The following is a 122237-nucleotide window of genomic DNA, read 5'->3' on the forward strand; positions in this document are numbered from 1 at the left end:
AAGGGACTGAGCAATGCGATTTAAACCAGCAATGCTTAAGAGAGGCCTCCCCAAGAAGGTGCCTTCAGAGCAAGTGCCTGCTGGAAACGCGGAAGCCAGGCACAGGGACAACGGTCCAGGCAGAGGGACCGTACAAAGACCTGGAGGGAAGGACAGGCCTGGTACGTTCTAGGAGCACCAAGAAGGCCTGCGACTGGAGCTGAGGGAATGAGGGGGAAAGGAATAGGTAGGAATTGCTTCCATGCTTATTCATAGGAAAGAAAAGAAATAGATGGTGATATTTTTAGTTATAAGGATCTTTGGATGCTTCTCAAACCATGCAGTCATGTGGATGCTTCTATCACCAATAAGAACTGCTGGTCTTTCTCCTAACCACTCACCTAACTACAGGAACTTATTGTGCTGTGTGCTGAATGTTACTATTTGACTTTTTTAGCTACTTTTTTGAGGCTACCTTTTTTTGGAGGTTATAAATGTCTTATTTCATATAAATTTTGTTCCTTTCTGAATGTCCAGTAGGCACAGTCCTAGCTACTAGGGTTACAGCAATGAATAAATCAAAAGTCCCTTTGACTTAAAGTAGGACCTAAAGTCCCTACTTTACATTCTAAATTTTCTGAGCTAATCTCTATGAAGACAACTGGCAATAGATAAATATATAATACAAGATTAAGTGGTGACAAAATGTGTAAAGAAAAGTAACGCAGAGAAAGGAGACAGTGTGACGAGAGCTGATCTTTTAGAGGGACCAGGAAAGGCCTCTCTGAGCAGGAGGATTTTGGCTAGGTGAGTGTCACTGGCATCATCTCCACACATAATATTTACAAGGCCTGTAATTTCACTTTCTTACCAAAATATGACCTCATAAAAGCCTGCATTACCCAGAGTTTATAAGAGGGAAATAGAAACGTGGTCTGTTGACAATACTGTCTGAGTACAGAGTAATGTCCTTTTCGCCAACCACGATCTCAGTCCAGTTCCTGATTTCAGAGCAGTTTGTCTCCACCAGCCAGCCTTGACTTCAAAGGCTGCTCTGGCCCTGAAGGCTGGCCTCCATCTGCCGGTCATCTGCTCGACTCCCCTTGTGCAGCTGCGGCGTGGCTCTGCTCCAGGGGCATCACGGTCTTGTCCCCATGGTTTGCCATGGGCCCACTTACCCATCTGCTGCATCCCCAAGTACAAGTGACGCTTGCTCCTTGGTGGGGCTTCCAAAATGCTACCTCAGCCGTGATGGGAAGTTGGTTGACAGATGTTAAGTCAGTAACTCAGAGCAGAAAAGAGAGGGGGAGAACCCATGGTACCCTTTCATGGTACCTTAGATCTTACCTTTACATGCTATAGGTATGTAGCCCAGATAATCAGATTTCTAGGATAATTATGCAGGTTGAATCATTAAAAAAAAAAAAAACCTATATCAGACTATTTTTTATTTCATACAAATTCAACTTAAGCTTTTGATTCTCTCTTCTTGCTCCAACAATTACGAAATTAGATTTTTCTCTCCCTTTTCATGGACAGATTATCAGCATCAACTCACTTACTGAACTGAAATCTGCAATTTAGAATTTAGTTCTCTGTCCAGGCCAGTCCAACTGCCTCTGAAAGAACATTTGCTGCCCTGTCCCAGCAGTCTCTGATAGACATTGCTGGAAAGACTGAACAACACAACCAAACAGCCTTTAGACCAGAGGCAGTAGTTACTTTACATTGTAAATTATATTCCCTTTAACCTGTAGATAAGCTGGTTGGGCCATTTTTACAAAAGACTGTGAAAATTACCAGATCATATAATAATTGATCAACTATTTACAAATATTTATCCATGGGACAATTTATATTTACTGGGTATCTGTGATGTACAGGAATTGTGAGGCAATGTCAGAAACGGTAAAATAAATCAGATACCAGTTCTGTCCTCCAGGAAATTATAGTATTATTGGAGAACTTAAGCATATAACATAAGTAAATACAATGCATAAATAAATACATTGCAGCAAGCAGCAAGTGCTATGAAGGAAGTACCAATGGAGTGTTCCACTAGCTCAGCAGAGAGACACCCTGTACTCATTTGAAGGAATCCAGAAGTGCTCCATGAAGAAGGTGGGAAACTTCCCAAGAAGCTGGGCCTTCAATGAGCCATGAAGGGCAGCAGCATCTGAAACATAACCACCAGAACCACAATTTATTTATTGAGTTCATGCTGTGTGTGTGATAGGTACCATGCTAAAAGTCCTTGATAAACAGGAGTTTCATTTATTCCTCACTGCAACCCTTTGAGGTAGGTCTTATAAATTCCCATCTCACAGACGGAAAGTAGGTGTAGAGAGGTAAGGAAAATTGCCTGAGATCATCCCTAGAATCCATAAGTGGAGAAGCTAGAAATCACACTCCATCTCTCGCAGGTGATGTCTCTCCACGTTAGATTACCCAACTGCCCTAAGGTAGGGGCACTTCCCCAGCCCAGATTCTGTTCCAGTCTTCTCCACTCCTGGTCATCCCTGCTCTCTCTCGCCCCCTTGTGTCACAGCGATTCATTGTCCCTGATTTCCCAGTCCCTGGCGGCCAGACCTCCACATCTTCCTGCAAGTGGCTATGCATCCTGATTGGATAACCAGGTCAACAAAATCCTGATTATTATTCGTTGGTTCTCCCAAGTGGCCCAATACCTTAATACAATAAAAATGATTATGATAACTACTCCTTGGAATTTCAAGCATGGTGTGAACGAGGAGAAGTAGACGGTGTTATTTTGGAGAACTAAACAGTGATATTTTTAGTAATAAGGATCTTTGTACACTTCTCAAACCATGCAGTCATGTGGATGCTTCTACCACCAACAAGAATTGTTAGTCTTTCTCCTAACCATGCACCTAACTATAAGAACTTATTGTGCTGCATGTGCTGAATGTGACTATTTGAATTTTTTAGTTACTTTTTTGAGGCTACCTTTTTTGGAGGTTACCAGTGTCCTATTTCATATAAATTTTGTTCTTTTCTGAATGTCCAGTAGGCACAGTTCTAGCTGCTAGGGATACAGCAATGAATACATCAAAGTCCCTTTCTCTAATTTCTATGAAGACAACTGGCAATAGATAAATATATAATACAAGACTAAGAGGTGAGAAAGTGTGTAAAGAAAAGTAACTCAGAGAAAGGAGACAGTGTGAAGAGAGCGGATCTTTTAGAGGGACCAGGAAAGGCCTCTCTGAGCAGGTGTCATTTGAGAAGAAATTTGAATATAGGAAGGAAGGGAGTCATGGGAGAAGAAACTTTCAGAGAGAGAACAGCAAGCCCAATTCCTCCAAGAGGGAGCAAACCCCATGTGTTTGAGGAATAGCAAGGAAGGGCCATGTAGAGCTTTAGAGAATGAATGAATGGGCTCTGGTAGGTTTTTTCCTTGGAAGTCTCTGTATACAGTGATGACCATATGTCTAATATTTCTCAGGATTCTAATTTATGAATTTTATTCTTTTTAAATGATTCATTGAAGTTGTAACAAAATGTGATTTGATATGCATACTCTTGAAAGGTTTTCCAGAATAAATATAAATTTGGATATCAGAAAAAATGTCCTTTGTTATCTGTCTCAATTTGGGTTTTACAAAACTAGTGTGTAAAGAGCCATGTGCTTCACCTTTAACTTCGGCCTCCTCCCTCCAGTTCTTGGTAACCCCCTGGGGTAAGAGTGTTGAGGTCAATGGGCTTTAAGAAAAAATAGGCAGATATTCCAACTAGTCAGAAGAAAAATCTACAAATGAGTTGAATTTCTCAGGTTTAGATAGATTCAATGTCAACCAAGAAGAAGAGGGCCTTAGGGGAGTGGAACATTGTCTTAGAGAAATTTCGGTTGCACGTACCTTGGCAACAGCTCCATGGAAACAGAACGAAGTCTAATAAAGTCTGTAGCAAAGGCCCACATTTTCTCATGTTAACTCTTTGAACTCTAGGCCATTTCTAAGCAGATAATCTCCAAGTCTGCCTTTTAACACTGGTCTGGTTGGCAAGTTAAGGGGCACATCCATCATCAGTCCTTGTCTGGGAAGTATTCAACCATTTGTGAAACAGACTGGTATAGTAAATTGATACATCCACAGAATTTTGAGTAATACCAAGAGACTGACCTTTGTTATTTCAAGATGAAACACACGAACCACACATGGCTATGCAAAAGAGATCTCGTACACCCCACTCACACCAGGTCACAATTTCACATAGGCTGAAGTGAAAAGAGGAGGAGTTGTAAAGTGTGAAACATCTGGTTTTTTTTTTTTTTTCATACAAATTCTACAACTACAGTAAACCACAGTTGCAAATTTGTAGTCATTATTGCTGCCTAAATTCTATATGGCTCATCTTAGTTGGATCACTTCAATTTCTTAGGGACACTACCTTTGAACATAAAGTTGCTCAGGAAGCATTTATTTTTATTTTTATTTTTTAAAGATTTTATTTATTTTTTCATGAGAGACACAGAGAGAGAGAGGCAGAGAGACACAGGCAAAGAGAGAAGCAGGCTCCTCACAGGGAGCCTGATGTGGGTCTCGATCTCAGGACTCTGGGATCACGACCTAAGCCAAAGGCAGACGCTCAACCACTGAGCCACCCAGGCACCCCCAGGAATCATTTACGAAGTGCCTATTGATCACTAGGTAGTGCCTGAAAAAAAAAAGAAGAGAAAAATGAGGAGGTCTCTCCCTGCCTTTAAGGGAAGAGTTTTGCAAAAAGAACACTATATAACTGTAGAGAGGCACTGTGGGACCACAGAGGTAGGAACAGTCTCCTACCTGTTGACCATAGACAGGCTATGGTGTCAATGAAAGCAACCCACTGGAAATGACATTAGGGTTATCTTGATGTTTCCTGACCCCAAACACTCTGGTGTCTCCTCCCTGTATTTCCCCCATCAGGAAGGCCCTACTCTGGGCCGGCATTAGGCACAAATATCAAGCAGACCAAGTCTTTTTCATAACCCTGCTTCCCTTCTTTGTCAGTAACTCTCCGTGCTCATTCTTGAGCCTTCACTCCAGGTGAGTCACGTGAAAAGGCCTGAAGGAAAGGACTCTTTGCTTATGTATGGGCAAGGTCAAGGGAATAAATGAGGGATGATGGGGTACACGGAAGCTAGCAATCACAGAAAGCCATTACTCCCTGCAGAGTTACAGAGATAAGAGCAGCAAATAGTGTTATCGAGGCTCAGTGGGAGCTAGAACTACGAAGAAGGGGTGATGCAGGGAAAAGTATACAGCAGAGGGACACAGCTACTAGCAGAGGCATTAGAGAATGAGGGCAAGGAGAAAGAAGGAAATACTGCAACCTCTCTTTCTTCCCTGCTCTCTGATCTCTCTCCTCTCCGTGCCTCCCATTGGGTGAACCCAAACAGATATCAGCCTGCAAGAGCAACTAGGTGATGTGATCTACAGCAGTCAGCTTTCCAGGGCACAAGACAGGACCAAGAAGGACTAGAGTCTAAGGAGTCAAAAAGAGAATAAATAACAAGCACAAAGCGACCTCTCTTGCCCTGTATAGCTGACTGGTTTTATTTCAAACTCAACCAGTGATCAACATGCCAAATATCCACATCCAAAGGTGCTGTGACATTGTGATAAAGCCTGGAACTCTGAGCTCAAGACCTGTGTCTACTTTGGACTCTGTTTATTACATGAGCTGAGTCAACCTCCTTACTCCTCATCTTGAAGTGGCGATATTTTCTTAGCCTACCACAAAGGGTTAGTGAGACTCTGACATGCAAGATAATGTGTAGGGTAAATATTATGGTCATATTACTGGAGAGTTCTTTGGCAACCAACTGTGATATATAAGCTTTGAGCTTCTAGAAATATCACCCATTTCCTCCATCTTCCCTTCCTCTTCCTGTCATTTGTCTCCTCTCCTTACCCCTAGTGTTTCCCATTTCTGACTGTGGTGGGACTTTTCTGGATAAAATTTCTACAGAAATTTATCCAGAAATGTCTGTCTTGTTCATTGTCATATCTGCAAAAGTGTTTTGCATATAATACCTCATCAACCAACATTTGTGGAATTAATGCACAGATGATTTGAAAGACCCCTTGACTGTTGAGTTCTGAGTCACCATCTATGGTGGTCACCCAGACTGACTTCTAGACATTGCCTGCAAAACCACTCAGGAGTACCAGCTCCTTGCTGAGTGAGCAGTTGCTTAAGACAGAGAAGCCTGGTGCTTCCAGCCCATGGGCCTTCTCATGTATTTAGGGCAACAGAAGGCATTTGCTTTCCCAGGGACATGGATCCCCTGAAAAAATTTTAAAAATCCTCCTACTCAGTTGGTACCTCTTTACACCCAGTAAACAAGTCCAGAACCATGGTTTTCTCTTTCTGGGCTCTTCTGTGACAGATACGGCTTATGGTGAGGACTAAGAAACAGAAATTAACCCAGGCAATGGATCTGCTTCACAATTCAGTGACTCTGAAACTCTGACCACATCCCCATCTCCCTGAGATTCACTAAGCTAGTAAAAAGAAACAAAAGGAAAGGAAAGGAGATGAGCAAAAAAGACAGGTAGCAATGTTCAGAAAGAAAGTGAGGAAGTTACCAGGAGGATCTTTCCAGAATGGCTTCTACCCCTCAGAAAGTGAGTGACATCAAAAGTCTATACACATGAACCAGAAACAGTCTAGCTGGCCATCACTCCTGCAAGTCCTGGATTTAATCAACATACTTTCCCCCTCCTTGGTTTCATCATTTCACCACAGGTGTTAGGAAGACAAGCTGTCCCCTCCCAGGCTACCTCAGCTTTTGGGTTCAGAGCAAAGAGAAGTTGTGATACTCACAGGCTGTGCTTCACTGTTAATATAATGATAAGAGGTAATGAGAGAACCATCAGCCCCTCTGAAGTCCTTCTCTTTTGGAATCTTGGAATTGAAACACTGCCAGGTCCCCGTGGATTTTTCTAGAACCTTTACTCCATCAGCTCTTGCTCTTCAGTGACTTAACAACTGAGCAACACCCAAGGCCCTCTCCTAATAAAAATAGGGATAAATACTTTGTGTCATCAGTGGCTAGATAGAATAGAGAGACAAAATAGCTGTGCTGAGCACCTTCCAAGGTGACTTCTAACCCTTCTCACACACTGCTGGCTCCTTTTAGTGTGCCTGTCTTGACTCTATTCCCAAGTTTTAAATATTTATGGAGCACAGCTATGTGCAAGGCACAGAAAGACTAACAATACCTGGTCCCTCAAGGAACTCAAAAGAAAAGAAGCCTTTGGATCTTCCCTGGAGCTTAGATTTTACCCAGGGTCAACAGAGAAGATTCACACAAAGCTTCTAGGAATTGGAACTCCCTGTTCTGCCTTCTTACAATCTTAGACCCCTTTTGTCTGATACAGTATGCTGGGTTATTTTTAGCTTAGGTCTATTTCCCTTGCTACTCTAGCACCCAGCACAATGAGCTCAAAAAATGCTTGTTGAATAAAGGAGGGCAAGAAAAAGTCCTAGAAAAAGATTCTGAGGGGCAGCCACTTAGCTTGCTTGATTAGCAATGCCCAGGATCAATCATGGCTATATCATCATCAGGAGAGTCTGGTACATTGGGAAACAGCAGCTTCAGCTTGTCCAGGGAGCTGGGGGACAGGCCCAGATGGGAAAGAGAAGTAGAGGAGAATGAGGGAGATAGATGAGTGGAGGCAGGCTGGCTTGCACTGGGGCTCAGGGACCTGGGTCTGCATCCCAGCTGCTTGACTTTGGGCAGAATCCCAAATTGCACCAAGGCTCAGTCTCTTCAACTTTAAAAGCAAATCCTGGCAGATATTGCACAAGGTTGTTGAAGTATCAGAGAGGTTCTGTTTACTATGCATTTGGTAGGCAGCAGAACTATAAACATCAGTTTCCTCTTGTCGTAGGTTAAATAATGTCCCCACCCCCATCACCCTAAAGATGGCCATATCCTAATCTCCAGAACCTGTGAAAATGTTACCTTACATGAGATTTAGCAGGTATGATTAAATCAAGAATCTTGCGATAGAAGATTATCCTAGATTATCCGGTGGCCCCACTGTAATGACAAGGGTAATGAAAAGGTCCTTGTAAAAGGAAGGCAAAGGGGTCAGATTCAGAGAAGATGTGACAATGGAAGCAAAGTTGAAGGGATGCCATTGTTGAAAGGGAACCTAAACCAAGGAACACAGACAGCCTCTAGAACTGGAAAGAGAAGGAACAGATTCTCCTCGAAGGCCCCAAGAAGGAATGCAACCCTCTCAACACTTCGATTTTAGCTCATGAGACCCACTTTCAAACTTCTGACCTCCAGAACTGCAAAAGAATACCTTTCTGCTGTTTTAGGTCACTAAGTTTATGGTCCTTTGTTATAGCAGCAACAGGAAACTATTTGTCTTTTATTTCCCTAAAGAAAAAAGGAGCCAAATAAAAAAAAACCTAGTATCTGGCAACTTCTCAGTCCTTCCTAACACTTTCTCATCTCAGATCTTTATGTTTCTTTCTTCCTTTCCTTCTTCCTTCTCTCCTTTGTTCTTCCCTCCATTCTTCATCTAACAATGCATTTTTAAAACTGGAGCAGCTTTAGTAGTCCTTAAACTCTTAAATAAATAAATTTGATGACAATCAAGATCCTGAAGGACAAATGAAGCCTGCCCCACCCACTAAGCTGGGAATCACTGGGGTAGGGATGAGTCCTGTGAATTCTCCTTGGGAAGAACAAGCCTTCCCTCTGAGTATTTGTCTATCCTTAAATCTCAGGCTGCACTTTTCAGTGTCCTGTGCTTATCTTGTTCACTATGGATCCTTTAATTTAGTCTTGGCTTTGCATGTGTGTGTGTGTGTGTGTGTGTGTGTGTGTGTGTGTGATGGTTTTTTAATACCTACGTATCATAAGGCCCATCTGAAGACTCTGATCCAATGGGACAGGTCATCCTCAAAAACCAAAAGATAAACTATTAAGTCAGCAGCAGGGGCTTGCTTGTTAAACAATGCTGTTTTGCATATAATGTAGTTTATCACAATTAATAGTTTCCTCTCAGCTATTTTAAAAAATTCAATAGGCGTGCATGTGCTCAAGCATATGAGTGCTTGTGTGTGTGTGTGTGTGTGTGTGTGTGTGTGCGCACACGCAGGGGTATGTGTGTGAAGTCTGATCTGAGCCATTTTCTGTGCTTAGGTGAAATCAATTTGCTAATTTTTGAGCAAGACTAGCCCTTGTACAAATGGGCAGTAGAATCCTATGGCAAAGAACATGGGTTTAGGAGTCAGACAAATTTGTTTTCAAATGGGGCTCTGCTACTTGTACCAAAGAGACTTCAGGCAAATTATCAACCTCTCTAAGCCTCAGATTTCTCGTGTGGAAAATGAGGATAATAACAGTATCCTCCTAACAGAGTTGTTGTGAGGATTCAATGAGATCCTCAGTGGTGGAACCAAGAGATGACCCGTTACCTGTTGGGACTTTTGGGCACTATTATCACACACACAATCACTGTCCACACTCTTGAGCCATCCCAGATAAACTTGCAGTTTAAGAAAAGACAGTGGATCTATCTTGTAACCTCAGTTCAAGCCTCCTAGCCCCGCCAAATAAGTTCTAAAACCTTCCCTACATAGAAATTCTGCAGCCACTTCTGAAGATTATGCATGGATATTACTTAGCACAATATCTGGTACATAGTAAGTAAATGTTAGCAATCATTGTTCCTATGTTCGTGATTCTCTCACTTACTAGGAGAGAATCCCTGTGCGCTGACAATTTCATAGAAAATGGTAAAAGTCAACCTGCCCTCCTACAATGGGTCACATTCACTGTTTTGTCAAGGGGGTCATTGAATCCAATAACGTATTTTAACTTCTAATACTTACCAATATCCATTCATTCATGCATGCCTAAGTTGCCTTATTCTAGAAAGGATTTAAGACTGCTAACTTCTGATGTAGTTTTTGCATATGTGGTCACTTGGGTTTCTCACTTCTCTTTTTTTTATTTTTTCTTTTTTTACTTTTTGTATTTCTGATTATCTGAGTAAAAATTGCCAAGCTTTTAATACATTTCCTTTTTTGTACATATAAAAATTTTCTATGTATAAAAATGTTTGTATATATGTATAAATGTGTATATAAAATGAGTAAAGTGTATATATGTATAAATGTACAAAAAATGAAGTGTATGTAAAAATGTATATCATATATATAATTTCATGTCTTGCTATTTTCCATACCTGACATTACACACATTTAAACATTTCTAATAACCACCAAATGTATATTCCAAAAATTCTTAATCATTTGGGTGTTTGAATGATTCAGTCAATTAAGTGTCAGACTCTTGATTTCTGCTCAGATCTTGATCTCAGGGTCATGAGTTCAAGCCCCACTTTGGGCTCCATGCTGAGCATGGAGCCTACTTAAAAAACAAAATCCTTCATCACTTTTTAGTGTTGGGATGTATAAGTTACCTAGAATTCCTCCTTATTTATTTTCAACCAGTGTGTAGAGGGTAAGAGTAGGAGATGTTGGTAACATCTAACAAGAAGAAAGAAAACATGACCACTGTGTGGCTATTTCCTGTGGTTGGGGTTGGGTAACACAGCCAGCCATAGCTGGATCAATGGAAACCAGCATAAGTGAAAGTTTCCTGGAGCGTTCTAGAACATACATATGCATACCAGGGTTTTTAAAAGATTGGGAAAATGATGAAGAGTATGTGATGTGTATGTAACATTTTTCTCCCTTACTCTGTGCTGTTTCAAAAAGGAATTTAGGGTTAACTCTACAACAAAAAACAACCCAATTAAAAACTGAGCAAAAGGGATGTCTGGGTGGCTCAGTGGTTGAGCGTCTGCCTTCTGCTCAGTGTGTGATCCTGGGGTCCCAGGATTGAGTCCCACATCGGGCTCCCCACAGGAAGCCTACTTCTTCCTCTGCCTATGTCTCTGCCTCTCTCTCTTTTTTATGAATAAATAAAATCTTTTTAAAAATAAACATAAACTGGCAAAGAATTTGAGGAGCACTTGGCTGGCTCAGTTGGTAGAACATGTGACTCTTGATCTTGGGGTTGTGAGTTCGAGCCTCACATTGGGTGTAGAGATTACTTAAAAATAAAATCTTAAAAAAAAAAGAATTTGAATGGACATTTCCCAAAGAAGATACACAAATGGCCAATAAGCACACAAAAAGATGCTCAACATCACTAATCATTAGAGAAATGTAAATCAAAACCACAAGATATTGCTTCACACCCGTTAGGATGGATGCTATTAAAAACAAACAAACAAAATAACAAGTGTTGGAAAGGATGTTGAGAAATTGAAACCCTCCTGCACTGTTAGTGGGATTGTAAAATGGTGCAGCCATTGTGGAAAACAGCCTGGTGGTTTCTCAGAAAATTAAAAATAGAATTAACATATGATCCAGCAATTCCACTTCTGGTTATACACCCAAAAGAATTGAAAGCAGGGTCTTGAAATAATATTTGTACCTATGTTCACACTTCATTATTCACGCTAGCCAAAAGGTGGAAGGAACCCAGGTAACCATGGATGGATGAATGGATAAACAAAATATGGTATGTACACACAACTGAATATTATCCAGCCTTAGAAAGGAAGGAAATTCCAATACATGCTACAACATGAATGAACCTTGGGGACCTCATGCTAAGTAAAATAAGCCAATCACAAAAAGACAAACACTGTATGCTTTCAGTTATGGGATTTCTACAGCTGTCAAATTCACAGGCGCAGAAAGTAGAATGGTGGTTGGCAGGGGTTGGGGGAGGGAAGAATAGAGAGTTGTAATTGGAAGAGAGTTTTGTTTTTGCCAAGATGAAAAGAGTTCTGGAAATGGATTGAGCAACAATGTGAATGTACTTACCACTACTGAACTGTATACTTAAAAATGGTTAAGATGGTAAATTTTGTTATGTGTATTTTACCACAATGGAAACATTTTTAATTACTTTTAAAAAAAGGGTTTAGGGTGCTTATAGTATTGCGCAGTTTCCAAAATGTTTTCACATACAACATCCCAGTGGATCCTTAAAACAACCTAGTGACGGAGCAGGTTGGGTATTTTCATTCCCATTTTAGAGTGGAAGAGATTCCCTTGTAGGAGTGTCATGGAGCCCCCACAGGTTTTAGAGGAAAGGGATGGCTCTGGTCTACCCTACCCTGGAATCCTTATGATAGGATGTGATGTCATACTTTCTGATCCTCATCCTCATCTGATCCGTGGCCTACTGGCCTGTGCCTGGGCCCCAGCAGGCTCATTCCATCACTCACTCTCCTAACTGCAGACTCACTCAGGAACAGGAGGTTCTCCTGGATGCCCCAGGACTGTACAGAGATGGAGCAATAGCCTCTTTTCACAAAGGGACAGAATCTAAGTGTTATAGTTTGATGAGTTCTAACAAAGACATATAACTGTATAAGCCACACTGCTATCAGGATATAGAACATTTCCATCACCTCAGAACATTTCCTTTCCCAGTCAATACTCCCACCACAAGGCAACTGTTTTGATTTTTTATTCCATGAGAATTTTTACTTTTTTTTTTGTCAGGGGGATGGGAGGAGGTGGCTTTTTGCAGAGTGTTCTTCCTGAGTGATTGTTTATACCAGGACCAGGCCCGTTAAACTTAAAAAGAGAGAGAGAGAGAGAGAGAGAGAAGGAAAAAAAGAAGTAGCTTCTTTTGTTTCTCTCTCATTTTAATTATAGCTTCCCTCTCCATGGGGCCTGTCTTTTGCACCAGTCTGAGAGTCCCTTGAAGGCAAGCACGAAGCCTATTCATCTCTGTGTCCTCAGGGCCTGGCACATAGTAAGAGCACAATACCTGCCAGGTACTCTTCTAAGCATTTTTCACACATCAATTTATTTAATCCTTGCAATGCTCTATGAGAAAGGTGTTATGATGCAGTCAGTCCATTTCTCAGATGAGGACACTGAGAGACTTAACAGCTTGCCCAAGAAACCATAGCCAGAAGCAGCAGAATTGGGATTTGAGCTCGGGCAATCTCGCTCCAAGTAGGGCTCTTAATCGGTATTCTCATCTGCCCCTCAGTTACATGTGTTTGTTGAATGAATGAACAGTGATCCTTTTTCGCCTTCCCACCTCAATATCTCTGTAGCCCAATTAAATGGTTCACTCCCCAAAACTTCTTTTTCCCACATCTGGCCTCACTGCTCCTTCCGGGTCTTGGAGAAGCGTGGAGACTTTCACCTCTCTCCTCCCTAGCCTCATTTACTACCTACCTGCTTACTTGTACTCACTAATCTTTGTCTTACACTTTTCCTTAAGCTCTTCTTTCTGGCTTACCTCTTCATTCAGGCACATGGAACCCAAAACCACCCCTCAGATGATGGTGAAGGCCCTGATAAGACCCACCAGCCCAGACTGCCTAGACCTTTTGAACTAAACCGTTACTCGTGCCTGCAAACATAGACCATAGAGTGACCTCTGAGATGACCTACACTACCATTACTTCATTACAATATCTGCCCAAGGAGGAGCCTAACATATGACACATATAGGCATGTTTCCTTAAGGCACTTGGGCAACCTTATGCCCACCTCTACGTGTGAACAAGGCTTCCCCATCTAAATATTCATCCTAACCCTAAACAAAAGGAACCCATTCTACCTCTCGGGAAGTCATTCCCTGTGATCGCCTTATTTGCTGCAAATAATTTTTCATTGTGTGGCTACTCAATATGGTGCAGTTTCTGACTCACCAAGGCACAAACTCACGTTGGTTTGGTTGCACCTTTACAATTGCTGCCCCACTCTTTGGGAGACTAGGGGCTTACATGCATTATTATTTAACCTTCATGATAATCCACAAGCTAAATATTATTATTCTGTTTTCTGGATGAGAAACCAAATAACAAAATCCAGGTTCAAACAGGGTTTGTCTGGCTCTGAGGACTCTTCCATCTCCAAAAGGACTGGTGACCTTGAGAAAGTCACTTAACCTCCAAGAGTCTCAGATTTCTCATTCCTAAAATGAGGATAATAATGGTAATTACCTCATTATGAGAGCAACTGAGATAACAGCACAGTCCCTGACACACAGAAAGTGCTCAGTGATAATTAGCAATTAAAGTTCACAAAGCCTACAGTGTTCATGGATAGCATGAGAACTGGCTAATTGTAAGGACCGAAATGCTATCTGGAAGGGCTCTTGAACCACCGCTGGGAAGAAATTGCCATACCTGGCCCCCTGTTAGTCTCTCAAAGGAGGGCTCTCCCGGGAAGTGCTGTACACTGTATGAAAAAAATCACCTTACTGCTCACTTGGAGAATGCTCATTAGAAAATCCATGCATTCTGGTGGAGAGCGCACAGTATCCGTGGCTCTGCCCTGCCCAGAGTGTGTGACCACAGGAAGTCTTGAAACCTCTGAACTTTGGTGATTTACAAATTTGAAATAATGCCTTCTCCCCAGGAATATTGAAATAACGCACATCCAGCCCATTAGGGCATTGCGGAACACATAGTAAGACCTACATAAAGGAGTTGTGCAACATTATCAAGAGTCAGATAAGGTGTATGAGCGAGCTTTATGGCAAGGGCGAGATGGAATTAATTATAAATCAGTGAGAGTGACAAAACATGAGAGACACCTAACTCTGGGAACGAACAAGGGGTAGTGGAAGGGGAGGTGGGGGGGGGCTGGGGTGACTGGGTGACGAGGGGGGCACTTGGCGGGATGAGCACTGGGTGTTATGCTATATGCTGCCAAATTGAACTCCAATAAAAAAAATAAAGTTATACCGTAAAAAAAATATAAATCACATGTCATCAAAATAAAGTGTTAAAAGTGCAGGAAAGGTAAAAGGATAGTACGAATCAGGTCCTAGCGCATAGCTTGAAACCCTAATTGGCACCCCCAGTAGGGAGCAGGCAGCGGGTCCCCCAAAGCCAGAGTGGGCGAGCAGGGCGGGGGCGGGGGGCGGGGGGCGGAGCCGGACCGCGGGACCACGCCCACCCGCCTCAAGCCCCGCCTCCAGGGCTGCGTGACGTGCCGCCCAAGCCCCGCCGACGGGGGGCGGGGCTGGCGCTGGTCACGTGAGCGCGGGTGCGGAAGTGGTGCAGCGGGCGGCGTCTGTGGTTGGCCGCGGCCGCGGGTGCCGGGGGCGGGGTCAAGCCGGCCAGACGCGCCGGGAGGAGCCGGGGGAGGGGGCCGGCGCGGGGCCCGGCGTCAGGTTCGGGGAGTCGGTGTGCGGGCCGAGCGAGCGCTGGAGCCGCGGCGGTCCCGTGCGCCCCGGCCTGCGCGCGCAGCTGCTCTGGGTTCCCGGGGCCGAGGCGCCGGCGGCTGCGGCAGGCCGGTGGGGTGGGCGGAGGGAGGCTCGGCGGGCGCGGGCGCCCTGTGCGCGGAGCAGGCGCGAGGCAGCCGGGGGCCGGGACGCCATGTCCATGGAGGACCCCTTCTTTGTGGTGAAAGGGTGAGTGTCCCCGAGGGCTCCGCTGGAGGAAGAGGTGGCGGTGCTGCCCGCCTGCACCTCCCCGCGCGTCTCGCTGGAGGGGGAGGGGAGACAAGTGGCGGCTATGGGGACGGCTTAGCTTGCAGGGCCATGACCAAGCGTCCAGAGACGTGCCCTCCCCGTCCTACCTGGACTGTGAAACCCGCCGTGCGCCCCCAACCAAGCCGCTGGGGCAAGGGGACGCCTTTAGGGCTGTGCACGGAGATGCAACTTGTTTGGGGTTCGAGGGGATCAGCAGCTCTGCAGGTGGGGGGGGAGACAGTCGTCCCAGCCCTTACTGGGGTTCTAGTGGAGCCCGGGGCCCTACTTCGAAGGAGGGAAAACAGCATCTGGGCAGGAAAAGGGAAATGGCCCTCCTGAGCTTTGTAGTTGGCGTTGCTGGGGGGTGAACTCCCATTGTCCATTGAGTTTGGAGCGCCGGCCCGCAGAGCGGTGAGACCACAACACGCCCAGAGGCGTCTGAGCACGTTTGCAGGCTGGGCTGCGGGGGAGCAGGGCTCCGGCAGACAACTCAGTTCAGTGGGGGCGTTTGTACTGAGTAATAGGAGGGGAGGGAAGCAGTCGTTCGAACTCGGCGATGATGTTGGAAGGAAAACAACAAGAAATCAGCCAAACTAAACTTTCCTCAGCTTTCTATTAGCAACTGGGATTTTCCCACAGTGCTAAAGGAAGTGAGTGCTTTCTTTTTTAACTCCCTGATTTCATCCAGGCTCTTTGACAGGTTTCCCCCATTTCTTATCCAGCCTTTCAGAACAGGACTGCCTTAACTTATTTTTTCCTCCCTCCCCCTCCCCCTATGAGCTGTCCTGACTCCATCTTTGATTGCTCGGTTGTTTGGAGATACAAACTTTCTTTGCATTCTGTTATCTTTGGAGCCATTAGGCAAATGCAAAAAAGATGGATTCGCATGCTGTTGTAACTTGTCAGCTTTATGTTTTAAATGTCAGTCATGGAAAAAATCCGAGAACTACGAAGATCCCAGGTACTAATAACCACGAAGTGTCCCTTTGCTTGCAACTAGTTGCTGCTCAAGCTTCCTATTTCTGTAGTGGTAAAAGTTGACCAGTTATTTGTGTGTTTTTTTTTGAGGCTTTTTTTCTCAGAAAATTTACATGGTTCTGTAGGTGAAGTCCTTTGTTATCCATGATACAATAAAATATATGCTTCATGACATTTCCCTAAAAGGTTTCTTTATCCTAAGGTAGATGGGGGAAATGCAGAGTCATAGATTGATCAGTAATATGTGGCTCTCTACCTCGAAAATGTGTTGTTAGATTAGTTTAGGGGTTAGTTTTTGAATGTTAAAGCTGTGTGTCTTTTCCTTGAATAAAAGTTCTTAATGCTTAGGTTGCAAAGGTTATCTCTGGCAGTGGAAGCCAGGGATAATCAGAAATTTTTCGTTTGTTTGATTTTTAGTGAAATCTCTGAAAATGCTAAGCTCTGCCATCTTGGTCTTTTTTTCCTGGTGGTATCCAGTTGAGTCTCCCAGTGCTCGCTCACTGATTAGATATCACTGCTGTATTAGAACATTGGCCCGGATTCTTGGTTGACTTTTGTATCCTTTTGGCTCATGTCCTTAAGGTGTCTGAAGGAAGGGATTCACAATACCTTCTGCTGTAAAAGGTAAAGTTAGCCACATGGGTGTGTCCAGACTGTGATAGAGTATCTGGGGGACTGTGTACCTCTGTTTATTAAAAGTATTGAAAATGCATCACAGAATGGGGAAAGATTAAATGCTTAAGTTGTGGCCCTTTGCCCAGAAGCGATGGTTCTGAGAAGCAACTTACCCCCCAAATTAAGTAGAAATGACAGGTGATAAATTAAGCACTGAAGCGAACCTTACAGGTTAAGTGCCCCGGAAGTTCTGAGAAAAGCAACTCATTAGAAATGGTTACGATTGGAAAAGCTTTTAGAAGGAGTAATAGGTCTTGAATTAGGTTTTGAAGATAGGTAGAATTGAGATAACTCAGGCCTGTGTCTCATCTGGACTCTTACTAAAAAGAGTCTCTTAATTGGTCTGTCTACTTCTAGTCATCTGCCCTTGATTATATTGGGTTAGTGCTGTCTAAAATATAATATGGGCCATATATGTCATTTTATATTCCCTAGTAGCCAGGTTAAAAAGTAAAAAGAGAGGCACTTGGATGGCCTAGTCAGTGGAGCATGCTACTCGATCTCGGAGGCATGAGTTCAAGCCCCACATTGGGCGTAGCGCTCACTTAAAAAAAAGTAAAAAGAAACTGGTGAAATTAATTTTAATGTCATCTTTAATGTAGTCAAAATATCTCAGCATGTGGTTAATATAAAGATTATAATGGGATATTTTACTCTTTTGTACTAAGTTTTCTAATCTGGAGTGTATTTTACGCATAAAGCCCATCTCAATTTGGACACTGAATTTTTCATCAGAAATATTTGTTCTATATTTAGAGTTCGTTAAATTTATAGTTGAAAATGTAGATTCACGTACCCAAACATTCCAAACGTACTTGAAAATTTTCCAGTTACTGAAATGCTTATCAGTTTTTAAGTTGAAATTAATTGAAATTTAAAAGGTAGTTCCTTGGTCACACTAGTGCATTGCAGGCGTTCAGTCATCACATGTGAGGCCCACATTGGGCAGCAGAGGTATAGCTCTTGGGCAGCAGAGGTATAGCTCTTCTAGAACCCGAGCAGGGGCTCCCTACTTAACATTAGTGGCTGGCTGTTGCATACAGAATAAAGTCCAAGCACTTCGTGACCACCACGATCCAGCCTTCCAGACCTCCACCCACTCTGCCTACCCACAGCTCAGAGCTCCAGCAAGGTCAGACTGAGTGATTGTGACCACAGTACTGGGTGCTCTTACTCCACATACACTCACTCTGCTTGGTTCACCCACTAAGTTTTGAAGATTCAGTGTAAGCATCTGCCCAGCCTCCAGGAAGTGCTTCCCCTTGGCACTTGTAACACATTTTTGCACCTCTTCCTCTGGCTGTCTTTCATTATTATATTAGACTCTGAGCTCTGAGGGTTGGGACTGTTTATTTTTCCTGTATTTCAAGCCCAACACCTTGAATATGCAGCATAAATGTTAAATAAATACTCGTGGTGGTGGTGCTGGTGGTTAAGGAGTAGTGATTCATGGGTGGGCACATTGCCAGCAAATGCCCTGCGATGAGCATTGTGTATTAGAAATTATCAAGGAGAGCATCCCAGGTGGTGTAGGAAGTTTATTTAGGGGAAGTAATAATAATAGCTAACATTTAAAGGACGCAACTCTGATGCAGGCATTTTGTGCTAAGTAAGCACTTTATAAAAATTTTCCCTTGATGGGAACAGCTCTGCAATGTGGATACTAGCCACATTTTAGAGATGAGGAACTGAGGGAGCACAGAGGGGTTAAGTTATTGGCCTGGGGTCACACAGCTAATAAGTGGTAGACCCAGGATTCCAGTTTGAACTGCCTGATTCTACTCACACGGTTAATACTTCATAGTACAGGTAGAAGAGGGTAGAAGGTAGAAGCCATTGGCGATTTTTAAATCTGGGAAAAGGCATGAAATTGGGAGTTTTAGGAATATTGATTTGGTAGTACTGTTGGATGCATCAGTATGAGGGAAAGATTTAAAGGGGGACCAGACCAGTTAGCTGTTTTCGTCTGGATCTGCATTTCTTAATGCCTCAATGTTTGAGACTAGTTTTGTGAGGTTTTGACACTATCGATGTCCTGTTCAGAGCAGAGGAGAACACCACCACATGGGACAGCTAAATGGCACATGTGGCCCCCACCTGGTGTAGACATTCACAGTGGTATTTACACCAGAACTCAGGTCCCTGAAACTCCAGGCGCTACTGAATCACCTCTGGCCTGCCCTTAACTTGTAGCCTCTCTGGTAGATCCTCTCCATGTGTTCTCATTGGGTGAGCTTGATTATTCCCATTGTGTCCGGTACTCCCTGTCTATCTCTGCACATCCAGGTCGCTCTGGCCCTGCTCTCTCATCTCCCTACGAATGCTGGGCCAGACCTTCCTTCTCTCAGCTGTCCACTCCTGACTCCGCATTCTCGTTCAGTCCCGTGTCCACTTACTTGGTCATCCTATCCTATCAGTGCCATCCCTCGGATATTTCTGGAATCTTCTCTCCCTCTCTAGTTATGGTTCTGCTACCCTAGTTCATGTCCTTGTTCTCTCCCACCTGGATTCCTGTAAGCAACTTCTTCAGCAGGCCTTGCACTGCTACCAGATGTGTCCACAGAGACATGATCAAGTCATTTCTCTATTCAGCATTCTTTATTCTAAATACTTATTGAGTGTCTGGTTTTGTTTGCTGGGAGCTAAGGGTACAGCAGTGAATAGACAACATCCCATCCTTATGGAGCTTACATTTTAGGGACAGGAAACAAATACATGATATGTCAGGTGGTGATCAGTTCTGTAAGAATAAAGGTGGGTAATAAACGAAAAGTGGGTTCTGGATGTAATTTTTCTTTTTATCTGACTTTTTATCAGGAGGCAGTGGAGTTTGGTGAAAGAACTGATTTTTGGTAATCGGGCTGACCCAACATTGGCATCTCACCTTTCAATTACTTGGTGTAACTTGTCAGTTCTCCTGGTTGAACCTATTTGTACAAAATGGCTTAGCAATATACAAAATTGACTTAACAATACCGTTTTATTGGTAATAAAGATTAAATGACTTAATGCGTGTAAATTGCCTAGCAGTTGGGGCATATATTAAAATAAACATTTTCCTTTGAATGTCTTTTGTTTGTTTCCATCCAGATAAACTGTCCTTTCTGAGAGGAAAGACCATTTTTGAGTAACATTTAAACATTTAAAATGATGTCAAACTAATATATGCTTATTTCAGAAACTCTAGGAAACAAAAATAAAAAAGAATAAAAATGTGTTGAAATGCAACCATCCAGAAATAATTTGTTAAAATTTTGATTCTATTCTTTTCTTTTCTTTCTTCTTTCTTTCTTTCTTTCTTTCTTTCTCTTTCTTTCTTTCTTTCTTTCTTTCTTTCTTTCTTTCTTTCTTTCTTTCATTCATTCATTTTATTTATTTGTTATTGAGAGACACACAGAGAAAGAGACAGAGACATAGACAGAGGGAGAAGCAGGCTCCATGCAGGAAGCGTGATGTGGGACTCAATCCCGGAACTCCGGGATCACACCCTGAGCCAAAGGTGGATGCTCAACCACTTGGCCACCCAGGCGTCCCTAATCTTTATTTCTATTAATAGTTTTAGGTTATACTTTTCATTAGTTTTTGATCTCTTACTATATATCAGGCACTGTGCTAAGAACCTAATTATCTTTTTTTTTTCTTTTTTTTTTTTTTAAGATTTTATTTATTTATTCATGAGAAGCACACACAGAGAGAGAGGCCGAGACACAGGCAGAGGGAGAAGCAGGCTCCATGCAGGGAGCCTGATGTGGGACTCGATTCTGGGTCTCCAGGATCACACCCCAGGCTGAAGGCACTAAACCTCTGGGGCTGCCCCCTAATTATCTTTTTAATCCTTATGAAGTAAGTACTAGTACTACTATCATTTTCCAAATGAAGAAAAAGAAACAGTAAAAACAACAACAACAAAACTTCAGGCTTATAAGCTTTTAAGTGGAAAAGCCAGGATTTATATTTGTGTGTATTATTATTGAATAATTATTTTAGAAATTGGGTATAATCTTTTTATCTGTTTTTTTTTCCATTGAGGCATTTTATTTGCATGTATGTATTACATCCCTAGATAAAGTTATCCCAGGATTTTCCTTCCTGTGTGTTTTTGTCTTGCTTCTTGATGGTCCATGATATCCGCTGAGGTTGTCAGTACAATGAAATCAAACTGGTAGGATGGGAACAAATTCTTCTGCTGTTTTTCTAGATCTTTGAGTTGTACATCACATCCAGGGCTGATCACTCCACACCTGTTTAACCTGCCTATGAGGTTCACAATAATTTTCCCAGCTCTGTGATCATCAGTGATTTCAAATTTGCCAATGTAACCATGCTTCATAATCACAGTTAGGAACCAGACAATGACTTTGGAGCATGGCCTAATAAGAACCTGGCGTTTGCCTCTCTTTTCAGCATCGTTAATGCTCTTCAGAGCATCTGCTAGGACATTCATGTGCACATTATGGCAGCACAGAAAAATGGCGGAAAGAGGATGGGAGGGCCATCTGTATTTTTCTGTATCCTTAAAATGTCTTCAGTGGAGTGGGCTTTTAATGACCTCATTGTATTTTGTCATATAATTGTAATATAAATTACAGCCTAGGACGACAGTTATGATGTTTCTAATTTTTCACAATTACAAATACAGTGGCAAGGAGAATGAATGCCTGACAGGTCTTTATTGCTGCTTCTGTTTATTTCCATAGCCTGTATCCTTGTAGCAGAATTACTAATATGGAGCATAAGCACATTTTCAAAGCTTCTGAGGCGTATTACCAGATTGCCCTCCAGAATCCACTGCTATCTCCACTGTCTCCCCCACCCCATCCATTTCCTCTGATCTCTTAATAATACTGGGCTTATTTTTAGAAATCTTTACTGATATATGAGGTGAAAAAAATACCATATTTGAATTCTGTTATTTCCATCTTTGTATTTAGTAGGGACTCATGCAGTGCTTGTTTGATGAGTGAATCCATTTTGAGTTTTGGGTTCTGTATTTTTCCCTCTCTTGTTGGCAGCCTTTTAGAATTTGCAACTTCTAATCAAACCGGCCAAGAAAACCACAAAATGAAGCATTGGGATATTAGGGTCTGTTGGTACCCAGTGAGCCTCTCCTGTAGGTAAAAGGCATGAATGTTGTGGCTTTTTAATATTTTGTTGTTTTGGAGGCTTTGTATGCCTGAATAAGGATAATTTCCAGGTTCTTGGCTGTGGATCAATGTTGAAGTAATGGCATAAGTAAGCAGATGAGCAATATGGTATATATTATGTTGTATTCTCTAACCAATACTTGTCCATATGTGCAGCCTTTTTAACTCTAGATTATGAGTTCCTTGAAGGCAGGCAGCGTGCATTGTATTCACAATGTCGAGAAAACTGTTTATTGGTATAATCAGTGAAAAAGAAGTCTCTTGTTTGCAAGGTAATTTTAGTCTAATAAAATTGAGTGTAAGTCAAATTTCACATTCTACTTTTAAAAATCAGAATCAGATGTTTCACGATAAGAACTTTGCAAACATGTGTTACAAATTTATGGAATGTCTCATACTGTATTTGGCTGACATTGTAGTCTCGTGGGACAAGACTATGCAGATACACAGAGTGTAGGTGAAAGACAATATGCATCGTGTGTAAGATTTTAGAGTTGAGATGTTAAGGAGACTGAAGTAGGGAAAGACCCCTGTGGGAATGTTGGTCAAGGACATTTTAGTGAAGCAAGTACAGGGGCTCATTCTAGCCCTTAGAAGAAATGTCTGCTGTTCATTTGCAGAGATGTAGGGACTCTTGGCTGGGGAAGCAGCGAGCAGAAGTCTAGAGCCAGGAACCAGAAAAGGGAGGACAGGCAGGAGACCTGCCAACTGACACAGATTTTGTTTTCATGAGAAATCAGGTTGAATATTAAAGTCGGCCAGTTTGCAGGGGTGAGGGGGCGAGAGAACTTACCCAGTTGAGTTTAAATGTACTCTGTTTCCTATTGTAAGTTCTTAATCAGGAGGCAGTTTTAACTAGCAGTTACTGTTTACTCACCTGTGGGCAAACAACTGTTAAGGGCTCAAACCCTGATCTTCTAATTCCACAAAGGAAGTAGATTTGTCTGGAGGCTTAGCAAAGATGGGCTTGGATAGGTCTTGGTACTGGAAGGCACCTCATAGTCAGGGTCAGAAGCATTTGAGGCAAACAGCCAAGATGTCTGAGCCCCAGTTCTCCTTGTTCAACAAGTGCAGAACTAGATATTTTGAAAGTTCCTTCCATATCTAAAATCCAGTGATAGGGCTTAGGTGAGAAGTTTAAGAGGAAGAGTGTCTAGACAAGTTTCAAATCTTGGAAGATAGAGGCACTGTTGACTGACAACAGGAAGCTAGAGAAGGAAGCAGGTTTTTTTTTTTTTTTTCTATTTTACCTTTTTTGTTTGAATACTTGCTTTTTTTGTTTGTTATGGTTTGATTTAGTTTTTTTGGTTTTGTTTTTTGTTTTTTCTGTAGGCAGGATAGGATCAGTTTGGTTTTAGGCAAATGGAATGTCTTCTAGGCAACTGAAAATATAGGAGTTAATCCTGTGTGAGTGGCTAGGGTTGATAAAGCAATTGGGAAATCTTCAGCTGAAAGGGATCTTTTGAACCTGAGTATTGATATGCACCTAGTAGCTATAAAAAGTGCTGAGAAACAGGAGGACCAAGCAGAGGAAGAAGAAAGAGAAAACTGGTAGAAACCAGAAGAACACAATGACACAAAAACAAAGGAAGTGAGAATTTCAAGCAGACAGATAGAAGGCTAGAAGGCTGTAGTGGCAAGTACATTGAAAGTGAGCATGAGTTCAAGCTCATCGTGACTTTGACCTACCATGCCATCGGTAGTAGAAGTCCTGTCCCAGGGGAGTTGTGGAAGCAGCCGCAAATTGAGGTCAAAATTGTATGAAACTGTAGATAACTAAGTAGAGACAGTTTTTACCCCACAAGAGTAATTGCAAAAGGTGTCACAGTGCAGTTGAGTTTGGAAATGACAGTGAGGTCAAGTGAAAGTGTGTGTGTGTTTCCCCTTAAATACAAAAGATGTGAGTATGGAAATCAAGAAGTCAAGAGCTCCTCCCTTACCTAGCATGAGAGATTGGTAGTGGAGTGAGGTTGGTAGGATATGGGGCCAGTGGCAGCGGGAGGGGTGGTGGCGGGGGATATGGTTGCAGAGGCTCACAGAGACTGGGTTTTCCAGGATTCATTACTAGAATGGAAACCATCTGCCTTTCCTAGCCTCTCAGTATGTTGATGAAATAGGAACCTCTCTGTAAAGAGTCATGCAGAATGAGCACTGCCCCAGATACTGATATTGTAGCAGATTGTATTTTCCCAAAGGTGACCACCCCAGTATATATCCTGCCCCATTTGCTTTTCTTAAGTTGTGAAACTGGCATTCTTCTATCAAGCTGCAATCCTAGTCCCTTTCCCTGGAACCCAGGCAGACCTTTGTAACTGCCTCACCTGACAGAATGAAGTGGAAATACCACTGCTTGACTCCCAAAGCTCAAATCCTAGAAGAGAGGCAGTACAGCGTCCACCTGCATCTTTCTGACTCAGGACACAAGGCTGGGGTGTCCTGAGCGTACATGTAAGAAGTCCAGCTATCCCAAAGCGACTGTGCTAGGGAGAGCACGTGAAGAGACATAGACACAGAAGATACTACCAAGGAGCCTATGTTCTTGCAGCCACACTGTGCAGCAGGGACCAGGCATCTCTTCTATATTTGGCATGATTTCCTGACCCACAGAATCCATGAGCATAATAAATGTTTGTTTTACACCACTGAATTTTGGGGTGCTCGTTATACAACTACAGTAACTGGAACAGATGCCAATTCAGTCTTATCAGCAAGATCAAAGAAGAAAGAAATCAGAAGGCTGATGGGGGTTGCAGCTACAGTTATCCGGCAACTTGTTGGCATAACCAAATGCAGATTCTGTGAAACCAGATCTCCCTAATGGCTGAGATACTCCATTCTCCAACTTTATTGAGAAACTTGGTGAGATCTAGATAAGAAAACTGATTTTTGTGGATATCTAGATGTAATGCCCTCAGCCCTTGAGGTTGGTTGGGATGTTGGGCCCTTCTCCATGGTGGAACAGACTATAATGTTGTCTGCGAGAGACTTGGCTAGCAATGACAGGGTTAGTGTTTGGCTTGCTTCCGAAACAAACTAGGTTAGTCCTGACAGTGTCAACTTTTTATTTATAATGAGTGGAAGAATCTGATTTTAAAAGCTTTGATGACTTCATTTTTGCCCAAAAGATACATTCTTCAAAGATGTGGACTGTGTTTTCACTTTTGACAGTTGGTTTTGACAGTTCCCTGGGCATTGAGGCAGGCTACAGTGAAGGACCTTCATTCTGGCGTTCATGGAGTTTAATCCGTGAGGATATAACAGCTCCCTTAATTTCGATCAACCGTTTGGTGGACAGCAAGGCAGAAGAGCTTTAGCTCTAGCATTTTCTAACACTATGACACTAGTTGCCCATGAACTGTGTAAGACAGAACTGACTTTGGAAACATCTGCAACAGATGGGCAGCAGAAAATCTGTTTGACTATTGTGGGGACCTTTTCTGGGTCAGGAGCTAAACCCATACTTCCTAGGAAAGTAATTAGCAAGTTTTTGGTGTATGGGGCCAGACAGGATTTCCAGAGCTGTTGGTGAGCTGCTCGTTATTAACCATGGAGTTTGCTAAGCCAAAGAGCTCCAAAAATTCAAGGTATACCTGGCCCATCATGGAAAGTTCTGGGTGTCAGACTTAAGTCATCCCCTTCACATAGTTGAAAGAAAAACCTCAAATAGGTAATCCAGACTTCACAGAGAAAGAAAGCCGTGTTTTGTGATTTTGACCTTTCTGGAGACTATAGAGAAAAGTGGATCTCTGTTGCCTAAGGAGTCAGCAGCTGTAGCCATCTGGTCCGGGTGCTGTGCTCCTCATGGGGTGCTGTGCTCACATGGGCCGTGTGTGTGGGGAGTGCCTAACTAGCCACTTTTTAAAGTAGCTACTCCTTTGCCCTTCCTGAGAAAGCAGTCTGAAGAAAATTCAGTGGGCTCTTCTTCCCTTTGTTAAAACCCTCACAAAAGGCGTCTGGGTGGCTAAGTGGCTGTGCATCTGCCTTTGGCTCAGGTCGTGATCCCGGGGTCCTGGGATCGAGTTCTTAATCAGGCTCCCTGTCTCCCTCTACCTATGTTTCTGCCTCTCTCTTGTGTGTCTCTCAGGAATAAATAAAATCCTCACGAATCTGAAACAGATGATACTGTTACATACTCCTCTTTTTTTTTTTTTTTTTAAGATTTTATTTTTTTATTCAGAGAGACAGAGAGAGAGGCAGAGACACAGGCAGAGGGAGAAGCAGGCATCATGCAGAGAGCCTGACATGGGACTCGATCCAGGGTCTCCAGGATCACGCCCTGGGCTGCAGGTGGCGCTAAACCGCTGCGCCACCTGGGCTGCCCCATACTCCTCTTTTTATTGTTGTTTTCCTCTGTCCTGTTAATTGATCAATCTGGAATGCCTAATGATTGCAGATACTTAGTTTCAGATATTTACAAATGCTTCCTAATTGAGGAAGTTATATCACTAGAGTTTCACACATTATTAGTTGTGTCTTGTGGCTCTTGAAAGTGATCAGAAATCCCAGGTTCTCACAGTGAGATACCACCTCACACCAGTGAGAATGGTGAAAATTAACATTCAGGAAACAACAAATGTTGGAGAGGATGTGGAGAAAGGGGAACCGTCTTGCACTGTTGGTGGGAACGTGAACTGGTGCAGCCACTCTGGAAAACTGTGTGGAGGTTCCTCAAAGAGTTAATAATAGACCTGCCCTACGACCCAGCAATTGCACTGCTGGAGATTTACCCCAATGATACAGATGCAGTGAAATGCTGGGACACCTGCACCCCGATGTTTATAGCAGCAATGTCCACAGTAGCCAAACTGTGGAAGGAGCCTCGGTGTCCATCAAAAGATGAATGGATAAAGAAGATGTGGTTTATATATGCAATGGAATATTACTCAGCCATTAGGAATGATGAATACCTACCATTTGCTTTGGTCTGGATGGAACTGGAGGGTATTATGCTGAGTGAAGTAAGTCATTCGGAGAGGGACACACATTATATGGTCTCATTCATTTGGGGAATATAAAAAATAGTGAAAGGGAATAAAGGGGAAATGAGAGAAAATGAGTGGGGAAATATCAGTGAGGGTGACAGATCATGGGAGACTCCTAACTCTGGGAAACGAACAAGGGGTGGTGGAAAGGGAGGTGGTTGGGGGGATGGGGTGACTGGGTGACAGGCACTGAGGAGGCCACTTGGTGGGATGAGCACTGGGTGGTATGCTATATGTTGGCATATCAAACTCCAATAAAAAATATACAAAAAAAAATCCCAGGTTCTCTAGAAAATTCTGGTTACGATTAATATTTGACTTAAAAAAGGATTTGTGACACATGTTTTCTACTCTCCTTTCATGCCTTCTTTTCCAGGCTAGCCCTAAGCATTTCCCAGTGCAGTTGGGAAATGTTTTAACTTTGAGGGACCCCACGAGCTGCTTGCTAAAATAGGATTCCTTGACACACTGCAGGTTTTGGCTTTTCTAGATTTGAACCATTGCTGATAGTTCCCACCTTTGTAATTCCTTGAAACGTTTGTCTTAGAAATGGAAAATAATAAATGAGTAATTTTTTTAAAAAAAGAAAGTTGCAAAATAATGACTGCTTTGCCTTTCTTATATCTGGGCCACTAACTGAAAACTAAAGATGAAACCTCTTTAGTGGTTTGAGAGATTGGGAGTGGAATAAGCCAGGTCAGTGGCCAAGGCTGTGGGATGTTGAATATTATTCTGGGATTGCTTTGTGGCGTTTTTCTGATTCCTGCCATTTCTTTGATGTCTTCTTCATAACATGCTTGATTTCACTCTGTGCTGTTAGAACTGGACCCATCCATGTGCCACCCTCCCCCTCACATCTGATTATCAGTGTCTTAGGAGTTGTGGTTATGATCTATGAAAGTGTGGTCCTTGGATCTCAAGGGGTTCTCGACCCTTTCACAGAGGAGCCCTTAGCTTAAAACACTTTTCATAATAACTCAGATGTTTACTTTTTCATCGTGCTGACATTTATACCAATGATGCAGAAAGCTGTGGCAGGTAAAACTGCCGGTGCCTTAGTCTAGGTCAGGGTAGTGGCACCAAACTGTACTGGTAGTCACTGTGCTCCTCCCTTGCAGTGAAAAAGGGAAAAAAAAAGTCATATTTCCTTAAAACTGTTCTTCATGGGATGCCTGGGTGGCTCAGCAGTTAAAGCATTTGCCTTTGGCGCAGGGTGTGATCCTGGAGTCCTGGGATCGAGTCCCATATCAGGCTCCCTCCATGGAGCCTGCTTCTCTCTCTGCCTGTGTCTCTGCCTCTCTTTCTCTCTGTGTCTCTCATGAATAAATAAAGTTTAAAAAACAAAAACTTTTGTTTAAAAAACAAAAACTGGGGCAGCCCAGGTGGCTCAGCAGTTTAGCACCATCTTTGGCCCAGGTGGTGGTCCTGGAGACCCAGGATCGAGTCCCATGTCAGGCACCCTGCATGAAGCCTGCTTCTCCCTTTGCCTGTGTCTCTACCTCTCTCTGTGTGTCTCTCATGAATAAAGAAATGAAATTAAAAAAAAAAAACCCACAAAAACTGTTCTTCATGAAACAGTAAAAATTATTAATCATATCTTGGTTCTCAAAGATACTTTCAGTTTTATTAAGTTATAATTTACCTGCAATAAGATTGACCCTAATTTTTAGCGTACAGTTCTTCAAAATTCGACAAATGGATACAGTCGTGTGAACCACCACCTCCATGAATAACATATAGGACAGATCCATCCCCCCTAAAAGTTTCTCTGTGTCCCTCCGTAACCAAACTAACGTGAATTTGCTCCTTGGTGAGTCACAGATTAAAACTATACCAGGTGATGTCATGAGCACTAGGTGTTATATACAGCTGATGAATCACTGAACTCTACCTCTGAAACTGATGATAAACTATATGTTAATGAATTGAATTTAAGTGAGATAAAATGAAAAACAATATGACACCAGGCAAGTTGTTGCACAGAGGAAACTATTTGCAGCAAATAAGGGGATCACGGGGAATAACTTCCAAAGCTGTGACACCTGGAGCAAGCATGGGTGGGTTCCTTTTATGTAGGATTAGGATGAATGTTTAAAAAGGGGAGCCTTGTCATCCTATGTAGAGGTGGGTGGAAGGCCAAGCATGTGCCTTAAGGAAACGTGCCCCTGCGTATACTGTATGTTATGTAAATGAGGCTTGTGCTCCCCCTTGGGTAGAGATTTTAAGTTACAGTGAGGTAATGATAGTTGCCGGTTAATCTAGAGGTCCCTCCATGGTCCCATCTGTGTGGGCTTGAGTGAGGGGTTATGCTTAAACTGGTCTGGGTGGTCTGGGCTGTGGGGAGGGTCTTGTCAGGTGAGTCACTATTGCTTGAGGGGTGGTAGTTTTTAGTTTTTGGTGATTATGACTAAAGCTACTCTAAGAATTTGCAGGTGGTTGTGTGAACATAAGTTTTTATGTCACCTAGAAGTGAGATTGTTGGGTCATATGGTAAGCATATGTTTAAGAAAGAGCTACATTATTTTCCAAAGTGGCTGTACCATTTTGCATTGCCACTGGAAATGCATGGGAGTTCCACTTAGTCCGCCATCTGGACAGTACTTTGGCATCGTCAGTTGTTTGTTTTAAGCCATTTTAAGTTTGTGGTAGTATCTCATTGTGGATTTAATTTGCATTTTTTCTGATAACTAATGGTAATGAACATCTTGTGTGCTTAGCTGTCACCTGTATGTCATCTTTGGTGAAGCGACTGTTCACATCTTTTGCCCGTTTCCTCCACCCCCCCCCCCCCGCCCCATTTCTTAATTGGATTTGTTTTCTTGTTAAGTTTTGAGAGTTTAAAAAAAATTATATTCTAGATAAAAGACACTGATCAGTTATTTAATTCATAAATATTTTCTCCCAGCCTTAGTACACATTTTACTATTCTGCATGACAAGATGAGAGTTTGCCAAAGCATTTTTGCTATATTGTGAAATAAGATGGCTGTCTCCGAGAAAAGCAATTTGTGATTGAGTTGCTAGCTGAAATAGCTCTTTTTTTTTTTTTTTTCCTCCACAGATTCTCATTTTTACATGAAAGAATGCCTGGCAAACTGGTTATTGAGACTTACATATGTTCTCAAATTTCAACATTATCTAAAAAGTAGTTGAGATATTTTCTCAAAAATGAATAAAGTGAACCTGTCACTTAATGGAAAACAATTGACAGTTTTTTGGCTGGTGATAAAATTAAGAACTTTTTTAAAAAATAGAATTTTGGAAAGCTTCTATGAACTATCATTTTACAGGTTCTCAATAGTTAAGGGTTTTTTTTTTTTTTTTTTTTTTTTGGACAGAAGTTTATTAAGTAGAGATATAGAGAAAGCTCTCAGAAGTGAGAGGGGTCCCAACAGGGTTGCCCAATAGTTAAGTTTTTCTGATGAGCTTGGTGGAGATATTATATGATTTTGGATATCGTGTAGTGAAAATGGCATTTGCAAGACCTGTGTGATACTGAGTAAACTAATACTTTCCAGATGACCAGACCAGTACATGTGATAAAGTCAAACATGGGTAGGTAAAAGACCCATTCAAAATACCAGGTAGGGCAATGGATTATAATGCATGAAGGGTTCAAAAAGTCTCTGATACAGTTTCATGTTCCACATTGCAACTAACCTTTAAGAAACTGCCACTTTGTTGAGTTTTGGTACAGCGCCAAAAAGGAATATCCACAATTATCTAAAAAGGCTATTAAAACACTCCTCTGTTTTCCATCTGTCTATCTATATGAGGCTGGATTTCCCTCATATATTTCAACAAAACATGTCAACAGACTGAACATAGAAGGAGATATGAGAATCCGCTGTCTTCTATTAAACCAGATATTAAAGAGATCTGCAAACGTGAAAAACTGTATTTTTTTTGTTTTAGAAATTTGGTTTTTTTTGCAAAAACATTAACATGTAGCAGGCTCATTATATTTGATTACTTGATCAATACTTTTTTTAAATGACTATTTGAGTTTCTAATATGGTAAATGGCGATAGATAAGTAGCCCACATCAATCTAAGTTCTTTGGGGTCTTCATTAATTTTGAAGGGTCCAAAGGAGCCCTGAGATCAAACAAAGGTATGGATTGCTACTTAAGAGAATTTAATTCCAGCATCATGGCTGTGTTCTGGTAGTGGAGCATGTGGTATGCCCTGGCCTGAGGCTTCTTTGGTTTAAGGCTTCTAGTTCTCAAAAAGGAATTTATATTTACCTTACAGAATTGCTTATTCTTAAATTCTTCAAGATGAGATATCATTATAGATACCTCTAACTCTCTTCCACTCTTACAAATACACCAAGTACCTCGTACTATGGGAAGATACGTACCTCTTTCTCCACCAAATCAACCAGAAACCTTACTAGAAAGTAAAAACACTTCGTCCTTCCCCTTTTTCTATTAAATAGTTTCTCATTAGCACTGAAAGTATAGGCTGAGATGGGAGGAACAATGAGAGGACTCTGCTAACCCACAAACCAGGTGTTGAAGAGACCTGGAGAGATGTCACTGTTGGCCACATAGCTCAATGAGATATTAAGCCTGGCCCAAGAGCTGTATTCTCTATTTAACACTCAACTTTTAGCTCTCATGAGTATTCTTAAACTGAAATATTCTTGTAAGGCACCTTTCTTCATCTTGTCACTGCTTTATCTTTTGGTACTTAAACTGTCAGAGGGAATAGGATGCATGCAGTTTCTGTCTTAAAGCTATAGGCAGCAAACACCTCAAGTGAACACTACTGTTCACACACTAACCACTGTGAAGTGGTTAAGAAATTATTGAAGGATCAAAGCAGATCTCTTAGTTTAGGTGCATGAAGATTATCTTTGTACACAAGAGACCATATGGTTACAAAATGATTCCTTTTTGGCTTTTATATGCAGTAGTATTCAATTATAACATTTAAATTGTGGCTATAGACCCATTGTTAGAAGGCCAGATTTTTTTTTCTTTTCTGTGTCTATTTTTATTTGCACTTTCAAAAAGTTACAGTGTCATTCTCACTACGCCAATATAGAATGCTACCTCAAGAGTGGTTGGTCTTTTTTTTTTTTTTTTTAATCTCACTTTTATTTCTTTTTCCGAGTTTTAATTTAAATTTCAGTTAACCTACAGTGTAATACTAGTTTTAGGTATAGAATCGAATGATTCAACACTTCTATACATCACTGGGTGCTCATCAGGACAAGTGTCCTTCATCCCATCACCTGTTCAACCCAAATCTCTCCTCCCCCATCTCCCCACTGGTAACCATCAGTGTGTTCTCTACGGTTAAGAGTCTGCTTCTTGGTTTTCCTCTCTTCCCCATCAACCCATGTTCCTTTTTTTTTGTTTCTTAAATTCCACATGTGAATGAAATCATACAGTATTTGTCTTTTTCTAACTTTGCTTAGCGTAACACTCTCTAACTCCATTCAAGTCAAATGACAGATTTCATTCTTTTTATGGTTGAGTATTATTCCTCTGTATGTGTATCTGTGTATCTTCTTTATCCATTCATCAGTTGATGGACACTTGGGCTTTTTCCATAATTTGGATATTGTTGATAATGTTGCTATAAACATCAGGGTGCATGTAACCCTTCAAATTAGTATTTTTGTATCCTTTGGGTAAATACCTAGTAGTGTCATTGCTGGATTTTAGGGTAGTTGTATTTTTAACTTTTTTGAGGAACCTCCATACTGTTTCCAGATTGGCTGCACCAGTTTGCATTCCTGCCAACAGAGGATGAGGGTTCCCCTTTCTCCACATCCTCGCCAACATCTATTGTTTCCTGTGTTGTTAATTTTAGTCATTTTGGCTGGTGTGAGGTGATATCTCCTTGTAATTTTGAGGTGTTTTCTTGATGATGAGTGATGTTGAGCATCTTTTCATGTGTCTGTTGGCCATCTGTATGTCTTCTCTGGAAAATGTCTATTCATGTCTTCTGCCCATTTCTTAATGGGATTATTTGTTTTTTAGGTATTGAGCTTGTTAGGTTCTTTATGGATTTTGGATACTAACCCTTTATCAGATATGTCACTTGCAAATATCTCCTCCCATTCTGAAGGTTGCTTTTTAGTTTTGTTAATTGTTTCCTTAGCTTTGCAGAAGCTTTTTATTTTGATGAAGTCCCAGTAGTTTGTTTTTGCTTCTCTTGCCTCAGGAGACATACCTAGTAAGAAGTTGCTGTGGCCAATATCAAAGAGATTGCTGCCTGTGTTCTCTAGGATTATGATGATTTTCTCTCTCACATTTAGGTCTTTTATCCATTTTGAATTTGTTTTTGTGTATAGTGTAAGAAAGTGGCCCAGTTTCATTCTTCTGCATGTTGCTGTCCAGTTTTCCCAACACCATTTGTGGAAGAGACTGTCTTTTTTCCCATTGGATATTCTTTCCTGCTTTGTCAAAGATTAGTTGACCATATACTTGTGGGTCCATTCTGGGTTTTCTATTCTGTTCCATTGATCTCTGTGTCTATTTTTGTGCCAGTATCATATTTTTTCTGTTGATAGCTACAGCTTTGTAATATAGCTTGAAGTCCAGAATTGTGAGGCCTCTGGCTTTTTCTTTTTTCTTTTAAAGATTTTACTTATTTATTCATGAGGGTCACAGAGAGAGGCAGAGACTTAGGCAGAGGGAGAAGCAGGCTCCCTATAGGGAGCCCTATGTGTGTGGGGGGAGGGGTTGGGGGGGAATTGATCCCAGGACCCCGGCCTGGATCACTTGAGACAAAGGCAGATACTCAAGGACTGAGCAACACCCAGGTGCCCCTGTTTTGCTTTTTCAAGATTGCTTTGGCTATGTGGGCTCTTTTGTGGTTCCATATACATTTTAGGATTGTTTGTTCTATCTCTGAAAAATACTGTTGGTAGTTTGTTAGGGATACCACTTAATGTGTAGGTTGCTTTGGGTAGTATAGACATTTTGGCAATATTCTCCCAAGCCTTGAGAATGGAAATGGAGAAAATTTTTAAAACCTTGTGGCTATATCTAATTTGAAAGCATTCTCAATCATACCATTTAATGGCCTAGTTTAATTTTTCTAAGCCAGAAACACACTCATTTGCTATATGTATGTTGTATACCTATATATGTTTAAAGCTATAATATTAGAAAATCTTCTAGTGAGATTTTGGATTTAAAAATGTCTCAGATTAAAGACAAGCTACTGAATGGGAAAAAATATTTACAAATGACATATCTGATAAAGGGTTAGTGTCCAAAATATATAAAAGATTGATACAGCTCAACACCCCCCAAAAACCAATTAAAAATGAGCAGAAGACATGAGCAGGCGTTTCTCCAAAGAAGACATATGGATGGCCAAGGGACACATGAAAAGATGTTCAACATCACTCATCATCAGGGAAATGCAAATCAAAACTACAATGAGGTATTACCTCACACCTGTCAGAATGGCTAAAACCAAAAAGGCAAGAAACAAGTGTTAGCGAGGATGCAAAGAAATATGAACCCTCATGTACTGCTGGTGGGAGTGCAAATTGGTGTAGCCACCGTGGAAAACAGTATAGCAGTTCCTCAAAAATAGGACTACCCAACCACCCAGGAATTGCACTACTAGATATTTACTAAAAAAATACAAATACAGTAATTTAAAGGGTTACATGTACCCTTATGTTTATTGTAGCATTATTTACAATAACCAAGATACAGAAGCAGCCCAAGTATCCATTGATAGATGAATGGGTAAAGAAGATGTGGTGTGTGTATACATATACATATATATATATATATACATATACACACAATGAAATATTATGTAGCCAAAAAAGAAATGAAATCTTGTCATTTGGAGAACAACATGAATAGAGCTAGAGGATATAATGCTAAGTGAAATAAGTCAGTGAGAGAAGGACAAATACCATATGATTTCACTCATGTGGAATTTACGAAACAAAACAAATGGGCAGCGGAGAAAAAGACAAATCAAGAAACAGACTCATTAACTATGGAGAACAAACTGATGGTCACCAGAGGGGAGGTAGATGGGGGGATGGGTGAAAAAGGTGATGGGGATTAGGAGTATACTTACCATGATGAGCACTGAGTAATGTATGAAATTTTTGAATCACTGTATTGTATAGCTGAAACTCACCTAATACTGTATGTTAACTATACTGGAATTAAAAAAAAATTAAGTCTCAGATTAAAATACTTCCCTTCTGATAAAGAAGATGTGGTTTATGTATACAATGGAATATTACTCAGCCATTAGAAATGACAAATACCCACCATTTGCTTCGACATGGATGGAGCTGGAGGGTATTATGCTGAGTGAAATAAGTCAATCAGAGAAGGACAAACATTATATGGTCTCATTTATTTGAATATAAATAATAGTGAAAGGGAATAGAGGGGAAGGGAGAAGAAGTGGGTAGGAAATATCAGAAAGGGAGACAGAACATGGAAGACTCCTAACTCTGAGAAACGAACTAGGAGTGGTGGAAGGGGAGGAGGGTGGGGGGTGGGGGTGACTGGGTGGCGGGCACTGAGGGGGGCACTTGACGGGATGAGCACTGGGTGTTATTCTGTATGTTGGCAAATTGAACACCAATAAAAAATAAATTTATTATTAAAAAAAATAATAAAATAAAATAAAATACTTCCCTTCTGAAAGACTAGCTACATAAGTAGCCCTTCTTCTATCCTTTTCACCCACACCACCCCTCGCTCCCCAAGAAAAGGAAAGCTGTGTTAGGATTTGTTCATATGAATATAAATTACTATCACACCGAATGGCAGCATATGTTAATGTTAATGTGGCACTTCAGTTAATTTGTAGGATTGCTTCTTATGTGACTTTTTAAGTATAGTCTGTTGAGAGAAAAATTAAATTTTGTCCTTCTGAAATAAATTTGAAATAGCTACTTAAATAATGACTATTTTATTCCAAGATCAGTTTAGAATATAATACAGTTATTTTTAAAGGGTTGAACTTTGATATTTGTCCGGGAGGAGCTTTCTTTAAAGCTCAGAAAACACTTTTGGGAATGGTAGTTGCTGAATATGGTATGTGATCATAAGTGTTAACTTACGTCAGGCAGTAGTTGACTTGTTCATGGAACATGTTGTCTGTGATTTCTGTCCTTTCCCTTCACCTTGATTACAGAGAGGTACAGAAAGCCGTCAACACTGCCCAGGGATTATTTCAGAGATGGACAGAGCTCCTCCAAGATCCCTCCACAGCAACGAGGGAAGAAATCGACTGGACCACTAATGAGCTGAGAAATAATCTCCGGAGCATAGAATGGGATTTGGAGGACCTTGATGAGACCATCAATATCCTTTTCTATGGTGCCTATGCCTTTGGGATAAACAGAACAAGTTTACAAGTGAACAAGTTTTTCTCAAGATGTCTCAAGTACATCAATTAGATATTTCCTTTTATAATTGATTGATGTTGCTGTTATTTGTATCATGCCACACTTGAAATAATTGCCTAGTAAACGAAGGCATAGGGGCCACATTCATCTATGGTGTGTGATAAATCCGGCAGTGTGAAGACATTATATAGTGCAGTGGTTATAAGCTCGGACCCTGAAGTCAGACTGTGTGTTCAAGTCCTGGCGACACCAGTTACTGACTGTATGACTCTGGGCACATTGCTCTCCGCTTCAGTTTCCTCCTTGGTAGAAAGTTAGGATAATAGTAGTACCTGTCTCATAGGGTTGTTGCAAGGTTAGCAGGTAAGTGTGGTGCCTGCTACACAGTGAGCTTCTGTGAGTGTCAGCAGTCATTATTACATAGACGTGAATACAGACCAGTGTCCTACATTGTTAATTAGGAACCAAAAGAAAATCCTTTTGTGGACTTTTTTCCTGTTCAAGAAGTGATGTTACAATGCCACTGTCCATCAGAGAGGCATTTTGTATCATGAAACTGCACTTAATAAAAGTAGATCTGTTACGTTAAGTCATGCTGTTGGTGTTCAGTAAGTCCACTGACCTAACTGATGAACCAGAGAACCATAGCGTTTTTCTTCAGCTAGAAAAATTCCAGTTAATCACAAATTTTGAAGATCTGCCAGTTGCATATTCTCAATTCTCTCTTGTTCTCTCTATAAGTGCAATCTAGGAAACCAGCTTTTCAGGTTCATATAGAGTTGATGTGTGGAGGGCATAATCTTTATATTTCTGTTAATCATAGTGATCCTAGATGGTTTTAAAATTATTTAAAAAGTAGATTGTTAAAAATTAGTGGAGCAAAATGAGAGGGTAGAATCAGAAGCACAGGTACAGGGAGATACTTGAGATGGAGGGAAGAGAAGAAAATTGGGAACACAGAAAATTGTGAGAAAAGGGGCAGCACTGTTAGCAAATCCATGCACACCTTGGAGATAGTGCGAGTTTGGCTACAGACCATAGCAGTAAAGTTGAGTATCGTGGTAAAGCAATTCAAGTGAATTTTTTGGGTTTCCTGGTGCATATTAAAAGTTGTGTCAACACTATACTGTAGTTTGTTAAGTGCAATAGTATTTCATCTAAAAACAATATATATATATATCTTAATTTAAAAATACTTTATTACTGGGCACTTGGCTGGCTCAGTAGGTAGAGCATGTGACTCTTGATCTTGGGGGTTATAAGCTCAAGCCCCACATTGGGTGTAGAGATTACTTAAAATCTTTAAAAAAAAAATACTTCATTGCTAAAAAATTCCTAGTCATCATCTAAGCTTTCAGTGAGTCACAATCAATCAGATCACCATAACAACTACAATAATGAAAAAGCTTGAAATACTGAGAGAATTACCAAAATGTCACACAGGGGCATGAAGTGAGCGAATGCTATTGGAAAAATGACACCGATAGAGTTGTTCGACACAAGGTTGCCAGAAGCCTTCGATTTGTAAAAAAGAAAACAAAACAAACCAGTGTCTGCTTAAGCGCAGTAAAACAAAGCACAATAAAATGTATGCCTGTGTATTCATCATTCATTCAGCAAATAATCATTGAGTGTACCACAGGCTAGATATTTTGTTAGATACTGAGATTGGATTTTTTTTTTTTAAGATTTTATTTATTCATGTGACACAGAGAGAGCCAGAGACCTAGGCAGACGGAGATGCAGGCTCCCCATGGGAGCCCGATGCAAGACTCGATCCCAGGTCCCCAGGATCACCATCTGAGCCGAAAGCAGACACTCAACCACTGAGCCACCCAGGTGTCCCTGAGATTGGATTAAGGCAAAACAGTATACCAGCCCTCACAGACCAGATGGTGGGGAGTGGCGAGGAGCTCAAAGGACAGGGGAACAGACATTAATCAAATAACGCTATATATTAGCAGACTATAAGAGAAAAGACCAGAGAGCCATGCGAGTATCTGACATGGGGTGGCAGGACCGGACTGGGAGTGAGGAGATTAGGAGAATGTTGAAAGAAAAATTGAATTTTGTCCTTCTCAGATAAACTTGATACAGCTACTTAAATAATGACTTCAGTTTGTACATTTGGGGATTAAGAGTACACTTATCATAATTAGCACTGAATAATGTGTGAGATTGTTGAATCACTGTGTTGTACACCAGAAGAAGCCTCAGCCTCTGGATTAATAAGCAGGGTTAGCTTCTTGACATGAGTAGAGTGGTTTGGAATAGCAGATGAAAAAGGTATGCAAAGCTGTCCTGGGAAAGGTGGTCTATAGTCAGAAAAGAGTAGCTACCAAATGCTGGCAGGTGTCTGGGAGAGCGTAGTTCAGCTGTAGTCAGCCAGCCATGGATTCCTAGTGAACTCAGTCAGCAGAGGCTGTGTTTCCTAACCCGGTGGGTCTTCTCCATTTGGAGGCACAGAGATCCTCATAGTGGTGGGAGGAGAAGGTTTGAGAATGATGTGTGGCAAGTTGACCGTGTCTTAAGAAAACATTTAAGCTGGATACTGTTGCTTGCCTCTGAGAGATTTTGTGGTTTAACATGATGTTGTTGTTAGGCTTCTAATGATAAAATTGCTTTCCCTTGACTTTTTGACCCACGCATAGTTGAAGCAAACCCTAGAAAATTCAACCTCGATGCGACTGAATTGAGTATAAGAAAAACCTTCATCACAAGTACTCGGCAGGTTGTCAGGGTAAGAAATACGATCTTACGTGTTATTTGTGCAAGACATAGCTACTCTTCTCAGAACTTTTTCTTAATTGTAAACTAGTAGGTTTAACTCTGAAACTGCTTTTTAGTATGAATGAAATGCCAGTATCCCTCACAATTTCTCTGATTCAAATAAAGAAACTTGTTTTTAGTATTGTCAGGCTTATTTCTTAGAGCAAAAATGAGAGTAGATGACTGGCTTTGGGGAGGTTACTTTCCTTGGCTGTCGTTCCTCCAAACCAGTGATCTCTTTGCCTTGTTACTTCTTGGTATACTGTATTTTTGGACAAAAGGAAGAATTACTATTGTAGAAACCATTTGGTTTCTTGATTGATTGGTAATCACTTTACATTGTGAAGAGTGACTCTTACCGGGTTTGGATAGCGGCCTCTTCCACCATCTGAATTGTTTCTGGAACTTTTGCAACCCATGTTACTGACATTTCCATATACAACTTCTTGACAGCCTTTCGGGAGCTTTCCAGAGCAAGCATCCATCAGAATGTAAAAATCCAACTGAATAAGTCGTTAGTTTCAAATTATAGAGCTAATAACCTATTGTTTAAAAAAATAAAAAAACCTAAGAGAAAATATCATTTAAGTCAAATCTCGTCTCCTTGAGATATGTTTGTATTTTGAAACTATATGGCTAAGCCATTTGATTAGCATAACTAGATGTAAGAGAACCAGCTGTCTTTAACATATGTACTAGAAAGCAGCTTCCTTGAATAAAGAAACTTGGGATCATACCAGCGCTAACATATGGCTTTTTAGGAGTCATCTTAGGCAGGAACCTTAGTATGTGTTTGCCAAAGACTTTATGTCATGTGATTTCCTTTTGAAATTATTTCAAATGGTAGGTTATCACTGAACTTTAACTAATTCTTGTTTCTTCTTTTATTCATTAGTTGCCTTTCTATATACATATATCTAAATTATTGTTAAATAAGCCCACACTTTAATGGGCCAGTAACCTTTTTGGACCTAGGTACACCATCTCTATACACTGAGCATTTGGGTTAGACACTCCTAATTGCTCGCCAGTTCAGAATGCTATTCTGATAAGAAAGCCCCTTATTCTAATAAGGTATATTTCCAATTATTTATTTTATAAATATAGTTTGCTTTTTAAATTTTTTGTAATAGATTTTCTGAAAGATACTTTTTTTTTTTAAGATTTATTTATTTATTCATGAGAGAGAGAGAGACATAGGCAGAGGGAGAAGCAGGCTCCCTACAGGGGGCCCGATGTGGGACTCTATCCTGGATCCTGGGATCACACCCTCAGCGAAAGGCAGATGCTCAACCACTAGGCCACCCAGGCGTCCCACGAAATACACTAATGTAGAGGCTGGTATTTAAGTGGCACCTTGCAGTGAAGCATATATTCCTGAATTCAGTCATTGTATTTGTTCCTTTTGCAAGATAGTACTTTGCAAATTGAAATTCAGAGGTAAATGTATTATAAGTTAAGTTGGTAGAATTAGAAGTAGAAACCAAAGTTCATTTTCTAATACTTGAAAAGGTTTTTCAAGTACATTCTTTGAAAGAAATATTTTAAATCCAGTCCATCCTTCATAGTGTTGTGGTCCTTTTAGAGTTGAAGTCTTCTAAATCATACTTAACTATATATATATTTTTTTCATACTTAACTGTATAATCCAACTGAGTATTATACAGTTTTTAATCGTTCTTGTTTTAATTATGACCCCTTTGGGGGAAGCTGTTCTTGTTTGCTGGTTATAGGTTAACAGTACCTAACTGAGCTTTTGCTGATCTTGTTTTAATAAATTCTAATTGAAACTGTAAAAAGAGAAGGAGGTAGTAATGATGCTAACTTGATTTTCTTTTTAAAGCACCATGTGTTGATTGAATATTATTGCAGTTAGCTAAGCAGCCTTCATATACAGAGATCTCTGGGTTCTAGTTGGAGGAGCTAGAGTGGGATCAGAAAGTGAGCAGATTTGGGAAAGGAGACTTAAGACCAAGCTCTGATTTTGGGATTTGTATATCACAAGATTATGGAGTTTACATAACCATTAACCATTGTTAACCATTATCAGGAGGTTTTCATTTAGTTGCTCCAAAAAGAATACATTTTGATCCACAATTGATGCCAGTTGTGCTTTCTCCTTCTTAGGAGAGTCAGCGATACATTGTACATTTGTGTGTGTGTGGTTGTTTTCTCTGAAGAATTACGTCTTGTTTTTCTTTTCAACGAACATTCATTGGTTTTGCTTTTATTTTTTTAAAGATTTATTTATTTATTTATTCATGATAGACATAGAGAGAGAGAGAGAGAGAGAGAGAGAGAGGCAGAGACCCAGGAGGAGGGAAAAGCAGACTCCATGCCAGGAGCCCGACGTGGGACTCGATCCTGGGACTCCAGGATCAGGCCCTGGGCCAAAGACAGGCGTTAAACTGCTGAGCCACCCAGGGATCCTTGGTTTTGCTTTTAGAAGCCTCCCTTGTTTCAAGAGTCTTGTTTATGTATGTTTCCCCAAATGTCTTTTAAGGTTGCACCATTTGTCCTAGCTTTGTCCTAAGTTTTGCTCGCAGTTTTTACTGAAGAAAGGAAAATATTCTTTTTTGTGTGTGTGAATATAGCCTTTGATATATTTTTTAAATTTTTATTTATGATAGCCACACACACACAGAGAGAGAGAGAGAGAGAGGCAGAGACATAGGCAGAGGGAGAAGCAGGCTCCATGCACCGGGAGCCCAACGTGGGATTCGATCCAGGGATCGCGCCCTGGGCCAGAGGCAGGCGCCAAACCGCTGTGCCACCCAGGGATCCCAGCCTTTCATATTTTTGAAGTAATCATTTTTACATTTTGGAGTTACCTACGCATCAGTGATTTACATGTGCAGTTTTTCTGTTGTGAAAATATGTACCAGAAGTGATCTCATTTTAACCTAGTAGAAGAAAGTTTTGCAGTGTATGACAAGAGGGACACAGGGAATGAACTGCTAGGGAACCTAAGTTCTAGGCTCATCTGTGACCTTAATAAATTTCATCATGGCAAGTCACTTAGCCTCTCTAGGCTTGACATATTATCAACTAAATAGTCCTCACAGACATTCTCTAACTTTAACTTTTTAAAGGCAAGGAGAACTATACACCCCCCTGGGGGGGAAAAAAAAACTTGTTCCAACCCAAGAATTGTTTACGTTTCATCATAAGACAGACATGATTAACTAAAAAGGGTGAGGTGTGTGCGGTCTGAGCACAGAGGACATTGGCACATGAGACTTCTGAGTGGGAAGTACTGGGATATATAGTGTCCCATTCAGTGATTTCAGAGGACGCTCTGTAATGGGAACAAGAGCGTAAATAACAGATATTTATTGTTCTTTTGGCAGATGAACCAAATTGTATTGGTGCTAGGTGTTTCTTGTCTGCCGGTTCTAAACTTCATGTGTTAGAGAGAAAATAATTGATTATGGTTTTGGCCTGATGGATTATGATAGAATACCCTTATTAAACTGGTTAGTAACTTAGCTTAAAATTCCAAACCCTAATAAGAAGTAATCTGTTGTGTGGTATCTCACAGCTTTTAACCTATGTAGAAAAAATGCCATCCTGTGGAAGTGAAAGCTGGGCACCTTACCTGCTGCTGTGGCCACACACAGGATGAATACTGCACAGCAATTGGAGAAGTCACAGCCATCAGGGCTAACTGCCCCCTGCCCGCGCGCACACACACATATTTTATTAAGCAGAAACTTTAAAAACTGGAACTTTTAAAATATATATTTCCTTAAAGTAATACATGTTCATTAAAGAAAATTAGAAGAATGTCATAAGAGGAAAAAAATAGGAAAAGAAACCAAAGCTCAAAATAATAAACACAGAACTTTGTTATATTTTCTCATTTTCGTAACGCATAATAGTTGTATTTTTAGAGTGATCATAATGTTAAGCAATCATAAGCATTTTTATTTTTTTAAATTAAAGGAAATCCATACTTGTTTTTATTTTTTTATTTTATTTTTTTAAATTTATTTATGATAGTCACAGATAGAGAGAGAGAGGCAGAGACATAGGCAGAGGGAGAAGCAGGCTCCATGCACGGGGAGCCCGACGTGGGATTCCATCCCGGGTCTCCAGGATCGCGCCCTGGGCCAAAGGCAGGCGCCAGACCGCTGCGCTACCCAGGGATCCCAACATTTTTTTTTTTTTTAAGATTTTGTTTTTAAGTAATCTCCACATGCAACGTGGGACTCTAATTCACAACCCTACAATCAAGAGTTGCATGCTCTACCAACTGAGCCAGCCAGGCGCCCTCTTTATATTGTTTTCTTTTTCTTTCTCTTTCTTTTTTTTCTTAAAATAAATCCTAGTAGTGGACTTGCTGGGTCAAGGCCATGAATATTTGATACAAATATCAAGGCTCTTGATACAAAACGTCAAGTTTTTTTCAGAGTCCAGTTTACCTTCCAGCCATTGTTCCAGAACAGTAGTGTTTTGTTGTTGTTTTTTACATTTTTATTGAGGTATAACAATAGAGGAAAGTGCACGTATCCCAAGTATACAGCTTTAAGAGTTTGTAAACTGATCATAGCCATGGAAACAGCACCCAGAAGCATTCCAGTGCATTCCTAGCACCCCCTAGAAGGTTCCTTGTGCTCCTTTACATTCTTTATTTCCCTGTTGACTGTCCTGACTTCTAACAGCAAAAACACATCCTACAGATGAAGTTCAAAGGTTAATTGAACTTCAGTTACTTTTTCCATACACGTGTTGATATTTTCATTATGCAAGTAATGTTCATTGTCTTGAAAAAGACTATTATAAAATATATTAAATGCATTTTTTAAAGCATATATTATCCAAATCTATGAACATTTCAGATATTTGCTCTATAGTTAATAATATATATAGGATTGTACTATTATTATTATTTAAATATCTGAATATCATCTTAAGCTCTAATTGATAATTAGGAGCCCACAGGCCAGGAAATAATTAGGTGACAGTCTTACTTTAAGGCTTCTAGAATCTAGACCAGAGCAACTGAAACTTCAGAATTCATAAGACTCACCTGGGCACTTGTTAGCTGTACCTTAGAGTCTGCCTGAGTAGGTCTGGGTGGGGTCCAGGGACCAGCATTTTTTTTTTTTTTAAGATTTTATTTATTTTGAGAGAGCATGCAGGCACAAACGGGGGGCAGGGGGAGGGGAGGCGAGGGAGAGAGTGAATCTCAAGCGGACTCCACGCTGAGCGTGGAGCCCAACTCAGGGATCAGTCTTATGGCCCTGAGATCATGACCTGTGCTGAAATCAAGAGTCAGACACTTAACCAACTGAGCCACCCAGGTGCCTGAGGGACCTGCATTTTTAACACCCATCTCAGGTGACTGACTCAAGTAAATCTCACACATTTAAGAAATATGGCTTCTGTCACTGAATTCCCTTTGTTTTAAATATACCAATATCTTTGTTTTTATTTTTATGGTGAATATTTTCTTTTACTAAGTGTATTTTTCTCAGTTTCTATGGATGGGCTTTTATTTTTTGTCTCTTAAGGTTTGTCAACAGATGAAATAGGTGGAGAATCCTAGAATTTCTGGGTCAGCTGCGCCCTAGATGGAGCACCCCTCAGATGTGCTACCTACCCCGTGTCATTACCAAGGGCTCATGTATACTCTTGCTGAAGGCCTCCAACTGTGAGGAGCTTGCTCCTTCTGGATGCACCCTTTCTTATCTGGGGCAACACTGCTGCATCGTGACAAGTTATAATAAAATGATCTCTTTACTTTTGCTCTAAGTAACACTTTTTTTCTACAGAAAAACCAAAGTGATAAAACTAGATCATGAACCAGAACACTCTATGGCCCTGCTTAAAATATTTTTAAGGCCTTCTTCCCATTGCTTTTGCACAGAGGCCTACAATCTATGTAAGAATGGTTTTATGTTTTTTAAAGGATAGTTAGAAAACCCACACACAACAAAGAGCATATGACAGGGTCTGAATGTTCACTGTCTACTCCTTTACAAACAAAGTTTGCCCACCTGCCTCAGAATAAAATCTCAGTGGCCTGAAGGCCCTGCATGTGGGACCAAGCTTCTCTTCTGTCCCCCGCCCTGAACATGCAGTTGGCTCCTTCAGCCACCCTAACCTGCCTTCTCTAGAGCTAAGGGTACCTTTGTATTTTCTTTTCCTTTTGCCCAGAATTCTCAGCCTTTAGCTCTTCTGGTGGTTGGCTCATTCTTACCCTTTAGATCTCAATTCCAGTGTTACCTCCCATCCTTCTGAAGTGATGTCCATCACCCATTCAATTCCAGCCCTTTTTGTTCCCTTCCTTCCCAACACAGTGATTACCTTTTGATGTGTCTGTGGGATTGCTGTTTGCCTCTTCTCCACTGCAGTATCCGCTCCACGTGGGCAGGAGCTGTGCCTGTATTACTCTCTGCTCCAGGTGGGCACATATTAGGCTTGAGTAAGCATTTGCCAAACATAAAAATGGGTGCTTAGAAAGTTGAAGCAAGGTGATTATTATTCCGACATACCATGGTAGGAATTAGGAAAACTGTGCAATGTCTGATTTGCTGTTCGCATGTCATGGGTCTTGGAAGAAGCCTCTAGGAGCTGAATACCTCAACATTTGCATTTATATAATAGCCTACTTGCCAACAGAAAATTGTATCAAGTATTTTGGCAACTTTTTTTTTTTTAAAGAAAATTTGTATTACAGTAATCATGTATTCATTTCAAATCATTTGAAAGTCTACTGGGTTGTGTTTTTTAAAAAATATTATTTCAAAAAAATTTTTAAGATTTTATTTATTTATTCATGAGAATACACAGAGAGGAGAGAGAGAGAGAGAGGCAGAGACACAGGCAGAGGGAGAAGCAGGCTCCATGCAGGGAGCCCAAAGTGAGACTCGATCCCGGGTCTCCAGGATCACACCCTGGGCTGAAGTCGGTGCTAAACCACTGAGCCACCCGGGCTGCCCGGGCTGTGGTTTTAAATATAAGAAAAAGGGGTTGTATTTAATAAAGTATTTTGCTTTAGGTTGAGTAATGGGTCCGTCAGTTTTTCTTTCCATACGAACTTATTTTTGCTGCTGCTCTGGAAATTCACTCTTGTGTTAGAAATACTCTAGACTGGTGGTGCCTGGCTGGCTCAGTTAGTAGTACATGTGACTTTTGATCTTGGGGTGGTGAGTTTGAGCCCTGCATTGGGTGTAGATTATGAAAGGAAGGTAGGAGAGTCTATACTGCACATGAATCCAATTCAGAAATCAAATAAATAAAATAGAATACTGGAAAGTATTCCCTGGTTCTTAATGGTAAATATACTTGATCCTACAGTGTGTGGTTTTTTTCACATGTGTTCTGTTTGCAGATGCTAGCCCTTGAGCACAGGCTTCTGTGTTTGTGCCCCAGGATTGCCATTTACTGACTGTGTGACCTTAAGAAAGGATCTTAGCCGTTTTAGATCTCAGTCTTCTTACCTATAAAATACAAATAATACAGCTTCACAGAATCATTATGAAAACTCAGTAATAATGTGTGTAACCATACCATGGTGTTCCCAGCCTGTGGTAGGTAACCAGGAAGTATCAGTTCTCTTCCTCTTTCTTCCTATTTGAATTTAATGTCCATGTTACTCCTTTTTAAGGGAATGGGAGTCTTTTATTTGCTTTATTTTTGAGACTTACAAGCTAAAGAATGCTGTCTCTTTGTTTTAAAAAAAAAATTCACAGTAATGTATGTATTTTGCTAGCATGTAAAATGTTAATCATGATTTTGTTTTCATGTGTTTTCTGGTCTTCTACTCATCTCATTAGGACATGAAGGATCAGATGTCAGCTTCATCTGTGCAGGCATTAGCTGAACGAAAAAACAGACAGGTGAGTAAACACCTGAACGCACAGTATCAATCAAAGAAAATCGCATGGTTAGGTATTTGGAATTAAAAAATGCTGACGTCTGTGTATAGTGTGTTCAGGCAGAAGGCCTGTATGTGCTGAGGCCGGCAGGTGTTGGAAAAGTCTGATCCCTTTGCTCCAGCCCTGTCCTCTGTCTCTCCCTTGCTCATGCCCTCTATTTCTCTGGTCAGGGCTCCCATAGCACCCTCTGCTTATCCCTGTAGCCCATATATGCAGCCATTCACTCTGCACATGTTGCACACATTCTGTGTGCCAGGCTCTGGTAAGTGCTATAATTGCTTCCTCTCTTCTTTTTTTCTCTGCTGGACCCCAAGCTCCTTGAAAGTGAGGAGCAGTCGTGTCGGGCTGTTTTTAAATCTCCAGCTGTTGTTACATTGCCCATAGAACTTAACTAGACATTTAATGGGTGAAATTTTATGTAAAGATCTGAGAGGAACCTTACATGTGTGTTAGATCAAATCTTTCATCGTTGTATTTTTTTGAGATGAGGTCCAGTTTTTATTAGTTGTTACAGATAAATTATGAAACCTGATTTCAGAAATGCAAGCACACATGATGACATATCAAAAATAAAAGCTGCAAGAGACTAGTCCTTGATTTTTAAGTATCTTTTTTTAAAAGATTTATTTATTTCAAAGGGGAAGGGGGCACATGTGTACACATGCTACTGGGGGGAGAAGTAGAGGGAGAGAATCTCAAGCAGACTCCCTGCTGAGCAGAGAACCTAACACAGGACTCGATTACAGGACCCGTGAGATCATGACCTGAGCTAAAACCAAGAGTCAAATATTCAATTGACTGAGCCACCCATGTGCCCCTTAAGTATCTTTTTAAAATTAGACAGTTTGGATAGAAATTCCTTTCCAACTGATAATATCCTTTTAAAAATATATAACAGTCACCTAAAATTTAGATTTAACTTCAATTCTTTTCAGACTTTATAAAGTTACCGATAGTCCATTTAGTACACTGTTAATTCAAGGAACAGCTCATCATTTTTAACTAACTAGGAATTGGTAAATCCTTACTTTAGACCTGTGGGTGTTTGTTGACCCATTAAATTTGAAAACAAGTATTGTAAGAGTTCAGAGAGAGGGAAGGGGTTCTCCAGATACCACTTCACCTAATTTTCCTGTTTCCTCTCCCTGCATTTCATTCTTCCAGTTATTGTTGTGGTTTCTTCTTCCTGTCTCCCTCCCTTCCTCTTGCCAGTGATGCTAGGAAAAGCCAGGCGCTAATTCGGCTCATCTGGCATGAACTCTTGAAAGAAGATAAGGGCATGGCCATGGCTGGTAGAGTTCCCTTTTGTCCTCACTGGAGCTTACAGAAGTTGAGTGACAGTACCCAGAGCAGTTGTGACAGTGAGATATAAGGAACACTTGGCCTCCATTACTCTGAACTTGAATTGTTTTATTCTCTACTACTATTCTTTACTACATAGTAGTAGTAAAAGTGGAACTCACTTAAATGTGTACTTAGACATTGCCTTTCCACGTATGGCTTGGAATTTTGTTTTTGGTGTTGAGTAAAATGTCACAGAGTCACAAATTTTCAGGGAACGGCAGGGCCAGTTTTCTCTAAGCACTCCAGCAGGCAGCCTGCCTCACTGCTTCATGCCAGGACCTCCTGCTCTGGCACCTGCGCACAGGCTGGTCTTCCGGTGCTCTGGGCCCTCTCCATCTTCGTTCCCATGAAAGTAGATTCCTGGAAGGCAGACTGATGAAATCGAATCTGCTTCACAATAAAGCATATAGCTAACTTAACAGCATGACATATGTCCACCTAAGTGTAGACCAGAAAAAAACAGACCCGATGGTGACCCCAGGAGCACAAAAGGCTGGCGGAGACTCCAGTTCTCTGTTGGTAGCCTCATGATGTGCTATATATAAACTTTTTCTGACCTTGAAAAAACTGTCACTTAGCCTCAGTGTCCTCCGTAGATTCTTAGAGTCTTTGCCTTAGAATGAGCAGGCTCTTTTAAACTTCACAGCCCTGAGATTAGGTTGAGTAGAGCCATGTACAAAAGGCCTTGGGTCTACGTTATACCAAAGACAGTCCCCATGCAGCCTCTTGACTGGACTGAGGAGGCCTTGGGCTGCTGGTAGCTCTCGTGACATCCTGGTCCTCTTCTCAGAACTCCCTCAAAACTTAGGCTCTGCGTCTTGAGCTTCTCCGATCCCCATTCCTGAAGTGTGGCTGTTTGACTAAAGTCACCTCCGAAATCAGGTGAGGAGGTCCGTGTCTGTTTGGAGGGGCTTTCAAAGGCCTTTTCAGACAGAGAACTGAGTAATCAGGCTTTAAACAGTTCTGGAGATAAAAAGTACCCGGTAAAAAGATTGGCAATTCCACAAGGAAAGAGGATCTGAGCCAGTACAGCATCTTTTGGTTCTTTGTGCAGGGCTGGTATGAGCAGTAACTTTGACCAACTAGTCAGACAGGCTCGTGGGGCTCCCAGTCAGAGCCCACTATGAGAATGAGCTCTCATATTGCTGGCCAGCTTCTTCATGGAGGGCAGACTTATCCCTTTTCCAGACTTATCCTGTTCTGGCTACAAACTTCCTTGAATTCATATTGGGAAACCTGACCCTAGTGAAGAGCTCTGACTTCAGCACCAGTGATTGCCTGGGCTGTCAGGGTCAGGCGCTCATTTGTGACCAATGCCTGCTTGTGAAACACCCCCCACCCCCCGCCAGCTCCTGCTTGGGAAGCCTGTAGCCTTTTAGTTCAGCTGAAGGGCACTGGCATCTATTCATGGGTAAAATTGAACAGACATTGGTGGTTCTTGTGCCTTCTGTGCATGAGGGGCTGTGATTTAGCTTGTTGTCATTCCAGGCAGCTCTCTCTGCCTCCTTCCGAAGAAACCTGAAAACTTTCTTGGCTCATACTTGAATAAAAAGGACTCTAGATCCTGTGGAATGAGATTAGAACCTATGGATCTCTGATGAACTTCCAACGGTGCTAGGAAGAGCTGGCCTGAAGAGACCAAGTGCTTTTAGATTGTAAAGCAGTATACAGATGGGCGTTTGTTGACTTAGAGTTGACCTTTATTTGTATTTTCATGGGACAAAGCCCATTTCTGAGTCCCATCGGGAGAGTTTAGAGGCAGCGGGTGCCCTTCCTGGCATTCCTGAAATTGTGCCACGCAGGCACCAACCTACACCACTGGACAAAAGGCTGACCCTGTGGAAAAATGCATTGTGAGCAACATGTGAACTCTTTCTGTCACGGTGGTGGAGCTTTTCAGATAGTAATGGCTTGTTTCCCCTGACCCGGCTGCCCCCCACCCTGTTCTGCTCTCACAGGCACTGCTAGGGGACAGCGGTGGCCAGAACTGGAGCACCGGGACAACAGACAAATACGGGCGCCTCGATCGTGAGCTCCAGCTAGCTAACTCCCATTTCATTGAGGAGCAGCAGGCGCAGCAACAGGTACCTGAGAAGCTGCTGGCTGAGGGTGGGGTCAGGGCACCTCCCTCCGTTCTTCTGCCAGCCAGGGACTAGAGCCTGTCCTGTGGCTGCCTGTGTCTCCATGTGCAACGATTGTGTATACGAAGGGCTTTTAAGACCTCCTTCAGAGCACGACCTTTTCAAGAGAACCAAGCTTGATTAGCTCTCTTAGGAAAAGCAAACCAGACATCCAAAACTGACAGACAAGGCCATTGATTTAAAAACACACACACACACACACACACACACACACACACACACACACACACAAAACCCCAGCAACCTCTTCCCCCGCCTCCACTCAGTTTTTTGTTCATTTCAACAAAACACTTTCAGAAAGATCAAGTCCTTGTTTTTTCGTTGAAAATTATTGTTGGTTCCATTATATGTAAAAATGATTGCTTTGCTGGAGGTTACAGGGTAGAAGGAAAATGAGATTGATTATGTTTACATCGTTACTTTAGATATGTGTTATATTTTAAAAAGGAGGCTAATAATAATGTTTCTAAGGATTTGAGGATTATCTATCCATTGAACCTACTGCTTCTTAAATATTATGTTTTATGTATACATGTAGGTTTGTATGTTCTTTTTCCATTGGCCTGCCGGTTTAACTACTTGTCTACTTAAATTGCTATTAATCAAGCAAACTTTTTTTTAATGTAAAAAATGAAGAGGCTACAATACAATTAGAAGTAATTATTTATCACTCAGTAGTTGTCCTTGAGGCAGCCTACTGCCTCAGGGCCTCCTCTAGTTTGTCCTTGAGGAGGAAGGAAAGGACTCCTGTATGCAGTTTTCCCACATTCACAGATTTGCTGGCCTCTCTCTTGTAGTCAGGCCATGGCAGTCTGTTGTGGATTGAGACCTTGACCCTGGCGGTGGGCTTCCTCTTCCTCAACATCCCATGTCTCAGTGGCCACAGCGCAGGTGCTTTTGACCCTGCTCTGTTCCCTCATGGGACTTGAGTCAACCAGAGTAAATCGCTCTTGGTGGTTTCCAGGCCTGCTGACTGTTCACAAGTTGGATCAGCAGAAAGTATCAGTAGCTTGACAACCCAGCCTTTTGAGCAGTGTGTTCTCAGAGGCGATGGTCTGGTCCTTCGATTTCTGGGCTTTGCTTCTGAATGAGAATTGTCCCAAGTTGGCAAGGAAGCTAGCAGCTGCTAGAGTACTGGGCTTGGAACCAGGTAAGATGGATTTTAATTGCTTATTTCCCATTTCTCTGGCACCAGTTGATCGTGGAACAGCAGGATGAGCAGTTGGAGCTGGTCTCTGGCAGCATTGGGGTGCTGAAGAACATGTCCCAGCGCATCGGAGGGGAGCTGGAGGAACAGGCAGTGTGAGTATTGACACGCCCCTCTCGCTGCAGTGAAATTGAGGGGCAAAGCCATCTCACGGGACCCCTAAAAAGCCTGACAGTTACATGGCTAGTAAAACCAAAAGCTGTTTCACTTCTATAGCTGCATCTTTATTCTGTCTTACAGACTAGTCTCTCTGCAAAGAAGCAAATTTATCAGATAAAATTTTCAACACGATTTGGGCAAAAAGTTACTATCATGATTATTTTACCCCCTGCAAAAACAGATACAGATTCCTCTAAGCGGATTCTCAGAGTGTTGTGATGAATGGGACTATGAGACAGATATGGCTGTGTAACCTCCCTGGAGAGGATAGGACATGAGCTGACTTCACTCTATCATCCCATGACTCTCCCACTCCATTGAACAGAACTTCTGGCTCTGCATCTTAAACTTTAACGTATTGGAAAAAAGTTTATAAATGTAGCTTCAATTAATGAAAAAAATCTTCCCTCTCAAAAAGTAAAAACAAAGCAAATGAAAACATAACTGGGTTTATTTGGTTTTCCTTCAGCGCAGTCTCCTTTTGTGCTCAGAAGTAGACACACCAAAAGCATCATTCTTAAATGCTTTCACTTCATAAATTTCTTTCTGAAAAAATAAGAGCATCCTGTAGGGTATTTCAGAACCTCTCCTATCTCAGTGTTGTATTCAGCCTTCTACATTCATTCTTCATAAATTCAGACTGGGTGTTTGTTCTGTTAGGAGGTCCTGGGTATCCATAGAGGACCAAACAGAACAGTCCCTGCCATCAGAGAGTTTACCATATACCGCTTTGAACAGACATTCTACAAATGGTGCAAGTCATTAAGAGATGACAGAGAAATAAGGAGGAAGAGCGTGGTGCCTTGAGAGTCCTCACCCAGCTCAGGCTGCATACCTGACTTAGCCCAGGTTGTCCCTGAGAAGTTGTGTTGAACTGGAATCTGAAGGATGTGTGAAAGTGGCCCAGGAGAGGGGTGCAGGCAAGGAGAGGGTCAACCAGGAGTTAGAGTGAGAGAGAGTACATGGGACAGAATGGTCTGGTGTGTGTAGAACATGTGGGTAAAAAGGAGAGAGTCGCAGAAGTCAAGATAGGGAGACTGAGAACAGAGCAGGGAGGCCTTAGAAGCCCATTAAGGGGTTAGGATTTTCCCACCTGAGGGGTATAAGAAACATGAAGATTATGTTGGGAGTAATGCCACGGACGAGTTTATGTTCTGGGCAGACCTATCTAGCTGCGGCTTAGGTAACGAACAGTAGTGGAGCAAGACTGGAGGCAGGGGCACCTGGGGGGATACTGGAAGAGTAGTAGTCTAGGCATGCATGTTCATTTTCTGTCTAAAATGCATTCTTCCATACTCTGGTTTCTCTTCAGATTGTATAAATCTTTCACCATTTAAAATGCATTCTTCTCCTAAAATTCCATTTGCAGATGGAAAAGGACTAATTGCTTGAACTCCTTGGGGTTCGGTAGATGACAGAGAAGCCTGGCCAACTTCAGTTAAAGATGGTGACTTGACCACACCGAACACACCTGTCTCGCCCCTTCCCTAGAGCCCACTAGAGCATGAGCAGAGGGATTTTTTTTAAAAACTGGTTTAAAACCTGTGGTGACATAGAACATGAAATAAAGAACAATAACCATAACATTTTAGGTCTTAGAAAGTAGGGAAATCAATGGCTACTGATTCAACAGTCCATAGAAAGCTAAATCCTCCACCAGCTGTGGGGGGGAACACTCACTGTGATAGTGTGAGCCCCACGGGGCGCACTCATCACATTGTGACACACTCATACTGGAAGCAAGGGGGAAGAGAAGTGGGATGGTTACAGAGATGGGGAAAGAAGTGGGGCAGAGCTAAGCCCTACCTTCTGCATGTAGCACCTGTAGGACAGGATTCTGGTGTAAGCATGTTACTTTGACACAGGGAGAAAGCACCCAGGGAATAGTGGGAGGGGTTGGCAGCAGGTGTCTGAGGGGACAAGAAACAGTTGGGTTTTTTTTCTTATAAAAAAACGCTATTAACACGCTATTTAGCTCTTTAAACTGTGTATAACTTTGGTTAAAATAAATAAATAAATAAATAATAACAACAATAATAAGTAAATTAAAATACCTGGACCTTGGACTTTGACCTATGTTCTCCACTACTGGTAGCCACTGGCAACTGTGACCATTGAATACATAAAATGTGGTCAGCTGGAACTGAGTGAGATGTGCCCTGAGTCTAAATGCAGATTTTGAAGACTTCTATGAAAAGAAATGTAAAGTAGCTTGTGAGTGATTTTTCTTATATTAATTACATGTTGGAATGATAATATTTGGGATATATTAGGCCAAATAAAACAGATTATTAAAATTCATTTCAAAAAAATAATAAAATTCATTTCATCTTTTTGTTTTAAATGTGGCTACTAACAAGCGTTAAATAGCATATCGGACTCAGTTTCTTTTGGACAGCGCTGACTTAGATCTGGGCTAGAAACCTAATTTCATGGGTGTCCTTGGGCTAGGGGTTGGGTGACTGGCCTTTCTGTCCTCAGTAGGAAAAGTCATGCCCAGCATACAAAGGTGGCTCTTGTTTTTCAGTATTTGGCCCAGCCCGGGTAGGTCTGCAGCTGCAGGGCCAAGACGCTACCAGGATCTTAGAGGAGCTAATAATGTGTTAATTTGAAATTTCAGGTAAGGGACAAAGATCTGTTTATTTAGTTGTCAACATGGAGTTTATTTAATAATTGACTTAATGAGGAGTTGGTTACCTGAGTACTTACTGCAGGGCTGTCAGGTGCCTCTCAGGTGGGCACAGACCAAGCACAGTAGTTTTTAGCTTCCATTGATGCTGTCAGAGTAAGGAAGCCTTTTTAATAAGACCTCTGGAAAAAAAAAAAAAAAGATCTCTGGTACTAATTGGTATGTTACGTTCCATACTCAGGATAATCATATGTTAACCCCAAGTTGAAAAGTCTGGAATGTTTTGTATTTTATGAAATAAACACCGTTGGAATAAGGATTTTGGTGTTTTCTTTCCCTGCTGCAACTTCAACAGCAAGTTCCTGGAGCCGCTTTTCTTAGTGGGCAAACACTGACTTCTCTGTGGGTATAGATGAGGAGCGCATGCTGTCAGGAAGGTCAGTCCCAGGGCCTCCCAGCTATATGACAAAGCACAGAGTGCACTAAAGGAGACATTATGTGATTAAAGTGTATTTAGCTCATATCGCCATAAAGTGCTTTGTGTTATGAGCTGGTGCTCACAAGACCCTGACAGGGAAGCTACCCCATTTTACAGATGTGGAAACAGTGCCAAAGAGTTGTGAGGCACCTTGTCAAGGTAGCAAGGGAAGCAAGTGGCAAAGCTTGGTTGTCTGACTTCACACAGCCTCTTTCTAGTGTACTGCATTGCCCCTGAGTTTGTATTATTATATAGTCAGGTCCACGCTTCCTGGTCTACAATTCCAAAACCCAGAAAGCTCTAAAAAATCTTCTAAAAAAAGGTTTCAGCAAGCCCATACTACAAAATACCTGACCTGAATTCTGATTTTTTCATAGTTTCTCTGCAGAAATGTGAACATGTTTGATGATGAGGTCTGCCCCAGACCCTGCTTGAGGGTATTGGCTCATATACAGCTCATGTAACTTACTACTTTTTAAGTTCCACAAATTTTGAAATCGAAAACATCTAGGGCTAAGGATTTTGGATAATAGATTTGGGGCTCAAATCCCAAAGTTACCTGTTTTAGGTTTGCTAAACCTGAGGTGTAGTTCCTGTTTTAATTCCACAGCCAGTGCATCGCCAGGACTTTGTGCTTACCGGCTACCGTTCTGTGTCTGCTTCTCTTTCTAGTATGTTGGATGATTTTTCTCATGAGTTGGAGAGTACTCAGTCTCGGCTGGACAACGTGATGAAGAAACTTGCAAAAGTATCTCACATGACCAGTGGTATGTATGGCATTTAAACCTTAAGAATTCCCACTTAATTCTAGAAACACGGTCTGTAGGATTCTCATAGGTGTGACCCCTCAGATCTTTCCCGTGACATATTTCTGGTCCTGCTCTCTGGTCAGAGAAGGACACTAGTATGCATGGGCCTCATCTGCCGCTGTGGCCTTCACCTGAGATGTGGGCTTTGTGTTCTCCCATCCCATGAGGCTGGTGGTGGTGAGTAGCTTTTCTCCTGGCGGATCAACTCTCTTTGCAATTACAAAATCCTCTTATTTTTTCTATTTCCTTGCAAGAACAGGGAACTTTTTATAAAACAGTAATTAAGAAGCCAGTTACTGTTTCTTTCTTTCATTGAGAAACTCCCACCATTTCTTTTTTTTTTTTTTTTAAAGATTTATTTATTTATTTATTCATGAGAGGCACACAGAGAGAGAGAGGCAGAGACACAGGCAAAGGGAGAAGCAGGCTCCACGCAGGGAGCCCGATGCGGGACTCGATCCCGGGTCTCCAGGATCAGGCCCTGGGCTGAAGGTGGCACTAAACCGCTGAGCCACCTGGGGTGCCCCACTCCTACCATTTCAAAATAAGATGGCCTTGCAGATCTAATTTAAATGGTTTTCATTTAAATCCATAGTGGAATACTCCAGCAGATTTGCCCTGGGATGGGGATGAAGAAGTAACAGTTTTCAAATCAGTCACTATATAGGAAGATATGTTCCAATGACTCGTTTTTGTTTTGTTTTGTTTTGTTTTTATTGCAACAACCCACTTCCCCTAGTACATTAGAAATAATATATTTTAGGGCAGCCCCGGTGGCGCAGTGGTTTAGCGCCGCCTGCAGCCCAGGGCGTGATCCTAGAGACCTGGGATCGAGTCCCACGTCGGGCTCTCTGCATGGTGCCTGCTTCTCCCTCTGCCTGTGTCTCTGCCTCTCTCTCTAGCTGTGTCCCTATGAATAAATAAATAAAATCTTAAAAAAAAAATAATATATTTTAAATCAAAGAAAATCCAGTATCTCCTTTTTTCTTTAGTTGGTGGGGGGTGCTTGGTGAAGGGAGAAAGGAACTGAACTCCTTGAGGTGATGTAGGTGTTCTTGAACCAGAGCACCCAGCACCCCACTGGAACCTCCCGTTTCTTGACACCTCATTCTTTGGGTTTCCTATCATCAAGTCTGTGTTGCAGGGTCTAATAGTTCAATCTTTTGAGCTGAGACTTCAATACAAATGTATATTTGCTTTCCAACAAGTCAATTCGTAATCAAGTTCTAGAACAGTTGTCTAGGGCTCAGCTTCTTATCTGTAAGGGAAAAAAAAGTAGGCTGATGCCTACCTCTCAAGATCGTTGAGAAGATTAAATGAAATAATAGTAATTAGTGTACAGATGTTTAACAGTGTCTCCCATATATTACTACTTAGTAAATGTTTGGTTTTTTAAAAAAAAATATAAAGCAGAATATGGCCCTCCAGGGCAAAGGACCTCTTATATCCAAAATAGAGGGAGGCTCGGAGCCAGACTTTTAGTTCCTTCTTTCTCTCCAGGGACAGATAACTTGATGCTGTAGCAAGTCATTGCCTAAAAGCAGGCACCAGCTTAGTTCATCTTTCACACGCTTCAGAGAAAGGTTTACAAAACCTTCTTCCTTCTTTCTCTCTCTACTCTTCCACCTTCAGCCCTCTACTTTGAAAAAGAAAGATTAATGAAGTATTATATAACCAGTTTAAACACGAGGCCTCTCACCAGTGTATGTATTACTCACAAAGTCAAGTAGCTACTTCAGCACCAGTTTTGTTTGGGGAAGAGCAAAGAACAAAGATGCACTGTGTCTTTGTTTCTCAGCATTCCGGGTATGAATAATTTAGAAAAGTACTTGCATTGTGATAAGCCGTTCAGTGTGTATAAATAGCACTGAGCCTTGCTTATGCTTTATTCTCCTTTAGCCTAAAAGAAAAGTTTAGGGAGCAGAGTAGGGACTTCAGTTACATTTGTCTGAGAGGAAGAGCCAGGAAACCAAGCATTCAGCCTGGAAGACCCTTCAGTTTGGACAGCTTGCCTGTGGTTTTCATTTTAATCTTTGCTCACTTGCAAAAGAAAGATTGCGTGAGGGTTCCCACTCCGTGGTGCTGGCTTCAATTTGGCAACAAGGCAATTGGTATTTGTCTCTGTTCTCCTATATCACTTTTGGGCAAGTTCACCACCTTTTAATCTGTACCTAAAGTATATTAAGTACACACGGCAGTTGGATTAAGCGGTAAGTGAGCACACATGCTGCACGATCTTGAAGAGCCAGGATCTGGTTCCTTCCTCCCTTCACCAACCACCCCCACCAGCTAAAGAAAAAAGGAGATGCTGGGTTTTCTTTGATTTAGAGCCAGAACACTTGCCCTCCCCGTGGCTGGCTGCTCCACAGCAGAGGTCAGCCAAGATGCCACACCTGCCTTTGTGAGTGACCCAAGTAAAGTATATTCTTTTGAGTGGATACAGGGGTTTTCTTCCCCTCACTTTCCAAAATTCTGTTATCTTTTCTCTCTAGGGCAGAAAAATATACTGGAAGGGGAAAGAAACTTGCCATTAGAATTCTCTTTGTTCCTGTCTGACTTTTTGAGGCAGGTCTTGAACATGCAAAACTGGTTAGGCTTTTCCCTTGAGAGCACAGAAGCCTTTGGGTAGTACTGACGCCTTCTGGTGAGAAGTCAGCTGGGGTACCAGCTCCCAGAGGTTACGTGGTTCATGCTCCATCACAGCCGCTTAGCACTTCGGAGGAAAGTGGCTTTAAAAGAGTGTTCCTGGGTTGTGCTGGCCTGTGTGACCCAACTTCTTGATGAAAAACCCCCCTTTAATGGAGTTGTGGAAGAAGTGACTGGAGGTGGGAGGGGATTGGGTAGAGGCTGATGGAAAGCCAAAAAGTGGACAATTGGTTCAATATTGGGTTTTAGAATGCAGGACAGGGGGAGGGGCAGGAATCTATATGAGGTTGGGGGGGTGCTCAGGAAGCAATTACCTTGACTGTTTTGTCTTGGAGGAATATCAACTAATCATTTTATTTCCTTTAAAGATTTTATTATTTCTTTATTTGACAGAACGTGCGTGCTCACCAAGCAGGGGAGGGGCAGGGAGAGGGAGAAGCCGGCTCCCTGCTGAGCAGGGAGCCTGATAGGGGCTTGATCCCAGGACCCTGAGATCATGACCTGAGCTGAAGGCAGACACTTAACCAACTGAGCCACCCACGTGCCCCTTGACTAATCATTTTAATGAGAGTGTTTTTAATTTATCATAAACATTTTTAAATATATGAAAAAATGCTCGATACTCAAGTTTTCTTGGCCAGTGAAGTGACAGTTAAACAGATTAAAAATATTATCTGGGTGCTTGGGTGGCTCAGTCGCTTAAGCATCTGCGTTCAGCTCAGGTCATGATCTCAGGGTCCTGGGATCGAGCCCCGCATCTTCTCCCTCTCCCACTCCCTCTGCTTGTGCTCTCTCCCTGTCAAATAAATGAATAAAATCTAATATATATATATATAATCTGAGTAGGTCGATTCTGCCTCCCATGCCCATTGGACTAGTCCTTGTTCAGGTACGAAACCGACAGACTTGGGATCTTTGCCCTAATCACACTTACTGAGTTTCTAGCATGTCTGAAGTAGAACAAAGTGATCACGACTAAGAAGGTACTTGCTTTCCTTATTATCAGTTGGTGGCAATCTATTGGCCAGTTCTAAGATTTTGCTATCCATGACATTTAAATAATTTGTGTGCTTGGTTTGTGGACTTAGCATTGCTTTGTAGAAAGATTTGCAATATTGTCCTAGACTCAGACCTTTAGATAATGTGATTCTCAATAGCTATGGTGTGCTGGAATCTGTGGGCTTTCAAATAAACTTTTTTTTTTTAAAGATTTATTTATTTATTCATAGACACAGAGAGAGAGAGAGAGAGAGAGGCAGAGACACAGGGAGAGGGAGAAGCAGGCTCCATGCAGGGAGCCCAATATGGGACTCGATCCCGGGTCTCCAGGATCACACCCCAGGCTGCAGGCAGCGCCAAACCGCTGTGCCACCAGGGCTGCCCTCAAATAAACTTTTGATGAATCCGTATACCTTTATATTTTTTAATATATATATGTTTATTTTTTTTAATTTTTATTTATTTATGATAGTCACACACACAGAGAGAGTGAGAGGCAGAGACACAGGCAGAGGGAGAAGCAGGCTCCATGCACCGGGAGCCCGACGTGGGATTCGATCCCGGGTCTCCAGGATCGCGCCCCGGGCCAAAGGCAGGCGCTAAACCGCTGCGTCACCCAGGGATCCCTATATTTCTGTTTAAATGGAGTGGTCACCTCTAGCATTTCAACTGTGTTTTCATAAGCCAGCCGAATTCTCAGTCTCTTTGTTTTGTTATATATATATATATATTTATACATACATATATATATTTTGTTATATATATATATATTTTTTAAGTTTGATTTGCCAACATATACTATAACACCCACTGTTCATCCCATCAAGTGCCCCCGTCAGTGCCCGTCACCCCGTCACCCCAACCTCCCGCCCACCTCCCCTTCCATTTCCCCTTGTTCATTTCCCAGAGTTAGGAGTCTCTCATGTTTTGTTACCCTCTCTGATTTTTCCCACTCAGTTTCCCTCCTTTCCCCCATAATCCCTTTTACTATTTCTTATATTCCCCGAATGAGTGAAACCATATGATGTTTGTCCTTCTCCAACTGACTTACTTCACTCAGCATAATACCCTCCAGTTCCATCCAGGTCAAAGCAAATGGTGGGTATTTGTCGTTTCTGATGGCTGAGTAATATTCCATTGTATACATAGACCACATCTTCTTTATCCATTCATCTTTCGATGGACATTGAGGCTCCTTCCACAGTTTGGCTATTGTGGACACTGCTGCTATAAACATCGGGGTGCAGGTGTCCCGGCGTCTCACTGCATCTGTATCTTCGGGGTAAATCCCCAGCAGTACAATTGCTGGGTCGTAGGGCAGATCTCTCTTTAACTCTTTGAGGAGCCTCCACACAGTTTTCCAGAGTGGCTGCACCAGTTCACATTCCCACCAACAGTGCAAGAGGATTCCCCTTTCTCCACATCCTCTCCAACATTTGTGGTTTCCTGTCCTGTTAATTTTCACCATTCTCACTGGTGTGAGGTAGTATCTCATTGTGGTTTTGATTTGTATTCCCCTGAGGGCAAGTGATGCAGAGCATTTTCTCATGTGCTTGTTACGCCAGACAAATTCTATCAGTCTGACCCTTTGTGGAACACGCAGAGCACATCTACAGAAAGACTGCTTGTTCTTTCTACACCTGCATGAGTAAAGGAGGCATCCTGGCAATGGCAGCATCCTGGACCCCACACCCTGCAGGGCCCAGAGTGGATGAGGGTATTTGTGTTTATTTTCACCAAGCCCTGCCAGGCAGCTGCTGTGCAGAGTGAGGGCACTGCCATCAGGGCTGTAGGTGGAGCTGGGACTCCTCTGGGGCCTGCCTGGGCTTTTTTGGCCTTCAGAGCCTCGTTGCTCTCGGACATTCACGTGGACTCTGACCACTTTCCTTCCGGTGCTTGTTCTGAAGTGTCAGTAGGGCAGAAGGTTTCAGATAAGACATTCCACTTTCATTTACAGGTAAGCTATGCAGGTTATTGGTTAAGTCCTCTTCTTTCCTGTCCAGGTGTGGGTGTCATGTTGATCATGCTCATGATCCTCAGAGCTTGCATTTTCAGCTGTTTCCCAAAGTGACCAGCAGGTGCTTTTATCCTCTTTCCATTCTCCCATAGTGCTCATTGAGGAAAGAACATGATTATTGTTGAATGAAATGATTTGACTTCGGTATGAGGTTAAAGCTGATGGGCTCACCGCGATGCCAATGCCAACACCTTTCCAGGGACATGGTACCCATCAGCAGCAGGCTGAGAGCCACAGATTTTTTTTTTTTTAAAGATTTTATTTATTTATTCATGAGAGACAGAGAGAGAGGCAGAGACACAGGCAGAGGGAGAAGCAGACTCCATGCAGGGAGCCCGATGTGGGACTCAATCCCGGGTCTCCAGGATCGCAACCTGGGCTGAAGGCAGCACTAAACCACTGAGCCACTCAGGCTGCCCGAGCCACAGATTTTACTTAAAGACTTGAGACACAAAGCACGAACTTATTAGAGGTGTGATTTCAGGGGGCTGGCAGAGCTGTGGATGCACAAGCAGTGCAGGCCGAGGTACCTGGTACCCGGGGCAGGTTCCAGCTCCCCTGTGACCTGCCATTTGCGTGGTCTGTCCCCTTTCTACTTCCAGGTGTTGTATGTGACGCTGCCTTGAGGAGCATAGGTCCCGGGCTCTAATCCTCGTGTCCTGCCTTCCAGATCGGCGCCAGTGGTGCGCCATAGCCGTCCTCTTCGTGGTCCTGCTGGTCGTGCTGCTCTTCTTCTTAGTGCTGTGACGGCAGTGCCGCGCCTGCGCACGGACCCCCGGGGAGGCGGGAAGCAGCACCCCGGCGGCGCCGCCGGCTCCCACACTCCTCTCTGGAAAACACAGCCTGTGCTGACCTCCCTCCCCGTGACCCCACCACCGAGGCAGCTGCTCTGACCTGGCGCCGGCAGGGCCCCTGGGAGAAGGAAGCAGACGACTGTGCACTCCTGGCGCCGCCTGTCCCCTTCTGAGGATGAGGACGGCTCGCCACTGCTTTGCCTCCCGGGCCTCGTGCCCCCTGGACAGTCTTGAGGAACCCAGCAAGGTTTGCAGACTCCACTAGTGCTTGCTATTGCTCATTCCATCCATCTTTGGCAGCTCTTTTCTCCTGCCCAGACCACCCTCCCCCTGCACCCTGGCTCAGACCCCAGCCCGGAGAGCACTGTGGGGCATGTGGGCTCCCGGGGAGGCCTCATTTCCTGTCGCGGCAGCGGCCTTGCCCCCCCCACCCCCACCCCCAGCTGCTTGCTAATGGGGACAGAAGGCCCAGAAGCAGTTTGTGATAGAAAATGCAGTGATCCATTTTTCAGGGATAAGTGCTGGGATAAAATTGCTTTTCCAGGCTCATTATTTTGTGGTAGAAGTAGCTAATGGTAAATAATGCAAAGCACTAGGCTTTGGGGGTGCTAACAGCTGTTGGCTTGAACCGAAGGGAGGAGAAGGCAGAAGGACCCAGGGTTTGCACAGCTGAGGGAAGGGTGGCCGAGGTTGCGGGAAGTCGGAGCCCTGCCAAATTCATGTCGCTGTCCTGGTGCAACTTGTATTTTTAGGACACCCCTCACCTGTATGGCTGCTGCGCAGCTCAGCCGCATACTCCGATGGTGTGGATCCTGGGCCAGCCTCGCGGCTGGTTGGTTAGGTCATTCCTGTGGTACTCTGCTTTGGGCTGGGGGTGGGGGTGGGGGGTGGTTAGTACACTGGCAGTACAGCGACACTCAGAAACCATAATGACCAAAAAGGCTAGTTCTGGACTGGACTCCTCTTACCCTGTGAATAATGGCAAGAATGGGTAGGTGAACTTGGGTGGTTTTTTGCCTCCTAAGAGGACAACTCAGTTTTTTATCCATTCAAATCACTGAGCCAATCCAAATTTAAAGAACGGATGCTTTAATTGAGTTTTAGTAGCTGAAACTGCTGAGATGCTAAACTTCAAGCTTCCGATGACTTTTTAAACGCCTCCAACGTCCCCGCGTCGGTAGGATATTTTTATAACCTCCCTGATGCTGTCACCGATGTTGAAGCGGCAGCCGACCCGGAGCCTGGTGGCAGGGGCCCCGCACTCTCCCCACCACCTTCTTCTGCACTTGGAAAGCACAGCAACGTCTGGATAGAGCTCTAGCTTTGACTTCCTGTTTCCTCGTCTGTTGGGGCCTATTCCTCAGCACACTCATTCTTTTTTTCTTTTTTCTTTTTTTCTTGTTTTGTCTGTGTTTCTTGGGGTTTTTTGTTGTTGTTTATTTGCTTTGGGCTTCCACCCCTTCCCTTTTTTTGTGATTTGCAATGATGTACTTGCCCAGCTGACTTTTGAATTGCACTTTTTTAATAAATATTTGTAACAATTTTTTAAAGAAGGGTATTTTCTCATGGTTAGGATCATGGTAGGTAAGGAAATCTGCCTCTTGACGAAAGCTAAAAGCAGATTTATACAACTAAAAGGGTGGTTGACATCCACGTTTACACTCAATTCTATTTGATATATAAATAAGTTATTTTTTTCAAATTAGCAAAAAAAAAAGATTACTACAAAGGGCTTCAGATGTAGGGTACTAGATTATTTTACAAGTTTTGAGACTCATTCAAATAGTCTTCTCTAAACTTAGAACAGGGATGGTCCTTAGATTTGCTTAACAATGTACAGGTCTTTGTTAAACTTAAATGGGGACCTTGTCTCAGTACTGTAATCCACACTCCACATGAGAAGAGGCAGCCGGAGTCCTAATGACCTGTATGATTTTGCTGTTTAAAAGCCGTGCTCTTTTCCTGTTACCAGGTTTAGTGTGTCCTGCACAACTGTCATGTGTGTCAGTGGGGCTTGTTGGGAGCATGCCTGGTCATTAATGAGGAAGATGCTTCCCTGATGTCGGGGGGCCAAGTTTTGTGACCCAGAGACTTAATTATTAAATGTCTGGATATATTTAGAATCGGCATGATGACCTCACTTAATTTCAAGTGTTTGCTAAACAGTGGCTGTTGTAGACCAGACTCCTGCTGAAGCTGAATAGGGAATTATTTAGGAGGAGAAAGTTTACTTTAAAATCCAAGCACTGCCTGCGTTCTCCCCCCGGGCACCACTGTCCCCCTGCCTCAGAGGAACTGCTTTCTGACAGGCAGCCTCTAATGTATTGGTCAGAGCCGGGCTCTGCCCCAAGCAGAGCTTCTGGCCCAGCCAGCTTGATCCTGGGGCTGACCCTGTTGTGCCCGAACTGGGCATCACTACAGACGAGTGTTCATTTGAAAGTCTCTGCTCAAACTGCAAACCATGGCGGTCAGAGGGAACAAGCCAGAGGCTTAGGTTGATTTTTGAGAACAAATGGTTTCCTCGTCAGTGATCCTAACACTGCTGGGCTTTAGCGGGCACCTGAGTGGTCCCCGTGCTCCCCCCTGTAGAGTGGGGAGAGAAGTAGACCCTGTGACACCCTGCACTGCTTGGAGGCACATCCTGTATAAAGCTTTTCCCTCCAGCCTCTGCACCTCGACACATAGTCATCATTTCTAAGGAACTGGCATAAATGATGTGCTCCATAAGTGATGGATAAATGAGAGCTCCACTTACGTTTGTTGGTTTATTGGAAGAACGGTTTTCTAATCAGCTGATTGGGGGGCTGGCTGGGGGAGCAAACCATTGAGAGAGTTTGCCAGAGTGGGGATCCAGCTGGAAAACTGAAATACCTTTAGTTTTTAGTCCTCATTTTTCATCTTGCCTTTGTGTGGACGAAGAACTCCCGGCGCTCTGTGTGTGCCCGCTGCTGGGTGGCAATTGGAAGTCACAGCGTGTGTGTTACACGAGGATCTTCACGCCAGAGCCGAACGGGGAGAAACTTGGTAGCTTGCCCATTATTCTCTGCTTTTAGCCAGAGTTAAACAGACTGATGGGTCTGGTAGCCAACAACTTGGCAACTTCCACTCCTTCTCACCTCGTGAGATTCAGGGCTGTGAAGAGAAATCTAGTCTAACTCCAACAGAAATCTGTCTCTGTTAAGTATTTTACCTTCTGTAAGTGAAGGTGGCAGAGCCAAGATCTTTCTCTTGGTAATTTCCCTGGCTATAAAGTGAGACCATTACCTTTCTAGAGAATTCTGAGCATTTGAAGATCTAGGAACTGAATTATATATAAGAGTTGCTTTTCAGCTCAGTGGACTCGGACTGCTTGGCTTCACCTTGTACTGCAGGATGAACTTGGAAGCAAAACCAAAGTGGGACGGCCTGAAAAGTGGAAGTCCTGAAACACAGCACGCACCACGTCCCTCTTTGTCTTCCTCTTGCTGGCATTTCTTTCCCTCCCAGGTTTTGTAAAAGTAACGTTTTTGTGAAAAGCCTATTCTTTCTCCATCAAGAGCAGAGAGAGGTGAAACCAAAGGGCTTGCAGACACCCAGCCTCTCCATCACGCAGCGCCACCCTGCCCGAAGTCCATTCATGAAGATGGCACCCCGCTGAAGGGACCTGGGTGGCCAGGGTTGCGGTTGGGGGTGACACCTCAGGCTTCTCCCGGGGCCTCTGCTTCTGAGTGGAGGGCAGCTGCAGCATCAGGCTGGCCTGTCCAGCTGTCCTTTACCCAGACCCCAGCCTTCACAAACTTGCTTGCGCTTAAAGGGAAGAGGACTTCTTCCTGCCAGGCCCCCATCGGTGTGTTGTATGGAAGCGTGGACACTGGCCTCTCTGTGTTTCCTTGCTGTGATACTCACTGGGAAGCTGCTGTCTGGTGTCAAGTCCAGAAAATCAGGGGAATTCTGAGTAGAACAGCCATTCCAACTCAGCTTGGCCCTCTTGTTTTAGAGATGAGCCCAGCACAGCTCCCCCAGTAGACACGGGAGGCATTTGCTGTGCCGCACTCTGGACCTGGCCCCAGGGAGCGCGTACACTGTCTGCACCAAGTGACCTTGGCCACATAACAAGGTAGGCTGGTTGTGACCTGTCATGCACACCCTTCACCCCAGCCATTTGGTGGGTTTTTTGTTTTGTTCTGCTTTGCTTTTGGACAAGCACTGAAGCTCTGAAAGTTCCAGTGGTGCCTTGGCCATGTTGCTGCCATCTATCTACACGCGGCAATTCTTCGTTATGTTATAGTCTCTTTACTAATCCAAGTGCGTGGGGAGGTGGGAAAGAAAGAAGACTTGGTTGCTCTGTGACATGAGCTAATGCTTTGGTGCTGTTTTCCTTCCCATGTGACCTTTGTCCAGAAATGCCCTTTCCCCAAGGCTGTGTAGACGGGAACTGTGCTGAGATGGTGATGGGCCCAGTTACCTGCCCGGCATTTTGATGGACCTGGCCTGCCCAACTGCAGCCAGTCCCATGTGAGAAAGTGTATTTTATCCTTTTTTTTTTTTTTTTTTAGGTTATGAGTTCTTGAACCCAGAAGCCACTCGATTATCCCCAGGGGTGTTAGAAATATGACTATCAGCCCATTGTTCGCTGACCAAAGCTCTCAAGCCTTGTGTAGCCCTGGTAGTAGCCCGGTGCTCCACAGGAGGCAGGCTTTCTGTCAGCCCTGGGGTGAGACCACGTTCACGATCATTCTTTCTGTTCTGCAGAAAGTGGGTTTTAGCTGAGACCCTGCTACTGAACAGGAATTGCAAGCTTGTAGGTAAAGTGTGGTCTGGGGGAGGCAGAAGTTCTAGTCCTTAGGAAAAGAAAGTATCTGTCCTGGGTGGGGAGGGGCCAGCCAGGTGTCCCCCACTAAAATAGGTTAGTGGAACGTGCTTGCTGGGAGAATGCCCCGGATGAGGAAAGGGCCAAAGACAGCAAGCTGTAAATGATTGTGGATTTACTTTTTGTAAGTGGAAATATACTTTCACTGGCTCATTTGTAATCAGAAATTAGTGTAATGAAAAAAATGTGTAATGATAGGTGGCAGTGCTCAGTGGGACTTAAACCATTGTGTTTTTCTTCAAAGGATAAATAACCTACAGTGTTTTATTTCTAAATACCTAGAAGATACAAACTAAAGAAGTGAGATCAAAGATGAGAATTGCAAATGCCTGGGTGATTTCCAGGTGGTAGCCCAGGTGCCAGTTTGCACCCTTCGCCACAGGTAGATGCATTCTTGCTCTTTCTACAGGCTGGGTCTCCAAGTGTGATGTGGTATTGCCCGGGAGCTTGCTAGAAATGCAGGTTGTCAGGCCCCACACCTGCTGGATCACAAACTCTGGGGAGTGCACAAGCCTTCCAAGGGGGTTCTGACGCCCACTCTAGTTTCAGAATCACTGCTATTGCGTCGTGGAATTTAGGCTACAGTAAACCATCCCTGCATATTAAAACCTCTTCCACAGCTTTGAGTGTAATCCTGACATTAAACAAACTGATGACACTATACACTTGAAAACTTTTTAAAAATACTTGTGTAAGAAAAATCTCAACTAGCCGTCTTTCAAAGTGGTATTTTTACACCCTGAAGTCTATCAGTAATGTTTCTTACTTCTGCTCTTGAAATCATGTTACAGCTGTACAAAGAACACTGTTCAGTATTAAAAGAGAAATGGAGAGACCATGACCTTTGTCTTGGGTTCTTTTTTTATTTTATTTTATTTTTTTTGTCGTTTCTAAGTTCTGTTTTTTTTGTTTTTATTTTCCCTCATGCCTACACACAGCTCCCTCTTCCTGCCCCCGCTAATAAGCACAGACATATGGATACGTCTGGGGTGGGTAAAGTATGTGGCTATTGGAGGATCTGAATTATAGAATTGTACTTTTTTTTTTTAAGATTTTATTTATTCATGAGACACAGAGGCAGAGACATAGGCAGAGGGAGAAGCAGGCTCTACGCAGGGAGCCCGATGTGGGATTGATGTGGGACTCGATTTCGGGACTCCAGGATTACGCCCTGAGGCGAAGCCAGGTGCTAAACCGCTGAGCCACCCAGGGATCCCCAATAAAATTGTACTTTCTTTGGCTGGGCAAGTTACAGGAATTACTAAACCCCAAAATAACCACACTGTGTATTCAGAATGCAGCACAGTTTCAGATGGGACAAAGGAGTGTGTAGGGAGCAGAGAAACAACACAAAAAAACCCGAGTCTTATTTCCCCCCTCACCGAAGTATTGGCCAACATGAATATTGGTCACCCCAGTTGGTAGTTGAAAGAAACTGCCTTCAGTTCTATATGGGACAAGGTGACCAGGCTACATAAGCTCCTTAAGGACATGGATCTTTATCATTCCATTTGGCATCATCATCCTCACTTCTGTTAACACCTTCTGTGTGTCTGGCACTGTTCTAGGGACTTCGTCAGTATTAATGCAGATGATCCTTAAAATGGCTGTAGGAAGTAGTGAAGTATCCTCCTCGAATACTACCTCAGTATATGTGCATGAGAAAACTAGGACACAAGTAATTTCTCAAGGTCGCACAGCTGATGAGAGGCAGAGCCACTTACTATATCCCCAGCACCTAGCACAGAAATTGGGTCATGGTGGGGCATCTTGGGGCACCACCATGCTCAGTTGCTCAGCGGTTTAGCGCCGCCTTCAGCCCAGGGCCTGATCCTGGAGACCTGGGATCAAGTCCCACGCCGGGCTCCCTGCATGGAGCCTGCTTCTCCCTCTGTCTGTGTCTCTGCCTCTCTCTCTCTCTCTGTCTCTCTTGAATAAATAAATAAAATCTTTAAAAAAAAAAGAAGAAATTGGGACATCAGTGCTTTCTGAGTTCCCAGTTCGACTTACCTCAAAGGTAACAGCTAGGAGTGTTAACACAAACCAACAATAGGCAGCCTTGCCAGAAGAAAGTGCTTATTTTGAGAGTTCTAGTTAATGTTTGAGGAGGAAGGGATTTAGGAGGAGGAAATGATTATGTGTGCCCCCTGATAAAAGCAAATCAGCCCCCCTCCCCTGCCTAAGGAAATGACTGTGTGGTGTGGACAAGGGGAAAAAGCAGGAATCTACAAGGCTGAGGGCTCTGGACCGACCAGCATCTTGACTCCCTCCACTCCTACTCTGCTGTGCAGCAAAAGAGAGATTTGCTGTCTTTTAAAAGGTCCCCCTGCTGGCTACAAATCTTACATAAACTCACTGAAAATACGAGATAAGACCTGAGGCAAGAATGAAACTCGTGGGAAGGGAAGGCCTGTGTGTACTGCCGTACTGTTGCACTGTCCAAGAGCACACACTTCAAATCTATAAACCTTGATCCTTGCATCTCTGGGTGTCCCTTGTCTGGAAACAGGGACCCTTCTAACCAGATGACAAGCTGGAACATGGGTGGCACCTCCATTTGGTGCAGATGCCGGCAGAGCCTGAGCACAGACATCCGCACCAACTTGATCTCTCAACAGGTGATGTGCTCCAGAAGCTTGGATGTGAGAAATCCAAATCCAACCTGACGTCTGCAGGGATACTCCCTTTGCTCACCACACCATCAGATGCTTTCACAAAAGTTCACATGAAGGTTGTCCCTCTTTCAAGGGGTCGTCAACTCTTACAAGAACAAATTTCTCAAATGTTCTATCTAATTAGCAGCTAAAACTTCAGCCAACATGTGATGAGAATCTGATGGGCTGGCGTGTCCTTGACCCAGGCATCAGGGACATGATGAGGAGTGAAATTTCCGTCTTCACTTACTTCCCACAACCCCGTGAGGGAAATCCCACGGAGGCCCACTCTCTACCTGAAAACAGGCATGGAGTAATGAGGAATTCGCCCCAGAGTTCAGTGTGGAAGTGGAGCGTCAGGATGAGAACCCAGGTCTGACCGGACCCTTCCGAGGCCAGCCTCCCTTCCAGACAAAGCGGCGCCATTCAGATCTGAGCCGTGGCCTGCATTTCGCTCCGTCTCTAACCAGAGAAGCGGTAAAAGCTGAGGGGAGGACGAGGAATCGAAAGAGCTGCGGTTCACGGTGCTGATACACCACGGTCACCAGGTGCCTTGGACTTGACCGCATCTCATGCCCACCGTAGGGTTCAAGAAATCCACTAGTCGAGGACCTCGGGCAGGTTAGCCTCGCTGCTAAAATGTTCTGGAGCTTTCCTTTGGCTGGCAATGTGCAAAAAAGTAAGGGAGCCAAACTCACTCTATGAGCTCAGAAGAACCTGGAGACGCAGCCTGAGGAGCCCAGGGTGAGAATCAAAGTTGTGGCATCTGCTGCTGCGATCGCCCGCAAGCGCCAGCATTCCTTGCTCCCGAGGCAGCACCGGGCTGGTGAGCCCGCGGCTGGCTCTTCTGGAAAGCCTTTCTGCTCCCCAGGTGGAGTGGGGCCTCCTGCCTGGGGCTTCCATTGTCGCCCTTGGCACACTGGTTTGTCTCTCTTCACAGCTGTAGCTGTCTCCACCCTGGGGACCCGGGCAACCCGAGGGCAGGGCGGGCCTCTCCCCAGTACCTGGCTCCCGGCCAGGCCCCTAAGGACAGCCCCACACTGCGAGTCGGGGCCTGAGCCCAGATTGCAGAAGGACAAGACAAAGGCAGGCCCAGCGGGCAGCCAGGCATCCGCAGGAGAGCCCCGGATGTCCTCCAGGCCTGGCAGGGCAGCTGTTGAAGCCTGGCTCCGTGGGCAGAGATTCCGAGCCAATGCCAGCAGCCCCTTGCTAGGGCCCAGCTCGCCGACCTGGCCGGGCCCACAGCCTGTGAAAGCTGGGCAGAGCTGCTTGCCAAGGAAGGCTGTTGCCATTTCTAAGCAGGTGCCCTGGCTCTGTGGGAAGGAGGGAAACTTCAGAGAGGATGGCAGGGAAGGAGAGGGAGGGAGGGGAGGACGGGGACCGGTGACAGCAGGGCCTTCTGAATAGCTCCAGAACCAGCCTGGGGATTTGGGGTGGGAACTGGGTTGAGCAGATGGACCAGGGAAATCCAGTTGTTGCCAGGTGAGTTTGGTGGAGGATAAGCAAGAAATTCTATTTGAAAAGAGCCACAATAAAAACCGCTTGTACCTGATTATATGGGAGCTAAGGGATGGGGGCCAAAGTCAGCATGCAGGTGTCCCGGAATGCTGCCCAGGACAGGCACCCCTAACGTTTTAGGCAGCCAAGGTGGACAAGGGGAAGGGTGTTCCAGCAAAGGCACAGGGGAAGCAGCGGGAGGTGGGTGAGTGCGTGGGTAGGGGTGTGGCCGGACCCCTGAACGAACAGCCCCTGCTCCTGCCCATAAATACTCACCCGGAATCCCACAGCACCCGGCCGGTTCGGAGCACTAGGAAGTGCGGTCACAGCATTCCCCCTGACTCTGGGACACGGGCCTCTCAGCGACAAGGATGTGGGATCAGGGTGCCTCTTCCCCCAGGGGTGGGACAGCGCAGTCCAGGAAGGTCCCCGCAGCCTCCTGAGGCAGTGAACCACCCAAGAGGTCCCCGCGGAGTGGGGAGGCTGCCTCCCCGGGCCTCGGGCCTCGGCCCCCAGGGCGTGTGTTTCCCTGCGCTCAGGGTCGTGAGGACCCTTTAAATTACAACTCAGGACAGCCCTGCCACCCCCACCCCCAGAAGAGGCGATTGTCAAACAAGATCTACACTTTCTTGTGCCAATGAATCTCTGATGGTTTTTAAATGTTGGTCTCCACCCACAAAGTAGATTTTGCGACCCATGAGTGGGTTACGCCTGCATTTAGGAAACACTGTTCTGGAAAGTGAACCATCCCTCCCCCCACCCCCCACAGAGGGGAGCTGGGAGCGCCAAAGCCAATTCCCTGAAGAAAAACTGAAGTGAACGCCCCCACACCCGGCCCTGGTGAAGGTCAGCAGCGGGGTGCCCAGCCAGGAGCCTGGGGGCCCCCTGCGCCCCGCCATCTGTGAGTGCCTGGAGGGGTGCTGGAGGGCCTCCGGATGAGGTGAGCCCCACAGGGCCCCAGGAGGGAGGACGCACTGTGGCTGGGAGTCACAGAGGACCGGGTGCAAATCCAACCTCCGCTAGCCACTTGCGCTGTGCCCTTGGTTAAGTAATTTTTAGCCTGAATCTCGGGCCCTAGTTTGTAACCTGGAGAGAAGTGTTGCCTCCCTCGCAGAGTTGCTGGAAGGATTCAGAATTGAATCTTTGATGTCCCCATCCGAGCTGCGGAGCATCCGAGGTGCAGACAGTGCAGGCTGGGGGAGGGCACAGCCACCGTTCCCCAGAGTCAACCTGGATTCCCAAACTCCGAGTGGTGACTGCGGTTTCCTTGCCTGACACTTGGGACACAGCGCACACGGGGTCCCCATTCCCGCGCTACACCCGTCCCCCAACACGTGCTGTCCCCAGTCACCTGGCTTCCGTCCCATCCACCGTCACCAGGCAGGCCTCCGGGCTGTCCTCTCCCTGTCACCCCAGCCGAGCGCCCCTGGAGGGCAAAGTGGGGGCCAGTTGGCGCCCAGTAGGTGTCCCGAGTGTGTTGGGGAATCTACCAGAGGCTGGGGTGTGGGGGGGGGGTTACACCCGCCTCTGGCAGATTCCAGCTCCAGCCATCCCGGGGCTCTAACGGGCCTGGAAGGACGGGGGGGATGGGACGAGGGTGGGGGTGTGTGACAAAGGCTGGGCAGCGGGCTTGGAGGGCGACGGAGCCGAGGGCGACAGAGACGCCTGTGCTGCCAGGACGAGCAAGTTCCCCCCGGAGTTGCGCAGTCGCCTCCTGGTCGCCCCCCACCTCCCCACCCCCGTCACCCTGTCTGAGGCCCGGGCTCCAGCCACTTTCTGTTCTGCCGAGGCCCAAAGTCTGGCCCCTCTGCAGAGAGCTCGGCCCACAATACCCATCCTCTGCGTGGGCGGGGGTGCGGGTCATGGGTCAGACACAGGAAAAAGCCACACCTTTGACGTGCTGCTTATCTTCTATGCACCAACGTCCTTTCCCGCATCCTTCCTGTAGGTTCCTGTTGGTGTCACAAACCCTGTGTGGGTGCCCCGGTGGGTAAGCCTCCCTCCCCCAGCCCTTGGGTGATCTACCTCAGGCTGCACCAGGCACCAGCCTCTCCTGCTGCCCACACCCTGCAGTAACGTCTGTGTCTTCCCTACCCTGTGGCCGCTGGAGCTGGGCCTTATCACCTCCCTGAGCTCCTGTCTGTTGCAGGGCCTGGCTCCAGGTTGACACACTAGGTTTAAGTGGGAACGTTCTGATGCTTTTGTGGGTGACACAGGGCTGACCTGATTAGCAGCTCCCCAGGCAGAGCAGATTGGGATGGTCAGACAGGTGTCCGGAGGAATGAACGTCCCCCGACCCACACAAGTCAGGACCCCCAGCACCACTTCACTCAACAAGCCCAGGGCTACTTTGCACACAGGCCAGAGTGTCTACTCCCCTCTGTCAAGCTTTTCTGGGGGGTGTGGAAGGGGTGGCAGCAGTAGGAGGAGCGGGCCCTGAGTCAGAGAGACCAGGTCTGAATGCCCTGTCATCGTCGCCCCACTTGGTTCTCCATCTGTGTAAAGGAAGATGAGACACAGAGCATACCTGGCGGGTCTATTTTTAAGAACTGAACAAGATGTGTGGGAGCCTGACCCTGCCCCCGGGGAGGTAACAGAAGCAGATGCTCAGTATTTCTTAGAGACCTTTCCCAGGCCCCGGCTGGAGCCCTTCTTCCCTTTCTTCCCAGCTGGAGCTGGAAAGGCATGTTGTCCATGATCACCACGCAGAGAAAACAGAGGCGCCTTTACCCCTAGAAGCGTTAGTTCAACAGGAAGCTTCACCAAAGTTTCATGACCTCATGACCTCAAGGCCAGGACCTGGGGTACAGGACCCGCCAGTGTTTTCCCATGAGTGTAGTTTCTGACATGGGGCCATTCCCAAGTTTGGGAGGCCCAGGTTGCTCTCTGAGATGTCCCAGCACCCTCTTTCCCCCTGCAGGCCCAAACACTTGTTCCTCCTCCTCCACAACCCCTCCCCCCCTCCGCGCCCCGCACCACCTTCCCCTCAGGCCACATAGGCCACTCATTTTAGCGAAGGCTGTATGTTTACCAAGTTCTAGAACAGCCCTGAAGCTGCCCTCTGCACCCCCAACCCCATCACCTACGCATAGCCCCTAGCTCCATCCTGTCTTCTGTTCAGAAATGCATCTTGCCCAAGGCTCCTCTCCCAGCCAAAGGACTCTGGAGGCTTCTGCATCTACCCTGGCTGTCACCCCAACCCCGGGGTGACCGCCCCAGCCTTCTTTTCTGCCAGCCCAAGACACCTAACTGCTGTGCTTGTGTCCTCCCTCCCTGTTCCCTCACCCCAGCCCCCTGCTCTTGGCCATTCAAGATCAAGTGAGCATCCAGCCCAGAATTCAGTGACTCGGAGCGAGAAAAGCTTCATCTTTGCTTTTTAATAATTTAAGACTGACAAACAGCCATTCATTCCCAGAGAGTCCCAACCCCTAGCGCAGGGAACCACCCAGGTGGGACAGCCCATCCCCCTGCCTGTACCCTGTCACTGCTCTCCCTGTTGGCCCCCCGCCCCCCGCAGGTGCCACCAGGGACTCTGGGCGGAGAGCTTGTGGCTGGGGACAGCCTGGCACCCGCTGCAGCCTGTGCGCACACTGCACGGGAGAAGGAAGACGGGCCCTCACCGCCAGCGCCAGCCTCCCCTGGGCAGTCCCACTGGTCCCAGCTGCACTTCCCTGAAATTGGTCTTGGTTTCAGTGTTTTCTCCCTTCAACTTATATATCACAAAAATTTCCCAGAGTCTTAATATCCTGGCTACCAGATAACGTCTCCCAGATGATCTCCCACCAGGGCACATATTCCAGTTTCCAGAAGGAGAGCAAAGGTGTCGAATGGGACATGGAAGAAATGAGATTTAAAGGCAGGCTCAAGGCCAATATGGCCAAGCACCTTCTTTGGTTCGGGAGTGTGGAGGCCCTGACAGAGAGTGGGGTGAGGAGTCAAGCAGGGGCTAACCCAGGTACCCCTGAAACTCTCTCCTCCCCCTGCCCACAAAGGTACAAAAAGATGCTGACACCGCTTCTGGCACAGAAGGAGATCCCTGTTTTCTTTCCCCAGTTCGGCATAAATTAACATCCTTGAACAAAACACAGCAACAGGCTCCTGCCCTCACTGAGGCCCTGCCGCAGCCTAAGGGGTTACGCGCCACTGTGACCTGTCTGGGTCCACGATGCAGCTTTGTGCAGTGCGTTTCCAGCCGGCCCTCCTGGGGCAGTTCAGGGCTTCTGAGGGGGTGGTAGTGAGGGCACAAGCACCTGTGCGTCACCGAGGGACCGGCCTCTGCCTCAGCACACGGATTGACAAACTCTCTGCGTGGGCCAGGAGCTCCCTAACGTGAGCCAAGCCCAGCCCTGCGACCTTGGCCCCATTGACCTCGAGGATCTCGTCCCCGACCCCCAGCAGCCCCGAGTACAGCTTGGCCGCGCTCGCATCAGCCATCTCCTGCACGTAGAACCCTGCAAAGGAAAACGGAACAAGTGAACACATGAAATCCAAAGAGTGCGGCCCTGTGGAATGCTGACCGGGTGGGCGCGGTGCAGGGGGTCGGGGGCAGGTGCTCATACGGGCACTGCTCCCATGTGCACAGGTGCACACACACACACACACACACACACACACACACACACACACACCCTCATTATTCTACCTCACAACCACAACCGGCTTTCGACACAGATACAGCGTGCCCGCCCTCATGGGATAATTTCATTTCTCTGTCTCCTCTTTTAAAAAGAGGCACAAATGGTGCTTTACTAAAATAATGCTTTATGCAAATAATGCTTTAAGCTGTTATCATTCGTGTATACCCCAGTGTGAATGAGGCCATCTTTTTCTGAGATGAGCTTTGGCTGTGGAATAGGAAGGAAACAGATGTTTGAAATGAAGAAAAAGACCTACTACACGCCTGCCACGGTGCTAGGTGGGATTCACAGATGTGGTCCAGCTGCTGCCTTCAAGTAGCTCTAGTGGTGGGAAGGTATCTTTGAAGTAATGAACGTGGCTGAGGTCAAATCCAAACTTGGTTTGCCCTGGCCTCCATCTTCCTCAGATGTGGTTCCTCACTGGGATTTGGAGGCATCTGGGCAAAAGCCCACGACGCATAAATTCTACACCCTATTTAAAGCCATGGCAGCTCACTTGTCCCTTATTCCCACACATTTCCCCCGCACTGTCTGGCCAGCATGACCATCCTCTTGGGTCTCTCGGGTGCAGAGTGACCTGGGGAGAGCCCACTTCTCCCCCTCTCCCTGTGCCCAATTTGGGGAACCCACATCAGTGGAGCAGGCTCTCTGGGGCCTCGGGGCTGGCTAGCCTGCGTTCCTCGGGACTCTCCTGGCCTCATAGTACAGAAGACTCCTATGGAGGTGCCCCTCTCACCTCAACTTCCTCTGAGAACCAGACCCTCCTTCAGCTAAGAGACTAGAGGCTCTTTCAGGGAAAGCTGCCCCCCAGGCTGAGCCAACACAGGTGATCCGAAAGCCCAAGCCCAGGGTGTGGACTGTGTGCAGTGTCACCAAGAATTGCATGGGCCCGCTCAGTGCCACCTTCAATGCCCTCATGGCTCCCCAGGCTCCCCAGGCTCCCCAGCCCCGGCCAGGCTGGCCACACACTGCTCTCTCCTTCTGCTTCCTAGAATCAGCTTCCTCAGAAAGGGCCTGAGATGTCCATAGAACACAAGGGGTGAAAATTGGGGCAGGAAAAATGCAGACCACTTAGTCTGGTCTTTGAGCTGAAAAGATCATTTCCTGTGACTAGCATGAGGCAGTACATATGAAATGTTCAACAAATGTTGACTAGTGTATGATTAATGGTAAAAATATTTCTAGAACATAAAAGGCAGAAAAGAAGGAAGGAAGGAGAAGAAAGAAAAAGAAACAAAGAAAGAAAGAAGAGAAAAAGAACAGGAAAAGAAAAGAAAGAAAAGAAAAGAAAAGAAAATGAAAAGAAAAGAATTAAAAAAAAAAAAAAAAAAGGGATCCCTGGGTGGCGCAGCGGTTTGGCGCCTGCCTTTGGCCCAGGGCGCGATCCTGGAGACCGGGGATCGAATCCCACGTCGGGCTCCCGGTGCATGGAGCCTGCTTCTCCCTCTGCCTGTGTCTCTGCCTCTCTCTCTCTCTCTCTCTGTGTGACTATCATAAATAAAATTTAAAAAAATTAAAAAAAAAAAGAAAAGAAAAGAGCGGGCCTGAGAGGGCCTCTCCTCTGGTGCCTCAGTCACTGGCCTGAAGGTATTTAACACAGTTGGACTACTGGGAAGTCCTCCCTCTGCTCCCCCAGCCCCGCAGGAGCTTCATTCAGCCCAGCTCCTGGCAAACCGTCCAGAGCAAACCTCTGAAATGTGGGTTTGGAAGCACTAAAATCTCCTTCCAGGCACCTGAAGCTGGTAGCTCTGAGTCCAGCAAAACCAACCCCCTGACACATTCCCCCTCCCGGGTCTGACTTGTAGATCTCTCTCTCTCTCTCTCTCTCTCTCTCTCTCTCTCTCTCCTCTCTCTCGGGGCCTGTTGGCCAAGCCGAGTGTTTGCCGCCAGGCTGCTCCCTCCTGGCCTGGTGGGCCTTGGGCCCAGCCCCTGCCCGGTGTCGGCCCCCCCAGCCCGGGTGCCCTCCCAGTTGCCGGCCCATCCGCGTGTCAGACGCGTGGAGAGGGCCGGTAAGGAGGGCAGGGGACGTGCCTACAGAAGGGGCTGCTGTACAGCAGGACGTGCATGCGGGGAGCGACGGGAAACCCAAACGCATGTAGCCAGAGCTGGACCAGACAGTGACGTCGTGCCAGCCGTTCTGGGGAGACTCGGGGTAGGCTGCACAAAGGAGAGTCATGACGAGAGTGTGACGGAGAGACGGCTGTTGCAGGTGTCTATTCTGCTGGAAATGGCCCCTGTTAAGCACGTATGATCTGTGTGGTAGTCACAAGCAGAAGGCGAAGCCTGTTCTCATACGCTTGTCTAGAATCGGATGTGACCGCCAGCAGGTAACACCAGCGTCCAGCCCCAGCTCACGGCCCCTCTGAGGCCCAGCAGAGGTGGCCCTTGGCTGTCGGAGGACGGTCTGCGGCCAGGAGGCGCCAGTGCCAGTCGTGTTCCGCGTACCCGGGGATGGCCGCGTGACAGCCACGGCCCAGTGCAGCAGCAGGAGCGGGGCGCCACCTGGGCAGGGCAGGGAAGAGCTCGTACCTCAGGTGAGGGGTGCCCTGGGCTGCAGGCCGGGCCAGAGCCCAAGGAGCCCTCGGTCATGAGAGACGTCAGCTCCGGGACCGTCTGCCAAGGGGCCTGGCGGGACTGCGGGGAGGATGAAGGGCGCAGCACAAGGCCCGGGGTGTGTGACCTCCCGTGGACAGACGGTGCAGATCGCGGTGCGGTCCCTGCCGGGTCCTGCTCCCCAGATACAAATTCTCTTTGTACCTCACCGAATGCTCTTATGACTCGTCCAGGCCGGTGGCTATCTTTAGCTTACAGATGAGGGACTGAGGCTCAGCGAGGGTAAGTGACCGGCTCGGTTCACACCAGCAGAGGCTCTGGAGCACAAACGTGCCATCTGAGTCTCGCCGCTCGGGAGTCCTGCCGCCCCCACCCGAGGGGGGAGCTAAAGGTGAAGGTGCAGGAGCTGACCGCCCGCCAGTGCTTTCTGACCATCAGGCTCAATTCCCACGGGCCGTCTCCGTGAGACAGACAGGCACCCTCTGAGGTCCACAGCGGGGAGACGCTCGTCCTCTTCCCCTGGCGCTCACGTCAAATCCATCAGCAAACTGAGTCGAACCGCCCTGGAGTCAAGCTGAAGGCAACCACTTCTCACATCTCCGCTGCCTCCGCGGCCCGAGCCGCCACCGCCACGTCCTTCCACTGAAATAGCTCTAAAATGGGTCTCCCGGGCCCACCCTCGGCCCACCAGCACCTGTCCGCGGCCCGGCAGTCGGTCAGCGGCACTGTCACGACTGCAAACCGGAGCTCGCCAGTCCCTGCTCTGCAGCCTGGGGGCTCCCAGCTCACTGCGGGGAGAGCCAAAGCTCCCGAGCTCGGCGCCTGCCCCCCCGCTGCTCCGTGCAGATCCGCACGGCCGTCCACAGCCACGCTCGTTGCCACCCTCCAGGCCTCCGCGCGGGCCCTTCCCTCTGCCGGGACTGCTCTTTCTCCAGGCACCATCCGGCCGCTCTGCTCCGAAAAGCTGCCCACTGGCACCCGCCCCCGCTCGGGCCCTCCCCCGCGGTTTGGATTTGTGTCTTGTCCATTCTGCTGTCTGGCCCGGATAATGGACAACATACACAAATGCACACCTTTCCGTAGATGCAGTCTATCTCCCTCACTGGAATGGGGACTCCTGAGGACAGGATGTTTTTCTGTTCCGTTTACAGGGAACCCAATATACCCAGGATCGAAAACGCCTAGTAGGGGGCAGCCCGGGTGGCTCAGCAGTTTAGCGCTGCCTTCAGCCCAGGGTGTGATCCTGGACACCCAGGATCGAGTCCCATGTCGGGCTCCCTGCATGGAGCCTGCTTCTCTCTCTGTGTGTCTCTCATGAATAAATAAATAAAATCTTAAAAAATAAAAATAAAAATAAAACACCTAATAGGTGCTCACCACACACTTGTGGAAACAACGAGTGGTGGAACAGATGTAAGGACTCGCTGCGGCCTGCCAGTCCGGCAGCAGGCAGATTTTTTTCCGGGTTAGATGACTTTGACCTGGGAGATGAGAGCACAGGACTAAACCCTCCTCGGCAGGGCACAGCCAGTGCGGGATCCCTGGGAACGTCACCGTCTGGAGCCAGCACTGAGGGAGGGACCTGGACGCACCGACAGGCAGGCACATTCCACATGCCCAGACACACTCAGCGGCCGGAGGAAGGGAGCCGTGAAACACACCAGCCACATCAAAGGGATCCTCGAGAACCACCAAGCACGATCTCCCCTGGGCGCGCCACAAAAAAGGTGGCCTTCGAGATTCCGATTCCAGGATGTCAGCAGACAGCAGAGGGGCCGTAGAGCGAGGCTTGCCACCTCTACCCACCCCAGCAGCCCCACACCTGCCTCTTCCAAAAGAGCCCCCGAAGGGAGAATTCTAGTCCTTTCGCTAAGAGGCCGTCTGAGTCTGGAGCTCCACTTCTCAGCCACAGACTGGAAATGACCAGAGCCAAAAGCGGTTTGCTAAGGTCCCAGGGATACGCAGCCCGGAAAGGGGAGGCGGCATACCTGAGTCACGGCGCCCGTTCCCGGAGGCCACACAGAAGCCAAAAGTGCCCTCCGGGGAGCGCTGTAGCTGCAGCTGGGTTGTGCCATCTGGGAACACCTCCACCACGCGGCCCACCGTGCGCACCTGGCTGGGGGCGCTCACGTCCTCCACACTGAGGGTACGCCCAGATGAGGCCTTGGCTGGTCTGCCAGGGGACAGGAGACGGAATGAGTGCAGAGGGCTGGGCACGCGGGCCCGACTACTCCCTGCCTTAAGGATGACGGATGCCTCTTGCCTGGCCTCAACCAGCAAAAACAATGTGCTAAGAGGAAGACTGGAGGGATGTCACAGCTGTCTGAGGCTCCGCAAAGCCTGCTGCAGAACCAGAAGCCCCCACTACCCCCCTGCCTGCAAACACAATTCTGAATCTTTGTGGGTGCAGAGACCTCTCTGAAAATCTAACAAAAGATATAATGTTATATAAAATTTCCAGGAGGGTCTCATCAGAGGGTGGGAGTTCTCTAGGCAGGGTCACAGGCCAAGTGTCTCTTTGGGGGCCCTGTCTCTGGATCTCTAATCAGACCTTTGGCTTTGGCTGGCTAAGGAAGCTCTCTGAACATTGTGATTTTAGGATGTCATTAGACAGTAGAGGGATGGAGGCATCAAACCTTCCAACTCTGCCCATTCCACCAATCTTCTCAGAGCTCAGGTGCCCAGGACAAGACACTGAAGTGTGGGCCGCCAGATTCCAGTGGCAGCTGAGGCAGGACGGAGTGAAGCTTACAGCTCCACCACCCACACTCTGAGTTTACCCCCGCACACCACTTGCCCACTCTTACCTGCCAGCTGCGCTGTGCTCCCCCGGCTCCCCCACCATGTAGAGGCTGGACCGGTCCCCCTTTCCACTCAGCAGAGAATGGAGGTTCTGAAAGGAGGCAGCTTTCCGATGTTGATGAGAGGGTGACACCTGGTGGTAAAGGGCCAATATTGCAGGTGAGAAAAGTCAGGTCCAGGGCTTGGCAGGGGCCTGACCCCAACCATGTGCCTGAGGGCTTTTTAAGAAAGTAAGGATACAAGCTTCTGTCACTACTTTAAAGTCCCCATCAGGAATCACCATAATTTACTCAAGTAGATGGGTCTATACGGGGGATCTGAAGGTTCAATTTTTTTTAGCTGAGATAACTTAGTGCTAGAAGAGTAGTACTGGAATAATTTCACTGATGAAGAAAATCACGGGACACCTGGGTGGCTCAGCGGTTTAGCGCCACCTTTGGCCCAGGGCGTGATCCTGGAGTCCTGGAATCGAGTCCCATGTTGGGCTCCCTGCATGGAGCCTGCTTCTCTCTCTCTCTCTGCGTCTTTCTGTGTCTCTCATGAGTAAATAAATAAAATCTTAAAAAAAAAAAAAAAAGAAAATCTCATTTTCTCATTAAGAAAAAAGTGAAAGCAAATTAATTACAAAGTAATGGATACGACTCCAGAGCTAAAATACTAAATATTTTGTGATTCTTAGCATCCCTTTTATGATTGTTGACATTAAAAAAATTTTATCTAAGGACTTACAGGAAAAATGGTGGAGTACAAAGACCCTAAGTTCCCTTTGTTCCATGGATACAATTACATAACACACACATCATGAAAAACCCCATAAACAACCCAAAGACTGGCAGAACAGACTCTCCACAGCTAAATGTGGAAGAGTTGACATTGAAGATGGTAGGACAGGATGGAGATTCACTCAGGAGCTAAATGAACCTTGGAGACCATCCAAGGGAGGAAGGGAGGGATGCTTGGTACAGAGAGAGGGGAGGACCAGACCCTTACACCAGGCATACCAGGCATGAGGAACCTGCACAGGGAAGATGAATGCTCATAACATTTGGCTTTGAAAACCAGAGAGGCCTAATTTCAGGAGTTCTTAAAATCAGTGGAGCTTAACAGTGGAGCTTTAAAAATCACTGGGCTTGGCTCTGGGAGACCTGGGTAGATGATAGGAAACTGACTCCTACCCTTAAAGAGACAGCACAACAAACAGCCCCACTGAGATACAGTGTAGAGAAGCAGTAGTTTGAAAAATGTTTACTAATCTCAGAGCCTGTGCTGGAAGGGCAGGGATCTTTGGGAGACTTCTCTAGGAACAAAAGCAGGCAGGTACCATTTCCCTCCCCTGCCCTGCAGCCTAGACACAGGAACAGCTGGGGGAACCAGCACAGCACCAACACTCTCCACCTAACTTGCTAACAGCACAGCCCACTCCCTTGTTCTCCTGTGAACATGCCCTCTCCAATACACCTTTGGCCAGAGTCCATCCAGAGTGGTGCCACAAGTCCAGCAGGGTTCAAAGCAGCCCCAGCAGTGACTCCTGCCCTGGGAAGAGGGGGAAATAACTAACTCAGACACCAGTCTGAGACTGTGGCCCCAGCAGTGGGCCAGGAGCAGACATCTAGTTTGACTGTACGCCCCACCAATAAAAAGCTTCTCAGAGGACAACACAGAGCAAGCATCCTGTAGTTCAGTACTACTGTATTTTTGGCAAATGCCTGTTCTGACTCAACTCAAGCCTAAGGCAGTCCAAGAGCAGCTCACTCACACCACAGGAACCAAACACTGCCCACAACAAGTAAAGAGAACCATTGCAGATGACTGGACTGAAGGCAAAAGAAGTTCAGCCACAACAGTAGGGTGCATGCCACACATATAAGAGACAGCTCTGTTGTGCCAGGTTCTGGTGAACAGGGACACTGCACTGCAGGGCACTACAGGACCTCTTCTTCGTAAGGCCACTACTTTCAAGAGCAGAAGAAATAGCTGACTTTCCTAACACATAGAAACAGACACAAAGAGCTAGACAAAATGAGAAGACAAATACGTCCCAAATGAAACAGTAGGACAAAATCATAGCAAGAGAGCTAAATGAAAGAGTAAGTAAAATGCCTGCTAAAGAATTTAAAGTAATGGTAAGGGGCACTTGGGTGGCTTGGTCGGTTAACTGTCTGTCTCTTGATTTTGGCTCAAGTCTTGATCTCTGGGTTGTGAGATTGAGTCCTGTATCAGGCTCTGCACTGGGTGTAGAAACTGCTTGAGATTCTCTCTCTCCCTCTCCTTCTCCCTCTGCCCCTCCAACTCCTTCCTCTCTCTCCTTCTCCAATAATAATAATAATAATAATAATAATAATAATAATAATAATAAAATTAAATTGAAAAAAAGTAATGGTCATAAAGATATTCATTGAACTTGAGAAAAGAGTAAAGGACCTCAATGAGACTCTTACCAAAGAGATAGGAAACATAAAAAAGAAATAATCAGAGATAAAGAACTCAATAACTGAAATTAAAAGTATACTAGAGGCAGCCTGGGTGGCTCAGCAGTTTAGCGCCACCTTCAGTCCTGGGATCCTGGAGACCCGGGATCTAGTCCCACGTCAGGCTCCCTGCGTAGGGCTCCCTGCTTCTCCCTCTGCCTGTGTCTCTGCCTGTCTCTCTCTCTCTCTGTGTGTGTGTATGTCTCTCATGAATAAATAAATAAAATCTTTTTTAAGAAATAATAAAGATAAAAATATACTAGGTGAAATATATAGTACACTAAAGAAAGCAGAACGGATCAGTGACTTGGAGGATAGAAAGCAATCAAGATAAATAGCAGAGAGAAAAATAATAGAAGAAGTGAAAATAGCCTTAGGGAACTCAGTGACACCATCAAGCAAAATAGCATTCTCATTGTAGGGATCCCAGAAGGAAAGAGAGAGAAAAGGAAGTGGAAAACTTTCTGAATCTGGGGAAGAAAACAGAAATCCAGAGCCAGGAGGCACAGAGAGTCCCCAACAAAATCAACCTAAGGAAGTCCACACCAAGACACACAGTAACTAAAAAAGTAAAAAGTAGTGATAAAGAGATTTTAGAGCAGCAAAATAAAACAGTTACATATAAGGGAAACCCCATAAGGCTATCAGCTGATTTTTCAGCAGAAACTTTACAGGCCAGAAAGGAGGGGCATGATATATTTAAAGCAGTGAGAGGGAAAAAACCTCTATCCAGCAAAGCTGTCATTCAGAATAGAAGGAGAGATAAAGAGTTTCCCAGACAAGTTAAAGAACTTCACAACCACTAAGCCTGCCCTACAAGAAATGTTGAAGGAACTTTTTGAGTGGAAAGGAAAGACCATAAGTAGGAGTAAGAAAAACAGGAAGCACAAAAGCAGTAAAATTAAGTATATCTATAAAAAATCAAGCAAGGGATTCATAAAATAAAAAGATGTAAAGTGTGTCATCATATACTTAAAACGTGGAATGGGGGATCCCTGGGTGGTGCAGCAGTTTGGCGCCTGCCTTTGGCCCAGGGCGCGATCCTGGAGACCCAGGATCGAATCCCACATCAGGCTCCCTGTGCATGGAGCCTGCTTCTCCCTCTGCCTATGTCTCTGCCTCTCTCTCTCTCTCTCTCTCTGTGCCTATCATAAATTTTTTAAAAATGTGGAATGGTGGGAGAGGAGTAAAGAGTGGGTTCAAAGTGAAGCAATCATCAACTTAATAAAGACCGCTATATATAGAAGATGTTATACACAAACCTAACAGTAACCACAAATCCAGAACCAGTAATTGATATGCAAAAAATAAAGAGAAAGAAATCCAAGTATATCACTAAAAGAAACCAGCAAACCTTGAGAGAAAAGAGCAAGAGAAGAAAGGAATAGAAAAGAACTACAAAAACAACCATAAAACAAAATAGCAATAAGTACATGTGTAGCAATAATTACTTTGAATGTAAATGGAATAAATGTTTCAATCAAAAAACACAGGCTGATGGAATGGATTGAAAAGCTAGAGCTGCTGCCTACAGGGGGACTCAATTCAGACCTAGAGACACATGCAGATTGAAAGTGAGAGGATGGAGAAATATTTATTTTATCATGCAAAAAAAATGTGAAAAGAAAGCCGAGGTAGCAATACTTATATTGAACAAAATATACTTTAAAACAAAGATGGTACCAAGAGACAAATAAGGACAATATATAATCATTAAAGGGACAATCCAATAAGATATAACAATCATAAATATCTATGTACCCAACATGGAAGCACCCAAATTCTCAAAGCAGTTGATAACAAACATAAAGGAAGAAATCAACAGAAATAATCAACAGTAATAACAGTAGGGGATTTTAACACCCCATTTACATCAGTGAACAGGTCATCCAAACAGAAAATCAACCAAGACACGGTGGTTTTGAATGACACTTTGGACCAGATGGATCTAACAGATGCATTCAGAACATTCCATCCTATACAGCAGAATATAATCCTTTTCGAGTGCACATGAAACATTATCCAGAAGAGATCACATACTAGACCACAAAACAAGTCCCAACAAATTCAAAAAGACTGAAGTCATACCATGTATCTTTTCTGACTACAATGCTGTGAAACTAGAAATCAATTATAAGAAAAAAATCTGGAAAGGACACAAATACATGGAGGTTAAATCAAAGAGGAGGGGTGCCTGGGTGGCTCAGTTAGTTAAATGGCTGACTCTTGATTTTGGCTCAGGTCATGATCTCATGGTCCTAGGATTGAGTCCCATGTTGGGCTCTCTACTCAGCATGGGCTCTGCTTGAGATTCTCTCTCTCTCTCTCTCTCTCTCTCTCTCTCTCTCTCCCTCTACCCCTCCCTACCACTCTCTCTCAAATAAATAAATCTTAAAAAGAATAAATAAATAAATAAATAAATAAAGAAAGAAAGAAAGAAAGAAACAAAAAATACATGGAGACAAATGAAAATGAAAACATAATGGTCCAAAATCTTTGGGATTACAACAAAAGCTGTTCGAAGAGGGAAGTTTATAGCAATACAAGCCTACCTCAAGAAGAGAAATCTCGAACAAGCTAACCTTGCATCTAAAGGAGCTAGAAAAGAGAATAACAAACAAAACCCAAAACCAGTAGAAGGAAGGAAATAATAACTATTAAAGCAGAGGGCAGCCCCGGTGGCGCAGCGGTTTAGCGCCGCCTGCAGCCCAGGGCGTGATCCTGGAGACCCTGGATCGAGTCCAACGTCAGGCTTCCTGCATGGAGCCTGCTTCTCCCTCTGCCTGTGTCTCTGCCTCTCTCTCTCTCTTTCTGCATCTCGATGAATAAATAAATAAAATCTTAAAAAAATATTAAAGCAGAAATAAATGACTAAACAGAAACTAAAAAACCAAGTGCCTGGTGCCTCAGTCAGTTAAGCATCTGCCTTCAGCTCAGATCACGTCCCAGGGTCCTGGGATCGAGCCCAGGATCAGGCTTCCTGCTGAGCCTGCTTCACCCTCCCTCTCTCTACCTGCCGCTCCCTCTGCTTGTGCACACACACACTCTCTCTCTGTCAAATAAGTAAATAAAATCTTTTTAAAAAAGAAAAGAAGTAAGGTACATGATCAAAAGGTTTAGAGTAGGCCCTAAGCTTGTATCAGAGTTCAGGAAGGCTTTCTGGGAGAAGTCATGCTTAACTCAGACCACAGGGTCTTCCGCATAGAGAAGAGAGGGAGGACAGCATTCCAGATGCAGGGTCAAATGTCAAAAAGCCACAGCCACCGGGGCACAGGGGAGCCACCAGTGTGGTCGGCTGTGGGAACAGGAGGGCAAAATGAAAGCGAAACCAGGGCAGCACCTGCCCACACTCGGCGGCCGGGGGTCTAAGGCATAGGAGACGGTCTAAAGGAGATAACGACCCCTCAGATGTGTCACATTCTGGGTGAGACGGATTCTTGTTTTATCTTCTTTTTTCACTTCTTGAGCAATTCTTTCCTCTGCGCAGTCCTCCCTGCACGTGCTCCCACCCCTTGTCGCCCAGCTTTCTTTCTCTCTTTGCCCCCTTGGCTTACGTTGCTGATGACCTCTCTGCCACACTCACGGCGTCATCATCTCCCTTGAAGGGTTTACAGGGATGGAAGGTCTGAAGGTGATACATCGCATGCCGGGGCTCAGACGCAGAGGGGCCAAACCTAACTTCCGGAGAAAAGTGGATTCTCGGGGCACAGCGCCACTCAAGGCTTTGCTCCCCAGCTTATGATCACTTGGCTTCTGTTTCTTTGCCTTCCGTCCATTCATCCAGCAAATATGTTTTTAAATATTTTCTTTCTTTTTTTAAAGATTTTATTTATTTATTCATGAGAGACACAGAAAGAGAGAGAGGCAGAGACACAGGCAGAGGGAGAAGCAGGCTCCATGCAGGGAGCCCGACATGGAACTAGATCCTGGGTCTCCAGGATCAGGCCCTGGGCTGAAGGCGGTGCTAAACCACTGAGCCACCCGGGCTACCCTCATCCAGCAAATATTTATTGAGCACGTACTAGGTACTGTTCCTGGTACAAGACAACCAATGGCATTTTCATTCGGCCCACATTCTCTTCCCTACTTCAGCCTGAAAAGTGAAAGCCTCTATTGCCCCAAACCACAGTCACCTGCTTTGTTCTGCCCAGGGGCAGAGCAGGGGGCGGGGAACAGAAGAACAAACATAATACCTGGGAAAACCTGGAACAGAGCAGGCCTTTCAGAAACCTAGCTGAGAGCACACCGTTGCTGGCTTGCTGTTGGTTGATCAGCTGGCACCCGGGGGGGACTTGAGCTAGCTGCCCTGCACTCACTCCCTCCCTCGCTCGTTCACTCTCTCTGTCTTAAATATGTATTATATAGTAGCCACTGTGCTCAGTACAGGTATCCCTCACTTTTTGAAAGTTTGCTTTTATGAAAGACCTACATGAGTGCCTGTTTTCACGAACTGAATGAAATTTGGAGGATTTTCATTTTTGTGGGGGAAAAAAAGGTGAAAAGCAAAAATAGTATTCAGTGTTTGCTTTGGCATTCTGGAGCAGTAAGCGTGATCCCATCGAGCCCCCAGGACCCCCAGGATGACACTCAGCATTTTAGCACTAAGCCACCCCAGCTTTTTTTTTTTTTTAAGATTTTATTTATTTATTCATAGACACAGAGAAAGGGGCAGAGACACAGACAGAGGGAGAAGCAGACTCCGTGCAGGAAGCCCGATGTGGGACTAGATCTGGGTCTCCAGGATCACACCCCAGGCTGCAGGCGGTGCCAAACCACTGCGCCACCGGGGCTGCCCCAGCCACCCCAGCTTTAAATGGCACCTGTGAGCAACTGTGCTCTATCTCAATTTATTTGTGCATCCATCAGCAAGAAGTGTCCTAGGGTACCAGAAAAGCCTGAAAGAGATTATATTTTGGGTGTGGGAGTGTTCAGAATTTTTCCATATTAATTAATGGTCACTGCTTCTTTGATTTATGCCATTGTGGCTTAAAAAGATTTTGTAGGGACTCTAATTTCGGACAGCAGGTGAAACCTGTACTGGGAATATAAAGATCAGTGTTCCCGCAAAGAAGTCACACTCCAGTGAGGGGAGACAGACAAAAATCAATTAAAATACTATGTGGCAAGTTCCCCAAAGGAGGGAAGCACAGGTAAGATGGGGAACACAGAGCAGAGGGCCAACTAGCTCAGCCCAAGAAAGGACTGGAATTGGCTTCTTGGAGGAGGCAATCCCTGAAGCACTGATGGATGAGCAGATGGTAGCAGGGAGAGAAGGTAGGAGAAACATCTCAGGTGAAGGTTCAAAGTCAGCATGGGGCCTGATTACAGAACAGCAAGGTCAAGGACAGCGGAGAGGGTGTTAGAAGGAGAGTGATGAGAGATGAAGGCAGATCCCAGAAGCCCTTTGGCCATGTCAGGTGGTCTGAACTTTACCCTGCAGGCGATCAGGGGCCCAAGGCAGATGTTCTGTAAGGCGGTAGCATAACCAGATCCGCACATCAGGACCATTGTGGAAGGAGGCGGAGAAAGACATGGCAGGGATGCCAGTCAGGAGGCCGCTGTGTTAGTCTGCGTGTGAAGTTATCTGTGCTAGACTAAGAGAGGCACCATGACCATGGAGAAGGTTCCAGAATGATCAGACAATAGACTGTAGGCCTTGGCAAAGGTGGCAGAGTCGAGGGGGAGAGAGGGGGAGGAGGAGCTTAGGGCGAGCTCATGCTGGGGCAGCCGCCTGGAAGGACAGACCGTGGGGTGCTGCCTTGGTGCCCAGGGGGAGCCAGGTCTCATGGATCAACCGCAGGGAGCCCTGCAGCTTCCCTTTCTCCACCTGGGCGCCTCGGGCAGCATCCTCCGCACTTCACATCTCCTGTCACCTTCCATCCCAGTGGCGGCTACACCACCACTGGGGTCCTCACCCCTTGGCCCTCTGACTCACCAGGCGGAGGGACTGTAACGACGGGGCTTTCTTCACTCTGGGGGAGCTGGGGTGCGATGCTGGGCCAGGCGCAGGGGACTGCAGCTGCTCCACACTGTAGCTGCGGGCCTTGCCCAGCTTGGGCCTAGTGCCCTGGCCCAGGGCTGAGAAGAGCTTCTTCAGCCCCAGGGTGGAGGCCAGGCTGCTGCTGCTTTTCTTGCTCCTGTCAGAAGGGGCAGCGCTGGGAGGGCCAGGTCCGGCACTGACACCCAGTAATGCTCTGAAATGCAAGGGTGGACATGAAGCCGGCAGGGGTCGGCTAGGGGACAGAGGCCAGGGCAGAGTGCCCCTCAGGCTCCTGAGGGCCCCAGGAGAGCCAGCACCCATGGCTCGTGGAGGACATGACAGCTGGCTGCCAAGAGGCTGAGAGGACGTCTGCAGGATGCTCTGCTCGGGCAGCTCCTAGGGAGGAGGGCGAAGGCAAGACCCTGGGCATCACACTCAATTATGGGCCCACCCACCCATTTGTTCCATTCATTCATTATTGCCTCAGAGCCTCTGTGCCTTCTAGAAACAACAGGGGTATGTGGTAAACAAGACAGACAAAGTCCTTACTCTCAGCTAGTAAACGAAGGAGAAAAACCAACAGCACGGTGGCTGGTCTTTCTGAGAAGATGGTGTCTAGGCTGGGGGCTAGATGATAAGGAGGAGCCGTCCTGCCGAGGCCAGAAGTGAGAATCCCTGCAGGAGGCAGCATAGAAGACAGGAAGCTCCAGGACAAGAAGAGGTCCCATGGTTCCAGAGCACGATGAGGCCAGGCCACCAGCCAGGAGGAGGGGAGCAAGAGGGGGAAGAGGTGCCAGAGGAGGTCAGGCAGGCGGGCCGGATTACACAGAGCACATAAGCCAAGGTAAGGGGCTCGGATTCTATTCCAGGTGAGAGAAAAAAAACCACTGGGGGTTTTCAGCAGGAGAAATGACATAATTTAATGGCAGTTTAAAAAAGATATCTTTGACTGCTGTGCTGAGAAGGAAGTATAGGAACGAGAGTGAAGGCAGAGAGCAGAGGGGGGTGTTGGAGTTGTCCGAAGTCATGGAGCTCAGACCAGGAGAAAGGCAAGAAAAGGGGATGCAGGAGCCGGAGGGGCCATGCCAGCAGATCAGGCCGGAAGGAGGAGATTGGCCAAGGTCATGCCATCGTGGGTGCAGCATTGTGTGGGTGGTGTGTTTGCCAGGAAGAGGACCTGAGGTAGCAGGTGCATCAAGGCCTCTGAGACACCCTAGTGGAGAAGCCAGGGGAAACCAGATGGAGGGATCTGGGGTTCTGGGGAACACACAGCGCCAGGGATGGAGATTTGGCTGTGGGTGTCACTGGGAAGGGTGTGTAGTGCAGAAAAGAATGTCCAGGCCAGGGCACTGGCTCACCCAGGCTTTGGGGACCCAGGGCAAGGACTCCGACCCTCAGTGCTAAAGGAGAGAATGAATGGAAAGGTGAATGCCAGGCTGTTTCCTCAGTATCTGCTTGTTTCCAAGCCCTCTCAGACAGCCCCATCCTGGGAGCACCCTGAGGGTGGGGACTGTCTGGTCAGCTGCACCCAGCAGAGTACCTGGAGCTTGAGGCTTGGTGAATGAATCAGCACGTACATCAGACTCAAAATGGCTGGGAAAGGAGTATTAAGGTGCCATGCCTGGGATAAGTCTAGGAATCCTCTAGGGATTTGGGAGTCATGGGGTTAGTTATGCCAGTGGGGTCTCTTTCTCCACCCAGCACCCCTAGCCTCCCACCTTCTACAGTCAGGGCTCTTGCTCCTGTCACTCACCGGGATGACACTTGCCCTGCAGAACTCAACTCTGTCCTCGGCAGGCCTCCCTCTGGTTCCTGGCTGGACTCTGGCTCCTCTGAGGTCAAGGAGAGGGTGATGCTCATGGAGCTGACAGTGCCAACAGCTGCCGAGCCGAGAAAGCCCTGGACTCCTCCTGCAACAACCACAGCCCTCCCGTGTCACTACGCCATCCCGAAATTAAAAAGAAACAATGTGAGACAATTTGCGCAACTCTGACGGCCTTCCCAGCTGATGCTGTGAACCCCTGAAAGCCCCTTAGGCCCTCGACCCGTGGATGGAGGACGACAGTGACTGCCCCCCATGTCGTTCCACACCTTAAAAGGAGCAGCCTGGCAGGCCTCGGGACAGGTCATGGTCAGGGGAGGGGACAAGCCCAACAAGAGCAGCAGGAGCCCCAGAAGAGCAATGGAGGCAGTGATGAGACACCCACAAAGCAGGGTGGGCATGAGGGGTCTTGTTTACTGCTGTACCCATCACCCCAGCACAGCAACTGGTACACAGTAGACGACCAATAAGTGTCTACAATGAAGGAGCTGCTGGCGATAAGTCACGTCCCTCCTATAGCAAGAGACATAGCTGGGAACGGGGACATTTTGCATTCCTGGGATGGAAACCACAATCTTGGTGGTTGAGATATCTAACAGCTTTCATGACAGGACCATTTCTGGAGCATTTGTGACGTGCTAGGCAATGATTTAACCCTCTACAGAGATCATTCCGTGGGTTCTAGGAGATAGGTTCTCCTACGACCCCGGGTTACAGAGGAAGAGCCCGGAGCACAAAAGGCCTCCGTGGTGTGCCCGGGACCTCCTGGCTGACGAGAGGAGGAGACTGAGAAGGTGAAAGCGAAGTGGCCCAGGAAGGCCAGCGGCTGGCGGAATAGAAGCTCCCCAGGAAGTGGCTGGCGGCGGCCAGCAGCCGGCCCAGAGCCCACCCCACAGCAGAAAGCACACCTTAGAATGGGGCGGCGGCCCAGGAAGCGACCTGCTTTCTTGAGGCTCCTGTCAGCAGGGGAGGGAGAGGAAAGGTGTCTGTGTCCCCGTGTGCAGCAGAGGGGGTGGCCAACACACCGGGGGGTAGGGTGCTTGGCACCCACGTCTTCAGTAAGGTCAGCACAGCCTATCAGCTCTCTGCTGTCCTCCGCTGTGTTTCCAAGCCATCCCGACCCCAGGCCTGTCACAGTGTTGGACACACTAGGGTAGGCCACGGGGGCAGACCTGTTGTCTCTGCCTCAGAGTGAATGGCCGGGTTACTCACCTCAGATCACAGCATTAAGGATCTGAGCTTAGGGCCACTGATGCCCAGGCTGTGCCCACAATACAAGGATCTCTTCCCAGGGCAGAGTTGATGCCCTCTACACCCTTTTGCAGCCCTTCCTGCTGAAGCCAACAAGCCTGCCCAGGAGGGCTGAGGGCCTGGGAGGGCTCTGCCCCCTGGTCCCTGGGTCCCCCAGACAGCACGTCTACTGCCCAGAGAAGGTCTCAAGGGCAGGACTCCTGCAGAATAAATTCACTTATGCATCCCCCCCCCGCCACCCAGTGCCTGGTATGGTGCTCAGTGTTGAACGAATGAAAGAGGGAATGAATGAAACGAAGATGTTGAAGGAAAGGGCCTCAATCCTGTGATGATCAGGCATTTACTGCTTTAAGTAAATAGTGAATCTGGAGCTGTTGTATCATTCCTGCTCTGTTGGTAGTAAACTTCCCTTAAAGCCCAGGCCTCCAGCAGCCGCAGACCCTGACACCTCAGGGTCCCCCCGCAGTCGGAGGGCCTCACGGCCTCTCTGCCTTCTGCCTCCCCAGCAGGAGTTGGCTAATCAGTGACCAGGCTGATGTGGAGTCGTCTTCCGCCCAGCCCACAGACTCCGCAGCTTCCAGAACACCTGCCACTGCTCTGAAGGGCTCCAAGAGGCTGTCGGGAGTGCGCATATAGCTATGTCACGGATTCAGATAAAAAGCAAGGAAGGGCTCAGAGCGCCTGGCCCGGGGTCTCTGCTTACCGGTGGTGCTGCGGCTCTCCTGGCTACAGGGGCCCTCCTCCGCCTTGCCCTCGGGGACAGCTCCTCCCCAGGACTCTTGCGGCCCTGGGGGCACACTGTTGTTGCAGTTGTTGGTGGACAGGGCCAGCAGCGGCTGCCTGACTGCGGGGCCCTGGGGCTGGGTCTGTGCAGGGGAGCGCTCACAGGTCCTGGGAATCACACTTCTTGAAAGAGGCAGAGGGGTGTCCGCAGGCTCTCCGGGTTCACTCAGCCTGCGGGGCCCAGCCAGGGCTGCCTTCCTGTGAGACACCGGGGAGGTGACTTTCCTTGAAGATGGAGGGGTTGGCACCCAGGCTTCAGGGGAGAAGGAAGAGGTTGGCTGCTGGGCCTGGCGCAGGGCAGGGGCCTCTGCGTGGCTCTGTTGCAGGGAGGAAGCAGAGACGGTCTCCAGAGACTCTGGGCTTTCTGCAGCGGGGGCTTGTCTGCCCGGCGACCCCGGTCCCCGCTTCATGGAAGGGGCGGGCGGAGAGGCTGTCCTGCCCGGAGCCCAGGAATCCACCGGGTGGACCCAGTGATCTCCCAGCGCTGGCCCAGGCTGCCACTGGGACCCCAGGGAAGGCCTTTTAGATTCCGGGACAGGAGGCTTAGCGAAAGCGTCTTCCCTGGGAGACAGAGTCCCCTCGGGCACCTGTCCCCTGCCTTCTCTGACCTCGGCTGCACCCTCCGCCTGATCAACCCCGGGCAGGGGGCGCGGGGCCGCAGCGCCCCGGGGCAGCTCCGGGTCGGCCTTCCGGACCCCGCTGGGGCCTCCCCGAGGCCTGGAGCCCCGCAGACGCGGGCTGCTGCCCCCGCCCCCGCCGCGGGCCCTGCTGGGGCGCGAGGGCCCGGCCTCCTCGCTGTCGGTCCTGCAGCCGTCCGACGTGTCGGTGCTGTCCGGCGCGGAGTCGGCCTCCTCGGGGCGCCGCGCGGCTCCCACGTGCGTTTCCCGGATGCCTGCGGGGGGGCACCCGGGCTCGGCGGGGCGGAGCCTCGAGGGGGCGCTGGAGCCCCGGGAGCTCGGGGGCTGCGCGGGCGCCGCCTGCACCGCCTGCACCGCGCAGGCGGCCGGGCGCTCCCGCAGCGCCCTGGGGTCGGGGCTCGCCTGCGCGGGGGCGTCGCTGCAGCTGCCGCAGGCCCGGCACGTCCTGGGCGGCGGCGCGGGGACGGGCCCGCGCTCCAGGCGGCCCAGCAGCCGGCCGAGCGCCCCTGCGCCGTCGGAGCGCGCCAGGCCCCCGCGCCCGTAGCGGCCCAGGTCGGGCTCGGAGCGCAGCGGGCCCCGGGAGGCCGCCGGCCGCTGCCGCTGCCGCAGCCGCTCCAGGTAGCGGGACTCGGCGTCGCGGGCCGACTCGTCCTCGAAGCGCACGCGGGACGGGGAGGCGCCGCGCCTGGGCCAGCGCCCGCTGCTGGACTCCCCGCTGGAGGAGTCACTCGTGTTCCCGTTCTGGGGGCTGCCTCTGCAGGCCTGGGGCGTCCGCGGGTCCGGGGCTGGGCTGCTCCGGTCGTCTCTGATGGGGAGCCGGGAGGAGACAGGTCAGAGAGAGAAGAGGCGGCACGGCCCGGGGCACCGCTCCCCTGGGCGCTCCAGTGTCACCCACACCCGGGGCCTGGGGAGGCAGGGCGCAAACCGGGCAGCTCCCGAGCCCATCTTGATCCCGAGACTGGGCACTAAACCAAATCAATAGGATCTTCTCCACTTTTGGCTCTCCTATTGCCTGGCTCAGCCTGAGTCAAGATGAAACACTGTGTTGAACACAGGAGGTAGGAGGGATGATAGCGAAGTCCTCATAGTGGGGTGCGCAGGCAGGCACACGTGCACTAGGGCGCACACTTAAGAGGAAGTGAGCCTGGCGTTCATGGGCATCTGGTAAGGGATGACTTGTCCCAATGCTGTATTTGCTATAAAAGTTTAACGGGAAGAGTGAATTATGTCTCTACAGAGGCTGTGTGGGGCCTCAAGTCAGGATTTCTAAGCTTTCTTGCTCCCGAAACTGCCCACTCAGGGTTCCTAATCATCTTGCTCAGACACAATTTCGACAGATTGACACCAGTGCTTCTCCTTGGACTCTCCATCTTGTCTGTTCCAGCACCCACCTTCTCCCGCCCTCCTCAGCCGCTCGCTCACACTCTGAAATGCTGTGAGGACAAGCACTGTGCTAAGGAGAGCCATCACACTGTGTCACCAACCTTTGCTCTGGGAGACACTGTGTGGTGGTCAAGTGCTGCTCAGCTCAAGAAAACACCCACACAAATCTCACACCAGGGCCCCCTGGAGCCAGGTGGCCTGAGTTTCCAGGCATTTCCTAATCAAAGGCTACCTAAGTAGGGTCTGTTCGTCCCTTCCTTTTCCCTGCAGTGGCCTCCCCATCAATCTCCTGCTCCGTGTTTGGGATTCACAGTGGACCACAGCCTCTTATCCAGCCTCCCTGCCTCCTGTCTGTTGGTCCTCTTGGAGCACAGCTCTGTCACACCATCCCCCAAGGGGGCGCACAGGATTTGCTTCACAGTCTTTGTGCTGAAAATACAGGCGTTTGGCCTTCCTCACTGTTTTAGTCTCCAGCTTCCCCCCACCCCGTTACAGGGCCACGAGGCTGCCTACCTCATCAACCTCATGCAGCCCTCTTGCACCATTTCCTGGAGCCTTTTTTCTTAACTTGCCTGCATTTGAATCCTACCTGTGAAATGTTACCTGGTGTATAGACATACCATGTGTGATGGTTAACCTTATGTGCCAACTTGAGGGATGCCTGGGTGGCTCAGTCAGTTAAGTGTCTGCCTTCGGCTCAGATCATGATTCCAGGACCCTGGCATTGAGCCCTACATTGGGCTCCATGCTCAGTGGGGAGCCTGCTGCTCCCTCCTGCTTGTGCTCTCTCTCTCTCTCTCTCAAATAAATAAAATCTTAAAAAAATAAAATGTCTATGAAAAAAATAATTTAAAAAGTATGTGTCAACTTGATTGGTACCACGGTGCCCAGGTACTTGGGTCAAACATTATTCCGGATGTTTTAGTGAAGACATTTTTTGGATAAGATTAGCATTTAGATGTTTGAACTTTGTATAAAGCTGATACCCTCCACGATACGGTTGACCTCATCCAATCAGTTGAGGGTCTTAGAACACAAATACTGATCTTCCCTGAGCAAGAAGAAATTCTGCTAGTAGACTGCCTTTAGATTCGAGTTGCTACTCTTCCCTGAATCTGAAGCCTGCCAGCCTACTCTGCAGATTTTGGACTTATCATGTCTCCATGATCACATGACTCAATTCCTTAAAATAAATCTCTCTCTCTCTCTCCCTATATATATATATATATATATATATATATATATATATATATACACACACACACACACACACACACACCCTGTTGGTTCTTCCTCTGAAGAAACCTGACTAATGCACCATGATAATATCTCCCTCCTCTGAACACCTGTACCACTCATTTGTCACCACAGACCCACAAGGTGTTAGTGCTGGAAGGCACTGCCATGACCACATGGTCCCTCCTCATTCCTATAAAGGAGAGGCCAGGGCAGCCCGGGTGGCTCAGTGGTTTAGCGCCTCCTTCAGCCCAGGGCATGATCCTGGAGACCTGGAATCGAGTCCCACGTCGGGCTCCCTGCATGGATCCCGCTTCTCCCTCTGCCTGTGTCTTGGCCTCTTTCTTTCTCTGTGTGTCTCTCGTGAATAAATATATAAAATCTTAAAAGAAAAAAAAAAAAAAAAAGGAGAGGCCACAAAAGACCAGTTTCCAGACTGAGTGGCACCTAAGCAGCTGGAAAGGCAAGCTGTGGATATTTTTTCTCCCTCAGATGGAGCCACAAAAATAGAACTAGACACTGACCATGCTGGTGGTCTAGTCCTACCTAGAGACAGGAGCCTGGATTTCGGAGACCCACCACTTCTTTCCAATTGCCCAGAAGTGTGCCCATATACACGGTTATCTATATTGGTATACTTCATGTGCTATGGTACTGTTCCTAGTCCTCAAAGTGTCTAAAAGCCTTCCCTGACCTTACCTCCCTCCTCTCCACACCCTCATCTCCCCAAGCAGAGAAGGACACTCTTCTCTAATAGCACACTGTACATAGCACAATTTGCTCAAGCTGCCTGGATACACCAACAACTTATTATTTTTTTAATATTTTATTTATTTATTCATGACAGACACAGAGAGAGAGGAAGAGACAGAGGCAGAGGGAGAAGCAGGCTCCATGTGGGAAGCCTGATGGGGGTGGGACTCAATCCCAGGACCCCAGGATCACAACCTGAGCTGAAGGCAGACGCTCAACCACTGAGCCACCCAGATGCCCCAGCCAACAACTTATAATGAAATGTATGTTGGTGATTAGTGGATTTACTAATCCTTCCTCTAATTGGATGTTTTGGTGATTCTGGAAGAAGAATGGCAATGCTTTCAAAAAGGCTGCCTTAATGTGAGTTCCTCCCTCACCAAGTTTACAGTTACCCCAGCAGAAGGACAAATATGGTATATAATTAAAAAGAAAGGAGTTCAGATAACATCAGGAAGAAACCATACATGCTTAACAACTACTATTAAAGCATGCCGGCTGGTGGGGAGAATGGCCACTGAAGGGGCTGCCATCTAGGCCTCTACATGGACAGAGCATTTACCAGACTGGACACACTGTCCTTCCCCACTGTACTTTCTGTATGAATAAATGGCATTGCCTGTATGGCTCAGGTGAACATGACTGTGCCCCGGGGGATGTCACTGGCCATTCCTTTTCCTTTTTTTTTTTTTTTTAAGATTTTATTTATTTATTCATGAGAGACACAGACAGAGAGAGAGGCAGAGACACAGGCAGAGGGAGAAGCAGGCTCCATGCAGGGAGCCCGACATAGGACTTGATCCTGGTTCTCCAGGATCAGAAGGCGGCGCCAAACCGCCAAGCCACCGGGGCTGCTCTAGTCACTGGCTATTCCTAACCATCCCCTCCCTCGGTGCCTTGACAGTAAAGCCACTGACTAGCCTCCCAATCTTAATGGATTGGAATGGTCTGGATTGCCGAGGGTGTGGAATATGATGCATAAAGGTTACCCTTTGGAATCAAAAGGTGCTCTGAGAGGTCAGAGTTAAATTGTTCAAGACTGATTCTCTGCAAAACTCTATAGGAATCAGCTATGTCTAAAAATTAAGGCACTCCTTCCCTCACCCATGCCCTGTCAGACAGACTACAAGCTCAAATGTCAGACTGAAGGACTCTGATCACACAGGGGAGGGGCTGGTGGTCACCTAACTGGATGCTGAGCCTGCAGAATAAAGCTACAGTCAAGGCCCCGCCATGCCATACTAAGGAGGGGTGAACACTTCCTAAATCTTGCAGCTTCAAGTGCCACAGTGCAGGCACTGGGGGGCTCCTTGGAGGCTGAACCTAGGTGTTGGCTAAATGTTTACCCTGCCCTAGGATGCAACCCCTGGCTCCAGTATTTTCTTTCAATTAACATTGATTCAGGAGGAATTTTTCTTTTTTTTTTTTTTAAAGAACTACTGCTAAGCAAGTGGAACTGCCTGCTTTGAGACCTGAGCAGAGCCTGTGCTTAAAAGCACTGCTTTGAGGAATACCGCAGGGTTGTCTGTCATCCTGTTTTCTGGAACTCACATTCAGATGGGGCCAATTTATCCATTAGGCACAACAGCCACAGAGTCTATGGGCCACGATACTTGGCAGGAACCCATGAAAATGTTTTAATTTCTTTTCAAGTCAGAAGAAAACAAATTTTTAAGTCTAAGAAAACATTCCCATACACACTACCTTTAAACCAGCATGATCATAAACTATACTTTTTAACTTTTTTTTTTTAATGGAGGAAGGCAGAGAAGGCAAGAGTGCCTGGGACCCCCAAAAGTCATAATGTGGGTCTGCATTCAGAGAGGGGTATGCAGCAGGGAGATGCAGAGTTCTTGGCTAGGATCGCCCTCTGCTGAGGACGGTTTGGGGTCTCCCTGCTTGTCTCAACATGGCCAGGGAAGTCCCTGTGATCCGTGTGTGGATGACAGTTTTCTGCTGGTCCTGTGAAGCCCTGGAGACTCAAGCTCTTACCCCTGAGGACCCTACCTGTACCTGTATCTCTCCCGCTGCTCACAATCTGAGGAAGGCGCTGTGGGACACTCACTCTGGTGGGGTCGCTGTGCATGCAGGGGTTCCTGGGTCAGCTCTCCAGAGCATTCTAGCCAAGGACAGGAAGGCTCTGGTCAGAGACACAGCATCACCTCCCCTCCCCCAGAAACAAGAGGCAGCACAGCCAGCAGAAGCCCCACCCCTGCAGCACACCCCCACCCCACCGCAGGGAAAGGCCCCCTGGGAGATTCAGTACACTGGCCGACACAAGCAACCCCTGTGCGGGCCCCAGAGGGCACTGCCCTGCAAGGCTGACAGGATGCAGGCTGTACTTTGTGGGGAGGAAAAAGAAAGCCTCAGCTTTAAAGGCCGTACATTCCTAAGGTAATAAGGGAATGTGCCGTCAGCCACATCGGTGACCTTAACTTTTACATACACGAGGGTGAATTGAGTCATCCTGGAATTTATGCCAAAAGTAGAAATAACGTCTTTGTTCTAAAAGGAGAATTGAAGGAGAGTTTGGTCACATAAGTTACCCTCAACTCTGCTGCAGAAACCAGAGGCCTCTGCCAACAGTGCTGGGAACGGGGCATACGGGTATGCTGAGGGTTCTGGAGACAGGTGCACAGTGAATAAGACACTTCGGCCTCAAACGAGTACCCTACCGGCCACGCTCCCCCAGCTGCCTCCTGCACCACCCCTCTTGGAGAGGATTCTGTAGGGCCCAACAGCTGGAGTTCGAAGGCCTCCATGGGAAGGCCCCTTTCTGGAAGCCCACTTCTTCTAACAGTGCCGTCCTTACCACACAGTCAGTGCAACCTGCACGAGCTCTATAGTCTTAACGCAGCCACCACCTGACACAGGACAACAGCATCCGTGGTGCTCCCCTCCCACGCCCTGCCTCTTGCTGACGTGCTCTGCCCTCCTGGTATTTAGGAACACCAGCCGAGGCATGCCTGTCCCCAAAATGGCAAGAGCCTGTGTTTCCAGGAGCCGCTCCATTTCTACACTGATTTGCTTCCAGAAAATGCAGTTACTGCTACCTCTTCAACTCCTGGAAAAGCCTGTCTGTTCAGGCCTGCCCCAGCCACCTCCAGCCAGACCGACGATAAAGGAGGCCTTCTGGAGACTGTCTGGCCTACCCCCACCCTCCCATCCATCTTTCACCGAGCTGCTCTTGGGAAGGAGTGATGCCTCTGGGCTGAAGGCGGGGGAGGGCGCAGGGGCACTCCTGCATCTGACTCAGGCCTGGGGCCTGTGTGGCATCTCCATGTGAACTCAGCAGGGCTCTCCAGGGCGATCTGACAAGCATAACCTTTAGAAGCATCTGCAGCAAGCCATCTGGCCTTGATTTTTCAGCTACACCCTCTGAGGATTCACCAGGGCTGCCAAGTCGAAGTAATTCTTTTCTGGACACAGCAGCTGCTAAAGTGGGTCACCTTGCATTTCTATAGCATTTCGATGGCCAGGGGACAGCCTGACAAAAGGGAACGTGCTTTAAGGTTAGTGACTGGGGTTGTTATGAGCTGCTCATGTAATCTGGGGAACAGGAGGTGTCCAAGAGGACCTTTACACAGTCACATCTGTTCTGCAAATAGTCTTCTTGACTATTCTGCAGCTACTCGACCCAGCCTAAGGATCTATAGAAAGTGGAACAGAGAGAGGGCTCTGTGAAAGTCTAAGGGCTGAGCTCCATATACATGCAGAGAAGAATAGTTTGGATGCTTCAGAGAAGCTATGCCCATTCCTAACTAGTGCCCTCCAAGCGGAGGGAGACAAGGCACGGTTGTAGAAATAAAAGGGTAGCCTGTTTGGCACTTCTTGCCAGGATTTAGGATCTCCTGAGCCCCTCTCTGAGGGGCCACGATGACACTGAACACAGGGGCAGGCCTCAGCCCTCTGCTCATGCTGGAGTCATCTCAATGGTGCCATGACCGTCCACGGCCTTCAATGAGCAGGCTCAGTGTTCCCCATCAAAGAGCATATGGTCCGGTTCCACAGAGAACCCTCACTCCCTCTAGTACCACTCGGTGATGGAAACCAGCACACCCAGGATTCCCATCATGGTGGCAAAAGCACAGGCTTTGTCAATGGCACAGATGTCCTGCTTCGGGGCCGGCTCAACATGGCATGGGCTGGCAGCTCCAAGTCAGGCCCACCCAGGGGCACTGGCTCTGGTGTGTGAAGTCCAAGTGTAAGTGGTTCCTTAAGGGGCATGGCATATGGAATGGCGCAATGATGTGGACGGGGTGTCACTCCAGGAGCAGCCACCTACGTGAAGTGCTGGTCTGAATGCCCTTGAACTTGTTCTCTTCATGTCCAGTGGGTTCACCCTCACCCCTGGCCCCAGCATCATGAAAGCAGGATAATGCCCCAACCTGTCTTTCTGACTCCTCTCCATCTCTACAGACCTCATATCCAACTGCCTGATAAGCATTTCTAGTGCATGTTCCATGGGCAACACCCTCCAAAGCCTGACCTGGACCTCGACTTCACCCCTTAGCTAATGCCCCCCCCCCAAAACCGCCAGATACCCTGTCAGATCCTGGGTTTTCATCCTGGATGCCTCCCCTTCTCACACTTCCATATCCAGTTAACTAAAGGATTACTGGAAAGAGAGAATGCTCACATGGTGCTCAGTATGCGCCAGCAGAGTTCTAAACACCGGACGTGTATTACTTCACATAACCCTGTAAGACTGGTACTACGATAATTCCCATTCTGCAGATGATGAAACTGAGGCACAGAGACTTCCCCGAAGGCATACAGCCGGTAAGTGGCAGAGCCTGAATTCAAACCCAGTGGTCTGGTTCCAGGGTCTCTGCTGCCTCAGTAAACCTGCCTGCTTCTGACTCTCGGCAATCTCTTGTCTCCTCCTCCTCCTCCCTGTCACACCTCACCAGGATTACAGGGCCGCCCCCTCCTGCCCCAGGCCCCCAGATCAAATACATCCCTGCAGCCAGAACAGCTTTACTGAGGGGCAAATGTGATCATGCTCTCTACCAGCTAAAAATCCTTCAGTGGCTCCTAGCTATTACTGGAGACGTCGAACTGTTCCGCAGGCCTGGAAGCCTCCATGACGGGCCTCCACTGGGCTCCCTGGCCTTCAAGCCACTCTTCTCTCCCCCATGAACTCGGTGTTTCTGCTCAGGGTTTCTGCCCTGGACTGCTCACCACCCCGGCCTCCATCCTCTGCCCCATGAAGACAGATATCTCCTTCAAGGCCCCCCTCAGAGGCCGCCTCCTCTGGAGCCTCTGCTGTCCTTTCCGAATGGAGGTAGGGGTTTCCTGCCCTGCATGCACATCTCTCCTCTCCTATCCCACAGTCCACAGAATTGTCCTGATCTGTGTGCCTGTCTTCCTCCCTGGAGATTGTGACATCTGTCCCCCAGGGAGCTCGGATCATGTGTCATTCACCTGTGACTACTCGATGTCTAACACTTGACAGTTAAGGTGTGTTGACCGACTAAATGAATTAAATCAAGGGCCTCACATGGGAGCCATAGCCAGAGGGAGGAGCGAGCAGCAGCATTTGGGCTCCTTCCTACCTCTCCTCCCTGCCACAGCCCTCCTCGGCCAGCCTGGCCAGGGCCCCACTCACCGGCTGCCCCGGGCGACAGTGGGCACGATATCATGGCTGGCACGGAGGGGCCGGGTCCTGGCCTTCATGCGGGCACGCTGCAGCAGATGCTTGGCTTCCTCATGCCTGTGGCTCAGCACAGACTCCGGCTTGGGACCAAAGGTCCTGCAGGGTTGCACACAGGCCAGAGCAGGCGGGGGAGGGATTAGAAGAAAATAACACGGATTAGAAGGGCTTTCACAGCACTGAGCCCTACTATGCCGGGAAAAGCCTGCATGTGCAGCCTTCCTCGTCCAGCTCCCACACAGAGGCAGCAGCCTGAGGGCCACGGCCTGGGGCAATGGCCCTGAGGGTCTCTGGACAGGGCCGGGGAGCTAGCCCACCTTGGACATCTGCTCTGGGTCTGGAGGCAGAGAGCCCAGGAGGATCTAAGAAGGGTAGGGGAATCTCCAGATTATTCTATTGTCCCTTCCCTGGGCAGGCAGCGGGAGTTATCTGGGAGAACGGGGGAAGGGCCTGGCGTGGTTGGACTGGGCCTGTGCCCAGCCAGATGGTCTTTACACACATCACCTCCCTCTCTCCTTCTGCTTCTCTTTGCACCCACATGCACCCACGCAAGCCCCCACCACAGACATGAGGAGTCAGGCCGCAGCCCGTTGCATTCTGCTCCTTTGGGGGGATGACATTTCTATAAATCCTGGTGCTTGCTTGCCTCAGTCCCAATCCAAACCCGTCAGGCATTGGCTCAGGGCGGAGAGAAATGAAGCTGGACCCACACCAAGCCTGCAAATGGCTCGATTTTCGTAATAATAAGGGTCCTCCACCAGCCCAGCCCCCCCGCCCCCAGATGTGCGGCCTCCCCGGCCCATCCAGAGCTGCAGCCCTTTCTCAGAGCTGTCCCGCAGACTGTGCCAGCCAGCAGCACCGGGTAGAGCAGTAACCGCAGCCCACAGCCTCCCACTGCCAACCTTCTCTCTCCACAGAGCTCTCTCTCCCCAGCCAGGCGGGCACAGGGCAGGTGTGCTCTCCGCTTGACAGATGAGGGTGTTCCGCCGCAGACAGGAACATTTGGCACGTTGCTCAAGGTCGAACATCCATGGAGAGCAAAGCAGACGATCGCCAGCCCCAGTGCCTCTGGTACCTCTGGTATCCTTCCCACACCCTGGGTCTCCTCCTTCCTCCCATCTCTGGATCCCAGGGCAGGCTGAGAATGTTTGTGGCTGGAGTCAGACACACTTTGACGTGACTTCAGCATCCCCTGCGGCTCACTGTCCTCACTGTCATATATGCGGGGCTGTCCTCACCAGGGAGGCTCCACAAAAAAGAGAACTCAGGCAGGTAGAGGCTCACCCAGGCCTAGATCCCAGACTGCAGCCCCCCAAATCCCTCATTTACCCACTGCACAGGTGACCCGGAGAAAGGGGCCTGAGGGGGAAGGAAGCGAGCAGTTTCCTGGATGACAGGTGACAGATGTGAGTGGGAAATGGCATAACTCAGGAGCCTCCTTGGGACATCCTTGGACAAGCTCTGAGCAGCCGATGGTTCTTTCTTTTTTCTTTTCTATTCTTTTCTTGCTTGCTTTCGTCTTTCTTTCTTTGTTGCTCATTATTTGCACCTAACCTTGCTTTGGGGCCCAAGGGAAAAAAAAAAAAAACAAACCCAAACTGCTACAATAAAGGCACCATCTGTGCATCTGAACCCTGGCAGGGCCCGGGCAGAGTTTTGGAAATCAGGAGGGTTTGCTGGAGTGACGTGAAAGTGAATCTCCAGGCCTGCGGCCCCGTGAAGCCTCCTTTGGCAGGAGAGGCCTCGCTTTGCACAGCTTCCCAAGCAGGCAGCTCCTCCAACGCACTGCTGAGAGCAGCTGCGCTCCCTGGGGCGCCTGCTCCGACAGCAGAGATAATGAGGTTACCAGCCCGAGAGACGCCCCTGCAGCCGCGGGCCTCTGGCTGCGGGCCCGCGCGCTCAGAGCCTTCCGGTGACAGCTGTGGTTCCCCGGCTGTCGGAGGGCATTTGTCACAAGACCTGGTGGGCAGGCAGGAGGGCCCCCAGGCAGCTGGCCAGATGCTGCCAGGACTGGCCTTGCCCTCAGGTTTTTAACTGTCTCTCCAGCTTTGCTGTTTCTTTTCTACTCCCTCTACTTGGAGCTGTTAATTCTTTCTTTTTCTTCCTTCCTTCCTTCCTTCCTTCCTTCCTTCCTTCCTTCTTTCTTTTCTTTCTTTCTTTCTTTCTTTCTTTCTTTCTTTCTTTCTTCTTTCATCCTTTCTTTTTTTCTTTCTTCTTCTTCTTTTTTTTTGTCATCAGCTGCCCTGCTTTGGTTCCTGGCAGACAAAGCTGCTTTCTCCAATGATTAGAAAAGTAAGGCTTTTTGGGCTCCTGAAGGCATCCATGTAGTAACATGTTGAGTAGGGAGGGGAGTGGCAGCCACTTTCACAGATGGCAGTCAAGGTGAGCAGGGCAGGAACTCCTGGCCGCGACCAGCCCGACCAGCCAGCCGGTGGAGAGGAACAGGGGTGGGGGGTGCAAGCAGCTGCAGTGCGGGGGATGCTGAGCCTCTCCCAGCCTAACTGCCCGCCCCCGATCCATCGCTGCACCATGCTGGTCTGCCCAAGGGGTGCCAGCCCTGCCAGGCAAACAGGTTCAGACTCTACCATCTGAGGGAGGCTTTCCAGTCTAATCTGGCCCTGGCCTCTGCCAAGGGCACACACAGCCCTCGAGCCAACCCCTCCCCATCATGGACCATACCCCACAATCTCAGCTCCCACATTTGTAGAAGTTTCCTGGAAGGGCCGGGGCAGTCAGTGCATGGCTGGGCTTAGGCAATTCCATCTCAGAAGAGACAGCTTTGCTACCCTCTTGAAAGCTGGCATGTCTGGGATTCATTAGCTCAGCAGGCAGGGCATGGAGATTAAAGGCCTGAGTGCTCGTCCTCCCTGGGCCTTAGTCTCCCCGTTGGTAAACAGTGGGAGCTGGGGGGTGGGGGAACTTGCACCGTGACCTCATGAGTTCAGGTCTTGGCCAGGTGGTCTGGTGTACCACAGGGTTGGGTGGGGGGATTTTGAGGTCCTCTCCCTGGGGAGTTCACACCACAGATATTTGGCCACCAAGAAGCAGCAACACCTACAAGGAACTAATTGCTGGGGACAGTGGGAGTGTCCCTGGGATTGGGGATTGTGGCCCTTCCCTCTGTCCCTCCAAGCACCAATGTCCCAAGCTGATTTCAAGGACAAAGGTAGCATGAGCCCCCATCTGGCCTGTCCATCCAAGCCAGTTTCCTGGTGAGGAAACAGGCTTAGCTCCCACCTCAGCAACCCTCATGGCCAGACAGGTGGAGATCTCAAGTCAGGACAGCCACCACTCCTCTTCTAGCCAAGGGTGGGGATCAATAGGACAGAATGGCCTCTTTCTGCAGCCATCATAATCCTGGATTAAAATAATAAGCTCCAGCAAGTCTGGGTCTAACCCTTTCATCCCAGGAACCTCAATCGGGGAAATAATTTGGAATATAAAGAGATCTGATAGTTCCCAGAACGTATAGCATACAGAACATATACATCTGGGCATCTTTTATGCCCAGAATTTGTTCCATCTTTATATACAATGAAGCTTCTAGATGACCGAGGACTGAGCTTTCCCACTGTTACACTGTGTGTAGTTTCCCAAGTGAAGAAAAGAGAAATGATGGGCCTGACATGGATCCCTGACTGCGTGCACCACGCGGGTGGGAAGCTATCCAGAGTGCACTATCACAGCCGTCTTCCTCCTGGGGCTGCAGGACACTGACAGGCTGGAGCCAGGGTGCTGGTGACAAGAGTAGTTCTGGGGCAGCCTAACTGGGTCCTAATGCTGGGCTGCCCCTTACAAGCAGGTCACCCTGGCAGGTTACTTTGGGAATAAGCCTCAGTTTCCTCATCTGCTAACTAAGGGCTCAGTTGATAAGTGAGTTCAGCTCCTCAAAAGAGCTTATCCCAGAGCCGGGCACTGGGGAAGATTCGATCAGTGCTAGCATCACTAGTACTCTTGCTCTTATTGTCAGTGCTGTTATTTTAAGTTACTCTCCCTCTCATGAACAATCCTTAACCATGAACTGAAATCCCTGCCGAAGAGATCACCTTGTCTGCAAGGGGAAGGTATGTTTGGAGGGGAAATCATCCTAAAGCTCAAGAACGGTTGGTGGTTTTGCCCTAGACAGCTCTTGACAGAGCTTCACAGAAAAGGCAGTGTCCATAGAATGGGAGCCAGAGGGGACTGGTTGCAGAGGGAAGCTGTTGCCCAGAGAAGAAACACGTACTTCCCAACAGAGAAGGAAGAGGGCATCCTTAAGAATGGCTGCTGTCGGATACACCTATCGCACTTAACACTTTCAAGAGGATCTGCTTGGAGGCAAGCAGAGCTTCCTGAAGACGCCAACTTCTTACTTAGGGGGAGCAGAGCGGTTGGCTCTGTTCTTGCCTTCTTGAAGGCTAACAAATGCCCTACGGGGCTGCCCCTCTGGTGAGGAGGGGAGGCAGGTGCTCAAGACATCCCCAAATAGGAGGGAGAGTGGCCAACTCAACTCTAGAGGCCAGGAAGGAGGGCTTCCTCTTCTTGAACTTCAGCCTAAACCCCCGCAGATGGTCTACAGGAAACGAGCTTTCTACAGCTTCTGTACGTGAGTGTGGTCATGACAGCTCCAAGTGGCACTAGGTGTGCAACAGGGCTTCAAGTGTTAGCATCCTTCCTTCTCCACCCAAGACTTAGTATACTAGATAATCGAGAGCACGGTATTTGAACACTAGTGAGTGGCTTAATTTTTTTTTAAAACTCCTGGTAGGCTTGGGAGTGCCAAGGGGGCTTTCTTCCAGTTTCCCTCTATGTCTGTATATCTGAGTCGAGGGGCAGGATGGCGGTGGCTGGGGATATGCAGGACAGGCTGTGGCTCTGCTATCCTTCACTACTCCCTTGCCTCAGGAGGTCCTCAGTTACCCCTGCAGCCCTGAGAATTCTGGGGATGCACAGGAGTAGCTCTTCTCCCATGCTCACCCCCACGACTCATCATGCCCCCGGATCCTAGGGACCCAGAAGATCCAGAACCTGACCACTAAGCCAGAGTGACCTCCAAATCCTCTCACCAGCTCTGTAGCTGGCCACAGGGCCCAGGGCCCAGGTCCCGCACTGTCTAAAGACGTGGTCATCCTACGGAGGCACTGGGTACAGTAGGAGGAAGACAGTGAATGTCTCTCTGTATCCTACTGCCCAACCCAAGTCTCAATTCCAAAGGTCTCCATAAATGGAGAGCCAGCCTTCCCACCCTATATCCTGATAGTATCTATGCATTCCGCTTCAGCCTTGTGGAAAGCATCCCTGCAGGTCCCACCCACCTGGAGTGTCCTCTCCTGTTTCCATCCAGATCCTATCAAGCCCACCTACACTCCTGCGTGTGTGCCTCTGCCAAAGATTTTCTGAGCGCCTGTTCTGTGCAGCTGCCTGGCAGGCAACCGGGCCCTGGAGATAAGATCGGCACAGTTTCCGCCCCCAAGGAGCTCCAGGAGGAGACCCACCAGCAGGAGCTATGGCCAGAGCTGGTGCAGGCAAAGATGGCAGTGAGCGCAAAAACGGGCAATTCCCTCTGAAATCCTACACAGTGGTCGGGTCACAGGGTGCTCTCCAAAAATGCTAGTTAATATGTTAAGTTTTAAAAAGCCAGAGATTTCCTCCTAGCCGTGGGCCTGACCACTTGAACCACGGGCCAGGCCTCTGAAATTCTTGGGGGCTCCCTGCCTGCCTCCCTTTAAACTGGAGTCTATAAACTGCTTTGGGGCAGGGAGTTTTGACCTCTAGCAATCCCAACGGGCGCCTGAAAAGTGGGACCCACCAGGGTGTGAGCTGCTGCAGGCTGGCACTCGGCCTTCTCTTCTCATGAAGCGGTGTGAGTACGGGACACTGGGCTTTCCTTGAGCCTCAGCTTCTGAAATGGGCATGATTCTGCCGCAGGGATGGGGACACAGTCCACAACCTAGGGAATCCTCGGAGTTTCCCTCGTTATTAGAGCACACACAAAACACAAGCCCAGAGACTCTCCATTTTCCCCAGAGCAGAGCAATAATTAAAGCCCTGCAGACCCGCTTGAGGGTCTGGGGCACTGATCACATACGGAAGGTGCTGATTTGAGCCAGAGCAGGCCTCAAGGGGGCGCCCTGGCACCTGGAGTGGCCCATGCCCGGTGCTTTTTGCTCCTGACTCCCTTCCGTGCAGGGCCGGGGCTGAGGACTGCGCTGATTGCTGCTGCACCTCCAGCTTCGCATATGTCTTGCACAAGCCGGGGTAACTTGGGATCCTAGGGCAATCTGAGAGGCCAAGAAGGTCCTGGCCATTTTATGGAGTGGGGATGGGATGCCCACGGGCTCCTAAGAATGGAAGAGGGCAGAGTCCCCCTGAGCAGAGCACCCGCTTCACTCTCTTCCCCACTCCTGTCTCTGACAGCCTGTGAACAGGTGGCTGACCGCACCGGTGCCCGCTCGCCCTCTCTGAAGTGCTCATCTCCCACCTCATCCTCTCCCCGAATCAGAACCGGACTTCCCAAGTCATCTCAACAGTGGCTTGAGAGAGAAACAAGATCAGGCCGTGGAGCCCGTCACCTCCCCTTCTCTGCCTATCCCCAAGAACACCCAGCAGGCACTGGGGCAGGCACCCGAGGAGTGGCCTATGGGGTGCGAAGAGGACAGCTGTGGCAGTGTGGCATAAGGAGCTCTGCCTGCAAATCCTGGTTCCCACACGTAATAGCTGTAGGACCCTGGGCAAGTCACTTTACCTCTCCCCAGAGGGGTCTCTTTGTCAGGGGAACAATCACTACAGTTAGTTATTGGGATAAAGTGAGAATGTGGGCAGAGCACTTAGCACAGGCCCCGGCACACAAGAGGGGCCGCAAGAGGGCGGTGCTGGCATGGTCTTCTGGAGGGAAGGACTGGCGACGGGCATGGTCCAGCTCTCCAGGACTCCACCTTCTCTTGCCCCTCAGTAGAGGGGACAGCCCTGGGTTCAGTGTCGGAGGTCTCCTCTGCATTTGGCCCTTAGCATTTAGGGTCCCAGGGCACCTCTGGTGTTCCTGCAGCATCTCAGGTGTCCCACCCACATGGCCGACTCTCTCAGTGCCTGCCCCCCACCCGAGGCTGGCCCACACCCCCATCACACAGTGACAACTGTCTCAGGCTCTGCGGTAAACATCATTTCATGAGCTTCTTGTCTTATCACCATGCAAAGCAGTAACAACTGTAGACAATTATAACTAAATATGTCTTAGATGAACGTGGTCAAATAGATATTTGACCACAATATGGAAAGACACTGATGCTAAACCTGAGCATGAAGCTGGACCTTCTCTGCCTCAGACCCTCAGAGGAGATCTGAGGCGTCAGGGCCAGAGCATGTCCTGACCCCCTGAAGGGCAGCCCCCATGATGCCCGGCCACAGCTTCAGAACACTCCACTGCCAGGGCCCTAGGCCCCTCTGCACGGACACTAAATCCCCAGGACAGCAGACCCACTGGCACTCCTGGATGACAGCTGAGAGAAGCATGCCTTATTTCAGAGGTCTCTTGGGAAGCTCAGCCATACAGAAAAGGCATCAATAAAGCAATCCCCCTTAGGGGACAGACGGAACCTGCAGTGTCTTAGGGATTACTTTAATATCTGCCCAGGAGACTCAGGAGCAGAACCAAATGAGGAGGGCAGCGCGGGTGGCTCAGCGGCTTAGCGCTGCCTTCGGCCCAGGGCCTGATCCTAAAGACTCAGGATCGAGTCCCAAATCGGGCTCCCTGCATGGAGCCTGCTTCTCCCTCTGCCTGTGTCTCTGCCTCTCTCTGTGTGTCTCTCATGAATACATGAATAAAATCTTTTTAAAAAAAAATACCAAATGAGGAGCTCTGTCCAAGGGCGGGGTCGGGGGTCCCAAGACATGGCTGCTGTTTCTTTCATCCTTGAACTAGATACGTTCCCTGGCCCTTCGGCCTGGATGTCTGTTCAGTAGGGGCCTGAGCGTAGGCTGCCGAAAGAGGTCAATGGGGCACTCTGCATGACCTTCCAAACAAACCAGAGGACAAAGTTTTTCCCCATGCCAACTCTATGCCCAGATATATGCTGGGCACACTCCTAAAGCTCACTTAGGCAACTTCTTTCTCCACACAGACACACACACACTTGCCCATCATACATATACATATATGTGCACACACCTGCACATCCTACACCTGCACACATATACCCTCCCTGAACCCTAAAATGTTGCAAGTGGCCTGGCAATTTAGACCATAGCCCAGAAATCCCCGTCCTGAGGATTCTACACAAATGCTACCTCCTCACAAGACTAGGGGGAAAGTCCCTTCCTTCGCCATGGTTGAGGTTGTCCTCCATTAAGACAGATATTTTTATTACTTATTATCCAGTAAGCAAGTCAGGAGCTTCGGTTTCTCCTTTCAACAGTGACCTCTGGACAAAACCCCCAGTGGCCACATCTTCCAGGTGGGCCTCTCTCCGGACCGGGGAGGAAAGGTGTGAGCGGTGGCAGGCAGAAGCAGCTGCAGGAAGTGGAGGCCCCAGTTGCCTCCTCTATGGGCTTCCCGGGAAGGAGGAGGGGACAAGCGGAGGACAGGGTGTCGCTGAGGACCACAGTCCTTTCTACAGTCACACTCCTCCACACCGTGGCCAGGCTACGGGGGGACCTGGCAGAGGGGAGTTAATGATGATTCCCAGTCATAAATAATGAGGGACTGAAGGAGCCAGACAGTCCCCTCTCCACCAGGCCCTAGGCTAAGACCCCTGCAAAGGCCAAGCAGATGCTGGATGACCTGAATCTGGGCGGCCCTCGATTTGTGAAAGCAGGACCCGGGGCCCCCATCCACGTTTTCTGGAGGGCAGGTCAAACAAAGTGAAATTTATTTAGGGAATGGCCTGGTGATGAAGAAGCAACAAGGCTGACCTCTGCCCTCCACAGAAACCAGAGGATCCTCACCAAGTGATGTCACTGCACAGCTGGCAATACGGAGCCAGGGGCTCGGCCAAGACTGAGGCCAACCTCTGAGCGGGCTCGAGGGGTGGCAGGTCTGGCCCACGATGGCCCCACTGCCCCACAGAGCGCACATCCTGCCAGGTCAGGACACCACCCACTCCGGAAAGTGGTCCCACTGCCCTGACCACCCCGCTGTGCCGGCTGCCCAGAGACATTGGTGGAGGGGCTGCAGCAAAATCTGTGGGACGTCACAGGTGAAGCTGGGAGAGATGGACCCCTTTACAGGAGCCAGCACACCACTCAGATGGGAAAGGAACTGGGCAGTAAAAGCTTTGCATTTGTGGACTTGCCCTCAGGATTTTCCCAGCCATTCTCTCGTGTTAGCCTCGCCACACTCCAGAGGGATACTATCTGGGCCGCTTTAAAGATGCAGAGACAGAGCCCTGGGCTGGGGAAAGGACTCCTAGGGACTCCGAGCTGGTCATTGGCAGTGTTTCAGGCACCGTGCCCTGTACCCACGGGTCGTCCTCAAGCAGCATCTGGGCACCAGTGGGCACTGGTGGACACTGACCCCTTCCCTGGGGTTTCCGATACAAGGGTCCATGGTGGCCCACCATCCCCCAGTCTGCTGGTGCGGGGGCAGGGGGCAGGCCTGCCTACCTCTTGCTTTCTCCCCTGTCCTGGTGCTGGGCAAACGAGGGGGCCACGGCAAGGAGGGCGGGAGAGGATGGGTGCCCCCCATCCTGGGGCACCTGTTCTCACCTGTTCTGCTCTGAGTCCTGCAGGGAGATGCCGGAGTCCCAGTCCACGTCCCCTGCTGGCCGCTCTAGGACACAGAACAGAAGCGGAGATGAGGGCAGAGCCAGAAACTGGGCTCTCAGCTGCCACTTAATAAACAGAGAAGAAAGTTTCTTCCAGAAGCAGTTTACTCCCCACATAAATTCAACCCTACTCTGTGTCTCAGCCTAAGAAGTGGAGACGCAGCTTGTCATGGTGGCAGCTGGTGGGCACTGCCATGGGCCAAGGGGACTGTGTGGGTCCTCTCAGGTGTGGGGTGAGGAACGGACTTTTGGAGTGGGAAGAAGGAGGTGAAAGAAGGCGTTCTTGGGCCTGAATATTTACATATCCCTGCAGTGCTGCCGCCTGAGTGCAGCCCACCGGACGGAACGCCTGACCTCTCTGTGGGCAGGTTTTCCACCAGAAGCCAGTGAGGTCCGTTGGGAACTGGGGGCAAGTCACTGGAGGGAGGTGCAAAAAGCCACCCTGGCAAGGGCTGGAAGCCACGGGGAAGAAATAAATCATGGTAGCCTTCTCCCCAAGCACAGAGGGCAGCCTCCAATTGGTCTGGGGGTCTTGGGCTCTTTAGCAGACAGGCTCGCTTGGGAGGTGGTAACGAATCTACGTCAAAGCAAGAAGAAGAGGACATGTTGAGAAGTGAGGTGGCAGGCAGCTGCGCTCATCTCCATCTCCCACCCCACCCTCCACAGGTATCCTCCATCCCCTCGTCTCCTCCTGGACTCCCTCCTGCCTCCCACCACCCAGATCTACAGAGTGAGCCTCACCTGGTACACCTCCGTCCCAGGATGGAGTCCAGGCTGGGATTCCCACATTGTGGGGGGCCTGACCCCCAACATTTAGCATCTCCTGCAGCAGAAGGCGGTTCCTCTCCACCCGGTCAGACAGGGACAAAGGACTGCCACCAGTGCCCACAGCCCCCAGGTCTCCAGCTCGCCAGAGGCCCCCTAGCAGGGCTGGCCTGGGAACAAAGTCCTCCTCGCAGGTCAGAGATAAGTTGTCCAGGTCTCCCCCCATGATAAGACCATCCTGAAGGGCGTATGACCTTCCTTTCCGCAGGTTGGGCATGACGGTGATTTTGTTACAAGGACCAGGGCCCCCAGGCTGGCCTGGAGTGACTCTGTGGACAGGGCTCTCTTGCAAAGAGCCAGGCCCCGGCGGCAGGCTCCTCTCATTGTCAGGCAATGCCCGTACTGCTTCCGGAGGCCACGGGCTCCTCCCATTCCAGCACTCAGGCCCAGGAGAAGGCGGCCTGGGGGGTCTGGGCCCCCTGTTCCTGGCAGGTTCCTCCTTGTTGACTTCGCCGTCCAGCTGCCCACAGGTCAGACTCTGAGCGGGGAGGACCACCTTGGCCTCTGGCAGGGAAGACCCCTCCGACAGAGGCCCGGCTCCACCCACCTTGACTCGCCTACATTTGGGTTTCTTGGGTGGCCGCTCGTGAGAAGCGAGGCAGGGGCTCACCCCCGGTTTGCCTGCCATCATTTGTTCCTTCAAGGCCCTCACTTTGGACTCCAGCACAGAGGGACCTTGGAGCTGTAGCCCCCATGCCCTGGGATGCTGGGGTGCCAACAGGCTGGGTGTTCTGTCTTCCAGAGAGCAGGACCAGGGTCTTGGGAGGTGTCCATTATCCAGCTGTGGCTCAGGACCACCTCTCTCCACAGCTGAGGTCATCTCCATGGAGCTAGCTGTTGTGCTCCCTATTTGGGTCCCTCTGGAAGAGAAAACAGAAAGAGCTCCTGAGACCCAGCATGGCTAGTAGCTCCAGCAACCTCCTGGGTCCCCAAAGTGCCTTGGCATGGAGCCCTGTCCACATGAGAACAACCTGGGAACAGAGCTTTAAAAAGTATAGATCAGGGGCACCCGGGTGGCTGAATCAGTTCAGCATCAGCTCAGGTCAGGATCTCAGGGTCCAGGGGCTGAGCCCCGAGTCAGGCTCCCTGTGAGCAGGGAGTCTGCTTCTCCCTCTCCTCTCTGCTCATGCTCTCTCTTGCTATCTCTCTGCCTCTCAAATAAGTAAATAAATCTTAAAAAAAATAAAAGGGAGAGAAGCATAAATCATTGGATGGCACAAATAAGTTATTCATTGAGTTTTTTGCTTCCAAGTCTGAGCAGTGGTCTAGTTTCTCTAACCCCATTTTACAGACGGGGCACAATGAAGCTTCAAACAACAACCAAGTGTGGACCAGAGTGAAAACAGGGGCCAGACCTCCCAACCCCCGGGCTCCATCTCTGCTGACAGGCCCTCTCAGTGGAGGATGTCAACAAGCCACAGCACCCGTGCGGGGCTGTGCTCCAGGGGTGGCCGTGATCAGTCACGGACTCCCATCCACATCTGCTCTGGGCCAGGCAGGCCTGCGAGAGCTTTCAAACACCCTCACACACTCTGCCAGAAGGGGATTATCTTCCTCGGTTTTTTTTTTCACAGACAGAGAAACTGAGGCACCTAGCGATTCAGTCAACTAAAAGGAACTAATAGGAAGTTGGATTAGGGATGCAAATCTCCTCCCAAGGTGGGGGCTCTCTCCAAGCACTCAGTGATCAGGTGATCACTTACCCCCCACGCCCCTCATTCTGTAGAGGAGACTACCCCTCATCTGGAGGGTTTAAGGGACTTGCCAGAAATACACAGCTCCTCGGTGGCGTCGTTGATGTCAATGTCTTCACCGAGAATGCAAGTGAGCAGGGGACAGTGGGGCCAGCAGGGAGCAGCGGCTCAGGGCACTAGTATCTACGCCACCCTCCGAGAAAATGCTCCTTTAACATCATGCAGTTAGATGTGTCCCACGTGAAGTAAACTGCATTCACAGAAACCCATTTCTACATAAGTTACAAATTGGGGGTTAGTTTTTTCACTTCATCATTAAAAGTTCACCATAAAGTTCTCCGAAATGGCAAGTCCCTCTGTAGTCCTTTGTTACAATTCGTTTCATGCCCGTTTCAGGACTGTACGTGGTCCATGAAGCAAAACACAGACAGAATGCAAAGGCCCCATCAGCCGAGGCTGTGAAGTGTGAGGAGTATCTTCAGGAGGGCGGGATCACTTCCTCCCACCAGTTGATCTAGAATTGACCAACTTTCTCTTTGCAGCCCAGCCACCGAATCCTCTCTTCCGAAAGTTCAGTTCGGAAAGCAGGGGATTCGGGGCAACGCCAGCCGGGCACAGACAGCTTTCTGAGGGGCAGCCCGTGGAGCCGCATCCCCGCGCAGGCCGGCTCCCCGCGCCCTCCCAGCCTCACCCCTCCCAGCCTCCCCCACCCAGCACCCTTCCAGTTCCCGCCCGTAGTCCTCCCAGGCTCCCCCCTCCTCGTCCTCCCAGCCTCCCCCCTCCTAGCCTCCCCCCTCCCAACCTCCCCCCCCCCGCACCCTCCCAGCCTCCCCCCTCCGCACCCTCCCAGCCTCCCGCCCGTCGTCCTCCCCGCCTCCCCCCTCAGCCTCCCCCCTCGCACCCTCCCAGCCTCCCCTCTCCCAGCCTCCCCCCTCCGCACCCTCCTAGCCTCCCGCCGTCGTCCTCCCAGCCTCCCCCTCCCCGCCTCCCCCTCCCCATCTCCCCCCCCCTCCCTCCCGCGTACTCACTGGGGGCCGCCGCCCCCGGGCTGCGCCGCCCCCTCCATCCCGCGGTGCGGCCCTGCTCGGGCCCTGCGCCCTCGGTCGGGGCCGCCTCCTGCGTGCGGGGCCGCGGGGGCAGCGGGCGCGGCGGGGGCTGCAGGGCGGCGGCATGGGCGGCGGGCTCCCGGCCCTGCCAGCGCCCGGGGAGGCCGGCAGCCGAGCGAGCGAGCGCGGGGGCAGGAGGCGGGGCGGCGGAAGGGGCTGGAGCGGCGGGGCCGGGCCCCACGGCGGCCCCGGGGCGGGAGCGCGAGCGGGCGCGGGGCGCGGGGCGCGGGGGGGGGGCGGGGGCGCGGGCGGGGGCGCGGCCGGGCAGGCTCCCGGGAGGCGGCTCGGCTCGGGAGGGGGCTCGACGGCTGCGGGGGGAAGCTGAGGACTGCCCTTTGTCTGGACAGCTTCCCCGGGGAGCTCGGGCCGCCCTCTCCCCAGAGGCCAAGGTCATCTGCTGCGCTTTCCCGAGGCGCGAGGGTCCCCGGGTGGAGGCCGGGCCGGACCAGGGGGAGCGGGCCCTGCACTGCCAGCCCCTGGGGGGGTCCGGTTCTCAGAGCCCCGGGACCCCTGGAGAGACCCTGTCACTTTTTCCACATCTTGGAGGAAGTAGCAGCAAAGGGCCCTGAGGCCCTAAGGCCCTAAGCAACGGGGCTTTCTTTCTCTTTCCACCCAGAGGGAGGTAACGGAATCTCACCTGTTTCCAAACATTTGTTGCAAAGGACAGGAAACAACAAGAGAGTTAGGAACCCAGGAGATTCCAGTAATCTCTCCAAAGGGAAAGTGCTCATTCATCTTTCCCTCAGCCGGACGAGCTTCTCGCTCAGGCGTGGGTGGCTCCCCTATTGGTACTTGGGTACTGCTGTCACCAACTAGAGGACAGGCACAGCAAGGGTAAGGACCGCGCAACGTGCAAAGTGCCTTCGTCCAGGTGGAAGGAAGGGATGGTTTGCAGGGGCATCCTGGCTCATGAGTGAGGAGGACTCACCCTGCAGTAGGTGGAGGCCTCTGGGCAAGACACTAGCCCCCCAGGCCTGAGAGAAGCTGTTAGCGGCCTTGTGCTAGTTTAGGAACCTGCCGGACTACCTAGGACAAACCCTCTGTGTTACAGAACAGGCCCAGGTCATACACCTCTCTTGTCAGGTGGTCTCCAAAGTCTGGGGTCAGTGCTCTTGCAAGTGACTGCCCCCCTCCCTCCCTCTTCCCAGAGCAAGCTCTTCCTCCAACGGGGCACTTACTGCTGTTTGTTAGTATGGGTCACTTCATAATACAGCAATGCTCAGTTTATGGACCTAGCGCCCACCTGGCATTGGGCCAAGCGCTTTACATTCCTTATCTCCTATGGCAACCCTAAAAGATGGGTAGTTTATTATCTCCTTTCTACAGATTAGGAAACTGAGTTAGGAGATCTTCTCAAGATCACAGAGCTAGTCAGTGGCAGGCTTTCTAGAGTCCGAGACCCTCGCATCTACCACACCACACAATGCTGTGGCCAGCTCTCTGTATGTGTGTGTTCAGCGTGGAAAGAGTTAGTTTAAAAAAATAAAATAAAATAAACTGTGAAGTGCTGTGAGACCAAAAATAGACTGCCGCAGTGGTCTGGTCCTTCCTGTCTGGATACTTTCTGCCTTCCTTATTCCTGCAATCCAAGGTAAAGTCCTATAAATCTTTTAAGATTCCTTCCTCTCTCTTCCATGTGCAACATCCTAACAACAATACGATTACCATTATTGGAGAAATTCTATGAGCTAAGGTACTCCATATAGGATCCTTTAGACCTTTACAACAGTCTCCCAAAGTCAGTGTAGTGTCTCTGGATAAGGTTATGAGGGTATAGAGAGGTTAAGGGACTTGCCTGAGGCCACTCGGCTAATACAGTCAGAGTCTGAATCCAGTCCTGTCCCGCTCCAAGATCTTATCTTCTGCCTTCTGCTTCCTTTCAGAGGCATCTCAGAGTTCAGACTCTTAGAGGTAACTTCATGACTCCTGTTCCCCACCTCCACCCCCCATCCCTGAAGTTAATGATCTGTAAAGCAAGTTTCTGAAAGTTCCAGCAAAGGCTTAATGTTTAGAGGAAACCTGCCCCTCCCACCTTTTGAGATGCAAATAATCACCTTCAGTTTACTCATTAAATTTGTTGCTTTACACTTAGTATAGGGGGATGGGTGTCACATCTAGACAGAGGTTTTAAAAGCCACCTACAAATACCAACAAGCAAGCCCCCAGGAGCTATTAAATTATCACAACATTCACACGTCTGAAGGCATTTCTCATTCATCTGGATTCTGTTTGGTTCAGCAAATATCCGTTGAGTTTCTACTACTACGTGCCAGACACTGGAAAGACAAAATGTAATACCACAGGCCCTGTCCTTGAGGAATTTCTGGTCAAGCTGGGCAGGGGAAGGGAAACAGAAACTTCCTGTGTAAGTGCTCCCCAGTCAAGCTCACACAGGGCCGTGGGGTAGGTCTGCTCCCAGGAAGGGCTGAGGTGTGTGACTGAGGTGCCTGTGGGGTGGGAGGGGTATCACGGAGAGCTGGGTCTTGGAGAAAGAGCCAGAGGGGGAAGGGTGGGAGAGCCGTTTCCGTCAGAGAACTTGGCATAAACACAGGCATCCAGGTGTGAAGCTGCCCGGTTTCACTGGTCCTACTTGTAAAAGTAGGGCTGGAAAAGGCAAAAGCAGGGCCGAAGCTGCAAAGCAGGGGTGGCATGCCTGGCTCGAGGGTACCTGGGGTTTGGGTGAGGAGCTTGGATGCTGTCCTGTGAAGTGGGAGACCCCAGGAGGTGAGCTACTTTGAGCGTGGCCCGTCTCTGGACTGGAGAACTACCTTATGTCCTGCGTATCAGAATCCTCCGTTACCATTTCTTGGAGAGACATCGAGGAGGATCACAACACATGGTATGTGGCCATCACACAGCCTTCTTCCTCCATTTAGACAACTGGGGAAACCTCCTCCCACTTAGCCAGAAAACACGGCCTCACCCGTCCTCCCGCCTTCCCCCAACATGCTCTGAACACGCAGCCTTGAATAAGGAGCCGTGTGGGATGTGGAAATCGGGTTTCACTTAGGTTAAAGGGATGGGTGAGAGATGGCCCCTTAGGGTCACACCATTAGAGGTGGGAATGGGGTGGGAGGGACGCCTCTGCCATCGCTCCACCGTCCTGCCTGGAGGAGCTGGTCACCCCCGTGTCGGCCGCAGGCCACACGGGCTGAGGAGCACACAGTGATGGTTGGTCCTGGCAGCGGCTCCTGGGGATACTGTTCACAGTTCCAGGGGCTTCCCTCAGGCCCTCCCCTTTTCTTTCCAGCCAGGCCCAAGAGAGCCTGGGACTTGTCTCCCCTGTGCCTGCCTCTCCCCTGCTTCGAACTCCCTGCCCCCCTCCCCAGCCCTGGTGTGTCCTGGGCCGGTGTGGGCTCTCCTGGGACCCTGTGAGAGGGGCTTCTGACTCTCCAGGCTCGACTAAGCCCCGGAGTCGGCCTCCTCACAGGCTTCCCAAGTGCTTTCGGGGCCCAGTCGGCTTGGAGAAGCACATGCCCGCCTTCCAACTCAGACCCCTTTGTAAGGCCCGTGGGCCTCAGGCTTCAGCCACACGGAACTGCTTCTGGCTCCCCGGGCTGGCGCTGCCGACTCGTGTCCCCTCGTCCTTGCCCAGGCTCGCCTTCAGCCTGAAGCACCCTGCCTCACTCCACAGCCCGGCCAGTCTGGCTGTGTCCTGCTAGGCCTCCGCACGGCTCAATGGTCCCGCTCGGGGAAGTCTTCCCCAGTACTTTCCACAGCCAGACCAGGTTAGAGCCCCCTGGGCCTGCTGCTGCCAGACCATTTATCACACTGACACTTCGCAGAGTGCGTCCCGATCTGGATCTGTGTCCCTGGCCCCTGACACGTGCTTGCCACATAAAAGGTATTGACTAAATGCCAGGCAGTTGAAAGAAAGAAAGAAAGAAAGAAAGAAAGAAAGAAAGAAAGAAAGAAAGAGAAAAAAAAAAAAAAAAAAAAAAAGCCCTGTCAGGCATCCTTGCCTGACAGGAAAAGAGGGGAGAGGCCACTGCTTGCTAAAAGGATGAAGGTCATTTTCAAAGGGTTTGGTTTATTTGCTCGACATGGCCAGTTCGGCCCCTGGGGTCTCTGAGAAAGTCCATCCCTGGCAGGGCCAGGACTGGCACCCAGGCTTCCTGACTGCCTCTCATTTGCACCCGATGCCCAGGCCTGCTTGCCCCCCGACCTTCCTCCGTCTTCCCACGATGGTCATTGATCACAGACAGTGGTATAGGCATTAGCCTTCAATTCTGAGTGAGCCTGGAAATTTGGAGATAAAACAGCTGTCAGAGGCAACGGATAGGGGAGGAGAGAGGTGCAGATAATGAGCGAGAAGCACAAACAAGGTGGGAGAGGATTCCGGAAATATGTGCAGTCCGGCAACATGACAAGTGGGCACCTCCAGAGAGCAACCCTCTTGTTATGTGTCTCTATACACTCCAGCACACACACGCACACGCACATGCACACGAACACATGTATGCCATGCTCTCCTATGCCACACCTGCCTGAATCGGCCAAATCCCAAGGAGAACAGAAGCATGCATGGTGCTTACCTGGCCGGGGTTAGCCTGAACCACTCCCCCAGGCTGGTGGGAGGGAGCCCCCTGGGACCTTCACTGCCTGAGATCCCAACTCACCATGCATCTGCCCTGACTCTGCCAGACATCTGTTCCCAAGCCCAAGCGCCCAAACCATAGCTCTTCATTGCATAATCCTAATCACAGGGAAATGACTGGGATTAGGAAAATATTTTAATACTCTCCCTCCGACTCTACCGCGCCTGCTCTGGGGATGGCAGCATCCATACGAGGACAGGACACCTGGCTTTAACCTACCTTCGATAGCACTATCGTGTTGGCCGAGTCACTTTTCTCATCTACAAGATGAAGCCGATTCAGGGAGAGAGATATTGGAGGATGACGGAGACCTGAACTCATGTTTGTGACATTTTTTCCTCTTGAGAAAAGACAGAAAAGTGCTTGGAAATATATTGATAATTTGCCTAAGACATATGAGACAAATAAATTGGTATAATCCAGGAAAATACTAGCCCATTTAGAAGTCACCTTTATATCAAAAGACATTTACAAGAAAAGTAATGGCAACATTGTTCACAATTCAAAATAACTGAAAACATTCCAAATGGTTACCAATAGTAGAAAGGATGATTTTGGTGTATTTGTAAAATGGAACATTAGAGATCAATGACAATGAACAAATAGTAACTGCACAGAACAACGTGGCTGATTCTTACAGGCTGCTGAGCAAACAGAGCAAGAAAAAAGAAACAGATGAAACTAAACGATAAATTCTTTAGAGACACATACCAATGCATATGAGATAAAACTAATGGAGAGCAAGAGAATTATTAACACAGATAATTATATAATGGCCTCCTCAGTGTGGGAAGAGAATGGCAGATAACAATTGGGGT

At 47.6% G+C, this 122237-nt stretch overlaps 2 protein-coding genes and 1 pseudogene across 5 annotated transcripts; 1 reads left to right on the forward strand and 2 right to left on the reverse strand.

Annotated features, from left to right (window-relative positions):
* Nucleotides 1-15082: 15082 nt before the first annotated feature.
* On the forward strand, nucleotides 15083-68187 carry STX6 (syntaxin 6). 2 transcript variants are annotated; one of them, XM_026001129.2, is made up of 8 exons: nucleotides 15083-15421; nucleotides 36406-36575; nucleotides 39265-39359; nucleotides 47173-47235; nucleotides 50577-50702; nucleotides 51955-52061; nucleotides 55905-55999; nucleotides 62374-68187. In XM_026001129.2, exons 1-8 carry the CDS (start codon nucleotides 15387-15389, stop codon nucleotides 62448-62450), a joined length of 768 nt encoding a protein of 255 aa, XP_025856914.1. In that variant the 5' UTR covers nucleotides 15083-15386; the 3' UTR covers nucleotides 62451-68187. The 2 variants fall into 2 exon arrangements, with proteins under 2 accessions (XP_025856914.1, XP_025856915.1); XM_026001130.2 differs by having other exon boundaries at nucleotides 15141-15421; nucleotides 62306-68187.
* Nucleotides 21204-21578, reverse strand: LOC112921796 (small ribosomal subunit protein uS8 pseudogene; annotated as a pseudogene).
* A 6672-nt stretch (nucleotides 68188-74859) lies between the features above and the next one.
* KIAA1614 (KIAA1614 ortholog) lies at nucleotides 74860-116930 on the reverse strand. Of its 3 annotated transcripts, XM_072733252.1 has the most exons (11): nucleotides 116744-116925; nucleotides 113938-114881; nucleotides 113138-113201; nucleotides 103415-103558; nucleotides 99869-99922; nucleotides 93714-95236; nucleotides 91691-91847; nucleotides 89893-90151; nucleotides 81495-81622; nucleotides 80676-80860; nucleotides 74860-75948 (listed from the first exon to the last, which is right to left on the reverse strand). In XM_072733252.1, the coding sequence occupies exons 1-11, from the start codon at nucleotides 116779-116781 to the stop codon at nucleotides 75755-75757; spliced, it is 3690 nt and encodes a 1229-aa protein (XP_072589353.1). In that variant the 5' UTR covers nucleotides 116782-116925; the 3' UTR covers nucleotides 74860-75754. The 3 variants fall into 3 exon arrangements, with proteins under 3 accessions (XP_072589353.1, XP_072589354.1, XP_072589355.1); XM_072733253.1 differs by lacking the exon at nucleotides 99869-99922 and having other exon boundaries at nucleotides 116744-116924; XM_072733254.1 differs by lacking the exons at nucleotides 74860-75948; nucleotides 80676-80860; nucleotides 81495-81622 and adding an exon at nucleotides 90487-90612 and having other exon boundaries at nucleotides 90024-90151; nucleotides 116744-116930.
* Between the last annotated feature and the right edge of the window lie 5307 nt (nucleotides 116931-122237).

The sequence above is a fragment of the Vulpes vulpes genome, chromosome 13, assembly GCF_048418805.1.
Source record: "Vulpes vulpes isolate BD-2025 chromosome 13, VulVul3, whole genome shotgun sequence".
Classification (NCBI taxonomy): Eukaryota; Metazoa; Chordata; class Mammalia; order Carnivora; family Canidae; genus Vulpes; species Vulpes vulpes.

Bases quoted from the DNA above. Each gene is read 5' to 3' on its own strand.
- STX6 (XM_026001129.2), top strand. From the start codon at position 15,387: ATGTCCATGGAGGACCCCTTCTTTGTGGTGAAAGG. The intron at 47,236-50,576 runs GTGAGTAAACAC...CTGCTCTCACAG, and splicing joins CTGAACGAAAAAACAGACAG to GCACTGCTAGGGGACAGCGG. The intron at 56,000-62,373 runs GTATGTATGGCA...CCTGCCTTCCAG, and splicing joins AGTATCTCACATGACCAGTG to ATCGGCGCCAGTGGTGCGCC.
- KIAA1614 (XM_072733252.1), bottom strand. From the start codon at position 116,781: ATGGAGGGGGCGGCGCAGCCCGGGGGCGGCGGCCCCCA. The intron at 103,559-113,137 runs GTGAGAACAGGT...GCAACCCTGCAG, and splicing joins CAGGACTCAGAGCAGAACAG to GACCTTTGGTCCCAAGCCGG. The intron at 99,923-103,414 runs GTGAGTGGGGCC...GTCCTTGGCTAG, and splicing joins ACTGTCGCCCGGGGCAGCCG to AATGCTCTGGAGAGCTGACC.